The sequence below is a fragment of the Cyprinus carpio genome, chromosome A9 (genome assembly GCF_018340385.1).
Source record: "Cyprinus carpio isolate SPL01 chromosome A9, ASM1834038v1, whole genome shotgun sequence".
Classification (NCBI taxonomy): domain Eukaryota; kingdom Metazoa; phylum Chordata; class Actinopteri; order Cypriniformes; family Cyprinidae; genus Cyprinus; species Cyprinus carpio.
This window is the reverse complement of record NC_056580.1, coordinates 11,475,668-11,600,467: the sequence shown is the minus strand read 5'-3', so window position 1 is coordinate 11,600,467 and position 124,800 is coordinate 11,475,668. Positions and strand designations below refer to the sequence as shown.

The window sequence follows — 124,800 nt, the reverse complement described above, 5'->3', positions numbered from 1 at the left end:
CCCCATTTTAAGAGACTCTGTCATGTCTTGAATATGTGATGTGTTTCAGTATCACTGCCTTGGATGCATTTCTGTATAGCATTTGATAGCATATCAGTGATTTCATTTGCATTCAAATTAGAGGATATATTGTATAACCAAGGCTCAACATTAAGGTTTTTCAGCACTAGATTTGAATTAAAGGTATAGTTCACCTGAAAATAATACTTCTGTCATGTAATGTCTGTCATGTCGTTCCAAATCTATATGGCTTATTTTGAACCTTCTGCACAACAAAGTAAGAAACAAAGTGTGTTCTAAAGGCTGGAATACATTACATGACTGAGGATCACAAATACCGGTCGCTGTGATTTTGCCAAGTAAGACATGTTCCTGGATTAACATCATTTGTTGATCCTGGATCAACATTACTGTCCAAAAATACAGATTTAACCCAATCTCTACCCCTAAACCTTACACATAATTTATTCCTAAAATCAGAGGGAAATGATTGCTGATTAAAAAGGGTGTAGGAGCACCTAATCCTGATTCTAATCCTGACATTTCCTGAAAAGTTTTCTCTCAATTCTGATTGGTTGATTGGAATGATATTCCTGGATCAACAAGGATGTTGATCCAGGAACATGTTGTACAAATCACGCTCACCACACATACCAGACTTTAAAGTCATTCTGATCACAACAATTCTGATTTGTTGGTTTTTATGGTATTTCTGATCACAACAAAAACAATAAAAATCAAAATAACTGTTTGATAGCCCCCGACGGCTGAAGCAACTAGAAGACAAAAACGAGTGTGGAAACTGTCATGCGGTACATGACATACACAAGGTGGAAAGACCTTTGTTTTGACATAAGTGTAGAGGGAAAAATCAACCTGCGTTAGCGATGCCTAAAGGCCTGATAAATTCCGCACTGAGTTATAATGCGGGCCAAAAAATGATTTCTCCGAATCATAACCCAGTGCTTCACTAAAAATGAAGTGAATCCTTATGTTCATTGGCACACTGAACAGGAAAAGTTTTGAGATTGTTCGCCTTTCATCGTGCTTTGCTGAAAATCAGTACCTGTACGGCCAAAGAACGCCTGCCTGCTAGTGTAAAGGTCCGCACTGAGCCAACCAACAATGCACTGAACAGGAAATGATTGTTCGCCTTCTGCTAATTCACGCCTGCATGCTAGGTGGTGCCAACCAACAATGCATTTTTCCTTATATATTTAATCTCGTATGGACTTAACATCATCCGCTGCTCAACATATAGCATTAAGTTGAACATGTTTCTTTAGGATAAGCAAGGTTTTAATGATGCTTACAACAATAGGCTACATCCTAAAATATAATTAGATTAGAAGTTACACTTAAAATTGTAGATTAATGTATTTGCTTACCCACTTTAAACCATTATCGACATAACTTCCAGTTGTGATCTATAGTTGATTTTTAATAAGCAGACACAACTTTGTATGTTTAATGCGTTAAATAACGTTATTTGTTATAAACATCCTTTATTGCTATAAAAATACTATGAGCTGCATACAAAACACATACTGAAAATATATCGTCATAATCATATATCTATTTGCTTTCATATTTCGTGTGCAGTAAAAGAGTGAACACGCTCTGACTCATAACACTCACGCACGTGGAAGAAAATGGAAGGTGCTCTTCAGATCACATAATTCAGTGGACAATTAATAGAAATGATATTCTGTATAAGGAACATGTGAGAATAAATCTGTTCTCAAATACCAATGATAACAAGAACTCAGCATCCACTATCTTATCTTATCCAGTTTGTTTACAGTGGTTTTCAAAACAGCGCCACCACTCTTTCCTTTTGTCTCACTTGATTCTTTTGAACCCTGGTTCTTTTCACTGTTTTGAGGAGACAGCTGATTACAAGCCATTCATTTGCCGCTCTGATTGCACTCACTATACAATGACTCTGCACGATAACTCTTGCTCATGTTCAAAGTAAATCATCACCACTGCCAGTATGAAAACCCCCTAAAACTCACTAGTATCAGTATAATTTTTAGTAATTCAAGCCACATCAATAGTGGCACTTTTCCACTGCATGGTACGGCTTGGCTCAGCTCGGTTTGCGTTTCCATTGTGTTTTGTTCCCCATGTGCTCCCTGTGTCCCAGTGTTTAGCCCTTGTTTTTAGTTAATTTCCTGTCCTGATTATTTTATTGAGTTCATTAGTTTCCACTTGTGATTGATTAGATATCAGGTGCGTTTAATTTACTCCCTTGTTATGTCTGGTATTTAAAGGATAGTCTGTCAAATGTTTCTTTGTCGAGTCTGAACGTCATTACTTGTTTCCCTAGTGTGTTTTCCTGGTTCCATATAAAGATGTGTCATCATAAATTCTCCTCCGTCTCCTCATTCCTCGCTCCTCCCCCGAGTGAGCATGACAACGGCTCGCTTGGACCCTAGGCCAAGGTGGTACTGAAAAAATACCAGGTATCAGGTACTGTCCCCAATTGGGAAACCCCACAAAAGCAAGCTGTGCCATGCCGTACCATGCTTTACCATGCAGTGGAAAACCGCCATAGATGGCAATGCAACATAAAAACACCATTGTGGTATCAGTACTGAAAATACACAAAGAACAACAATGTTAATGCTAGCCAAAGAATCACTAAATGCCACTTTACTACTCAAGTGGTGTGGTCTAAGTGTTCTCAAATGACGATAACTTTGTATTTTAAGTATATCAAAATTGAACACTTTATTCACTCATAAATTAAATCAAAACATGGATCAATGCACACAGACGACATCAAATATGTTGACACAAACTTCAAACAGCAAGATGTCTGGTCACATAACATGACAACCAATGAAGTTTTTAATCCACAATTAATGTGAATGGGAACATAGCTGCCTTTTCATGTTTGTGTGTCACACTGGCAAGTGAACAATCGTTAATGTCGAGCCCTCTGCATCATTTGTGTAACATTAGTAGCGACGTGTTCAAACACACACAAGTGGCATCCTTCCACATTCACACATACACAAAATGCCTCATTTATCCCAATGAACCAGAGGTGAAATCCAGAGGCAAAAGTCAAATGTATCCATTAGATCGCCAAAGAGAAGCTGTCAATTATCCCACAGTATACAAACACGGTAACCTCCAAAGGGGCTTTTAGTTGTAGCTGCACAAATACCATTTCATCAAAGTGAAAGGTCAAACACATCAGTCTCTCTAGTTGTTAAGATAAATAAACAAATGTACCAACCGTGAAAGGTCGAAAATGAGCACAGACTAAAATCTGCAAGGAAAATAAAACATGACCTTAGACAGGTCATGATCGCATGCTGTAAGTTCCTGTGGTAAAGCCCGCACCTCTTGTCTCTCAATAATGAAAATTAAATTCAAAACAGAGCTTTTAGAATATTAAAAAGTGTCAGCCAGGAGCAAAAACATTATTATTTAAAATGAGCTGAATTAGCTGAAAATTAGTGAGCTGCGAATGAAGAGCTGTCATATTGTCACATAACATTTAATGTGGGATCAATCTTATTACATTACGCAGCATGCTGTTTACACTGCTTAAAACATCGATAACTCATTGTCATCACAAAACGGAGCAGCGTTAGTTGGATGGCATAAATATTTCAGATGAGTCATATCTGAACATTTTAGTTTGGAGGTGACACTGCTGACTTTGGGTACAGAGGAGAAATGAACTCTACACAAGTGTTACATAGGTCACTCTAGAGTCTTGGAGATGAAAGCTCAGCCGAGGGATCTTGTCCCTGAACACAAAATGAATTATTCATAGAGGATTTGGAAACATCAGTTAGAGGATCTGTCGATACCAACCCCCATCTCCCCCAAATACACAAAGACCGGCCAGTAACGGTACGCTCTGCCCTTTAATGCAACCTTTAAAATGTAGAGTCTCCTGATAGGTGGGTCATTGTGTCTCGAAATCTCTGAGAGATAGGATGCATCTAAACAAACACTATACTAGATGGCTTTATGCTTTGTGGATATTTCAAGAACAGTTTTATAATATCACTTTTAAGAATCACTTTACTGAAGGCCAGCACAGGGACACAGTTTAATCTAAAGGTCAGAAATTGTACAACACACTGACAGCTGGCTCTTCAAAGCTTGTGTTTTTGACTGATCAACTGAGAAGAACAAGGAAAGTGGTTATATTTTCCATCGGAACATCATGTATTTGAAAGCTGGGTGTATGAAGACTTGCAAGAACTGTATAAATTACTGGGTCAATGACATAAAAGTGTCCACTAATAAAGAACACAAGGCTAGTTCTTAGAAATCTGCTCTCTGTATTCATGTTGATTTTTAGCTACTTTTTATAAAGGTTTCAATTTAATGGCTCTAAAATGTCAAGTGGTGTAGCAGCCATGTACAACCACATTTCCAAAAAAGTTGGAACGTTTTGTAAAATGCATTTTGTAAAAAACTAGAATTTGTGATTTGTTAATTCTCTTTAACCTTCATTTATGTAATAAAACCATAAAGAAAGATTACCAATATTTTCATTGACCAATGTAATTGTATTTTGTAAATATAAACATTTTGATTTTGATGACAAATCATTGATTCTTATAATAATAATAAAAATCCTTAATAAAAAAGTCTTAATCGTTAAAAAATAAAATTCATAGCACTTTGTAAAAAGTATTTACAAATATGTTGTCAAATACATTAATGTTTCTTGAGCAGCAAATCTGCATATTAGAATGATGAAATACATTTGTCATAAATTTATAATTCCTCAGTTCTGTATGTTTTTGCCCTTGCCTTAAGAGTGTATAAACAAAAAGTCGCCCCCAAAGTTAAATGTGTTTTGTTTGAGAGGCCACCCGCTGTGAAAAACACCTCATGATCCTGTCTCATCATTTTGGCATTTATATGACACTAAAGAGGCATTCAGGACCACATCAGACATTTGTGGTAAAACTGTTTTACATTTCACACTGTTTCCGTCAGGAGTCATTTTCTCGATTCCTTCGTGTTTCGCTTGTGACAGTCATAAATTCTCAGACAGGGCCATCCATCATTCTTCTCAGCAGCACGTTTATGTGACCTGTCTTGGATGGGCTGTTTTGCAAACTGTCTATATTTAACCAGCATGAGGTAAATATTTAGTGAGTGGTGTGACGGTATATGCCCCTAGAAAGCGGTGAAGTCACTACAGGCGAAAGACGAGACAGGGAACTGTCAGAACAAATGGCTGGACAGAACTCAAGATGAACTCGAGGTGGAGCACAAAGCCTGAGACACTGGGGCACTTCACGGGGGTTAGGCAATGAAGACAAATACCCCTGCTGGAGGAAATCCTACCTTGTCACCCACCACAGCATGACTCAGGATTATTCTGCCCCAGAGTCATTTGAAAATCACAAAGCAAAGGTCTGAGCTCTGCCACAGCACTGATCTTCAATGGAAGTTCTTCAATGGAAAACTCTTTTGCAGTATGAAACTAAAGATGTTTTTGGTGCAGACCCAAATCTGGATGATGTCAGAGTTTGGTTTTGTTTGGCTAGTGTGAAGCATAGGTATAGAATACAGCACTTTTCAAAACCAATGACTTTAAATGAATAACGACCGTAATGTCACACTAAATTAACTGATTAAATATTACACTATATTTATTTCTGTCGCTGTTAATTTGTTTGTTAGACTGATCATCCATCAACTACAATGTAATATTTTAAATGAAAATATCTACATGTGTGTAAAGCAACTATGAATGAAAATGCACACTGTGTGCAATGTAATATTTTAAATGAAAATATCTACATGTGTGTAAAGCAACTATGAGATTTTTTTGATGACCCACTTACAACATCTTTTAAAAGTAACCCGTATCCGATTTTTGCATTTACACTATACACTGCTGAAATACTAAACGTAGACGTTCTGAATAAAGGAAGTAAAACAGCACGAAATACAAATGCAGATGCAAATAAAATATACAGTGTTTTGCTTTCCATAATGATTTTGAAAAGTCAAAAAAAAAAAAAAAAAATTCAGCAAAACATTGGAAACGGCGAAAAAAAAGAGGACTTAAAAGACATGAAACCTCCGCATTGCTCCACTGTGTGTATACAGTGAATATCCATTTGTCTGCTTACATGGCACATGCAAATGCACGTATCCGATTTATTACCACATATGAATGAGGCCTGAATCCGATCTGAGAAAATCGGAATCCATGCGGTTTTTTTCCTGCTTAGACGTTCAGTGTCATATCCGATCTTGCCACATGAGAGGAAAAAAATCGGAACTGGGTCACTGAACCATGCATGGTGATTTCAATTTCAAATTGAATGGCCACACTGCACCATCTTTTGTGTCTCAGAATACAAACTTATCAATAATTTTTATTGTTTGGTGGCAATGCTGCATCTTTTTTTTTTTATAATAAAATGTAATTATTAATAATAACATTATAATTATTTTATTTAGCCCCGCCCACAGCTGTTCTATCTGGTTACAGAATACAGAAACATACAGACAATTCACTGCACACTGCTATAGTTTACGCCATGTATTTGATTGGGCAAATGTGTGCATCTGTAAGTGCAGATGTTCAAAATTCACTGACTGAGCTCATGATGTGATCTTGTCGTGTGCATCTGTAAGTGCAGATGTTTGATTGGGCAAATGTGTGCATCTTTTATTGATCTCACTCACTGCATCAAAGGCGATGGTCAGAGGTCACAATGAACTCAAATCAGCAAAAATCCCTGAATTCAATTTTTACTGTTATATCAACCACTGTATATGGTCATGTGCTAGCTAAATAATGTTTTACATTTGATTCATGTGTTATACATCAACATTCTGTGTTTTTTTTTTTTTTTTTTTTTTTTTTTATTTTTTTTTTTTATTCTTTTATTTTCACAACATGTTATCAAAGGCACATAACTGTACTAAAACTGTTCACACATTTTCATGTGACATAAGTTTTCACACACCTCTATCTGTCTAGATAATCAGAATAGAACACATGTTGCATGTTATCACAAGGTCGCAAGAGCCCTGTTAATTAGACATTGAACAGTGATTTACTTAACACCTGCCGTGCATTACGATGACTATAAGAATGACTAGATATAAATAGGAACAGCAGGTTTCAGAGATGCACTCTCACCTCTCAGGAGGAGGTAATTCTCTGTGCTATTTTAACATATTGACAAAGTTCAGGTTATTCTTATCTCTCTCTGTATAACATCTCCCATTAAAATTGGAAAGGGTCATCTCTTCAATTCAATTATGTATTGTATTGGCAGTCCTGTTGTTTTGATGATCTTTCTTGGCTGAAAAGATGATTTTTCTTAACACTTTAAATGTAATTTGTAAAACAGAAGTGTGATATGATGTGTGAAAGATGACTGACAAGTCGACAATGAGGGGAAATTTTGTGTCAAAGCGAAGCGCATAAGTGCCTATTTGACAATATTGCTATGTTTAACATAAGCGAGTTTGTAATAGTCCTATTTTATTGTTGTGTTTTTCATTAAGAATAATAATTTATCCCACAATTTAAGTATTCGTTTCATTCAAAGAAAGTGAGATATGTAAATATCTAACATTAAAGTGGCCCTATTATGTTATTTGAAATGTTCATAATTTGGTTTTGGCAGTCCCCAACAATGTTTACATGCATGCAAGGACAAAACACTTTCATTTTCTTATAATATGCATTTAATTTTATGTAATTTCTCAACGACTCTCAAACTAATTTTGTTCGAAGATTCATCTTTCCAAACCCCTCCTTTGCATAATGTTACTCTGTTCTGATTGGTCCAATGACCCAGTCTGATGTGATTGGTCTATTGCGTACAGCTCAAGTCGAAAAAGGAACACCCATAACCAGTAGGCCTACTGGAATACGGCTTATCAATAATTCATCTTATTATTATAATGATAGTGCTCCACTGTGTTCTAAAAAGAAAGAATAAGAGGAAAAAAATAAATGTTTTACACTTGCGTTTGCGAACGGGACCCACTGCTTTGTAGTAAAGACCCAAACAATAATGATACATGTGTTAGCCAAACACAGACAGATAGAGTACTGGGGCCCGTTTCAATAAGAAGGTTCAACAGAGTTGGCTTACTCTGAAATGGGAAACTCTGAGTTTTCTGAGTTAGTTCAATCATCTCAATTGTCATGATCAATGGAGCTCTGAAATTATGATTCACCATGGCAACAGCACCCGACAAAAAGACTTCTGCATACTTCAGAGTCAATATGTAATATTAATTCTTAATCAATGTTATAATGTCAAAAGTAAAAAGTGTCAGAACGGTAAATTATTGAAGTAATATTAATGTTCATGGTGTCTTACAGGCAAAATAAAAAAGCAGCTAAACATGAAGTATAAAAACATAATTCAATCAAAATTAAATTGAAAATGAAAAATAAAAAATGATGATGATCAGATCCTTTTAAACCGGCAAAGTTCAAGGATCCAGTAAGCAAATGCATAATAATATGTTCAAATCAGCGCTAATGCAGAGAAAACACAGACGATTTCATTAGAGATGTCGAAGAGAATGGTGACTCACATCCAGAAGTCAGTGAAAGATTATTTTCAGCATGTATGTGGTTTAAAAGCACACGTGTTTTATAATGAATGCTTGCTGAAGGTGTTTTAGAGTATGCGGTGGTCAGTGTTTTAGTTATTCTGAATGGATCCGCATAGTAGCATGTACAGTCAGGTTAAGGCAGCAGGATTAGTGGTCTTTTGGCGTCTCCCTGTGGTCCTGTTTGGTATCACAGCTTGAGTGTTTTTTTTTTTTTTTTTATTAAAAGTGCTCTAAACAATTCTTTCTTTCTTTCGGCACTATACACATACATTGGGAATTATGAAATTTTATTTATTTATTTTTTAGGCGGAGGGAGTAGCACATCTTTTTTTTTTTTTTTTCACTTCAAGCACTGGCTTCATCCTTTATCATGACTCCAAGTACAACAGACATTCTATATTAATCTACACATTTCTAGACAATAGCAGGCCCACAGCTGATTAGCAGAACTATACTGTGAGTTAGGCGTGTAGCAGTCGATTATGTTCCCTTCTGGAATTCCTGTGTCCCCTCTACGAAGCGTGTTCGCTGACAGCTTTACACAGAGGTACTGAAGCACATACTTTCCTGGACCTTGACAGTGTTACTTACTTGGCAGTCTATGGGACAGTCTCAAGCCTACCGGTTTTCATCCAAAATATCTTAAATTGTGTTCCGAAGACGAACGAAGCTTATACGGGTTTGGAATGACATGGAGGTAAGTGATTAATGACAAAATTTTCATTTTGCGGTGGAGTAACCCTTTAATACTTGTCAATAAACTATACTAAATTGACTTTCCAGCAATTAAAATGGTAAAAATGACCTGTTCTTTAATATCATTTTAAATGGGCCTATTTCTTGCATTTCTTGCATCTTTGCTAGTAAACTATGAGGTCATAGTGGGCATTTTCAATTAGAGTCACCATTGGTTTTTAGTTGTAAGTGTTTGTGATGTAGAACAGTTTCCTTTGAGCTTCCCCTTATCTCTTTAAAATGTTGATTAATTTTTTGTTTTTTTTTTTTTTAACTTTTTCCTTTGAGCTTCCCCTTATCTCTTTAAAATGTTGATTTGTTTGGGAATTTTTGCATATTACCTAGGCTTTATATTCTGCAAAACAGCAACATTGACTTCTCCAATGCACCACAAGACATAGCACAACTCAGAACGGAGATTGCATCAACTCTGATTGACCAATCTGGTATGGGCTTTTTTAACCATGAATGTTACTGACATGCTTTTTGCTGTGCATCACTTTCATTAGTGTTTTGAAGATTTGACCTAAAAAATAAAATCATACCCTGTCCATTGTACTTTATCTCATAGAGGACCTAAGTGACCTGTGTCACTTTTGTGGGGAGGCAGAAACATTTGATGACTCTGTGGATGTTCTATGGGTAACCTTTATTTATTTATTAAATTGGTGTAGAATATTAATGAATAGACTAGCACAATTGCTGACAATGTTGCTAACATTTTTTTCATTATTATTATTTTTACAGATTTCCTGTGATGACTGTGGGCGATGGTTCCATATGGGCTCTGTTAATAATCTATCCACAGAAAAAGAATACAAATGCTTTTCTTGCAATAAATCAAATGTATTTTGAAGCCATTGTCTTTGTGGTCTTAATTTTTTCTTTTTTTTGTAAAAAATTAAATGACATTAATTGTTTCTTTTTTTTTCTTTTACAAAATTTGTCTCTGAAAACAAGTGTTATGTTTATTTCACTCATAAAATTAAGTGACAAGAGAAAAGATGGCACTTTTTAGACCATTTTGCTTCCTGTACATCCAGTTGTGCTTCATGAGCACGTTAGTTCTGATATTAGTAATGGTAACTCGGCAACTACGCAAGACATGTAGTATGATTGCGTAAAGGGGAACAGACATTCTAAGGGAAACAAAATGGGCTGCTACACCAGAGAGAGGAACTGACTTGTGACTGTACACAACAAGAACTACAAAACTACATATTTTGCACGCTCGACAGAACATCAAAGCAACTATTATTAATTATACTTACAGATTGTGATTTGGAGGAGCAACCTGGTCCTAACAAACTGGGCACTGACCCATCTTTCAAAGACAACCAGTTTACGGACTGCAAATCTCGAACAAGCCTTATGACTGCAAATCTTTAATTTGAATTGTTTTAGTTTTGTGTTGGGGGTCGGTGTTTGTGGGTCCTGCAGTGTAGCATCACAGGTGTTGCTCGCGGCAGAAGTTGAATAATATTGGACCACAATTGGTTAGCACCTTGCTCGCGGCAGAAGTTGAATAATATTGGACCACAATTGGTTAGCACCTGTTGCTGCTTGAAAATTTGAGAAGCTTGGCTTGTTCAAGATGCATCAGCGCAGTATGTATTGTGCAGTATTATACTCCTCCTGGCCATAGGGAAACTGGTCAAAAGACAGAACAACCAGTCTTATGCAGAACATTCTAAACTCTGAACTCTGTCTTTACACATTAACTTTTTTTTTTTCATATTTCACAATATTTGTTTTGTGTTTGTCCTGTCAATTATTTTCTCTTCCAATTTTTTGGATCCACAGCTTCCCTTGACACCTTAGAGAAAATGCTCCTGCAGCATATAGCACAGACCAGTGCTGTCTCCATTCATCTCTATCAATGGTTACAGTGATGATGGACTTGCAGAGAACAAGAGAACAAGCTTTATTCCAAGGGCAGTTATTGGAAATCACTCAAACAGACAAACTAGCAAGTGGGTTTGCATTTGTATAACCAGAAGGATTAAATTCATCAACATCCCACTCTGTAAAAATGATACAGGCACACTACAGTGATCCACAGACACATGAAAACTATAGGCTCCTCGGGAATGGAGAATCAGAGCTGTTTAGGATATGATCACTGGCACTAAACTTGGTTGTACATTAGAGACAGACACTTTACAATCTGCAAAAGTTATTTCCCTTTCAAATACTGCTATGTCTAGCAGTACAATAAAAGACGATGCTTCAGCAGTCTTTTAAATGACCCACAGGCGAGGCAAAGTGGAGGCAAAAATGTACTATGGACCTTGACAACAATCCAGTAGGCCTAATGGAGCATACACTGCTTTCCACCAACAAATATATTCTTTGCTAAATGTATTTCTACTTGCCTAGCAATGTTTAAAGAGGAAAAAAAATATAAAAATCTTATTCACTCAGACAAAATGCCAACGTTTAACTTTGTAACCTCATTCATCTTGAGAATTGTTTGAGGTTCAGCGCCACATAAGGAGGGGCTGATTCAACGATTTAACACTTGGAAGGTGGTGACACACCAAAGCTACACTCTCTTCCACTCGCACTCGTGCACATACACACACACTGACTCAATTATTTAAAAATTGGATGAAAAAAGTGCACACACATACACACACACATTTTCTTAGCTAAATGGGGATATTCAATAGACATCTTTTGCGTTTATATAGCCTACAGCTAGTAATAAATACCCACATTCTTATCCTAGCAAACCTTCTGTATTTTCTTTTAAATACTAGTTTTACAAATTAGGATGTCCTCAAAATGATGTTTTATCAGATTCAGGATGTTTTATTTGATTTAGTTAGTTTGAAGTGGTTGTGATAATTGTGGAAGTTTCAGGGGCATCTGGGAGGTATCACATGTGTGACGTGTGGGGTTTGTTTCGTTTAGTTAGTGAAAGCTGTTTAATATAATTTACTATAAGGCAAAAGTTTAAAAGTAGCGTTGATGGGCTTGAAGTTCGTGTTTTCGGAAAAAAATTATTTAATGATGTGATTTAATGGAAAACTAAATTAGTGGCGCTCTGTGGCTCGGCAAGATTTTGAACAGCCTCCTGAGCTGTTGCCAGATGCCGTGGACAGACACAGAGTGGTGCACACTGCACACTCATACAATGAAAACAATGCGTTTGAATTTTAAAGATGTGGCAAGATGTTGTGCTGCAATTCTCATCCGGTGTGCAACCCCATTTACAAATGTGAAGTGATGTAACTGTGTCTCATTCAGGAGAATAACTTCCTGTTCACAAGGACGATAACTATAACTTTAACGTTTTAATGATCATTCTAATTCTATAAGAGTAGAAAGTCCACATCACCTGGTCGTCCTCATCACCTTGACAACCATTGGCACAAGACCACAGCAACCAGACAAGTCCTCTGAACAATTTAATGTATGTTGCAGCCTGGAATTAAACCATGCATGCTGGTTTCGTCTGGTCTGAGGAGAACTGACCCCCCAACTAAGCCTGGTTTCTCTCAAGGTTTTTTCTCCGTTTCTGTCACCAATGGAGTTTTGGTTCCTTGCCACTGTCGCCTTTGGTTTGCTTAGTTGGGGACGCTTGACTGATTGCACAGACACTATTATAAAAGAGCTGAACTGGATGATGGCATCACTGAATCGTCAATGAACTGAATTTAGCTGAAAAAAAAAATTACACTGTTATTTTCCTCTTGCATTATTGGCAAACTATTTTCCTGTTTGACACTGTAAAGCTGCTTTGACACAATCAGTATTGAATAAAGCACTATAAAGGAGACTTGACTTGATACAACAACTATAATGATAACGATGGAATCATCAGAATAACTTTCAGAACTAAATTCAGAAAAAAAGAAGCATCCTCTCAATTTCAACTGCTTTTATCTGCAGCAAATTTATTTGTGTGTATTGTGTAAACATCGGTATGAGCATAAAAAGATGTAACAATTGAGACATAAACTGAACATGTTCCACAGACATTTGACAAACAAAAATAGTCCCTGAACAAAGGTAGGGTCAATATCAAAAGTAGCAGTCAGTATGTGGTGTGACCAGCAGCTGCTTTAAGTACTGCAGTGCATCTCGTCCTCATGGATTGAACCAGATTTGCCAGTTCTTGCTGTGAGATTTAACTCCACTCCACCACCACGGAATTCCTAGACATTACTGGGGGGGCACATTACATGTGGTTTGTCACTGCAAAAAAAAATCAGCTGTTTATCCTTTTTCCCTGTAGCACTGTCTTAGGTGTCTTACATTACAAACATTGCAGATTACTGCTGAGGCCACATCAGCAGTCCTCATGCCTCCCTGCAGCAGGACCATGGCATGTTCACAAAGGTGATCAGGAACCCTGGACATCTTTCTTCTCTCGACTCAGTAGAAAGGTCTCTTTTTTGTCCTATACTACTGTAACTGTGACATTCAGAGCCTACCACCTGTAAACAAGTGTCTTGTGGGGAAGTCGTGGCCTAGTGGTTAGAGAGTTTGATTCCTAACCCTAAGGTTGTGTGTTCGAGTCTCGGGCTGGAAATACCACGACTGAGGTGCCCTTGAGCAAGGCACCGAACCCCCAACTGCTCCCCGGGCACCGCAGCATAAATGGCTGCCCACTGCTCCGGGTGTGTGTTCACAGTGTTTGTGTGTTCACTGCTGTGTGTATGCACTTTGGATGGGTTAAATACAGAGCATGAATTCTAAGTATGGGTCACCATATGTCACGTCACTTTCACTTTCTTTCATTTGAGGACTGTTCTACAGTTACATGTGCAATAATTGTTTGTGATTCATTGAATAAGCATGGAAAACAACCTTCTAATAAAGATTTGTAAAGCTTATTTGGATTTTACCAAATTATCTTTAAAATATAGTATCTTGAAAAAATGGATATTGAGGTTTTTATGTTTGTTTGTTTGTTTGTTTGTTTTTGTTTTTAAAAAAACATGGACAGCCAATCAGAATCCAAAAGACTTTAAAGAGATTGAGCATGTAAAGCAACAGACAACAAAACCACAGCAGGGACTTATAATAAACAGCACGATATCATCCATTGGTGTGGACACTAACATAGTTATCACTCTTAGTGTAAACAGGTAAGAGACATAATTTGTAGAATTGCTAATTCTGTAGAATTTATATCTCTCTTTGCTGTAAATTACAGTAAAACAACTGTCAGCAGCATGATTTTGGAAAAATTAAGATCACAAGGGCTAGGAGTTGGCAATATTGTACAATAAAGCTTTTTTGAAACCAAATAAATCACCTAAAATTAAAAGAATGTCATTAATAAAATTTACAAAAGTCATTACAATTATATCCACCATTGAACCCTAATTCATTCATTGTTAGATGGTATACACGCTTTCATATGTAACACAGGCTATATTTTAAAGCTTAATTTCAGCTGTTTTCCATGAGAAATTGTGCATGTATGAGTGTAAGGTGAAGTACTATTATGCCCAAATTATAAACAATGGAAGCAAGATAACTGCTCGTACTGGAGGACACCTGCTGCTCTGCTTCCCAGAATCCTCAGTGCTGGCTTACTTCTGTAGCACTTCTACATATACAGTTAATGAGTATTCATGTTTATTCTTGTTTATGCTCACACACACACACACACACCACAGGAGCTGGCTCATATACAGCTAAACTGGAAAACATGCATTCAGGAATACATAATCATGTTTGATTTTTATTAATATATTTTTTTTTAACTTGGAGTAGAAGACACAAAATGCAGCCAACTAAAAATTTAGATTTGTTAGCACATATAAATTTATATGTGCAGGATTTCTGAAACCAGTCCTATAGAAAACCATCCACCACCTTCCACAGGAAAAATACAGCAGAACATGAGATAAAATCACCAGCCACAGGAATAGTGCAGCAAACACAAATGTTGCTCCACTGGCATCCTATATTTGATCCCCCAGGGTGGAAACAGTCACAGAAGTAGTAAAAAATGTGGAAAAAGTGAGAAAAAGAATACAACACCCTGGAGCCAGTCAGGAAAAACACCAATAACTAACATCACAAGTTGAATAATGAAAACTGCATCATTTCTTTGGCTGTTTTGATTTCACAAGGAGGATGTTCTTTGGACCCATCTATCACACTCCTGTCTGTGTTTGAGCACTCTAGTGTGCACTTTTATAAAGAGCTTAAGTTTTTCCAGACAGAGTGAGAGGCTGTCAGTATAGCCATAGCCAAAGGATGCACTCTGGAGCGTGACAGGCTGACTAGGTGCTCTGAATTGTTGACAAGGAAAACGTTGTTTGCTTCCGGTATTGGACAGCATCAAATAAATGGAGGTATTCTGCGACAGAGTAGAATTTCGAGGCTGTCCGAGTCAGGTGGGTGAATGTGGTCTGACAGAGGGGCACTGAGCGTACTACCCTTGGGTGGTGCATAATGTTCTCTTGTGACATTTTAACTGATACACACATTGAAACATTAGGACATCCAGAGGACACTTTCTTGTTTCCTCTCAGCTACTTTTAATGGCAAGAAATTTGGCATTACATAGAGTTACAAATGGAGAAGCAAATGGGACTGCAAAAAAAAAAAAAAAAAAAAAAAATCTTGCATTAATTCTTCTGTTAAAACTTTTGTATTTGTGCTCTAAAGCCACTGCCATTATTTAGAGTTTACATTGTCATGACTACAAAGCTGTAAAAGTTTATATAACTACACAAAATGTAAAATGTATATATATATATTTTTTTTTTTCAAGAAAATGAGAGACAAGTTATTTATTTTTTGTGGTGATCAATATTGTGCCACAGATGCTGTTGACTGATCTTAATATTCACTGAACCCAGAATATTAATTTAATCTTGTTTGGATTATTGTACTTCTATAGGTAATTTAAATCAGCACTCATTCAATGAGTTATATGAGTATAATGACAAGACTGTAAAGGTCTAATTGCAAAGGTCTAAATCTAAAACCTTTCATCTACATGCACTGAAATTCAACACACATCCTTTAATGCAAGTTGATATTCTGCCATCTAGTGGCACAAACATTATTTGTTGTTTAAAATGCCTCCAAGAATCTCTCTAGTCATAAATAAATAAATATAACCAGAAGAGGTCTGGCTTTGAATGTATTGATATTTTAATCTGATTAAATCCTTTAAAACCAAATTTATCCCTCAGTATAAAAAGCCCTAACCTCCATTATAATGAGAGGACAGTCAGAAAACATGTTGCTCCCTTAGACCTAAACCGATAGGATGCTGGAGAGTAAATAATGAACATTTGGGTACCAAACTTTACTCTCTCTCCATCCACAGATTTCCAATCACATTGCTAAAAATACCATTCTTAACTCTGTGTAATTTCAGTGTCTTATGGACGGCTGTGTGCTGGTTAGATTCCCAAATCACTCTTCTAGTCCGGAGCAGAGAGATGTTAATTCCAAACCTAATGCATGGTGGCACCCTCTCCTCTCCATCGAGGTGTGATTTACCCCATGTGAAAGCATCCTGACAGCCCCCTCCATCATCACACCTCTGTGACCAAATCTATAGGATGCTCAAATCTCCTGGTCCCTGGCTCATTCATTCTTTCCATCCCTCCATCCGCAGGTGAAGCTGAAGACTGTATCACTCTTGAGAGGCAGAGGCAGTCAAGTCCACTGGGACGTGTGTGTGTGTGTGTGTATAGAATACGGGCTCTTGGGTTGTTAGATGCTGGTGTTCATTAATTAGCATGGACTTCAAACATGTGAAATAGCACCTAAGGCTGCTTTTAATTTAGATGAGATGTGCAAACACATCCAGGGCAAGTGGCACGTAAATGTTGCAGCTACACTGACACATTTATTCTTTTAGTAGATGCATTTATCCACATCAATTTGAAACAAAGCAGAGAGCATGAAAATGCAACAAAAGAGAGCAAACTAAAGACAAAAGTGTGGATGCTACTCATAGATATTAAAGTTCATTTGAGAGTCTATCAATATGCCTTTTTAAGCAATCAGATCAATGCAATTCAGTACTGAAGTGCTCCAGATTGCATGAAATCCACTGTTTCATGCTTGCCACTATATAAATGCTTGGTAAAATACTGCAAGGAGAGCACAGGCTTAAGTATCTGAAAGTTTGCCAATTCAAATTGCCATTTGAAAACTTCTTTTGAAACCTTTGGGAGTTTTAGCTGTGAAGTGGGTGGAGCTGTTGATTTATTTTCAACACTGTGCATTTTTAATTTTTAATTTAGTTTTTATTGCATCAATGAGCACAGAGCTGAAAATTACATGTGGCATGCAGCTGCTGGTGCAGGGTTTTCTTTTATTCTTATTTTTTATTTTTTTAGCTAGTGTCTGCTTGCTTGCTGGAGTGCAACAGAGGACTGGGGCCGCACACGGTAATGGATTCTCAGCTCGTCCTGTGCCATGAAGCCAAGTGTGATTTGTCAGGTTATTGCAGGTTTTTTTTTCTGCTCATTTAATCAGATTCTTCTTGTTTGATTTAGTAGCTTAAAAAATGCTTTGTTTCAGCTAACAAAAACATGTGACTAAAAGTTGACCCCATTATTCATAACAATAAACTACTAAAACTAAACCTAATCTTTGAAAAACAAAATATCCAAAAATCATTACCGCTATTTACTCATTATAAAATCATTACTTTTAACATCAACTATAATATAACAGTTTTGTTGTTTATATGTTTCTTTTAAAAATATTTTGTCAAAAATACACAGATGTTTTGCATGGCTGTCAATAGTCAAATTTTGAAAGACAATATATTTTTGGTGTCTGTGTTATAACGTAGTTACTAGCTGAACTCTAGTGTTGTGTGGCCAGACCTTTAAATAGACTGTGTTATCTGAGATCTATTATACAATGCCAGAATATACATAAGCAGGCATAACTAAAAAAACAATGAAACAGACAGTTTTGCTTGTGGATATTTACTTTTCCAATTACTATGTGGCTCAAACAAGATTTGATGTCACTATCCTGACATATTTGACAAATCCAGAAATTATTTCAATCCTCAAAAACTCTGCTGTATCAACCTGCCACAGTTCCTGGCAAACTAATAAATAATAAAACGTACATCAAAGTCAGTTTATGTGATTAAACCTTATCATCTGTTTGTCCAGCCAATGGAAAACAGGAGAGATTTCAAGAAGCCCATTGGGAAACAGTCTTTTTGGAGAACACTAATAACTGAGCAAAGCATCATGCCCCAGTATAGCTGAAACTTCATACTACATCCATCTCTACAAACTATACTGCAGACAACAAAGAACCAGCAAACAGCAGCAAATCTCTACTACTGATATAAGATGACCCCCCACCCAGTGCAAGAATCCCACCAGGGTAAAACTTCCACAACCTCCACTACTGCCTTCATTAAAAGATTTTGCCAAATTAATACTCAAATTAAGATTACTGTGGCTCTGCTGGGGGGCTTAGATAACTTTATTAACAAAAGTAGAACATCTGATCAAGGTAATTACGCAATGTTAATTATGGATCCTAATCACACCGCTAATTATGGGCACCCTTGCTGGTTCAATCTTAAAATCAAATTGTGCTGCCTTGAAGGTGTGGCAATTTGTTTTGTGAATCTCTATCTAAAGCTGTTTTCCAGCACACTCAGCAGTTCACCTGCTGAGGAAGAAAAGGGTGAAGGGAAATCAAGTACAGAAGGCCTATTTTCATTATCTTGCTACTGTTGGTTCTGCATGTCTAATGTGCATCATTTTACCTTCTGAGGAATCCTGGAGTGTGTTGCCAGGCAACATGAACATGGTATGGGGCGCATGTGGAGGTTCACTAGTTTGCCGTGTATAATAATCTGAATAAACTAAGCAGTCAACAGTGTGACACTCTCAGTAAATGAAGCAAAATCTAAATGAAAAAAAATAAAAAAATTCTGGAGAAATCTTTGGTGCTTATAAACCGCTTCACTGTTAAACATGGATGTGGCTGCTAGAAGGTATTTCAGGGGGTGCTCACATTACTTAATAGTTAAAAAAATCATAATTTATAAAAAATATACAGTACTGTTTAACAGACATTACTGCTTTTTGAAAAAGAAATCAGTAGTTTTATTCAGCAAGGACACACTGAATTGATCAAAAGTGACAGCAAAGACATTTTATTACAAAGATTATGCTGCAAATGCTGTTCCTTTAAACTATTCTTCATCAAAACATCAAGAAAAAAAATATCCACAAAAATATTAAGCAGCATAACCTTTTACAACATTGATAATAAATGTTTCTTGAGCACCAGATCAGCATATTAGAATGATTTATCAAAGATCATGTGACACTGACGACTGGAGTAACAACTGCTGAAAATTCAGCTTTACAATCACAGGAATAAATAATATTTTAAAATATATTGAAATAGAAAATAGCTATTTTAAATTGAAATAACATTTCACAGTATTAATGTTTTTACTGAATTTGTATTATTTTAAATAAATGCAACCTTGGTGAGCAAAAGAGATCAAGAACATTAAAAAAAAAAATAAATAAATATTACCCATCCCCAACTTTTGAACAGAATCAAACAAACTTCTGACTCAGATGATCAAAGATCACTCCACAAGCTGCAAATTTGATAAATGTTGTGTGAAAACAAAATGACAAAATGAAATTTCATGCACAAGACACCCACAGTCTTGAATTATGAATCATATTTGAACTGTGCAAGAATCACAATAAGTTATAGAGAGCACAAATGTTTCACTGTTTCCTCACAAAAATCCAGTAAGAAATTCAACTCAACCCTAAAGCATCACACTCAGTTAAACACTTGAAGCAGCAAAGAAACTGAGAGGCTGGAGGATGAACATAATTTTCAGCATTTAACCATGTTCCACAAGGACTGACTCAAGGAGAGCTCCATTGCCTGCCATTTGCATACATTTCCAAATGAACAGAGTTTTGTAAAAATTTGGCAGAGAGTCAAAGCGATTTACGGGGGTTAACGAACGCTCATCTCTGAGAGCTCCCTGTTCACGCTGAGTGGTGACAATCTGGCCACGTCTCATCCGTCACTCTCCCGGGTAAGAAATGAACCAGCCTGGGACACTAGCAGATTGCTGGAAGCTGCCCAAATTAATTATAAGGCCTCTCAGAATACAGAGAGCTGACTAGCCTGTGTGCGTCTCTCCCTGTGGCAGGGACAATCGCTCTCGAAGTCGGCAGACACATTTATCGAATGATCTCAAGTAACAGAAGTGCAGCATTGCATGATTTATAGAAGATCATATCAGACCTTACCTGCTGAATTTGTAAACATCATCAGTCAGTCCTTTCCAGGCTAACAAATAGCTGCCATTTAAAAAATATGACAGACTATTAGCATAAAGACATGGGCTAATACTGTGGATCATAGCCTGGAGAAAAGTGTGTAATCTGACTGTAATTGATGAAGTGAACTTGTCGAGGGTGTTTAAGTCTGTAACTGACAATGGATCTGCGGACACCGACCTTAATCAGGGTAGACAGCATATTTAATTTGATGCGAATTGCAATGAGGCTGTGAGGGGTAGAGGTTCAGTCTGTTCAAAGAGCTGTACTGTTGTGTACCTTGGTGTAAGCAACCAAACATAAAACATACATTTTCCAGTTGGTAAAAACTGTTTGCGGGGGAACCCCAAAAAATTCAGAGCAGGGGAGAAAACTTATTTTGACATGTCAAGACAATGAATGTTAAATAAAAGCCTGGACTGATGCATGCCAGTCTTTGTATATGCTGCTTTGAGTGTTGTGTTTCTCTGCAAAGCAACACAAGCCACGTGAGCTGCGAGGAACTGCAGCTGAGCATTGCTTCAGCAATTCAGGGCAGACAAATGAAAAGTAATTGACTCAGGAGCTAGAAATCAGACCCAGCGGAGAAGGAGTTATCATTCTGAATACTGATCAGCTTATGTGATTGACATCTAACAACAAAGAAAACAAAGCCCAAAGCACAGAGGGTTTCATCAGCAAGTGTGGAAACATTCAAATTGTTACAGACAGCTAGGGTGTCTGCAGGTGAAAATGAGTTGGTCGTTGTGGTCCTCTCTTGGGACGTAACCCAAAAAAAGAAAACTCCAGCCAGAAGATAAATTCTTATCTGTGTGCATGTAATTTCTCTAGAGTCATCAAAAACATAAATAAAACAACAAAAACAGCAAAACAAACAAACAAAAGTGCCTGATTCTGGAGGTTTTCTCTTCATAAGGGTTTCAAAAAGTTGTGCCTGCAAACTATAGAGTTCTGAAACATGAACCAACCAGCAACATTCATTTAAAGCTAAAAAGGAAAGAAAATCTAGAAAGAGCATGACTGTGTATTTAGCATTTTTATGAATAAATTAAAAAGCGTTTGTGTGATGTTACAGAATTTTGGAAGTTATTAATTTATAAAGTGAAAAAAAAAGACAATCATTTGTCACAATCTTTTATACTCTAAACTATACCAGGATGCTCTCACATTAACCAATTGTAATACAAATCTCTCATACATTCCCTTTTAAGGGACCTCTGCCTAACAGAAATTTCTTGTCTCGCACCTTTTGACATGTGGTATCAACATGAGCATGCATAAAGACACAGATGAAGCTTCTAGAACCGAATAAACATACGATGAAATAATTTTTTCATCACAGTGATTAGTCATTTCGGTAACGCTTTAGTTAAGAGGGCAATTCTAGCTATTAACTAGTTGCTTATTAGCATGGATATTACTAGCATACTGGCTGTTGATTAGTATTTAAAAAGCACATATTTTAGATCCATTAATCCCACCCCATACCTAAACTTAACAACTACCTTACTATTAATAAGCAGCTAATTAGGAGTTCATTGGGGCAAAATTCGTAGTTAATAGTTATTTAATAGTGAGAACTGTCCCCTAAACTAAAGTGTGACTATTATTTCTGCTACTCTAGTACTTTTCAAAACATGGAAAAAGTAGTTTTTATTCATAGTCTGCTATCTGCAATATACAATAACAGCTCACCACACAAATACAGCACAGCACAAGATTAAAGAGTTTGAGTTGTCGGTTTTTATTGTCTGATCCTCACGTTCTAGTGTTTGTGGATTACCTCATTGTTTGTGGAATAAATACCCAATTTGGATTTTCTGCCTTCATTGGATTAAATTGTCAATGGATTAAATTGTCTGAGATTACTCTGTGTTAACGTGTTCATTGGAAAGAGCAGTTTTATATTGATACTCAAAATCATGATCAGCAATGAATCACCAACGTGATGGCATATAGTTAAGATCAAGAAAACAGCAGAGCAAGCAAAACTAACAAACAAACAAAACAGAACTCAATCAATGAATGACATCTCCATGGCAGTGTCTGACTTTGAACATATACATTCAAAGATCGGCAGAAAATAAGTGTTGGGTTTTCTACTATTAGCATGTAAATTCAAGTACAAAATTATTCTACACTATTCAGATAAACTGTACTGACCTCTTGGGGTTCAAAGTGGGTCAAGAGGTAATGATCTCGTGGTCATCACTTGATTGAAAAATTTCCAAATGTTGAAACAGTTGACTCAACATTTCCTCAAACAATGAGGTAAATAAGATGTCAGTTCTGTGACAGAGGTCTCAGATCTGCCCAGCACACATCAGAGGGATTGTGGGAAAACACTGCCTCCATATACCTCTCCACATTCATCTGTCCTAGAGCAAATTGGCTGCCACCAGGGTTGCCAAGGATCATCCTGCTGTAAATGAAGACCGAGCCAACATAGACGGGCCTGTCAATTTGGCACCAGTATCTTGGGACCTTCCAGTCCCCAGACCTGCCCGTTTCAATCCTCACCACTATTAAAAGTATTCGCAATTCAACTAGTGCCAAGGGAAATATTTAACCGGAGTGCTGTCAAAGCAAATACTTTTGTTTGCTAGTATATAAAAATTAAACCCCCGCTCTTCTAGGACCAAAGATGAGAAAGTTGAAGCCGTTTTAGGCCCCGTCCACACGGAGACGCGTTTAGCTGTATACGAATACATTTTGTATTGTATAGGCATTTCGTCCACACGGATCCAGTGTTTTATGGGAGAGTGAAATCGATATTTTTTTGAAACCGTGTTCCAGAGTGGATAAATCTGAAAATGCCACCCTTGCGTTTTCATGTGGACAGCGAATCTGTATATTTTCTGAAACGATGACTTCCATCAGCCCACATCTCACCCCTAGTCAGACACCGCTATGTCACGTAACAGCAACCAAAACATGAACAAACACTGAACGATTGTCTTTTTATTAACTAACATAAACACTGATTAATAAATGTATTGTTCCATGTTCGTTTGTATACAGCGCGCAAGTTTTATGTGCATAGTTCAAGCCGCCTTCTCAGTTTTTAGTGTATCTCTGTGGCAGAATTACAGCGTCACATACTGGTCTGGCATGTATACTATATCATTTTGTGTCGGTTTCGTGGTTTCGTGTGGATGCAGATATTTCTTGAGATAAGGAGGAAAAAAAGATTGGATAGGTAAAGCTCTGGCTTTGTGTGGATGTAGCCTTACTGAAGTGGAAGCAGCAAGGTGCATTACCTGGGAAACAGAGAGGTTTGTTTATTAGAATAATAGTGCAGGTCGACATACCTGTCAGTGGATTTTCCATCTCACTCAGATTAATGTTCCTCTTGTGCACCTGCATCTTCATCATTTTATTCTGCATTTAGGTGCTTTACGGCTGTTTGTAAACAGAAAGAAAGAGCTTCTTGATTTTCACAGCTGAAGAAATGGTTGTCATCTCAAGCACTGATATAAAGAGTGCTGTAATAATTGAAGTGCTTTGTAGGCTTTGACTAAACAAACCACAAAGGGTACTGGCCGTTGAACATGCTGGCAGCAGGGGAGCAATCTTCTATTCACTTTGATTTGTAAATCCATTACCTGACAAACCATCTGGACCAATTCAGATCAATGGTTTAATCCAAATGCTAAGTGTTCCACCCTGTAAATGCACATGTTAATAATTACGGCGGTGAGGTGTCATTATATTCCTGTAAGGCATCTCAAGGGATCCGACTCCAAATGAAAAAGCTTTGTCTCAATTATGGGCAATTAAACGGGGGTGTTCAAGATAAGGTGAATTAAAAATTACCCAAAAAATATAGAGACAAACTGCATAATATCAGGGGTAATGTATCAACAATCCTCTGAAAAGCCTGCCTCCCACAATGTTTAATTTTCATAACTGCGGGTAAAATGGTTTCACAGTCTCTGCGGATAATTTCACATGCTTTTGTTTAAAATCTAATACGGTGGAAAATTACCTCCAGTACATTCATTTTTCCCCAATCCTGCCTGATAAATCGTGCCATTTGAGATGAGAAGAAACAGGTGGGTTTTAAACTGCAGCTTGCCTGAGATGACTAGTGCAAGTCATTTCCATTTTGAGAGGTTTCTTTATTGCTCTCAGTTTTGTTACATCTGTTTCCTGCCATGCTCCTTCACCTTGCCTGATGTTTCTTTGCAACATCAACTTGTTCAATTTGTATTCCTAAATTACCGAGCATACCATCACTGGCTTATGACTTTCTGAGGACTGAGACACACCTGCAGCCAAGCACAACATCTCATGCAGAGCAGCTAATCATTTCATTTGCACTTAGTGGCGTTAAGATGTTACCCTTTTTCATGTTTGTTCACCTCTTTAACACTGAGCTCTAATTGTGCTTCCGAATTAGGAGCACTCGAGAACATTTAGACAACAGTATAAATTACTCTCTGTAAGCCTTAATGTTTGTTTTTCCTGATTTACACAAATGAAGCTCATCCTTCACAATGAAACTAACCAACAAAGAGACAGTACTCACTGACAAGACACTCAGTCTTCCAAATAAGATGGGATTTATGCTCTCCATTAAGTTGATGGAGAATTTATGGAGCCCCAAAAGTGACACTTGAATGGGGTAAAAAAAACAAGACTTATCATATATTTCACTACTAGTTGAAGCTGGTCACCGTGTTGACAAGCTGTTTTATGTTTTAGTTTTGTGTGAGCTGTGCATCATATCGATACACTGTTGACAACAGAGGTACACTTCTTACCCGTGAAATTTCTCTAATGTGAATGACACCTGTAACTTTTTTTCAGTCACTTCAGGGTAGGGGTCACCAAACTCAGTCTTGGAGGGCCGGTGTCCTGCAGAATTTAGCTCCAACTTGCCTCAACACACCTGCGTGGAAGTTTCAAGTATAGCTAGTAAGACCTTGATTAGCTGGTTCAGGTGTGTTTAATTAGGGTTGGAACTAAACTCCCCCAGGACCGAGTTTAGTGACCCCTGCTTCAGGGGCTCCGTAAGAATCAAGACTGAAAATCTCTGAACCTTCTTAAACCTTCAGTGCCAACAGAAAGTACTGGGGAGTACCTGTCTAAGCCTAATGTTAATAACTTTATTACATATTTAGCAGACTGACAGTTATTTTCAAAATAGTGTGAGGAAACGATTCACCTGAATCATATGGCACTGAAATGTTTGAATCATTTTAGTAAGCCAATCCATTTAGACCATTCAAAAACTGATTCACTGAGTCTCCAGAATATCACCCTCTCCACTAGATGGCATAGATACATCAAAGGATAACAATGCTTGTCCTTTTGCCCTCATAGGCTCTTACTGTTGTCAAAGACCTTAAGATGAGTATAGTATGCTGATATTGATTAAATGCAGTTTAGTTTAAAAAGCTACATTGTTATTACACAAGTTTTACTATAAATGCATGGTACATGGCTGCGTATTACGTAATGCACAACAACTGTCTCTGAAGTAAATAAACAGATAAATACATAAAAACATCACATAACAGCATTTCTATGAAAATGCTGGAAGTGCTCTAGAGGAACCAAATAGTGTTCAAATATCAACTGTTCAAAAGTTATGCCATGAAGAATGTGTTAATATGAAAAAAAGGAAACTGAAAAAAAAAGAACAGTGCAAAGTACACATTGTTCTACCTTGCAGCAGGAAGTGGTTTTGATCAACAGACCAAATCATACTTTATCTCATCTCTGTCTGTATGTGAAACTCACTTGTAGTAACTTAAAACCCCCCTAAAACTTCCTAAAAGATCACCATATCAAAGCTCACTTTTGGTTTTGACATGCCCACTAAGAGAGGCGTGTTGTTCCACCACACTCCAGAATAATAACAGAAAACAAAAATGTTTTAAAAATGCATTATTTTGTCATTCATTATTTAGAGGCGGCATCAGCATGATTGATTTGCAGGCTTTTGCTGCCTTTTTTTCTGCCTAATTAGCCTTTGGGCACTCGGGCACAATATTACAAGCCATCTTTTGTTTCCTGTGGCAGCCTTTACTCTGGGATCCATATCCACGCACACATGGGAATACTGCATGTCACTAGAGAGCAGCTCCCCATAATGGCTGCAGGGCAGGAGTGGAGCCGCACGTCAGAACCTCCACCGTCCCTCTTACTGATTTATGACCTGGAGAGCAACAACAAGGAGGCCCAATTATTCTTCAGAGGGAAACTGGAGAAAGTGTGTTAGCCTTGACTGGAGGAGAAGTGGGCGTGGGAGAGAGGGAGATGAGGCTGGCCCTACACAGCAGGTTGATTCTCACCCAAAACCCAGCCATCTCTAGCTAAAGTCTTGGAGGATCAGATTTAGACCAATCAATATCTAGTTTTAAAACCTGAAAAGTTGCTTTCGATCTGCAATTTCAGTTTTGAGACAATAGCAAACACTTATCAGTGGGTCTAAAAGTAAAGCTTTACATTGGTACATTCTTGCAGTGCTTGCAGTATAAGAAAGCTGCATATGAAATTGTATACCCCCTGAACATCTGAACACCCAGAGAAGAGAGAATACAACCGCCTAAAAGAAGGAAAAAGAGAGCAGTCTTCACATGAAACACTGTGATTCATCAAACTTTGATTAAAGCACGGATATATGCCATCTCTAATAGCACTCAACAGTGTGATCACAGATTAAATGTGAAATCTGAAAGTCGCTTGACATATGCTTTGATTTAAGTTCAATCAAAAGAATAAAAGAAAGATTGAGGATCTTGAATTAAGGTGTATGGAGTGCCACCTGGTGACTGTTTACTATATTGGTTTTAATTAAATATAAATCTTGACAGGGTCACTGTCAGATGAGGTTACTACTTAACCCTTGTTCTCTGTTGGGGGTATGTGAGACCCCGAGGTCATTGTAATAACTTAAAAAGTATACTTAACATTTAAATATTCACAAGCTTTCATAATGATTTATTTAGAATAATATACTAGGAATCATTAAAAACATTATTAAAACTTTTTCCACAAAAATGTTATTCTGTATGCAAAATAATATACAAATGCGATGAATTTTCATATGCTATTTTCTCTGTTTGGAGCATTTCTAGGAAATTTACATTTTAAATGATTTAAAATAACTATTATTATATTTACTTAAACTGCACTGGGGTTTCTGAGAACCTAAATATGGTGTTTATAAAGACAGTCTTAACAGAACATGAGAGTTATTTATATATGACTTGAAGTAATTATTCTGGAAAAAAAGTACTGGTTCAACCAGCACCTAATATGCTTCCGTCAATATGAATTTAACCAACATAATAAGGATGAAAATGAACATCATAATCAGCTTTCTTTCACAGATGGCAGTGCACATGTTGTTTTCTATCTGTGCATATGTGTTTGTGTGATGTGTTTATTTTGGGAGATTTCAGTGACCCTTAGCTCTGTCTTTGTTAGCCGATGAGTTGCATTGATACTGACAGGACTAGGCAGATTGGGAGATTTATGACTAAAGTGTCATGACTTCTGAACCCTGTTCTGCCCTGGAGTGCTGTAATGAACATGTGACCCTGCCCTCGAAAAACACAGCTATAACAATTAGCATACAACAGAAGCAAGATGTTACATAATTAACTTCTCAACCATGCCACATTAAAAACTGTTGACATATGAGAACATAGATGTGTAAAACTGTGTCGCTTTATCATTCTCCATGATAATGAGTTTGCCAGAACAGCATATGTGACATTATCTTAGTTCTTGTATTTGCTGTGCTTGGTGAAGATGGTTGATCAGAGAACATTAGTGTCATGAAGACATTTTAAACAGGACAATCTTTTTAACATACATACATCAGATTAAATACACCAGTTTCAGTATCAGAGACTGCAAACACTGAACAAATGTCTGACCTAAAATCTTTCCACCCATAAACACAAGTTTTTTTTTTCCTTTCATTAGAGTAGATTCTAATAGATTTTAATTGTTGAATATGTATATGGTGCAACTTTTCAATTGTATCCAAATCTTAAAACAAGTTCATAAATTTGACAACCAGTCTTGACTGCATCTGTCAAGCTCAACCATTCAACAGAGTTTAACCGTTCAACCCAATTTATTGTAAGAAGAAAATAAAATAAAATAAAATAACCCAATTTATTGTAAGAAGAAAATAAAATAAAATAAAATAAAATAAAATAAAAGAGAAAATAAAAGTTTTGTTTTATCTGTGGAAAATATATATTTATCAATAACAATAAATCAGCAATTCGCCCTAGCTATAGTTAGCCCCCGCAGCTAGTAGGTTAAATTTGCAACCATGCTGCCCATTCTGGAGCATTTTTCTTTAACATGAATACCTACACTGTAAAAAAAAAAAAAAAAAAAAAGAGAGAAGAAAAAAGAAAACTGTACTTGTAAATAAAACAATAAGGTGTAAATAAAACAAATATTATTGGAGTATTTTACTTTTCTGCTTAAAGATTTCATGTTTTGTTCAATGTGTTACCTGTCATATTTATATTTGTTTGTCAAATTTCTACACCATTTTTTTTTCAGTGAACAAACATACATACAGACAGCACACACACACACACACACACACACACACACACACACACACACACACACACACATATATATATATATATATATATATATATGAAGAATTGTTATGATGAAAAATCTTATAGAAGTTTTTTGATTTTTTTTTTTATTATTATTTTTTTTATTCGGCTGCTGTGTTTATGTTCAAATTCACTTTAATGTCATTGAATAGTTTCTTCTCACTGCCATTAAAGTGAAAATAACTTAACATAAACAGGAGCTTGATAAAAAAAGCTGATTTAGAAGAAAAATTCAGATGGCTTTTAGAGGGTTTTTGCATCTGAATCTTCATATATATATATATATATATATATATATATATATATATATATTTTTTTTATATATATATGTTTGTATATTTTTGTAAATTTAAATAAAAATAAAAAAAGTAATATTTTTGTATGTTTATGTAATGTTTATTTTTGTATGTTTATGTAATGTTAGTTACTGGTAACAGGACTGCAAATAGAAAATAAATCAGGCACAAAATGCACAAAAAAATAAAACAGCTCATATAATATTTATTTTACTGAAGGTTAAACGCCTCCTTTCACGGACCAAAAAAACTTTTTAAGAGTTTCAGAGTGGCCATTGACTTTCCACCCATTGAGCAGATAATGGTGGAAAGAAGCCCGGTGGGAAGCCTTGAAACCCTGAGCTGAATGCAGTTCTGCTCCAGATGTGTCACCCTGCCATTTTCCAAAGCAACAAAGCACAATCTCCGTGCTCCGCTTGTGTGCTTTCAGAATGGCCATGTCATGTTACTAATCTCTGGGTGCTTGCCTTTGTGTGTGGCTCCTTCAAGCCTGAGCTGTAGCTATTCACTCTGAGGAGGCCACACTTCACACCTCCTGTCCTCCTACCCCCCATCAATACAAGACAAGAGGCCATCTGCCTCTCTAATTGATGTCAGGAAGACAAGCGTGCCTCTTTAGATTTTTGAGATAAGTGGATTTTGCATGCAATTAAAAAAATATATAAATAAATTATTTGTATATTATATATTATCTTTTAATTGTGGAAAAAGTTTTTATTTTATTTAGGGCTCTAAGTGAACCAGGCACCCACTCGTGCCACCTCAAAATAATGTTGACTGCCATAAGTGTAGGGTTGTTTGAATATGAATATTTATTCATGTCTCTTTAGGAATGAACAGGAGTTTAACACGATCAGTATAGCACCTGATGATTCTCTAAAGCCACTTTAGTTTTCCTAAAATGTTAAAATGTCATAGAGCATGAGGTCATGCTTTAAAATGGCTTTCTTGATTATGAATAAACACCTCTCTTCTTACAGGTGACATTGAAGGAGGGGATGCTGAGCTGCCATATACTTCATATTGATATTAATTATATTATTACATTATTTCTTGTTTGACTATTAATCAAGTTATGGCAAGAGTGAAATGTATAACCTTATGTGCGCTTATGAGATATATAAGATTTCTGCTCTATGCTGTACTTCTACTCTCTAAGATGATGACTTCATAGTGTGTGTGTAACGAACCATACTGATAAAATTCTAGCTAGGGCTAGGCGGCCTTGAAGTTCTGATAAGTGCTCTGTGTGTATGTGTGTGTCTCTGTCAGCTGCCACCATCCTGACCAAAAATAAGTGTCCGGAAGACACTTATCTTGTATAATCCCTGATCGCTGACGTATGCCCAATCAGATGGAGATATGCTTGAAGCGTTTACATCCATATGTGGATTTTTTCTAAGTTTATCTAGGTTTTAGAACCAATCAGAATTTGGCTGACTGATGTAACGACGCAATTAGCATCCTCTGTTAGGGTATAATTACTGGTTTTTCTGTAATGTATGCAGAGCGGCCTATGAACTCCATCGTGATTGTTGAAGCTGACTTCTGCTGATGAAACTGCAAACTATCCTCTTCAGTAAATTTTTCTTTAATTTATCGCATCTCTGACTCCTGGTCTTTGTTCATCATACCTGGTCCTTGGGTTTTAACTGTAAATTCCCCTACAACACAAAGGTGAACGAGCAGAACCCTGTCCGCATGAAAGACCACAGTGCAAGAACACACCATAACAAGATCTTTTTCTGACAGTGGAAAACGACCTGTGAATTCTAGCTTGACCGTGACCTCACTGTGTGTTGAGAGAGGGAAACAAACAAGTCACAACTTCTTGTTTTTAACAGTTGCTCTCACGCAATCAGTGCGCAAAACAGGGAAATGAGCAGATGTGTAGTGTGACAGTGACTCATCAATGTCCTCGGCTATTGATTTAATTTCAGACAGGCAGTTTTATCAAGCACAAACAGGCTGTAGTGTTAGGTTAACTAGGGGAAGTTTTAACATCAGCAGAACACAGGCCAGGTTCACACAGAGTTTAGCCACAAGAACACTGTGTTTGAAGTAACATGTTGAATGGCAGAAGTTTGGTAGGCAGTGAAAGGGAAAGCTAATTACACTGCAGACATCAGCAGACGGCTTCAATTCTTTATTTCGTGTTATTTCAAACTAAATGGCACTGGTAAAAACAGCTCTGCTGGAAGGTGCTCAGGCATTTTATGCTCAAATACTTCTTAATGTAAGTGATTTTAGAACACCTGCTTTCCAGAGTGTTCTTTTCATTATATCATTGAATAAAGAAGTCAGAAACAGTTTTATAGTTTAAAAGTTACTGTGGCAAGAGATGGGATTTATAAATTGACTAAAATGTTATTCATTGCTCTCTACATTTATTATTTATTAGTATTATTTATATTTATTAATATAGATCAACAATTATTATACAACAAGATACAACAAAGTAAATCTGTAATCTTGTAAATGTCTCTATAGTCATCATATTTTTTTTTTTTATCATATTTTTTTTTTTTTCGTGTGCATATTTATTTTACTTTGTTCTCTGTTGATTCTGCCTTCTTATACATCATAATTGATCAATTATTTATTATCACTGCACTATATTGGTCAAATTGCTTCTCAGGCATTACCCTTAGTGCTTTCTGGATTCTGAAATTTATTTTTAATTGGTGCCTATATTAGCAGATTTCAGCTTTCACCTGTGTGTGTGTGTGTGTGTGTGTGTGTGTGTGTGTTACGCAGTGTCACATTCCAGTATGTGTGAATCTGGAGCAAGAAGCTCAATAAAGCATTAGATAAACTGTGTTCAAAATGTTATTTATTTATTATTTATTTTTTTATTTTTTGGTTAGGGTCCCTATGCAGTGTCCACTGCTTCCAAGCTACTCACTGAGCAGCAATCATCAAACACAGACAAAATCTTAATTGCACATATTACATGTGTTTAAGGTATGATAACAATGTATTTCTGTAAGTAAATATAAACTGGATTGTTTATATATTGTGTTTTGCAATAATTGTTATAATTTAATCTTTTTAAAAGGGATACTTCACTCAAAAAATGAAAAATCATTTACTCACCTTTAAGTTGTATCAAACCTGTATGAGTTTCTTGATGGAAGCCATCGACTTCTATAATATTTAATTTTTATTTTTAATTAATTAATTTATTTATTCATTCTAAGTCAATGGCTACTGTCAATGGTTTGGTTACTTATTCTTCAAAATATTTTCAACAGAAGAAATAACTCATATAGGTTTGGAACAAGTGGAGGGTGAGTAAATAATGACGTATTTTATTTATTTATTTTTTTCATTAGGGGTGAACGGTGTCTTTAAATTAATGCCACTATGAGCCCAAGTATATTTTTAAGTATACTTTATGTAGCAAGTATACAAATATCAGTGTTCTAATACTTGTAAGTGTACTGTTTCAATACTCCTTGGGACTAAATTGGCCCACTTTCTAGTATATAAAAGTATACTTTTAAGTATACTTTAAGTATAACAGTAAAAAAAAACTTTGAGTACACAACTAGTTTACCTCTATGTTTGTAGTTTGTACTGCAATTGTACTAAAAATGAACTTATAGGTATACTGATAGTTTACTAATTAAAGTTTTTTTGTACACTTTGAAGTATAGTCTCAGTAAACTACTAGTTTAGTAGTTTTATACTGCAAGTGCAAAAAGCTGTTTGGAAATTATGTACAGAAGATGTGTACTAGCGCCCTCTACCATATAACAATGGATTCTAGGAGCACAAGTATAGCTCAAATATATTTAGACTTTTTGTAAGTATAAGTCAAGTATACTTAATATTTCTGAGGAGTACATAAAGCCCATTTCTGAGAAGTCCATAAAAAAGTAAACTAAAAGCATACTTTCCTATTTTTAGTTTAAAAGAAGTATGCTAATAGCACACTTGAATAAACTTCTTTTTCATAAGGGTAAGCAATAGTAAGTAGCAGCCTAATGGCTGACAAGGTGAACCTAAACTGCACAATGCTGCATTAAAAGTGTGATTTAAATAACAGACCTTTTTTGAATGATTTTATGGTTCAGTATTTTAGGCTTCCCTCATAAATGTGAAATGAGTGATTTGGCCTTAGGAACACTAATCCATCTTCTGCAAAGGCAAAGCAAGGAAATAGGATATGGGTGTCTGAGGGCAAAGACAAAGCACTCAGAAGCTGGTTGAGCAATAATTTCTGGTGTCTGACTCGGAGGACAATAATAGGTGATTCAGTCTGAGTAATGAAACGAAAGCACCTGGAATGATAACATTGATTTAATTAACATCAGCCGTGGATGCCAAAAAAATGTTAGCAGTAGAAATGCTTTTCGTTCTCAATAACAGAACATCTGTTATGAAACAACAGTCAGAATGTGCAATTGGATGTGTAATTTCTGCAGGGTTTTTTTAGGTTTTTTTTTTTATTTTTATTTTCTTTTTCTTGTGTTTTTTTTTTTTTTTTTTTATTTGAAACACATAAGGAATCCTTGTCAAGGAAATAAAGCAAAATAGTGTCTCATTCTGCATCCTCTATAGAGTTTAGTTCCTTCCTGAACTACCAGCTGCATATGTTGATGTATCTTCAAGTCACTTCTTCTTGTCAGTTACATATAAAACCAGATGGAAACCACCCCGGGGACGTGGCCCTGCTAATTCAATTAGACAGGCCTCAGCCGTAGCCCTACATATAAGCAGTCAGTGGACACCCTGAAAAATGGCAGATTGATCCCCACTGCCACCCTGAAGGCTCAGGGCCCATGATTGATCAGACATTGATTAGATTTGAAGTGAGAGTGAAGAGCACTTTCCTGGGCACTAAGTAAGAGGTCTGAACAAGATTTCCCTTTTCAAATCGTCTGGGTCTTGTGAAGTGACTTTGGCTGTGAACAATAGGGGCTTACAGTTGTATGCAATTCAAGCACGATTCAAAACACATTGCTGTGAGTGAGTCAGAACAGAAGAATGTGACATTTTGAGAAATATACAGCACCCAATATCTGTCTAGTTTAAACGAGTTCACTCAGAGCAAGAACTATGTAGGTGATTTTCATCATTGGGTTGCATTTTTGTATCTTTTAAACAAAATGTGGACAATATATATTTGAGATTTCAGCCGAATGTGACAATAGACAAGCTGGCTAACTTGTAATTTAACTTATGTGCTTACTGGAAACAGTTCATATGTATAATTATTGCTGATTAATGTTTTTAAGGCCACCCCCCTCCCCCCACCCCCACCCCACTTTTTGTTATGGCTGTATTCAAGGGGTTTGAGTCTTAATTGACACTGTTAAATGTGAAGTAAACACACAATGCTTATATCAGGATTATATTTTGGCTACTTCACAGCAATCATCTCAGTTTCACTGCCTGGAACCTGTCAACAACAGGGTTTATTAGTGAAGACATCTCAGAATTAACAAGCCATAACAGAAAAAAAGGAAAATTGTGTCGTGGAATGTAATACAAAATAAACTAAGGAGCCGTTACATACAAAGCTGGGAGTTATATTCCCTGTCTGTCCATGGAAAAAGCCAGGAGGCAGAAACTTTAGCCGGGGGGAAAGGGAAAGCCTCATTGTAATCTTTCAGTTTGAGACTGTGATATACCTTTAACATACAAATAACAAGACAGTATTATATGTTTGACATGATAAACGTTTAATGAACTGTGTGTGTGAAATATTGAGTCATATACATATCAGTGTACATTGCCTATAAAAGTCAAGAATAAATAAAAATAAAAAGTGTGTGTGCATCCCATTGAAATGTAAATAAAACTGTGCAATATACTGTAAATATATATGTATCTGTGAGTACTTGGCATCGCACAGCAGTCAGGCATCAGAATTTGAAGTTCAGACAGTTAAAAAGCTTATAATTATGCCAAGACTTTCACTGTGTGGCCCATTATTATAGCTTACAGCCTATGAAATTGAGGAACAAAAACAAGTCATGTTAACAGGTGCTTGTTTTTCATCTTTCTCTCTCTTTCACCTCCAGACATGAGGCTCAGAAAAATAACCATTTGTTTTCAGCTTGCTGCAGGCCATTGCTCTGGTTTCGTCTTTCAGGCTTCAAGAAACCAGATCTTGGAGAAGACAGAGTGTGCCATTATATGACTGTGCTGGTTATGAGTGCTTTGTTTCAGTCTGGTGTTTAAGAAATATCTGCATGTCAGGGTTCTGTTGCAGAACTAATATTCTTGAGGCTACGGTGTTCATGTTAGTGATGTGAGTTTGCGTCTGGCTTGCAATGTGCCCATTCATTCTCTTGCTACATAAAAATGTCCACTGTATCTGCAAAGATGTAAAACACAGAAGTTATTCTGTGTTTTGATATTTTTTTATTCTTCTAAAAATATTTTAAAACAATTTAGATAATTTTTTATTTATTTAGCAGTTTAGGACTATTTTGTCTCAAAATTAATAAAATAATAATATTTAAATTGCATTGAGAATATTTAGTGTTTTATTAAGACTCTTTGCTTCAAAACTAACATTACAACAAAGGTTTTGCATTAAAACTAACATCATAAATATTTGGAATATGAATTATATTTAATATTTAGTATTTTAGGCCTATTTTGGCTCATGACTAACACTATAAAAAATGTATTTAAAAATGCAGTTTCAAATATTCAGTATGTTTAATATTTAGTATTTTGGTAAAAGTTCTAGGAGATTTTGAATTTTAATAGAAGTCCTAGTACCTTAAGTGACCTTAACTAGATGTGTGGCAACTTTACACTTCCTCCTGGCTTCCTATAGAAATTTGAATACACAATATCTGATGTAAAGTTAGAGGATATAAAGGGATTTTTTGTTTGTTTGCTTGTTTGGAAGTATCAGCACTGATGTTGAGTATTTTCTATATCTTGACTGACTTTACCTCAAATCTAATTTGACAGAGACTAATCACAGTCACCTAATAAATAATAAACAACTCTGAATTGCATCGTGGGTGCACTGAACGCTCATTAGCAGCGTGCCTATGACTCTTCTGTTCACCTACTCATGAACTCTTATGAGCTGTCATCTGGTGCACCATTCCTCTTATCTGAGTCAAGTGAAGCAGAATTGAACAGGCCATGTGTTTGATGTGCTATTTCTTCTCTACTTAAGCCACTCTGGCCATATGGACAGATTTAGAGCAGGGGACACTTGAAAGGGGGCAAAAGGAGTGACTGCCCCTCAACCCTTCTTTCAAAGATAATCATAGTGCTTTCCTGCTGGACGCACACAATTGGCTCTATTGGAAGGTCAGACACAGGTAGACTCTGTAACAAAAACAGCTGGCAAGTCGGGGAAAAACGTAGCTTACAATTGATTTTCTTTGTTATGGGGAGCATTGTTATGATAGAATACAGACAGAGTGAAGCTGCACCTATATGAGATCTGTTTACAAAAACATTTCATGAAAAGTTAACCATTTAGTGGATATTAACCCAGCATAACAGCTAAATAGCAGCGATAGCACTACATTTAGCTATCAGGTCCATCCTAGGAAAAAGGCTTTGGCTCTTTTGTAATCTGATGTGACATACTAACTCTAGTCTTCCATTGGTCACTTTACTCAGCTTCAGTATTGCACATTAAACCACAATTTAGTCGTTAGTGAAGGAAGGTAGGAACTTATCATGGAGAAACAGCAAACACCCTTCCCTTCAGACTTCATCTCATCCAATAAAGGCTTGTGAGATGCTGTTGTGGTTTGTTTTGGGCTATGAGCCAATAATGAATATAAATGTCAAGCAACAACCCAGGGGAAGTTTCACCATTTGAAATTTCATTTTACCCAACCTACTTTTTCCCTTCGTTTTCGAAGTGAAGTCGTGTCAGGGCGTGTGGGCAAAGAAAATGTATCAGTGATTTTTTTTTTCTTTTTTTCTTATATGCAAACCGTAGTGCTTCCTGTTGTAAGTCAACACCACAGATCGGGCACCCACACGTAACTCATGGTACAACATGTGACTGCCTGTTTTACGTGTTTTCAGTTTTGCTCACATGTGAACAACATGCAGCAAACCGCCAAAATGAAAGTCAACATTTCTGATTACAAACCACGTTTATCTGATTAGTATAGTGTTTGAAATCGATTTCAAACTTTATGAAGGCACATCTCAGGCCTGTCCAACAAATTCTCCTGTGAATAAATGGCCATCTCCTCTAATTTCAAAGCTCAAAGCCATGACCTCATGCTATAAGAGGAAGAGCTTTCAGAAAGTCAATAAGTCTGCCCCACACCCAAGTAGGAAGCATAAAAAGGTGCTGTTCGTAGATAAGGCAAACCTTTGTCCCTAAAAATGTCCATTGTTCAATCATAAGACTTTCTTTAAACAGTTCTTTAAGACATTTCCTAAATGTTTCTGTGATATGCTATAGGCTTTAAACTGTGGTTATGTATCTAAATCTGCTGAACTGTGATATGCTATAGGCTTTAAACTGTGGTTACAAATGCATAAGAACTTATCTTTTTTGATATGTGAGACAACACACAACTGGGAAATATGCTTTATGATATGTGAGTAACACTATCAAATGGGCAAATCTTATCATGTCATTGCCCTGGTTATGTTTCACTCGCTCTCGTTGAGAGGAGGTGGGTGAAAAATATGCAGAACACAACCACAAAGATGCTGGAATTAACTAGGCAACAGCCACCCAACATGATCTGCATGTACAGTTAATAAATATCCCAAAGCAGAACCATAAGTAAACGATGTTTTTTCCAGCTCACAAAAAGCCCTTCAACTATTTTGATCTAAATTATATGCCAACACAGAGCAGATATATTAACCCTCACTTTCTATTTTTTATTTAGATTCTGATTAGAATTTTTTGGTTATATTTTGTCTTATTAATATTTGGCTAGTATTTTCCCCTTGAAATAACTAAAGAGTATCATTATCTGAGCTTTCTGTCATGCAAATTAATATTTTTTGTACTGTAATAATGTGATATTTACCTGTTAAATCTGTATTTAAGTATTAAGACTAAATTCAACCTGTAAATGTAAATATATATATATGTATAAATATCGACCTATTAAATATATGTATGTATATGTATGTATATATATATATTTATTTATATAATATATTATATATGTATGTATATATATATATATATATGTATATGTATATTATATATATATATATATATATATATAAATCAACCTGCTTGGGTTGTTAATGTCAGATCAAAGCAGAATAAAAAAAAAAAAAAAAAATCTCCACACAAACAGCTGGGTTGTAATAGTTGGAAACCCCCTAGCTCTGAATTTTATGATGAATTATATATCATTGCATATTTTCCAAAAAACACTATCTTATGAACCAGAGCAGAGCAGATCCTTCAGCCCTCATATTATTATGAATGTGATCCTTTGCAAGCTTGCTGAAGGCCTTGAATGAGTTGTGGCTGCAAAACAAGCATTGTTTACTCTCTGGAGGCTTTACACATTTCGTTCTTTATCTCTGCTGCATTCTTTTACCTTATTTCCATGTTTATTCCCTGCTCCTTAGCTCCCTTGCCGCTCTTCACACTTTTTATTTGAATTCTAAACAGCACATGGATCCTTTGTATTCGGGGTACAGGCGGTGTATACAGACAGATTGTGTTTAGTGCTCTCAGGACAGGGTATCTTATATTTCACAGGGGGGATTCTAGCTCTGGTTAGTGAAACACATCCTCCTGACCTGACCATAACTCATATAACTGAAAGAAAATAAAACATGGAGGCATTGCCAGGTTAATAATTCAGTCTAAAAAGACCTGTCAAAACTTGTTTTAACTTTCGACTGTGGAGTTTGAGTCTGAATCCATGTGTGAAAAAATGTGTACAGTTCGCATTTCTCTAAATTAAGATTTTTAATTTTAAAATTATAACATTTAATAATACAGATTTATTAGATTATTGGCCTAGAAATGGTAGAGAAGCTTAAATATTTAATGTCATGAAATTTCCATAATTTTCCAGTTAATAAGCATTATGCAGTGTGCAGTTACAACCATAAGCTTTGCCTTTTTTGATCCATTATGAAATAAAATAAAGAAAGAATATAGAAAAGATAATCTACAGATATTCTGTAGAAAGGGATATTTTTTGCTAAGTGATTTATATTATCAGCAAAAAGAAAGCTCTAGACTTTTAAGTGTCTCAACTGCATGGTATATAGGATCAAGTGTTTATTGTTATTGGACACAGTTACATTATCCTTAAAAAAGTGCATAAAAATTCTGTCATGTCTTCATCTGTCAGTGAACACTTTTACATACTTAGATTTTTCCAAAATCACCTTCATTCCGTATCCATTACTTACCAGAGGCCCATGCTGTTGATGTTCCACAGTAACACAATGGATGGAGGAATTCCATCTGTGCGGTCCACAGGGCTCTAACTAAGAGCACCATTAGGGACTGACCTAATGAGAAGACAGACATCACAACAAACACTATAAGAAACCTACAGTATAAGTTGACTATATGTTAAAGATTAAATGAATAAATCACTTAAATAAGTGTCTCATGTTTCAAAGAAATGTGATTCTGTCATGGATGAAATTTAGTAGAGTCACAGAGAGTTTTCATCTGTCATGAAATGTTAGTCAAGGCATATGATGGAAGTGACTGCTTGACCTTCTTCTGTCATCACTCATGGCTCCTTCAACCATTAGAGTTCTACACGAAACAAATTGCAAAGAGGACCAGAGGAGACCCAACCTGGAAGACCTGTCATCTAGTAAATCACACTACAAAGCTGAAAGCCACCACAAGCAACGGCCTTCACGCTGTTCTTCACCCAAGAAACACAATGAGATCACAAACAAAACTGCTGGGATATCTGGGAGGACATTTAAGTTGGTGGGAAAGTTCACTTCAGTTGATCTAATTAAATTAATATGTAATGGATAATGTACATCCAGCCGGTTGTTCTTGCAGAATAAACCCCGACAGGGTGATCAGAACCCGACGCGATGTACATTATCCCGCTTATTACATGGCTACTTGCCACATAAGTAAATAATTAGACGCAAAATATTGATTTGAGTTGAAATATTTGAACGCAAAGCTTCCGTGAAGACAGTTGCGAGCAAGCGGCAAATTCAAACTAAACGGACATTTAAGAGAAACGGTGCAGTCAAACCACGTATCACACAACATTTCACCACAAAATAATTACGGCAATAAAATAATGAAGACAAAAATGTTTTAAAACCTTACCAGTTTGTTAGTTCTCTCATAATCCATTACAGCTTACAAAACAATCGTAGCAAAATGACAGCAGCTGGGTTTGTATGAAACGAGAGCGAATTCGCGATACCAGGACGACATAATTAAACAATTGTACACTATTTTGAATCGAGTTTTAATATTTTATTAACTAAACAAACGGAAAGCTTCCACCAAGAACAAAAATAGTTCAAGCAAGAGTACAGCACCGACTGCTGTTACCCGGATGAGCCTGTGTTATTAGCTTTTACAGGTGGTTATCCAGGGATAACATACCTCGGAATGTCGCGACTGACCAATCAGAATCAAGTATTCCACAGAGCCGTGTAATAAGTAAGAGATAATGTACAGTCAGATGCTCTTTAAAGGAATTTACCCAAATAATGTAAGATGTAGATGAGCTTGTTTCCTCATCAGAAACAAATTTGGAGAAATATAGCATTACATTGTAGTCCAAAACAGTTCTAAACAAATATGTCGGTGGATTTTGATGTGACAGTACAACATGGGATGGACCTTTTCACTGGAGGAAAAAGTTTGAATTTAAAATGCCTTGATGGATTTGTTTCTTACAGACACGCGGTTTTTCAGTTCACACATCATTAATTGATGGAGTTGTGTGCATTACTTGTGGATTATTGTGATGTTTTTTATCATCTGTTTGGACTCATTCTGACGGCACCCATTCACTGCAGAGGATCCATTGCTAAGCAAGTGCTAAATTTTGCTAAATTATGCTAAATTTGTACAAATATGTTCTGATTAAGAAACAAACTCATCTACATCTTGGATGACTGAGTTTTGTGTGTGTGTGTGTGGGGGGGGGGGGGGGGTCTAGGGTGAACTGTTCCTTTGACACATAATCAGGGCCCCAACACAAAACAGAGTGGCTTGTATTGTCCTTCTGGGAATTAATTTGCAATAACGACCTGTTGACTGCTCATTATCCCCTTTGTTATACAGCTGCTTAGCAAATAAATAAAAATGACATCAAATATTAAATTGAATTTAAATTATAATATAAAATACAATTTCAATAATAAAAATAAACTTCCTTAGTCATTGTAATATTTGTGGTACATTTGTGATAGTCCTCTCTATCTATCTATCTATCTATCTATCTATCTATCTATCTATCTATCTATCTATCTATCTATCTATCTATTTGTTGTTTTTTTTTTTTTTTTTTTTTTTTTTTTTCTGTCTTTTTTTCTGTCTGTCTGTCTGTCTATCTGAATTTGTAATACAAATAGTGTCATTGATAGCAGCAAAAAATCTGTGTACAAACGATTTTTGTAACAGGCACGAGTGAAACATACAAATATAAAGGTTATGTCAATAACTATTGGAGGCAGCGTGCATTCATAATGCTGCCCACGAGAGCGCTGCCCTGTAGAGCTCCGCCTACTTTATGGCCCCGCCCTGTTGAATAAAACGGGGGCGTGCCAGACTCTTGGAGTACTGTTTAAATGCTGCTGCAGGAGATCCGTTGACTGAAGTGTGTAGAGACTTTTTTGCGCGGTGTCTGCGTTCATCTATTTGAACGACATGGAGTTTTACGACGTAAGTTGATTTAGGACAAATGTAAAACGCTCTGTAGTCTAATATTTGATTTATTACATGTTAATAAGCCTTAGTCTGTTATTTATTTTTGTAATGTCTTGTAACCTGCACTTTGGGTGTCACTGTTTACTATTTAGTTTTAAAATCTTTTTAAAATATTTGTAAGTTTTTTTTTCTGTATTAATGTTTTTAAATATATTTTTTAAATGCAATGTTTGATTTAACTTTGCAATTTTTAACATATTGTTTATGTGAAATTAATCAATATGCTGTTATTTTCTGCAGCACATTTTTTTCGACAACAGCTCAGACTCAGGGTCTGGAGACTTTGACTTTGACGAACTCTGTGACCTGAAAGTAGGCAATGACTTCCAAAAGATCTTCCTCCCTGTTGTATATGGGATTATATTTGTCCTGGGAATCATTGGCAATGGACTTGTTGTGCTTGTGATGGGCTTCCAAAAGAAGTCAAAGAACATGACAGACAAGTACAGGTTGCACCTCTCTATCGCCGATCTTCTGTTTGTTCTCACTTTACCCTTTTGGGCTGTGGATGCGGCCAGCGGATGGCATTTTGGGGGATTTCTGTGTGTCACTGTCAATATGATCTACACTCTGAATTTGTACAGCAGCGTGCTGATTCTGGCCTTCATCAGCCTGGATAGGTATCTGGCAGTTGTCCGTGCCACAAACAGCCAGAACTTTAGGAGGGTGCTTGCAGAAAAGGTGATCTACCTTGGAGTTTGGCTCCCGGCGAGCCTACTCACCGTGCCCGATCTGGTGTTCGCTAAAGTCCACGACACGGGCATGAATACGATCTGCGAGCTTACCTACCCGCTCCAAGGGAACACGGTGTGGAAGGCTGTGTTCCGCTTCCAACACATCTTCGTTGGCTTTTTGCTGCCTGGTCTGATCATTCTGACATGTTACTGTATCATCATCTCAAAACTGTCCAAGAACTCCAAAGGTCAGGCCCTGAAGAGGAAGGCTCTGAAGACAACTGTCATCCTCATCCTCTGCTTCTTCATCTGTTGGTTGCCTTATTGTGCCGGCATCCTAGTGGACACTCTGGTGATGTTGAATGTCATTTCTCACAGCTGTTTCCTGGAGCAGGGTCTGGAGAAATGGATCTTCTTTACTGAGGCGTTAGCATACTTCCATTGCTGTCTCAACCCCATCCTTTATGCTTTCCTGGGAGTCAAGTTCAGTAAATCTGCCCGTAACGCTCTGAGCATCAGCAGTAGATCAAGTCACAAGATGTTGACCAAGAAAAGAGGTCCAATATCATCAGTATCTACGGAGTCAGAGTCATCCAGTGTCCTGTCCAGTTAATGGACACTTGTACATAAAACTTTCCTATGTGGATGACTAAGCTTTCATTTTATTTGTACTTTTTTTTTTTTTTAAGGACTTTACTACACTTTTGTGTATTGTAATCTCGTTGTGTTGATAATTGTTATTTTGTAACACTTATTTTTCTGGTGTTTTTATTCAACTTCAACTGCTACAACATTTTTTTTTCTTTTTTTTAGTACTTTTATTGCAGAACCTAAAGGCAAAGCCTTGACAAATTCTGTATTCTTGCAGATGTTCTTCTCAGGGAATTTTAGAAAACTGTTGCATAGTCTTTTATCTGATTCAGAACGTGTAGTGTAAATTATTTGTACATAGTTCAATGTTTGCCATTGTGTGTGTGTGCACTTAGCTATTCCTATTTACCCATAAGCTTTTTGATATTTATTAAAATGGTAGCTCACACTGTAAAAATAAAAAAGTTTTAAAAGGGGTTGTAATTTAATCATGTCACAATTGTTGCTTTTTGACTCCTGTTTCATAATAAATCCTAAAAATCACCAATTTTAATGAGGTCTGACAGTGTCGTCGTTACCCCCCCCCCCCCACACACACACACACACATACATATAACATACACACACACACCCCTCAACCGCAATCTCTCAGCGGGGGTAGGGTAGAGCTGAAGTGGAGTGAAGGTCTGTCAAGTTACCAAAACAAAAGCTCCACCTGATCTCCCGCTGAACAGAATGGCGGAGGAGAAGGTCTGTAATTTTAAGGACATCTGTGTTCTTTAGCATTTTAAGCAACTGCTGATACAAGACAACCATCAACTTACAAAGGGACAGAATTGTCCGTCCTTTGGGATTTCTGTTGTTGTATCAGATAACAAGCAAAAGAAGTTAAAAGGGTAGTTTTAAGATATAAAGTGTGACATTATAAAATCTGCAGAATATATAATATAGTTTATCCTCTACTTCTTGTAGTTGTAATGTCTTCAAGTTTAGTTTTATTAGATACATTTTTTTCACCAATGATTCTCATAAATGCAATACAGTGATTTCTTATAAAAAGTTTCATTAAAATTTAAAACAGCACAGATTAAAATCAATTTAACAATTATTGCAAAGAAGAAGGAATAATTAAAAAAAGTCACAACCCAAAATGCATGTATGTATTACAGGACTACTGTAATACACGCGTGCACATTTGTCCTTTGTTTGCAATGCAGAGATCTAAGTCACTAAGTTATGATCTATCAGATTACAGAAGCAAGTTAGCAGTCCTGAAGAAACTATAAACCACAGTTGGAGAACATTGATATTCACAATGTTCACGTTGTAATGACTTAACTCATGTTTAACACAGTGGGTTAAAATTACCATTCTAAAGAGTCCAATGAGGTGTGAAGTACCCTGCATCAGGTTTTAAGGTTTATGGTTATTTTTCAGAGTCTGCTCTCACAGTAAGAGGCCAGTAAGAATAAAGTATTTAGTGATGCATTTTATTCATTTGGAAATGTTTTGGAATGGTTCTGTCATTAGCATGAGAGCTGTTCTCAAAAGCCATGCCGCACCATTAACACTCCATTGAGCTCAGCTGGACCATCTCTCCAATCTCTAAACTGCCATTTGAAAAGAGACCAACCAAACGGAGCTTCTGGAAATCTGCTGGGAAAAACCTATATGATCAAACCCCACAAACCTTAGCCATCACACCACAGGTCAAAAACAGATAAGTTCATCGAAACACTCAAATCGCAGCCTTTTAATAATTCATGTCCTTTAATAATCAATGTCTTAAAGGATATAATTGTATGAGAACAAAAGAACATGCACAGAAAGTATAATTTAGGATACTTTTTGAAGCAGCTGCCTCTCAAATAGGGTCAGATATATGATTGACCTGTTTATTTAGATGTGTAAATAAATCTGTAAAGGGAGCTTTATCTCAGTGAAGTTTGATCAGACTGTATTTCCTACTCACCATTATTAGGTTTACATTGTTTTGGCTGAAGAATCAGGAAGGCAGTTTCCTGCATCAGGAGGACCTCCTGTGATCATTAACTCCTGAAAGACTTTATTGCCCTATAACACAACTGAATACTGAAACTGTAACTCAAGAATCAAGGGGTTTTGATGTTATTAATTGCCTCTTTAATTATCCAGGTGCCCTGGTAATATTAAGCAATCATACTGAGAAACATATAAACATATAATATATACAGTATCTATGTAATATATACTGTCTATATTATATGTTTACATGTGCCTCTGTATGTTTCTCAGAAATTAATAATCAATAGGTTACAGAAGTTAGCAGCTCTTAAGTAGCTTAACAATTCAGGCAAAACATAGATAATCACAAGGTTTATATTGTAATGATTTAACTCATATTTGTTATGTGATGGCAGTAGGATTTGCACTTCTAATACATAATGTTTTATTTAACTTCTTCATTTTATTTAGACGAACAAGCAGCTAAAAGGCGAACTGCACCTCGAGCGTGTGCGGCTCAAACAGTAACTAGGAACCTTTTTTTACGTGGAGACTTGTTCTACACGGACTAGCGAGGAAGTCGTGAATGAATGTGCAACAGCAAAACACTTCCATCTCTTCTCCACATGTCCACTGTTCCGGGTAGCTGTCATTGCACATCAGCACATCTGAAATCTTGAATATCTAGTGCTTTTGTTTCACTACATCCCTTCAGAGCTGAACTATGACTAAAGAAAATGTACAAGGGTGAGAATACAATCTCAATTGTTTTCTGCGGAAGTGTAATATTTGTGGTCAGGGAACTGATTAGCTTGCCTAGCTGCTAGCTGAGTCTAATAGTTGCAGGTGATTGCATCAGCAGTTTAGAGATCTTTAACTATGACAGCTGAACAGTGTCTTGATATACCAACATTTGGAGTTAAACAAGTGATCTGACATGCTAGATAACCTTTTGCAACAGTTTTAACTTTTAGTTGTGAATGATCTTTTCTTAACTTAGCTGGGGATCAGTTTACTGACATAAGAGAATAACCTTTCTATCGCGGGGCCGTTTAAAATGCAATACAGTTAATACACCGAGTTAGTGTGGAGGAATTTTATGTTGCAAAATGCAGTTTTTAATGATCAAATAGATGTCTTTTAATGGCGTGATGAAATGCACCTGAAAAATGACACGGTTTGGTGATAATGATTTGTTGCTCAAGAAACAGTTATTAACATTATGAATGTTGAAAACATTTGTGATCCTTATTTTTATTTTTGTGTGTAGAAACATGACATATTTTTCAGGATTCTATGATAAATAGAAAGCTCAAAAGAACAGCATATCCAATAATCTCTTATAAACTAATGAAAATTAATTGATCAGAAGGTTTGGATCAGATAAGAGAGACCAGTGTAATAAAATGTATTTTAATAGTATAATTTCTAATTAGTAAACAGCATGACCTACTGTACATTTAAAAAAATAAAGTGAAAGTAAGAAATATTTGTTTTGATCACAGAAATTAAGTCCATAATGTAAACTGCAATTGATCTTTTCATTTTAATTATTAGCAGTTGAATTAATGGATTATTTATATAATAATGCTATGCTGTGCCTAAAGCAGTGTTATGTGAACTAGGCTATACTGTCTATGGTTTAATATACAAACCAAAATTTGATGAGTCACATGATAACAGCTGCTGTCTGAGGTGGCGTGGAGGGCATCTGAAAGCTCCACCCTTATTTCTACATCCCTGCTCTGCTCCGGACCTTGTGTTTTTGTACACACATAACCCCGAAGCTGGCACATGCCTTAAGTTATTGGCAGCCTTCTCATTCTCTTCTATCTGCCCCAGTGCTTCCAGTTTCCCGTGAGCTGAAATTGCAGCGATGATTATGGGGACCGTCATCCGTAAATTCCCTTGAAAACTGCTCCGTGCCGCGCATGCCTTCATTGTGGCCCTTTATGTCCTCCACTGCGGTTACGTGCCAATGCATAATGCAGAGGGGGGAGTGGAGTTGTTTATTGCCCACTTTGGCATGGCTAAGGCCTCAGTGGTGCCCGCGGCTGGACCGTTGTTGTCTTGGCAGCGGTAGTGCTGGGGAAGACTTTCACTGATCCATTGTGTTTAAACTTCTGTAGCACTGCGTACAGGCACTTGATCCTGTGTTGTTGCCTGAGGGCTGCCATATGGTCGCCTGCCCAGATTCTGCTGTTTTTGGGGCTTCTTTGTAGATCAGTGTTGGATAAAGAGCAAAACTCTGCAATGAAGTCATAGTTTCTCTGTTTGTTCTGTTGTTTGGAGTAATTAGTGTAATAATAAATTCTGTTAAATGTCTGGAGGTGGAGCACGGATTTGTTCTGCTCATGTTGACCACCTGTTACTCTTGTGGTTTCAGATTAAATGGTGCCATTCATATTTAAAAGTCCTTAGAGAGAGAGAGAGAGAGCAGAATTTAAATCTAGCAAATGAGCTTTTAGTAAAGGGCGTATTTAAAGCAATGGAGATCATAGAGGCGTGTCATTTCCTTTAACCTCTGCCCACGATCAGTTTACATATTGTTGGGTTTTCTGTGTAATTGTGTTTGTTTTAAATAACCGTTGTACTGCTTGGTAATCCATCTCTGCCATATTAACTAATGATGGATGGATGGTAGTCTTGGCAAATGTCAGACTCACTTGGTTAATGGACTTGGTTAGCCAAGTGTCTGAACTAAACTAATGTACCCATGGACTCAGGAGTCATTTCAGAGGAATTGATCTAATTTTTGTGATCGCCAAGACAAACAGTATGTAAATGAGTGATTTTTTTTTCCTAAGTAAGCTTGGTTCCTGTCATATTATTAAATAGAGGAAATAATCTACTGTCCATTGTTTTTTTTAATTGCCAATTCTTATATAGAGGTGAGTGGCCAGTGTCATGTAATTTAATAATACGGCATCGTTAATGTTATTTACTATTTGCGGATGTGATCATTTGGCCAATTATGGACTGAAGAATTGGCCTGGCCAATGTATTGAATTGAATTCATATCACATTATTAGAAGTGAAATAAAATAACACTTTTCATTATTGATCATTACTGTCACTTTCATGTACTCGTTTTCATTCTTAACTGTTGAATCAGTCTGTTGCTACAGTATGGGACAATCATATTGCCTGGATGATATTTCATATGTGCTACTGTAGACTGACATCACTCTTCCTGTACTGGAATAACTGGACTACCTAGAAGACAGGAGCACAAACAAGCAAACGTTACTGATGAAAGTCTAATTTAGCGTCTGTTGTTTTTTGGGCATGTTGAAACAATAGATGAAAGACACATCAACTTAAAAAGCCAGTGGGATGCTGTGCCTGTGTGTGTAAGCCGAGGCTGGAATGCTTTTCCCCATCTTTTAGAAAAGTTTCCCGGAAGGAAGTTTAAAAAAGGTAGATAGAAGTTTGACAGAACTTTTTGTTGTGTGGTGTGACTGGTGTCTTCCTGTTTTAGAGCCGGTGAGGAGGAGCAGCAGGCCCAGTCGAAGAAAGCCCTGAAGAAACAACAGAAGGAAGCAGAGAAAGCGGCGAAGAAGGCAGAGAAGCAGGCCAAGCTGGTGAGTGTGCGCCAGGAGACACAAACCCTGCAAACCACTGCGATGCTCATGGCCCACCACTGCCATATAGACGAGTTTCCATTGTTTTGCAATTCTTGTGCTTACAAATCTGTTTATGTGCCTGAACAAAGTGGAATTTGTGCATCCAGAAAATATTTGGCTGTTTATATTTTAAACAGCCAAAATGAGCATCTTGCTTATTTGTTTGCTTAATAAAGGGGCTGTGAGGATTTTTTTATTTTTATTTTTTTTGTCTGCTGGACATTTGTGAAACATTTTGTCAAATGAGTGATTCAGATACAGGAAACATGAACAGAGCAAATGTATAAAATCATTCTTACTTAAATTGATGCATTGATTTGAATAATTTGTAAAGAATCCAGTACTGCTTTACCTAGAAAAGTCATATTATTTTTCATGTTAGCACTCTTGCAGACACTCTTGCAGCACTCTTGTGTAAATTTGTATCACTGCAGTTTGGTAGGATTTTAAAGTGAACTTGCAATACTTGCCTTTCTCCAGAATAATCAGCATGTGTTTAATCTTTATATTAGCTCTTACTGAGGGTCTGTTTTCCCTCTACTGTTGAAGTTTTATTGAAATCAGTTTCTCTCTTTGATTCAGGCTGCAGAGCAGCAGGAAACTGATGAGGATGTAAGTATTGTTCATTTTCTGTTCACTGTCCAAATTCACATTTCCTGTCTGTTTTTAGCCATAACAAGTGTTAAAGAAATAGTTAACCAAAAAATTAAAATTATTTCATGTATTTACCTTCTTAGTGTTCCAAATACTTTATGACTATATTTTGGAAAGATTTATTTATTTATTTGGGTGAATTACAGTTAATAGGGACTGGATCTTTTCTGAGTTAGTAAGTAAAAGCCTGTTTCCACCGCAGAAACTTTCCCCAGGAACTAGGGACTTTAGGGTGGTACTCTGTGTGTTTCCACCGCAGAACCCAGGATCTAAATAAAGTTCAGGGTAAAAATTTGCCCCTCAGAAAGTCCCTGCTTGTGAGGTAGTACTTTTTCAAAGGTCCCGAACTTTCGGGGGTGGGACTTCGGCACTGAACATGCTGATTGGTTAACTCCATGCAGCATTGTATTTCAACCACCATTTTTAAAAGTCTGTTGCGGTGTGGTACGGTGCTGGTGCAGTGCCGAGGATGAAATCCAGCGGGAACTGGAAACGGTGACAAAAAAATTATGATACTATCATTGTTCGACATTAGCGGCTTCTCCTGCTTCCCTGATCTTCACAGTACTTTAGTCCATGATGGAAAAAAATTCCTGGGACAAATTGTTCCAGGTAATTTCGGTGGAAAAGCGGCTTAAATTGACCATAAAAGTGATCCATATAGCTCGTTTCTGAAGACATTTAAGTAATCATTCACTGAATACCTTGATATAATCCTGGCTGTGTCTGTCATTGTCACTCATTCTTTTGAGTTTATCAGTGAACTGGTTGATCCAGTTCACAAAACCAGTCTGAAAGATTTGTTTACAAATTGAACTGATTCAGTTCTTACATTGAGCTCATTGAAGATCCATGATCCGATCACAAGGTTCCCAAATTAACATCTTACTAGAATGGATTATTATCAGTGATAAACAACTTTTACAATTTTTAATGGGTGAACAAATTAGGATTTGTTTGACTTGCTATGTATCGCTTAAATGGGCTTCTTTTATGATGCTTTTGTGGTGGTTTTGCATCCTTCTTGAGGCTTGGAGATTTAAGGACCCATTTAGACATTCTCCTTAAGTGTTACACAGAAGAAAGTAATGTTTTAAATGACATTAAGGGGTGAATAAATAATAATACAATTAACTGTTTGTTTGTTTGTTTTGCTGAACTGTTCCATTAAGATTCATTGCCATCCCTTCTTCTTCTCTTCTCCTCCCAGGACTTTGCCAAGGATCGCTATGGGATCTGTCCTATGGTCCAATCCCAGCAGAAACTGGGTCAGTGTTCTTCTCAGTTTTTAAGTGGAGGTTTAGAAGGGGCATCTTGCTCCCACAGGATGAATATAGACAGGTTTCCCATAGCAAAATTTTCTGTACAGTAGAATGAGAATTAGGAATGTCTTTGAGTTTAAGAGATAATCTAATGCTGTTGGGATCTCCCTGGCGTCCCCTTTAGCTCTCCCTGATGTTCCTCCCCTCGCTGTCACACATAATAGTCTTGAATAACTCTACGAGATAAATCTCGGATGAGGAATTAGGGTGACATTACTCCCAACTGTCCGGCTGCAAGTTTTTAAGCTCTGCTGCTACAGAACAAAGTTGTCTCCCACCAGCATTCCTCTCGGGCAGAGATAGACGAAGCTTTCATGTGGGTGGATTCCGGATCAGCCAAACACCCTGAGCACATTTACTGGGGCTGAGCGAGACCGCCCCATCTCTGCTGCCTCACAATAAAGTCATAATGTGAGTCAGAGGAGGCAGGGTGACACTGTGTTTGTCAAAATTCACGTGATGGTCACCTTTCAGAGGGGGCTTGTTATGTTTCATATTTATTAGCCCTCCTCCTAATAATCCGAGTGAATGTCTTTGTGGGGGTCTGTGTACAAGGGGGAGGCCTGTCGTCTTTGATGTCTTTTCTTTGAGACTCTCTTTCTCTCTCCTGGATTGAGGCAGACAGGGCGTTGGTGCGTGTCCAGGACCTGACACCCGAGAAGGCAGAGCAGCAGATCTGGGTGCGCGCCAGAATTCACACCAGCAGAGCTAAAGGTAAACGCCTCCTCACTGTTACACAAGCTCATCTGCTGTTGGAAGTGTTGCTCAATTCATTTCAACACGTGCAAGCTGCTCTTACCAAAGCTCAAGTGTTTCTTATTTGACATGCGGGCTGTATTATTGCATTAATAAACATTAAAATTACAGTTCCTTTAGCTCAAACATAAGAGCATTTTTTCGATTTCCAAGGAATGCAAGAACTGCTTGAAATGTTTATACCTTAAAATACAATACAAGTTGTTTTAGATTAAAAACGTTTCTCAATATTTATATTGAAAGGCTTCAAAATTTTTACATTAAATTTAAACTTTAAACAGGCAAATTTGTACTTTGATCAGGATAAAGCTGCTTAGTTTGGAGGTGACCTCTGAATAAGCTGTTCTTCATGCATTGGTACACTATTGATAATAGACAGTGAAACTTTTTTGTGCATTAATTTTTTCTAAGTTTTGCTAACTAGACCGTACTTTTGCTGCATTTGCCAAAATATGCATGTGAATATGGTTTATAATACCTATAAGATATAATATAAGATTTTTCCTGCTTTTCAGTCCTGTAACTTTCCATACATGTGGTTAATGGCGGTCATGTGCCTTATCTGTGCCAAATTTTTATTTGGATGAATTGCAATGCTGTTGAAAGCTTATGAAGGTAGTGGTAATTTTCACTAGAGAACTGACATCAGTAGAAACTATTTGGTTGAATCCTCAGCTGAATGAAACTTTGTGGCTTCCCCTGTCTGTCCCACACAATCCAAGTCTGAGGGGTTCACACATAGACGAAAATGCAGAAGTGAATATATCATGTATTATGGCTGTATAACTAAAGTTTCCTTCCACAACAACGTCCATGTCAATGATCATTTAACCTCCAGCTTCCTTCATTCTGTCAGCGTTGTTGTGGATGTATGACTAATTTTTTCTTCATTAATAATGTAGATGTCAATGATCATTTTCCGTCATTTCTGTCAGCGTGCTCTCGGCTGAAGGATGTCCTTTAGCACTGCAACATCCTGATTTGCTCTGTGATGAAGGGTCTGTTTTTAACTACCACTCAGCTGTCTGTCTGACTGACTCTGAACACTGAGGGGGACTTCAAAGAGTCTGGGTGGTCTCTGAGCTTGACCTGATCCGTGTCAGGTTTACACAAATCAGAGTTTGTTCACTCTCAAGGTGTCTGATTAGCAATTTGGTGAGTGCACTGCACGCATTGTGTCTTTCAAAGAGACGTCCAGCCTGTTGATAGCTGATTGATGCCAGTAAAGTTGGTGCTTTAATTGAACTGTTCTGACAAGAGTTGGACCAGCGTGCTCTACAATAATCTAAATCCTAGTTTGTTAGAGGTTTAAATAAGTAAATGCCTATAATAATGGTTTGATTTTTATTTTTGATTTACTCATACTTTTAGTTCTGGTTCTGTAATCAGGTTAGTTTCTATAAAGATAAATTAAACGGGATTTACAATGCATATTATAATGTGCTATATTTCAGATTGGTGTCTGTTTGGTTTGTATAAGTGGCACATTATTATTGTGTTTTAGTCGTGATGTTAGTGTTCTCAGACTTTGAACAATCCATAACTAGTAATATTTATTCTACTACTTCATTCTATTCTATTCTATTCTATTCTATTCTATTCTATTCTATTCTATTCTATTACATATTCAAAAGGCCGGTAAGATTTTATTGCATGTTTTTGAATGAAGTCTTATATGCTCACCAAGTCTACATTTATTATAGTATAAAAAGTAATATTGTAAAATATTACAGTTTAAAATAACTCTTTTCTATTTGTATGTTAATATTTTGTGATGGCAAAATTGAATTTTCAGCAGCCGTTACGCCAGTCTTCAGTGTTACATGATCCTTCAGAAATCATTCTAATATACTGGTTCAGTGCTCAAGAAACATTTCTTATTTTCACAATGATTTTGCTGCTTAATGTGTGTTTTTAGGATTCTTTAATGATCAGAAAGATCAAAAGAACAACATTTATTTAATATTGAATTTTGTAACATTAAATAAAATAATATTACATATTAAATTGTAACATTATACATTTTGTTACAATCACTTTTGATCAGATTAATGCATCCTTGCTGAATTGAGTGTTCATTTCTTTAGATAATATTACTGCCCCCAAACTTTTGAACTGTAGTGTATATTAACTTGTATTAGTGGACTCTTTGACTTGGGCAGTAAGTACCTGCTCTGGTTTTAAGGTATGCTGAGATGTGTGTTCTGACAGGTTGTTTTTTTTCTTTAGGCAAACAGTGCTTCTTGGTCCTGCGTCACCAGCAGTTTACCGTGCAGGCCTTGCTCGCTGTGGGAGAACGTGCCAGCAAGCAGATGGTCAAGTTTGCAGCTAAGTGAGTATAGGCCACGTTTCCTGTCAAACAATGGTGGGAAAAGTGAAGTCATGGCAACTCATTCCATTTTAACGCGTTAAGTGGCGATCGATGAAGTTTCACTTGGAACAAAAGCTCTGTTTTTGCAGTCGGATATAGCTTTCCTTCAACACCGTAATGGGTCGTTCCCCTTAAAACAACAAACAGTAGAAACATCAGAGAGACATGTCTACTTAAAGGTATAGCTTGAATGAATGACTTTGTGTTTGGGTCAAATAGAGGGTTGTGGGACAATAGGACAAACATTCACTCACAAATACAATACTGAAACCTTTTGATTCATACCATATTAGGTGCGATTTTGTTTTTTATTCTCGATACAGGCTGGATGTATGGAAATGTTTGAATATTTGCATGATTCATTCTGTTGTTTCTCGCAATAAATGTTTGATCAGATAGTTAACTTTCACAACTGTATAATAGACAAGGCTTGTTCGCTTTGTTTTCAGGTCCACTTCTTTTCTTTTAAGAGGGTCAGAGGGTTTGTAGCTTGACCGTGTTAACATCCTCTGTTGGCTCATTCAGTATTGAATGGAAGCTAAACTCGATTCACATTATCAGTCGTGAATTAGGAAGGGTGGTATGGTCTTGGGAGTTCCTTTCCAGTTCCTTACGCCGTTGATTTGTTTGCCATTGCTTGCGTTTGAATGGAATTGTTCTTGACTCAAAGGGTCCTGGTTGATATCTGTGCACTTGGTTATTTCTTATCTACATGATGGATTTCATCTCAGCAGAAATCTTAAATGATGCTCACGGATCATTGAAACAGGTTTTGCAGACAAACTTGCACTCTTTGTCTTACGTAAATGTTAGTGGAGTAACAAAACGGTTAAATTAAGAGAGTTTCAGTTAGAGGATGTGAAAGAAATAATCTGGTTGCCACATAATATGACATTTTTTTTACTGTATTGTTGCAGCATGTTTAACACACCCAATTTTTTTCTATCAAATACATAATATATGAACCTATCAATATGCATTTTATAGAGTTCCAGAATGATCCAAAATAACGATGTGGCATATTTTAAAATAATATACATCTCTATTAGTTGCATTACTCTAGGATTCACATTCCCCATGTCTACCTGGAAGCACACATTCCCTACAAACATGATTCATTATTCATTTTTTTTTAATTGCTGAAAAATATCATGCAGGTTTGAATACTTAAAAGATTAAAACCTATTATAGAATAACATTCTGACTGTAACATTTTATTGGATGAGCTGTTATTTTTTAATTTACTTACTGATTTGAATATTATGTTATTATATAATTCTTGGCAGAATATATATTTATGTATTTATTATTGTATGCTGGTTTCTTTTATCATGTTGCAATTGCAAAAGCAATTGACCCATGTGTTATAGTAAGTTTTACTATGATTAATACTTTTCATGTCTTACTATGGTAAAATCACTGTAACATTCAGCCTCTTAATTTGAATATCACAGGGTAAAAAGCAGTGCTTCCTGAACATAGCATGCTCCTGACCCTGATTACAGTTTCTTGCCTGGTGTGCATTGCCACCTCAAACATATACAGAGATGTTCCAGACACGCACTGTGTGCTTTGGAGCACAGCTCCCCCTAGCTGATGGTCAGTGGGTCAGTGGATGTGTACTCCTCATCACTGAAGCTTGTTGAAAATCATTGCTGTGTGATAAAGTGTATATGCACACTCAGAGGGCAGGTCAAACACGCTCATTCCCTGTATAATCCTCTCTTTATATCCATCTCTCCCTTCAGGCCAGTGTTCTTTCAATACACAAGCACTAATGCAGAGCCCATCATGGGCAGCTTAGTGTTCAGAAACCAGACTTAATCAGGATTTATGAAGAGCAGCGTGTCTGTATGGAGATTGTTAGAGAGGGCTGTGTGAGCAGAACTGATCCCAGAGCGATGTGGCCGCTCTCTGAGCAGCAGCTGGCAGGGACTGGCGCATCTCATTCTCTCTCTCTCTCTGGTCTCTCATTACTCCTTTGTAATGACTGGAGCTGAAGGTTGCAATCTCAATTTGTGCCGTCTGTTTGTGAAGCAGACAGTTGGCCATTATCTTAACGTCTGACCTTATAGAGGCGACAAGGCTTAGTCTTGCCAATCTTATATTGTTTCACTAAAAGGAGTAGGTCATCCAAAATGATCAAAAAATCAGTTACTCACCCTCATGTCATTTCAAAACCTATTGGCTTCATTTATTTCTTGACAGATCGTGAATGATAGTTCAAACTGACTGTGTCTGTCAAGCTTTAAAAATTTAGATCCAAATATTCATCAAAAGTTTCTAATTTTGTGTTCCACTGGAAATTAATTTGGAATAACTAGAGGTTAAGTTAATGACCAGGTTTTCATTTTAAGGGGACTCTTTCACTCTACTGCTAATATTTTTGCAGCATTTGTGGAGGTGGGAAACCCATGGCCTTTAAAAGTTGTCAAAATACTTAAAATATACGCTAAGTGTTTCACCACAGTGAATGCAATGTGGTTTGTCTTCACAGCAGCAATCTGTTTGTTTGAATTGTAAAAGCAGAACTACGCATACCACGTGATAAAGATAGTATGAAACAAAGTTGAGTTGCAAAGAGGCTGTTGCCTAACAAAATGATCTCATTAGTTTCCATAAATTGGTTCTGCACTTCAGGGCTCCAAACTGCAACTAAAACAGCTACATTTGTGACCAGAAATATTAATTTGCGAGAGAAGTTTTTGCTGAGGTCACCACTGGCGACTAGGCCTACATATTTACATGTAATAACTTAAAAGTTTGCATGAAATGCCTTTTTTCCTGATTGTTTTGCAATCGCATCATTTGCTGTGTACACGTATTAAACTGAGACGATGCACATCAAAGTTTTAGTGTCAAACAGTCCTCATCTCTGCCGCACAGCAGCGCTGATGCACACCTGATAAATGTAGCTCAGTTTTTTTTTATTATTATTGAAAGATAATGAAACAATACAGAATGTAAAGGAAATATTCATTTAAAAGATAACAATAAAAGAGAATATGATCTGCCAAAGGAAAAAAGATAACCAAGTAAAAAATAAATAAATAGATAAATAAAAAGCATTATAAATGCAGCTCAGTTGTGCAGCGCAAGAGAGATCGAAATGATGGAGACATAAGAACTGAAAGTGCAGAAAAGCAGCGTCTATTTCGTGCACAACTTGAACAAACTACAACAGGTAAAGCTGTCAGCTGTGTGGATATTTGCAATATCGTTAACAATTCTCGTTTATAATCATTAATAATATGGCTTCTTAAAAAAAAACACCAAATTTTTATTCTAAAATGAAACAATTTTGTTTCGGATCATTATCACAAGACGTATAAATCCACACATCACATATTTCTGAACTTTTTTTTTTTTCTTCATTTATTTGTTCATTATTGATAATAAGAAATTATTCTTGGGTACCAGATCAGCATATTATAATGATTTCTGAATTACATTGAAGTTCTAATTGCAGCCTTGGTGCAGCCTTCAAAAAAAAAAAAAAAAAAAAAAAAACTACTTTTGAACTGTCGTTTTAGTCTCTAAAACTCCCTTAATACTTTTAGTGTTATGTTTATACAAGAATTTTTAAATGTAACCTATATTTTCAATCATTTTTAGGTTGGAGTGTTTGAATTTGCAGGATGCCATGTCAACTGTCCAAATGCATTTTTTTCCTCATCCTCATGCTGTATTTTTCCATTTACAGCCTCACGAAGGAGAGCATCATTGATGTGGAGGCCGTGGTGAAGAAGGTGGAGCAGAAGATCGAGAGCTGTTCCCAGCAGGATGTGGAGCTTCATGTGGAGAGGGTAGAGATCTGAGATTCATCTCTATTACTTGATTGAGAGAAAACCTCTGAATGTTTTCTGTAAATACTGAAACTTGAAATGATAACATTTCATGAAATATAGGCTATATCGTTTCTCACAAGAAGACCGGTGGAATTTGTTTTGGCCTCACATGTTCTATAACCAATGATTGTTACCAAGAATCTATATGCAGCTACAGCTCACCTGTAGTAACTTGCTGTTAAATTGGTAATTCACTCCAAAATGAATATGTGGCCATCAGCTTCTGACACTCATGTTGTTTCAGACCTGTATGACTTACTTTCTTATGTGGAACACAAAATGAGCTGTTTAGCAGAAGGTCTTTAGTTCATGCAGTGAAATTGGCTTGGACATTCTGCTAGATTACTTATTTTGTTGAGAACTTGTATCCAGTCATAACCTAAACTCTCATTCCCTTTCTGTGTCTGTCTCAGATCTTTGTGATCAGCCAGTCTGAGGCCCGACTTCCCCTTCAGCTGGAAGATGCTGTCAGGCCAGAGGGAGAAGGAGACGAGGTGAGAAACAGATGGCTGAGAAAGTTGAAATATTTTGGGTGATGAGAAATGAACAGAACACAAATGAAAGCTTAACACGTTAAACAGATCCCTCAGTGTTACGATAATCAACAAAGTTCGGTTAGACAAGCTGAGTTAAAAAAAGGTGTTTCCTTTTCATTTCTGTCTGTTTGGAATGGAATGCAAGCGTACTGCACAGTATATGGTGGTGATGGTTGAGGAGATAACCCCCTTCTATGTAAAGCGCTTTGAGTGCCCAGAAAAGCACTATATAAATGTAAGGAATTATTATTATATACTGTACATGGCATAGTATTTTTTTGAAGTACAGTATGCATTAAAGCAGTGGTTCTCAATTCCAGTCTTGGAATACCACAGCTGTGCATATTTTGTATGTCTTGCTTATTTAACGCACCTGATTCAAATCATCAGCTCGTTAGGAGGGAGATCCAAATGGAAAGAACTGAAGGCGTCAGATAAGAGAAACATGCAAAATGTACAGAGCAGTGGTTCCCCAGGATTGAAATCGAGAACCACTGCATTAAAGGGATAGTTTACCCAAAAAATTTAAATTGTCATCATTTACTCACCCTCAAATGGTTCCAAACGTGTGTTTTTTTTGTTCTTCTTTTCTTCTATTGAACACAAAAGAAGATATTTTGAATAATGTATGTAATCAAATCAAATGTGTGTTATCATTTTGAATAATGTGTTCTCCACTAACAAGCTACATTGTTGAGAGCATTATATGATGGTATATAGTATAATATACAGTGTAATCTGGTTTGTATTTCTCATAGAAAATGTAGGAGGTCATCCAGGCATACCATACATACAGAACTTTTCCATACTTTGCACCGTTTACACACAGCACAGAAATGGCTCCTGTCTCTGCCTGTCTTTCTTGACGTCAAACAGCTAATGGTGTTGCAGTGTTTATGTAGTAAGACAAAACCAGCTGCAGTTGCTGTCCAGGTGTTCTCTGCTGGGATTCCACAGTGTCAGTCAGACAGAGCATCTGCCGCCTCATTACGCCTGTGTTTTATCGGGCGGTCTGAGGATGAGCAGCCTGTTGATCAGACTTCAGCTCTGACAGGCTTTATGAAGGAAACATCATTCTTAGTGCTCAGGGGCCTTGGGGCCTCAGCAAGAGAAACACTTTGAATCTAGATTCAGATTTATACAGTGCCTTTCAAAAGTGTTGAATCATTACAATTTTAAAATATATATAAAAACGTCTCTTGTGATCACCAATGCTGCATTTATTTAATAATAATAATAAAAAGTCAAAGCAATAATGTGAAATATTATTACATTAAAAAAAAAAAAAAAAAATATATATATATATATATATATTTGAGAATGCAATTTATTCCTGTGATGGCAAAGCTGCATTTTCACCAGCCATTACTATAGACCTCAGTGTCACATGATCCTTCAGAAATCATTCTAATATGCTGATTTGCTGTTTTTTTGTGGAAACTGTTTATTAAGTGTTCTTTTGATGAGCGGAAAAAGTCAGTAATGTTTTGCATTGTATGCTGTATTTTCCAGCAAAATTGTGTTTATGAATTTGGTTCAAAAGTTTGTGGTCAGTAAGTTATTTTTTATTATTATTATTTTATTTTTATAAAAAAAAAATACTGACTCCAAACATTTGAACAGCAGTGTATACTATACCTGTATAATTTCCAGCTTGTAGCAAGCTTTCATTTTGTAAACGATCTTTTGCTGAAAAAAAAAATCCTTATTCATTAAGCCATGATAGAAGAAAGAAAATTCTATAGGTTTGGAATGGCATGATTTCGGACCAATCAGATCTATTTGTGTGTTGTCAACAGAATGTCAAAGAATTTTTTTTTTTGAGTAATCATGACCTTTTTTGTTTTTCTTTAAGGAGGGAAGAGCCACTGTCAATCAGGACACCAGACTGGACAACAGAGTTATCGATCTGAGGGTAAGCCTGTATCCATCTCTCGTTGATTTCCTTTAAGACGAATTGTCCCAAGGGGTCAGGATCTGGTTGGTTAGCATTGTCCTGTAAATAGTCACGACATTAATGTCTCAGGTGATTGGCCTTGCACCAGTCAAGCAAATGCCAGTAGACCGAAGTCAGGTTAGACGCCATATTGACTTTAACATTGATAAAAATGAGACTGTGAGGAATAGACTTGCAGTATTTACAAGTCCTAGATCAGTGGTTCTCAATTTCACTCCTCACGTACCACCGCTCTGCACATTTTGTATGTATCTGTTTCATTCGACCGTAAGTGCCGTGTAAAGTGGACATCACAGGATATTCCGTCATGATTCCAGTTCGAAGGGAGCGTATATGTATAAGTGCATGAAATGTGTTTTTAAATTGTATTTATTTACAGAGGTATATTATGGGACACCTACACTTCTCTAGTAAGTTTCGTCTGAGTGTGAAGACGCTGCAGTCAGTGGCGTAGCACAAATTCCTGAATGAATGTTCCGAAGTAAAGTAAACTTCAATATATTGCCGTGCTCAGAGAGTAGGGAGCAGTGAACACTGTGTAGGGATCCTGTCAATTGGAACACAGTTCATGCATGGAGTTCTTTTCTAGTGAGCTGGTTATCTTAATCAGAGGTGTTAAATAAGAGAGACATGCAAAATATGCAGAACGGTGGTAGGCAAGGACTACATCAGAGCTTGTGCAGCCTCTATGGAGAAACTGCTCAGAATGAGCCAGCATGGCTGCTCTAAAATCGCTTTTGCAGTATTTTGTTGGCATACGTCACAATGACCTGACTTTGCCACCATCTCAATTCAGAAACAATTTCTAAATGGCATGCACTGCTTCAAGTCACACAGCGCACACCTGCACAGCGCTACATGCTTATGGATAGCTTTCTTCAATATCTACTGTATAGTAGGACTGGGCGATATATCTAACGATATGATCATGCGCATCTAGTCAGTAAATCTGGTTCCTTGATTACCGCTAAATCGCCATCACCTGCCAGGGCTCCAAACTGTGACTAAAACAGTCGCATTTGCGACCATAAATATTAATTTGCGAGTGCCGTTTTTGCTGAGGTCGCCACTGGCGACTACCTGCCGAAAACTCCTCAGGATTTAACCGCTAAAAATGTTTTCTCAGGCGGATGATTTGCTTCATTCTAGCAGCGCCCCGTCTGTGATAAAACGAACTCGTGCCAAAGGTTAATACACACAACTACATCGAGTGTGGACCTGCCGCGTGTACAACAGCTTTCAGCCGAGATCGGCCCATAGGGAAAAAGCCTTCTGTCAGCCAGAAGTGTTTTGTAGAGTCGGCGCGGCTCTGGCCCATTATCTTCTCACCGATGCCGAGACTGAACCGACAGAGACGCATTTCAGCCAGAATCAGAATCAGTGTTATTGCTATCTGGGTATATATTTACATGTTATAACTTAAAAATTTGAATGTAATGCCTTTTTTCCTAATTGTTTTGCGGTCAAATCTTTTGTTATGTTCACGTATTAAACTGAGACGATGCGCATCAAAGTTTTAGTGGAAAAAGAGAGTTTCAGACAGTCCTCATCTCTGCCGCACATCAGAGCTGACGACACACAGTCTGATAAACGCAGCTCCGCTGCCGTGCTTGCAGCGAGAGAGAAATGACGGAGTCGTAAGAAGGGAAAGTGCAGAAAATACAGCATCTATTTCGTGCACAACTTGAACAAACTAGAACAGGTAAAGCTGTCAGCTGTGTGAATATTGGCAATATCGTTAACAATTCTCGTTTATAATACTTACTAATATGGCTTCTTCTAAACAAGATCTTGGTCTGTGTTCTTTTAATGCGTGAACTTCATTATTTGAAGTGCAACCGCCGTCCAGTAATCGCAAAAAGCTCTGTGCTTTATCACTTTTTAATAAAAAGTACCAGCTTTAAAATTTATTCAGAATTCATAACGAAATTCAAACAATACAGTTTTGGCGCTCCTTAATGGGGCAGGCGCGGTAGGCGGTCGCTTTAGCGCCTCAGTTCAAGGGCAAGTGAACCCATTTAATCTTTCTCTTTACTAATATAATACATAATGAACATGAATTAACATCAAAAGGTAGGCTATTTTATAAGAGATCCTACAGTACAACTTACTGAAATGTCTCATGTAGGAGGAGCCAAGCTACACTCAGTGGCCAAGTGATGCTTATGCTCCATGATACTGGTACAGATTCTGTGTAATGAACAATTCTTTGTGACTGTAGATTTCAAGCTGGAAAAGACATTTAGTTCCCACTTTAAGTGAAACCTTAGTTCCCAGGTCATCTACAAGATGGATTAAAATGCTGATAAAGTCAAGAAAAGATGAGACACATAACACACATTACAGTATGATTGAAATGTAGAAATGTAATAAATAAATAATAATAATCGTAAAATAAATAAAACACATTTATTCTGTGGCACCTAAAAAAAATTATTTGGCTCCTAAGTTTTTTTCTTATAGGAGCCAATGGCTCCTTACTCGATTTTTTTGTTTGGAGCCCTGCCTGCTTTCAAATGGAGCGGCATTTAATAGACAGAGCCGTAGATCACTGACAAGTTATGCAATATCGCGTTCATTATCCCAGATGAATCGCCTTCGATAATGAACGCGATATTGCGTAGCTTGTCAATGATCTACGGCTCTATTAAATGCCGCTCCATTTGAAAGCAGGTGATGGCGATTTAGTGGTAATCAAGGAACCAGATTTACTGACTAGATGCACATGATCATATCATTAGATATATCGCCCAGCCCTACTGTATAGACCTCCTTGCTTTGTCCTCTCTAACTTCCTGATAATGTGCAATATGAAAAAACAGATAAGATTCTGAAATAAAGGAGAATCCAAATGAGTGTATTGTTCAGATTTATGAATCCGTGATGTGGTTGTGGGACTCAATCGCTGTGATTGGCCACATACACTTCGTGAGAGCACAATGTTTCTGTGTGAACAGACCTGGCCTGCCTTCACACTTTCATTTTATTGTACAGCAAAACAATAAACACTTTCCAGTGGTTACAGGCTAAGCTTTGCCATAATGAAAGGCCTCTGTCTCACGCACCCACACACACACACACCTTGTTTTTTTTTTTTTTTCACACACCAAATGAGATTGAAATCTAGCAGTGCTATAGTACTGCCACAGTGCACCTTGCTCCGAGAAAGAGGCTCGTTTTTGAGAACTTCCAGAAAGTGAGTGTAGAAATCTGAGAGTGTGAGGCGGGGGAGAAAAACCACAGGACAACAGCTTTTTGCACCTCTTCGGTTCTCGGTTCTCACTGCAGCCTTGCGAACACTAGTGACGCATGCAGCTCCTTTCTACACATCCCCAGTGAGAGATGTGTGAAGATGCCAACTGAAACCTGCATGTTTACACACTCCGCTGATAACAGCTTTGCATATTAACTGTACAACCACTCAGCTTCACAGACTAATCACTTAATGTCCTCGCAGAGCACCCCCGGCACCGGGTTATCATGATCTGCACTAAGAATATAGACAGACTGTCTTAATATGTTGACTTTTCGATATTTATTAGCAGGTTAATAAGAGGAAGTTCTGTTTATATTGTATTTACTACATGACTTTAAAGTCATAAATTATTACACAATAACTGTTTTTTTTGTAAAAAATAAAACATTTAAATCCTGCAGTGTTCCCATAGCTATGACCTGGGAATGAAATGGAATATTAAACTTGTTTTTATTTTTTCATGTTTATATGAAGTCGACAAATTTCTGTAGTTGCTTTCAGCTTTATTTATTCAATAGAAAGTTGCTTTTAGTGAGTGCAGTCTCGGTTTAATGATTTTTAAAACTCCTCAAATTCATTAGTCGAAAGTTGTAGGAAAACATCTCAAATTTGTAAGGCACTAATGATAATATTGACTTTTTGGGGGGGCTGTTTACCTAGACGTGGAAGTTTTCTAAAAGGAAAGGCAGCAAAATGATACTTCCTTCTAAGATATTTTGTTTTGACTAAAATCTAAAGCAGAATAACGTATGTTAATATGTTTTGCAAAGAGGGCAATACCAGAATGCACTGTTACTGGGGAAACAGGTTTAAAAGTTTGGGGTCAGTAAGTTTACCTAGTAAGTGCTTTTATTCAGCAAGGGGGCAATAAATTTATAAAAACAAATAACAGTAATGAAAAAATGCTGTTCTTTTGAACTATGGTATAACGTCCAAAAAGTATCACGGTTTCCACAAATATATTAAGCAGCACAACTGTTTTCAACATTGGTGATCTCAAGAATTGTTTCTTGAGCATCAAATCAGCATATTCGAATGATTTCTGAAGGCTCACATGACACTGACAACTGAAGTAATGATGCTGAAAATTCAGCTTTGCATTACAGAAATAATTTATATTGTAAAATATATATTAAAATTGAAAAAAATTAATTGTAATAATATGTCACAATATTACTATTTTTACTGTACTTTTGATCAAATAAATGCAGCCTTAATGAAAAATCTTACCGACCACAAACTTACTGTGTATTTATTTTCAGTACTGAAAACTGATAATAGTCATAATAGTTCCATTTAATTAATGACCTACACTGCTCAAAAAAATTAAAGGAACACTTTTGAAAACACATCAGATCTCAATGGGGAAAAATATCATGCAGGATATCTATACTGATATGGACTGGGTAATTTGTTAGGAATGAAAAGATGCCACATTGTTTAATGGAATTGAAAATTATCAACCTACAGAGGGCTGAATTCAAAACACTCAAAATTAAAGTGAAAAAAGGATGCAGCAGGCTAGTCCATTAAGCTGAAATTTCATTGCAGCAACTCAAAACGGTACTCAGTAGTTTGTATGGCCCCCACGTGCTTGTATGCATGCCTGACAACGTCAGGGCACGCTCATAATGAGACGAAGGATGGTGTCCTAGGGTATTCCCTCCCAGATCTGGACCAGGGCATCACTGAGCTCCTGGACAGTCTGAGGTGCAACCTGGCGACGTCAGATGGACCGAAACATAATGTCCCAGAGGTGTTCTATTGGATTTAGGTCAGGCGAGCGTGGGGTACATTCAGTGGTATCAATTCCTTCATCCTCCTGGAACTGACTGCATACTCTCGCCACATGAGGCCGGGCATTGCCGTGCACCAGGAGGAACAAGGACCCAATGCACCAGCGTAGGGTCTGACAACAGGTTCAAGGATTCCATCCCGATACCTAATGGCAGTAAGGGTGCCATTGTCTAGCCTGTAGAGGTCTCTGTGTTGCTCCATGGATATGCCTTCCCCGACCATCACTGACCCACCACCAAACCGGTCATGCTGAACAATGTTACAGGCAGCATAACATTCTCCACCGCTTTTCCAGACCCTTTTACATCTGTCACACGTGCTCAGGGTGAACCTGCTCTCATCTGTGAAAAGCACAGAGCGCCAGAGGCGGACCTGCCAATTCTGGTATTCAATGGCAAATACCGATCAAGCTACACGGTGCCAGGCAGTGAGCACAGAGCCCACTAGAGGACGTCAGGCCCTCAGGCCACCCTCATGAAGTCTGTTTCTGATTGTTTTCTCAGAGCATTCACACCAGTGGCCTGCTGGAGGTCATTTTGTAGGGCTCTGGCAGTGCTCATCCTGTTCCTCCTTGCACACAAAGGAGCAGATACAGGTCCTGCTGATGGGTTAAGGACCTTCTACTGCCCTGTCCAGCTCTCCTAGAATAACTGCCTGTCCCCTGGAATCTCCTCCATGCTCTTGAGACTGTGCTGGGAGACACAGCAGACCTTCTGGCAATGGCACGTATTGATGCGCCATCCTGGAGGAGTTGGACTGCCTGTGCAACCTTTGTAGGGTCCAGGTATCACCTCATGCTACCAGTAGTGACACTGACCCTAGCCAAATGCAAAACTAGTGAAAAACAATCAGAAAAGATGAGTAGGGAAAAAATGTCAGTGGCCTCCACCTGTAAAACCATTCCTGTTTTGGTTGTTTTCTAATGGTTGCCCGTCTAGTGCACCTGTTGTTAATTTTATTAACACCAAAGAAGATTAAGTGAATTTGAGACCCCCTCTGCTACGTAACTGACCAGATCAATATCCCAGAAGTTTAATTTACTTGATGCTATACTCTGATTAAAAAGTGTTCCTTTAATTTTTTTGAGCAGTGTATTTTACCCATTATCTCTGTCTGCTAGGTATTTTTTATATTTTAAGTTCAAACCTGTCACTTCTTTGGGTAGCTATCTTGGTTAACACCCTTTTACAGTAAGTACAACTCTTATCTGCTTGAAGACCAGAAACTCTAAACTGTTTGTCAGGACTGCATGTCAATAATAGATTTAAAAGCAGCAATAAAATCTGACAATAACGGCATCATAAATTTATCCTATTTATCTCAAATCATGCAAAAACAGCTGTTTTGATACCAGTCCAGTTTATGCATGCGTGTTATAGAGCTGTCTGCAGAGTTGATGTTTATCAAACTAGTTATATTTCATTAGAATGCTCCCTTGGAAGGTGGCTGCCTATATAGGCACTACACTGCAAGACTGCTCACTTGGTTTTGGAACAGTGTAATTTATATGTCATTTACACATCTAATATCCCCCTTAGGTAGTTTTGGTCGTACATAATGTGGTTATAAAACTACAAACATGGATCCAGAGTAGATCTAATTATCTTAAATCTCCACAGAAATCTTAATGTTATTCTATTACAGTGAGTTCTTGTCTGCAAACGTGAGTTTATCCTAACTGAATCAAATCTAATAAACAAGGTCCTTGAAATATTGAAATAGAAGCTGATTGTTTCTCTAGGATTTATGCAAGTTCTCTGTAAGTCACGAAAAAAGGGGAAACGTGGTCCATATCACAGGTCATCAGGGAGTCATCTGATTCATGGGAAATTCAGGCTGAGAAAGCTTTTTTTGTTTGAGACCAGAGCATTCAGCAGGTCTGATTGTTGCTGAAGATTGATTTTCCAAGTACTCTGTCCCTTTGGTCCTATAAAGAGGGCCTAATTTATTTGTATCTCTGACAGTAATGACCAGAATATATTTTGTTGCCAGAGAGACATTATTAGAACATAATAAAAAGAGCTCTTTTAAGATCTAACATTATGTTTTCTCTGGAACTCTCATAGAGATACAGGTACTTACAAAACCTTCACAGTGCACGGTGTTAAACTGCATGAAAAGAGAAGTGCTGACAAGTGCTGTCCCTAGCACACCCAAACAAACAGGTTACATAACTTGTTTACTAACCCATGGATCTTCCCTCACAGACCACGACCAGCCAGGCCATCTTCAGGCTGCAGTCAGGCGTATGTCAGCTCTTCAGGGACACGCTTATCAACAAGGGTTTTGTGGAGATCCAGACCCCCAAAATCATCTCTGGTACGGCCATCTCCAAGTGCACTTCATTGCTTTCCTTTTGTTCACATATTAATCAATGTCAGAAATATCAGAGGAATAGTTCACTAGTTATTTACTTAAATTTCAGTGAAACAAAAAAGGAGAATTTGGAGGAATCTTTTTTTTGAAAATTACCATATGGTGACCAGATCAAGCAACAAGCACAAATAATAGCACAATATAAGTAGTCCATATGACTTGTGCACTATATTACAAGCAAGTGAGGAACGGATTGAAATGTAGACGTTGTTTTCACAACCGTTCGAGTCAGTGAGTTGAATCTTTCTTTTGAGTCGCTGTGCAATTCATTTACAGATTGGTTCTCACTGAACTCAGTGGTTAATTTATTATCATGATCTGTTTTCATCATGTCTTATCAAAAGTTCATCCACCTCTGAAACTACATTTCCAATGATGAAATGAAGGCCGGGCTGCATATACAGTTTTGTGCAAAAATATGCCACATTATGGCAGTTAAATGTCTTTTGGATTCCACAATTCATCCATGCATGTTTCATATTTTTCTTCATAATCAAAATGCCATGACTTTATCTTCTGTCTGGTGATTTAGGCCAGACTTCTCCAATCAGTTAGTCAGTTAAAACCCCACCCTTTTCTTACAGTTGACTGTAAACTCATATTCAGTCACCTGTAATCCAATAATCCATAATTGATAATCCATTTAATTTGGATTTACATCACTATATTGAAGAAAAGATCTGCTGCTACTTCTGTTACACTGTGACTTCAACCTCACAGAATATTTGAGATGACATGAGGCAAATGATCTTGTCTCTATGTTCACACTGGAGTATCTGTATTCATGACGGCAGGGACTGAGGAGCACAGGTCTTATCTCTCTCCTCACACACCGAGCCTTCTGAATGATTTCCTGCTCACGCTGTCCAACTTAGTTTATTGTTCCTTCTCTGCACCTTCAGTCTCTAAAAATTTCAATTTCAAGGATTGATACTTTTTCATTTTCTGAGCTAAAAAAAAAAGGCAGCGACACTGTCAAAACACTGGCTGAAGAAAAAGTGGTGTTTATTAAGGAGATATGTCTCCAGTCACTGATAGGATGCCATGTTAGCACTCTTGAGATGCTGGGTACACTAAGAGCTATCGGATCTGCTGGGATTCATGAGCACAGCGGTCTTTGCCAAGAGTTCACGGCCTGCTTCTGTTGACTCGACTCAAAACTGTGCAGATTGATTGCTTTGTCAACTCTTTCTATTCAACAAAGAATCCTGATAAAATATCAAAGTTTCCACAAAAATATTAAAGAGCACAACTGTTTTCAACACTGATAATAGGTAATAATTAGAATGATTTCTGAAAGATCATGCAAGACTGAAGTAATGACTGCTTGAAAATTCAGCTTTGCCATTACAGGAATAAATTACATTTCAAAATATATTCAGATAGAAAACAGTTATACTAATTCACAATATAACTGTTTTACTGTATGCTTGATCAAAGAAATATAGCCTTTGTGAACATTAGAGACTTCTTGCTTCAAAAGCTTTGATAGTATAAATCATAATTAATAATTTCAAAACATTAAATTTTTTGCAATTAATTTTTTGAAGACCAGACCGTTTTTGAGAAAGTTAAAAAGAAATGATTTATTAATTTATTAAAAAAAAAAAATTATAAAAATCTCATAAAAAAAACAAATACGCCCCCCCCCCCCCCCCAATGCACACACAAAAACAACTTGTATTCCATTTAATTAATATATTTGCTATCTGTGTTACTACTTCTATTTGCGTAATACTTTCACTATTTTATTGAATGATTCATTGCTTGTTGATCAGGATGCTGTCCTTAGATGCGATGGAAGTCGAGCGCAAAAATAATGTAGCTCAGCTACTTTAACCGCCACTTAAATATCCTGCTATTTTAATCCACCAATGATTTTAAGGACTAGGTATTACATCAGTAAAAGTCTTGGTTGTGTTACAACACTTTCCCTCAGCAAAACCCTCCCCCATTGTGTTTATGTGGTTTCGTTGTTAAGGAAAACAGTTACATTCATTTCCTGTGTAGCCCGAACAGCCAATCAGAAAATGCCTGTGACGCATTTCTATTTGTTATTTAAAATTTTTAGACTTTGGTGTGATCTGCCACCCGTTAATCAACATTGTGTTCTTTCAGTAAAACCGCATGACATCCGGTGCCCACACCCAATTCTATGCTCCCTGTAGAAGAACATCACGTTCTTATGATGACCATACATACCATGAGAATTATTAGCACTTCTCTATCCCCCTCATTTATGGACAAAATAACACCCATGATCACAGTGCATATGTCTATGTGTGTTTTTCACAGCTGCCAGTGAGGGTGGGGCAAATGTCTTCACTGTCTCCTACTTTAAAACCAGTGCGTACCTGGCCCAGTCTCCTCAGCTCTACAAGCAGATGTGCATTTGTGCTGACTTTGACAAAGTCTTCTGTGTCGGACCAGGTAAAGCATGAAAATACACCCTCCTGTCATTTTTGTCCCGTTCTATATGCTGTTCCCGTCCTCAGGTCATCCCTAAGGTGCACATCAAGAAATGTGAGTATATGTTCAACACCCAGAGACAATCATATACTCTAGACTGTGGCCTTAAAAGCTTCTGGCCACTGTATTTATATGTCTAGCTGTAGAGAGGTCACCTTCACCAGTATCTCCTCTCTGCTAGTATGCAGATCAGGACATACTGGAGGATAAATAGACAAATTGCACTCGTGGTGCATTTGGCAGGCACAGAAATCCCCCTTGTGCAGCACACTGAATAAAGCAAGAATATCAAACACTTTCAGCAGAGCCATGGGACGGAAGAGTTCAGAAAAATACAGCTCATCGGGGACCTCCGCTGATGGATAGTCACGTTGTAGCAACAGCTTTTTTTTTGTTTGCTTGTTTCTTTTACTTGGAAATGTTCAAAACAAGTGCACTGGTCTGATTCTGGGAAAGATGTTATTAATGTTCTCACTCACTTGATGACACTGAAATTTGAACATAGCAGGATTTTAGAAATTTAGCTACAACTGATATGGCTAACAAAGCAGTGTTGTTTTAGAATTATTTATAAGCTATTATAGCATTCATATTTTAGCTTAGCTTTTATTTTTATATTTTTCATTTTAAATTTAGTTTCAGTTTAGTAATTTTGGTATGTGCTTTTTTTTAAATATCTATTTAGCTATTTATTTTTAGTTTTACTCATTTTAAGTACTTATTGTCAAAGCAAGTTTTTTATTTTTTTTTATATATATATTTTTTAAGTTAAAGTTTTTCGTCTAATATTTATATTTATTTTATTTCAGCTTTATTTAAATGAACAAAAACATAGTTTTAGATTTGGTTAACTATAATAACATTGTAGCAAAGCAATTTGTATTTCTGTAATTTACATCACGATGTGAAATTTTTGTCGGCTGTGAACAATAGTAATGCATTTAAAATTAATCGCCCAGTGGTTTAATTTAAATATTGAGGCTACTATGAATCACAGTTAACTACGCAGATGTTTCTCGTAGTGTTCAGGGCTGAGGACTCCAACACTCATCGCCATCTGACCGAATTTGTGGGTCTGGATATTGAAATGGCTTTCAATTACCATTACCATGAGGTCATTGACTCCATTACTGACACCATGGTTCAGATCTTTAAGGGACTCCGTGACCGGTAAGAGACATGACTTCTTCAACATCCCTTGAAATTTGCAGAAATTTAAGTGAAGTCCTATTTCCTTTTAATATGAAGCAGATCACATGAGAATAAAGTCACAGGAATTTCACTTGAAATTCATAAAACATTGCCAACGTGCCAGCAATGTGGATTATAATAACAAGTATATACACTGCCATCTAGTGCTCAGGATAATACTGCAAGTCTTATACTTGAAGTCTTTTACTATGTTATTGTGTGGTTTCTTACAGATGGAAATCCAACCCAGCAGTCTCTTTATGTGGAATTCTTAAATTTTTTTATGCATTAACCACAAACAACCTGATCAGCATTGAGAAATAAAACATTTGCCCACTAATGCTGTAGAAAATAGTTTACATTTGAAAGATGAAACTGAGATGTTTTAATGGAAGCCTTGAGAATCACTGTAGAAACTTTATTTGAAGCCTTTAATTGAATTTTGGACCCACATGTGATGCAAATCTCCGTTCTACCTACTTATTCTCTCTCATCGTGTGTCTGTGATGTGGATGCACTCCAGGTTCCAGACAGAGATCCAGACGGTGAATAAGCAGTACCCCAGTGAGCCGTTCAAGTTCCTGGAGCCCACGCTGAGACTGGAGTATAAGGAGGCAGTGGCCATGCTCAAAGCTGCTGGGGTGGAAATGGGGGATGAAGAAGATTTGAGGTCAGTGTGGCTTTCTCTGGTAGAATATCCCACTTTGCACACACAGGGAATCTGTAACGCGTTGTGTAACAGATCTGTAATCTTTTTTTTTTTTTTTCTTCTTCTTCTTCAGTACACCTAATGAAAAGCTGCTTGGTCGACTTGTGAAGGAGAAGGTGAAAAGATATCTTTTAAACATCATAAATAGTATAATATAATATATAGTCAGTAAGATTTTTTTGTTTTATGTTTTGAAAGAAGTCTGTTATGTTCACTAAGGCTGCATTTATTTAATTAAAAATGCAGCAGCTCTTTTAAAATACCACAGTGTCACAAGATCCTTCAGAAATCATTTTAATATGCTGATTTGCTACTCAAGAAACATTTATTATTAGCAATGCTGAAAATAGTCTGATGTTTTTTTAGTGTTTTGTTGTGAATTATTGTTTTTTGTTTTGGAGAGTTAGAAAGTTAAAAAGAACAGGATTTATTTGAAATACATTTTTACCATTATAAATGTTACAAAATGATAAAATGTCATGCATTTTTGTGGAATAAAAGGTTTATTTCTTAAAAAAAAAAAAATCTTACTGACCCCATTTTAAGATTTTTCTTGAAATAAAAGAGCAGACATACTCTAATGCTCTCAAGCACCATCTTCAGTCCACCCAGATCATTTATGGAAAATACAAATAATGGGTCATTTTGAAGACTGTTTGTGACACCTTTGTTTGCTTAAGGTCAGAGAAAGCTGGAAATGACCTTCTAAATCTAAATTATCTACCAGGACAAAATATGTTTATACAAATGAGTGGAATATGGTACATGTAAATTAAACACACCTTTGTGTTTATTTGTGTTTGTTTCTGTATTCTATGTGCTGGACAAATATCCCTTGGCGGTTAGGCCGTTCTACACCATGCCTGACCCTAACAACCCAGTAAGTATTTTAAAGCCTAATAGACATAAATCAATCGCTTTTTATTTAGAGGCTACATGGTTCATAACAAACCCCATGTTATTCCTGCAGAAATACTCAAACTCCTATGACATGTTCATGAGAGGAGAGGAGATCCTGTCTGGAGCTCAGAGAATCCACGATGCCCAACTGCTCACTGAAAGAGCAATGCACCACAGCATCGGTAACTAGAGCAACAGAACACAACAGCTGTGTTAGTTATCAGTTGCTAAGCTAAAAACGTGATGCTATAATAAACAAGAATATACAGAACATCTACATGTGGGGTGACTGTAATGCATTTGAATTTCAACACACTATACTTTATCTTTATTGTAAGTAATGACTATTCTAAAGTCTGTTTTGTAGTAGATGATACATTTTGTTCCCTGTGTTACAGACTTGGAGAAGATCAAGGCCTACATTGACTCGTTCCGCTATGGAGCTCCTCCTCATGCAGGCGGTGGCATAGGTAACATTTTTTTTACCATCTTGTAGTTTAGAAACTGTCTAATTCTACAGACTAATTGCTGTTCAAATTTTGGGGGTCATTTAAGATTTTTTTGAAAGGAATTAATACTTTTATTCAGCAAGGATGTATTAAAGGGACAGCAAAGACGTTTGTAATGTAAGAAAAGATTGCTATGTAAAATAAATATTGTACTTTTGAAAATTTTTATAGTCATTAAAAAATGAAGTGGCAAAATGTTTCTTGAGCAGAAAATCAGCATATTAGACTGATTTCTGAAGAATCATGTGAATCGTGATGTTAAATGTCTGCCATCTCTTAGGTCTGGAGAGAGTGACCATGCTTTATCTCGGCCTACATAATGTACGTCAGACATCCATGTTCCCCCGTGACCCCAAACGCCTGACTCCATAAAGATTAAAGCAGCCAGTCGGCTTCTTGCCTCTCATCCCGCCTGAAGCAGTAGAACCACCAGCCACCCATCAGGGATCTGGACGTGCCATGATGATTAACCGACACAAATGAAGCCACTTTTATAATACTTATTACCAGGATGTTAGATAAAACTAATGTACTTTGAAGGGAATCAATGTTAACTGTTAAATAATACAGGTGATATTGTGACATTATTAAAATCATACTGTACATGTAGGTTTTTTCTACTGATGATGTTCCTTGACACCAAGTTTTTGAGAATCCTAACAAATAATTTAAACAATACATGCACAATAAATTAACTAAATGATACGTTTTGGAGTATTTTTCTTTTGTAAGTTTGGAAATGATTGTTAATGTTATACACACATTCTTGATTGAGCAATTATTTGCGCATCAATGCATATTTCAAATCATAAGCACTTCCTAGGTGATTCCCCAAACGTCGAAGGGCAATATTATTTTACTCTCTGTTGTGTAATTCTAGTGTAGTTCTTTTGGTACAGTTCACCCAAAAAATTTTTCTGTCATCATTTACTCACTCTCATATTCTTGTAAACCTGTATGAGTTTATTCTGTGGAACATAGAATATATTTTTAAGAATTCTGGTGAACATTGACTTCCATTGTATGGACAAAAACCCCCACAGATGTTTCTTAACGTCAGTCTTATTTTAGTATAATTTATATGCTATTACAGTTTTTATAAATACATTAAATTATTCGGTTAATATTTTCAGTTTTCATTCTAATGCTTTTATTTTACTTTTATTCTAATTTAATTTCATTTTATGCTATTGTCATTTTTATTATATGTATATTTTCTTTAAAAAATTATACTATTTTGGTTAATTTGTTTTATTTCAGTATTTCTAGTTAGTTTCCAGTTTATTGCTTACAATTACTTTAGCTCAATTAACAAAAACATTTAATAGTTTTAGTTAAAGGTGCTGTATGTAAGATTTTGACTCTACTAATGCATAAAAATATGTTTGCAGATGTTTAAGAAACATGCTAAGTTAACATACTTGTTTATCTGAAAAACAATGCTACAGTCAGCTTTGGTCTTTGTTTTGGTTTGTAAAACCCGCCCACTGCCAGTTTACCCAATTGTATTTCGACACTCCGGGTTGCCAGTTGTCGGAAAACACAGCTTGTTTAATTTCATTCATTGTCAAGTGCGCTCGTTCCTGTTTGTGTACTCAATCTGGCAACCTGCTTGTGTGTTAAGTCTGAGGAGGAGGGGCCGGGTGAAAAAAACCCCTCTCCAATATTTTGAATTTGGACTGCAATTCCTAGTTCAACCACTCGGTGTCAATCCTACATACAGCACCTTTATTGATAATAACCCTGCTCAAAATACCATTGTTTGTGTTCCACTGAAGAAAGTCAGTCAAAGAGGTTTGGAATGACATGAGTGTTACTAAATGATGAAAGAGTTTTTGGGTGAACTGTCCCCTTAACAATATGGTCCACAGTCTTAATTACAGTTAAGTAACCTTAACCTAGTGCACCACCCTTCAAACACCCATATTTCCTGTATTATGGCCAATAGTCATCATGAATTTGTTAACTGTTTCTCTTTATTTTATTTCCCTTAAGTTATAGGCTAAATATTGATATCAAATCACAGTGTAGCTGTTTAGTACACACTTCAAAATGCAAATAAACAGGTGGAACGTTACAAAAATAAAGTGCTTATTGTAAATAAAGCCACAATCAATGTGGTAAAAGTATGAGCAACCTTTGTAGAACAACATAAAAAAGTAACACAACACAATTTTTATAAGTAGTGTTGAAGGTAATATTTGAGATGCATGTGATTGAAAAAGTCAAGATAAGCTCAAAGAAAGATCGGTGTTTGATAAAGAAATGCTGAAACACATTGGTCTGTTTACTCTGAAGAACTTCCTGTGATGTGCAGGAGGAAGATAAAGATCTGGACGATATCAACATAGAGGGAAAGAGCTCCGAAGACATATTCCTCAGGGCTGATGGTGTTCTCTCGGTTTCCAATGAGCAACTGAGTGTGGTAAGCCAAAAACTATAAAAAGAAAAGCAATCATCAAGTGTTCCCTTGTGAAAAACTGTTCTTTATTGTACTGAGTATTTAAACCTTAGGAGTATGTATATAGCAAGTAGTTATATATACAGTGCCCTCCATAAGTGTTGGAACAGTAAAGACAAAATTGTTCTGTTTGCTGTGGAGTCGAGAAATCTGTAAATATGATTAAAAGATGAATATGAGACGAAACTACAGAATGTAACATTTTATTATTTGGTGATTCAACACAAAGATGTTTTACCAGCTAAGAAAATCAGCTTCATCTCCCTATCTGATGTGAGCATAAGTATTGGAACAGTTGCCTCACAGGTCTTTCTAAGTGTTCAGCTGTGTCCTGTTGCATTAATTCTTCAGATATTAAAAGCAGGGAATGTGTCTTATCAGTTTTATCCATTGCTTCTGCATTCTAAGTCTTGCATTCGATGATGACACACACAAACCAGGATGAAGACGAGGAAGCCAACTCTGAAAGAAAAGCAAGCAATTTGGATGCTAAAAGAAAAGAGGAAGTCAGTTAGAACTATAGGAAAAACAAAGGGTATGGAGAAATCAAGAGTTTGGAAACTACCAATGACATCAGCAACCAATGACCTGATCGGCTGAGAAAAACAACAGTAGTTGATGACAGACAAATCATAAAAGCTGTGAAAATTAACTCTAAAATAGATGTCTGTAAAATCACCAACAACCTCCAGAAAGCTGGGGTGATGCTCTGTCAATCTACAGTCCGCAGGAGACTTTGACACAGAATTACAGAAGCTCCACAGCAAGACGCAAACCTCTGATCAGCACCAAAAACAGAAAGGCAAGATTCTTCAAAAATGTGAGCCAGTAGGGTTTTGGTGTTGATGGACCGATGAGACAAAGATTAACCTTTATCTAAGTGATTGGAAAGCAAAATTGTGGAGAAAAAAGGGAACTTCAAAAGATCCTAAGCACACAACCTCATCTGTAAAGCTTGGTGGAGGTGGTGTCATGGCATGGGCATGCATGGCTGTCTCTAGAACAGGATCTCTTAAATTTTAATGATGACTTAATGTATGATCCGGCAGTAGCAGAATTAATTTGGAAGGGTACAGAATCATCTTGGCTACCAATATGTTCAGAGGGTCCGTTAAAATGCCACAAAAACTCATTAGAAATCAAAAACTTCATATTGGATTCAGGGTCTGACAATGACCCAAAAAACCACTTCCTGCCAGTTCACCAAAATCGAACTGGACGTTTATCGCGTCAACAATAAGAAATCCACAAAGTCTTAAGCTGTTAACCCAAATCAATCTCCAGATTTAAACCAATTGAACATAATTCATTTACTCAACCAGTACACTGAACTGACCGAGCCAGGATAACGACGAAACATTGACTCGTTCTCGCGAGTCAAGAACCGGTTGCAGCAATCGGTTTTCGGATCACCGGTAGTGATGGGAAGTTCTGTTCTTTTCCGCGAACCGGTTCTTTCGGACAGTTTGTTTCAATAAACACGGTTGCCCCAAACGGTTCACCAGTTCTTTTGCGCTCGACGTTGGAATTTGGCTGCTTGATTAAAGGCTGGTTAGCTCATAAAATTAAAGCCTCAGTTCAAATCATAAGACCAAGAGTCTGGTGCAGTATCATCAGCTCCTCGGTTCTCGAACCGTGGGTCCGACAGAAACGGTTCTTGACTCGAGCGAGTCTGATTGCATGCTCAAGGGTTCACAGTTCTGCAACTAAATATTACTCCGGGATTTGGTTTATTTTTTACATGTTAAAAAAGGTTGCCTTATATTTTGGATTAACTTATTGACGCAACCGTTTTTCAAACGATTCAGTTCGATTTTGGTGAACAGATCAAGAAGATCCGGTTCAATCGAGTGATTAGTTCGCGAACCGGATATCACTAAACTGCAGTGTGAACGCGGATGAGAACTCTGAATAAAGTCGTGTTGATATTTTTTGTATTTGGCTTAAAAATTCTAACGGTATGTGGACTACTTTGAGAGTTTTTATTAACCTAATATATACATACAATGGAGGTGAAACACTAAATCTCTTATACTGTGTTTTCACGGGTTTGCGACATGAGGGTGATATGACATCATTTTCATTCTGGGTTTAATCATGAATTTGGAAGGGTTACAAAATCATCTTGGTCAATATTCAAGAAAATGCCACCAAACTCATTAGAAAGCACTTCATATTGGAGCAAGACAATGATCCAAAACACCCTGCCAGTTTAGTTAAGGGATTTTTTAGGGGAAAGGGATTGTAAAGTCTTAGATTGCCCAAATCAGTCTCCAGATTTAAATCCGATTGAACATTAATTTCACCAGCTGAAGAGGAGACTAAATACAGAAACTCCCCAAAACAAGCAACAGTTGGAATATTAAAGGCTGGAGAAAAACATTTCAAAGCATAAGACCAAGAGTCTGGTGATGTCTTTCAGACTCACTGCTCTGATTGCATGCAAGGATCTGCAACTAATATTAGCTTTTAATCTCTTGTAATTCAGCTGTTCCAATACTTAGTTTCTAAAAGTGTTGTACTTTCTTTGGTAAAACATGTATGTGTTGAAAGACCTAATTTGTGACAATTCTTTTGTCGCATATTCATCTTTTAATCATATTTGCAAATGTCTTGACTCCACAGCAGTCTATATATAAACTACTTGTAGATAATATAATATTAATGAAATAAATGGCCACTAAGGTGCACTTTAAAAAAGTACACTTTCATGACTGTGTTCCTTAAACTTACACTTCAAAAGTGCACTTTGTAATAATGTAAAAAGTTTTCAAGTACATTTTAAATGATTGTTTTAATAATCTTTTGTCATGCTTGAAGTACACTCAATTTAAAATGATGACTAACATACTAAAGCACATGTAAATTACTTGATCACAATTTTAACTGTTGTGTAATTTCATATTACTTAATATATTTTAAATTGCAAATCATCATCATAAATTTGTATTTACAATTATGTGTAAATACATGACACAAGTTTCAATAGAAATGCCATTTAAATTAAATATTATTTACTATAAATGCATAATTATGATTAATTATCTAATTATGTAATTTCATTTAAAAATGTACTTCAGTCCTCCTCACCCCTAGTGGGTCAAAAACATTCTAAAGTTCAGCTAATTGTATTGAATATTTATGTAATTTATTGTGAATAACATGTATAAAGCATTACATTCAGTTCACACTTACTTATATTCTTTTAAAGTATGTGTTTTCCCCATAATAAGTATTCTTTTAAAAGTATGCTTCTTTTAAAAGTATACTTCTTTCTTCTTTTTCACATGGGTTGGGATTCATTTTCAACAATTATGGCGAAAAACTTAAACAACATTAAATAGTGTTTTATTAACTCACCAAGGTAAAGACTATTGCTCCACAAGCACCATACAGCATATGCAGCCACGGCACCTGAGACATTGATGATATAGGTACGTTGTCACATAACAGGTCTATTACCAGTTAATCATTCATAAAACAGAATATAGGCCTTAATTTCCAAAGTCAAGGTTGGTATGCAATTCTGCCACATCAATATCATGTTAATATGTGTAATGTTTGAAAATTATGCAGCTATCAGCCTGTCCTCAACAATATTCAACAGCATTCCCCTTAGTCTGATTTTAAACTATTTTAGGTCCTCTTGGGGCCTTGCTGAGGGCCCCCGGTTGAGAACCACTGCCTTTAAAGAACAATTTACGCATATATTATAATTTAATCATCCTCATCTACCCATATTCTGATTTTTAATAACTTAACTTTCCGTCTGTTCCCCACACAATGCTATTGTAAGTTTTCAGAAGACTTGGAAGTCATAGAATGGGGTGTACAGAATAGTTTAAAGATCTGATGCTATTTTATTGTTATTTTGACTGTTGTTGAATGGCAATAGTGTAATGATTCATTTTGGGGGGAACTATCACTTTAAATGCCCACTTGCTTCCATTGTAAATGCGTTACTGCAATGTGTTTTCTTTTGTTTTTAACAAACAAAGGGACAAGTCAAAATGATTTTCTGTTGTAATTCACAGCATACTGAAACTAACAGAGTATTCTTTTAAATCAGAGGTATTTCTTCCAGCATGTTCTGCTTTAAGCATGATAAAGCTGCTTGTTTTCAAACATTTTTATTAGCTGGGAGTGTCAATATATTACATTAATCAATTTAGAAACTGTATTTTCTTTATATTAATATAAGAATATCCTTTATAAGTTTGCTAAGGCCCCTTGAGAACCACTGCTTTAAACTTTCAAATCATTTGCAATGACTGAAATAATGACACAGTGGCTTCACTTACATACTGAAAGGAGAGCACAATGGATGTGATAATGCCAATCACCAGAAGAACCACACAAAGGGCACAGAGCAGACCTGTACAAGAGGTGAAGTCAACCTGTTCAAATGCACAAAACAAAAAACCCTCAGCAGTCACAAACTGTAGAATGTAAAAAAGTAGATTTAACAAGTAAATTGAGGAGAAAATATTACACTTAAGCAAAAATCGATCAATTAAAAAGCAGAGGACACAAAAAACAGTTTTGTCTCAACTAAGCATGAAACATCTATCAGTAAGCTATGAATGTTTCAAAAGAGACAGACGATCTTTGTAATCAAATACAATGGGGTTATTTTACACTGGGAACAAAGTGACATTCACCACCGAGCAGTCGATCAGAGCTGTGGGTGCTTCCACATCAGGTCTTACCTTGGTTTGAAAACAGAAGATTGTGACGATTATACACACTATTGCTGTGATCCCCAGGGCTAGGAACACTGCTTTGGTGTCAAAATAACTGTAAATAATGCCAGACAGGGAAAAAAACAAGAGCTTATCTGATGTTTAAAACCAACCACATGCAGTGTGTGAAACTGATGAAACTCTAGGCTTACCTTGATATTGTTCCTGTCATGTAAGATAACGTAAGGGTCTATGGAGGACAAAAAACATGTTTGGTCAATTATAATGAATAATTCAATGTGAATGTGATTGAAAGCATAGTTAAATGCAATCGTCACTCACAAAAATGAACAGGAGTATTAAATTCCATGGATGACGTCTCCTAAAAACCAAGTCAGGATTTCCATTATTAAATATTCTAGTTCTAAAGAGTGAAAAACTGACTAAACTCACCTCGGCCCCTCACAGCAAACAAGCATAAGGTACGTAACAAGATACACCGGGCTGTGAAAAAAAAAAAAAAAAGCCACTGTTACTTCAATATAATACACATATTCAAAAGTTTGGGGTCAGTGAGTAGTTTATTTATTTATTTATTTTTTAAAGAAATGCTTTTATTCAGCAGGGAACCATTAAATTAATCAAAAGTAATGGTATGACATTTAAAATGTTACAGAAGATTTCTTTTTCAAATAAATGCTATTCTTTTGAACTTTCTGTTGATCAATAAATATACATTTTTTTATTTTTGTTTATGATTTTGGTATTGGTAATAATGTATAAGTTAATTAACTTACCAGCCCCAAACTTTTGAACAGTAGTGTAGCATAAATGATATACATTTTTGACATTCATTTAAACTTGTCAGACATGACGGTAAAATAAAACTCACAATGATGCCCAATAAATGGCAGGATTTTGGACCACAAAAAGACGCACAGGCTCACTGTAAGATGAGGGATTTATGTAAACACACCCATTTCATTAAATTAGCATGTAAAGTGTATTACATTCACACAGCAGTTCATAAAAGTTCAGTTGTTTTGTAGATTTGTCGTACTCACACAAACGTAAACACTGCAATGATTGAAGAAGTGATAAACAGCTGGATGGCTAAAATAAGGTAAACCTGGAACAAAAACAACCACAAGCCAATTTCTTTACATGAAGCTGTTGCTCATTTTATTGCTATACATTTTTATATTTATAAATCTGTATTATTTCCAAATAAATAGTTTCAATACCTTTCTAATGAAGGCATGTCGAACACTCATGCTGTCCCATACGCCAGTTGCTGAAATGCCCCCTGCATCTCCTAACAATGAATACACAAAAAAACATATTTGATCATAAAAGTCACACACAGAAGCCCTCAAAAAGTACTTGGACAACAGGGTCACATTTGTACTGTACTGTACCAGACATATGCCAGATACTCAACCAGCTAACAAGAGTGCATGAATTACCCAAATAACCCAAATAGAAAAGAATGAATTTTTCGAATTAGCATGTATTTAAATCATGAAGTTTTATATTTAATATTTTAGAGCAATGTGTTTTGGGAAATAAATCAATTAAATCTTAGCTCTTCAGCGATGTCTTTAATGCCAAGCAGTGTTTGACGATCGTATCTTAAAAGTGATGAAACATTTTGTAAAATGGCTAACATGAAACACGTTAAAACAACCAAGCGGCTACAACAGGCAGGCCATACACCAGCGCCATCTTGGAGTGCATGTCAAATCAATCCAACTATACTTGTGAGGACCAAATGTCCTCACTTACATAGTGAAAAATCATGACAACCCACTAGTGAGGAAATTTTACTCATCCTCACTAGTTAAAAAGACTTCTAAATCTATTTATTTTATTTAAATCTAGTGTTTTGCACATGTTTCTGTGAGGGGTATAGGTTGGTAACAGATTACAGTTACATTTATTTTGTAATTACATTACGTAACTCCATTACATGTAACTAGTTACTCCCCAACACTGTACACTTCATAAAGCAGACAAATACATCTTAAGAGAGAGAGAGAAAAAAAGAATATGAATGTCAGAACTAAATAGTACAAAGGTAGGCTGCACTGTGCAACAGTTTACTGTACTGAAACTTGATTTTTATAAAACAAATAAATAAAGTAAAGAAGTAATAGATTACACTATAAGATTAACTTGAGAACTTGATTCTTACTTAGGTTGCAGGAAAATATCCCTGGTGTTATAAAGGACGGCATCATAGATGGCATTGCTGAAGGGTAGTATCCAGGGCCCTGCCAAAGCCCTGCCTGGGGGTGTATGCCAGGCTGTCCCGGGCCAGTGTACACCCCTGGCTGGGCTGGATATCCGTAGGGAGGGAATGGATAGTTTCCATGCTGCTGTTCTCTTGACTCTTCATAACTTGGAGGGGGATCTGACTTTGACATTGTGATATCCCTGAAACCAAGTGACATAATTAAAGATCTTGAATAATTAAATTAAGAATTTAATACTTACGTTACTACATTTATTACTTTCTCTCTATTTACACATATACATAATATTACAGCATAACCAAGTATCCAGTACAGTCCAACTCAGTAGCTTTATACTAAATAAGTATAAAGTTATATAAATAAAACAGTAGTAATAAGTTTCTATAACAACAAAAGTGATCTGTTCTCTAATGTTTTGCCAGTATGACATCAACATAATTATAATTATTGTAAATGAATGGAGTAATGTTTCGCTTACCACGTTTGCTGTGACTTCAGCAACGGGACTGCATGAACTTGTTCTGCTCAGCGTAAAGAGCTCAGCATGTGATGCAGTGAAGAGCTGCAACCAGGCAACACAACTGGGAGGAGCTGCGCATCTCTAGTTTCCAGGGTTCTGTTCTCACTGGACTGCGCTCAGTATCTGTTTCCCGAACTGGTCTAGACATCTTACCAAAATCCCGTATTGTGTGACCACTGTTTAGTATTTGAATTGATATGAACTATTCCTTATTTTTTGGTGACCTGAACAAATACACATATGTGTGTTATCTTCACATGCACATGTTCTCTTATTCATAAATCTTTGTATTCAACAAGTGCAGGGTCTGATGAATGTTAGATCTTTGCTGTGGTCATTATTAGTTAATGATCTTGTAGTAAAACCTTTCTACCAACAGACGGCGCTACAGCACAGCTCATCCTCGTGCTACAATATTATATAACACTGTTTATACAGACTTGATACAGAGTTTGTTGTGTAGATAAAGTTTTATTGATGTGCTCTTTATCTTTGGTTTTTATACATTTTAAATCATTATTTTTGATAAAGTTGCAAATAGCACATTACCTTACATTCTCAGACTTTTCTCCATGCAAACATTGCAGATAACAATGACATAATTGTAATATTTGCTTACTGCGACTGGTCATCTTAGGTTTATTTTAACTGAATTGTGAATGGTCCTTTAAGACTTAAATATATTAAAAATATATCATTTATCTTCTTTAGTAAATGCAGTTTCACTTTTTTTGTAATCCTTACATAACTCTAAATAAATGATGCATGCCAATACAAAATTTAATAGATCAGACTGAGATAAATATTAGATTAAGAAATAAAATCTTATACATTAGATTAGATACTGTTGTTTTAATGGAGGAAGGACGAAGGGGAAAAAATGATTGTTCAGCATGCCGTGGGTTGTAGAGATTAGGAAAATGTATGATTTTAACCTTCTCATAATTCTGCATTGGCATGAAGGCAAAGAGTCTGAAATGCCCCAGAGAGGACCTGCTTATCAGAGTCCTGCAGGAGTCAGAAACAGCCTCTGTTCAAACCTCTGAATGCTCTTATGATGTACAAGTGTAGCCTCCCTTTTGTCAGTTCACTGGCATCATTATTGAACATCTACATATTTACATATCATTCAGCATAATGCTTCTGATACCACGTTTCTGATACCTGGTGACAGTGTGACAGTAGTTATTTTCCCCATGTTTTTTTTTTTTTTTTTTTTTTTTTTTTTTAAATTAATAGTTACAGAAACTGCACATTGCAATGCAAGTATTTGAATGAAAAAGAACTGCCTGGAGGTTTTGGCTGGCGAATAATACATGGTTGTCTGTTTATGCAGCAGGCCTTCCCTTCTCCTTTGCTGATTTCAGCCTAGACACAGCTTTAACATACATCATGACACCATGATTTATTCAACCAGCTTTTCGCTTGCAGAAGTATAACTGATTGTATCTTGTATGATATTGTATGGTATACAATCCTCAGAGCAATAATTAGCTAGAAAAATATTCAAGTGCTACTGTAGAAATATAATATTTTCCCAACATATATTTTCAATATGAGATAATAATGAGCAGGAACTCAGAAAGGGGAGAACGTACACAGAACACAACCATTAACAAAGAGCAGAAAAAAATGTTCACTGTACTTGCATACTGTGAACTAATATTATTTATCATGTGCAATAATGTAAAAAAAAAAATCAACAATCAGACCGTAACAATAACAAGCAATAAAACTTTAGTATATAATTAAATGATGATGATAATAATAATAATAATAATAATAATAATAATAATAATAATAATAATAATAATAATAATAATAACAACAATTTAAAAAGCAAACCATATAATTAAGATATCTTGTTTATCTGACAGTTTCTTTGCCCCCAAGTAAACAGGACAGTGCTTTGGATGACTTTTATTTTGAAAAAAAAAAAGAATCCCTCTGGTACTTCCGGAACTGCCGCTGTGAGCTCTTTAGATTTTATGCTGCTGTCATGTTGATTTCTTTGGAATTGGATACATAATTTTTTTCTTTTTTTTTTTTTAAATTTCACGTTGAATGATATAGAATGACATGTATGCATCAGATCGATTCACTGAAGGAGATTGAGTACTTCCTGCTCGACCATCCAGTATTTATAGAGCTTTTTGATTTTTGCACATATATGCATATATAAGAAGAAAGCAATCATGCTGAAGGCTGTTATTCTTATCGGAGGTCCTCAAAAAGGTGAGTGAATATCCCTTAGACTCGTAACAGTGGGGCAGATTGACAAACCATCACAGTTTTGTCTGTTTTGTCTGTACAGTGATTGTTTTAAAATAATTTTAAGAAACATATTTTATGATATTCGCAGCACTGTCACTAAGGACAGGACAAAAAAAAAAAAAGTTAAATATGCCTTAAAAGATCATTTTGTCACTTTTATGCAAATGTTATCATTTTGGTAATATTTTGCATAACATTGGTAATATGCAAAACGCCAACCTGTGTTGATATAAGATGTACAGTACCCTTAAAGGACACGAGAAGCAGACTTTTAAATTATTTAATAAATAAAATGTGTGAGATTATAATAAGATTTCCTTCTGTGATTTACTTATTGTGAAGAAAATTGTTAGGAAAATAAAATAATCGTCAATGGACATGAAATGTACGTTACCCTAAATTATAGAAAGTCTAAGTCTGTGTTCCCACTGTTCATACAGGCACCCGGTTCCGCCCGCTGTCTTTTGAGGTGCCCAAACCTCTGTTTCCAGTGGCTGGAGTGCCAATGCTACAGCATCACATTGAGGCCTGTTCTAAGGTGCATATTTTCAGTTCATATAGAGATAAATAGATATTGTGTTCATTTCCCTATAGGAAAATTTATGCATTTGTTTAATCATTTTTATGATTAATTTTTTTCTTTAGCTTCCGAACATGAAGGAGATCTTAGTTATTGGCTTTTATCAGCCCAATGAAGAACTCAACAGATTTTTGTCATGCGCCCAACAAGATTTCAAAGTCTCAATAAGGTAAGTTACTTTATAATGTTTATATTATATAACATTTGTATTTATTGTTTTTAAAATCGGAAAAGTCCCTTCAATCAAGGCTTTGTTTTGTTTACGTGGATTGTCTGAAATCCCCCTCAGATACCTGCAGGAGTACGCTGCTCTGGGCACCGGAGGAGGAATATACCATTTCAGAGATCAGATCCTGTCTGGTGGTCCAGAGGCATTTTTTGTCATGAATGCTGATGTGTGCTCAGAGTTTCCTCTGCCAGAGATGCTGGACTTCCAGAAGGAGCATGGAGACGCTTACAGTTTTGTCATCCTCGGTACCACGGTTAGGAGTTCTTGTGTTTATGTATCAATCCATAGATGTATTATAATCAAAGACACAAGCCAGGCTACTTATTGTTAAACTAATTGTTTACTAGCCTGTTTTTTAATTTGAGTTTATTATGATGTTGTGGTGCTTGAAAATCAAATCAGATTGTTTCAGGCCAACAGAAAACAGTCCCTGAACTACGGGTGCATTGTTGAGAATGAACAAACCGATGAGGTAATCAGGATTTTTTTTCCTTCTTATTTTAAAAACTTGAAGCAATAACAAGTAAATTCATAATTGTCCTATCATATCCTCCAGGTCTTGCATTATGTCGAGAAGCCCAGCACATTTGTGAGTGACATAATCAACTGTGGAATATACCTGTTCACTCCAGAGATATTCCAGCACATCGGAGCAGTTTTCCAGAAGAACCAACAGGACATGCTGTTGTGAGTGGGACAAATCCTGTAGGGTTCCTAAGTTGAAGTGCATGCATACTTAACCCATTTCTTTTCCTTGGTTCTCTTCATTTGTCTTTTCCCCTCTAACTCTTTCCTGTCTGCCATCATTCTGTTTCCTGTTCCATCATCAGATATTACGACGAGGGGTAAGTCTGAATGTGGACTGAAGGTTTGGTTTGGCTTGGATGTAGAACGAGAAGGAGCAAGTGTGATGTAGATCTTGTAGTGAGCTTGCCTGCTTGTGTGAGCTGAAGTTAATATAAGCCTAACCTCTGCCTGATAATATTGCTATAACTCACAGTTATTCTGTTTCATTAACATCTTACAGTTAAAGACATTAAAGACAACATAAATTCAGAATTAATGTTTGCTTTCCTGATAAGTGTTCCTAATCTTATTATGCATAATTCCCAACCTACATTATTTCCTATATAGTGCAACAGTGCCTGTCCACAAGTTTTTTTGGCAGTCTTGGTTCCAAAATATTTTTTTCCCCATTATTTATTCTTATAGGATTTTTAAAAACTGTTTGTTTAAGAATTATAAGCCATGAACCAAACCAACCAGCAATGAGGTGAATCCCAACATCACACACTTTGATTTGAAGCAAAAATAGTATATGAAAATCTTTCAAAAAGACAAGACTGTGTCCTTAACAGATTTAATGAGGGAAAGAACTACAATCCCTTTGCTTATGTTGATTCTCTGATTGGTGGTGATTTTTGAAGAATCATGGGTAATGTAGGAATTCCCGTTAAACACGATTATCTTCAATATAAGTTGAAATAATGTGCATTGATGGATTGAACAAAGACTTTTTCCCTGTGGGGAATATGAATGGAATTTTTACAGAACCTGACCGTTGCATTTTACTAAGCATTCTGGTTTACTAATAAATAAAATACGTTTTGAAAGCTAAATACATTACAAAAGCCATTTCATGTTGTTTTCAACCCCCTGCATCTTCAGCATTGACCTTTCATTTTCATTCATTTGTTTTTGTTCGTTATCTTTCCTAATTATGAGTTTGCCCATCATAGTGTCATTTTATGTCATCCTCTGACATCACCAGAGGGTGAAATTAAGACTTTATTTGGTACTATGTGGCTGTGTGCTGTAGAGAGGAGCAGTCCAACGGCTGGCATCGGGCAGAGGTGATCCGTCTGGAGCAGGACATCTTCACGGCGCTGGCAGGCCAGGGCAAATTATATGTGTACAAAACAGCTCGCTTCTGGAGCCAGATCAAATCTGCAGGGTTAGTTGTTGATGTATGCTGTTTTATTACAGTTGTTTTTGAGTTGCTGCATTTTCTCTATAAATATATTTATTTGTGTGTGTGTATGATTATAGTTAATGTTATGTTTCAGATCTGCGATCTATGCAAGCCGTTTGTATCTTAACCAGTATCACAAGACACATCCAGAGAGGTTAGCTACTAATAGAGAAGGAGGGCCGAAGACCATAGGTAAATGCTTAGTGTAAGTGTGAATTTAATTTGTCCGAAAGAGCTCTTTATGCAGTCCTTCTAATGCATTTTTTTTTTTTTTTTTTTTTTTTTTTTTAGGAAATGTTTATATACATCCAACTTCCAACATTGATCCAACTGCTGTGGTAAGTGCTTCTCTTCTACAGTTAAATCGATTCTTAGAGTTTCTCGATATAATCTGCAATGCATTAAACTTTTGCAATGTGACACTTCTGCTTGTAACAGTATGTTCAGCAGAAGATTTGCAGAATGTTAGCCATCAGGATTTGATTTGAGCATAAGTATGTTTGGTTATGATATTAACATAGCATTATTACTTGTGCAGTCTTGGTCATGTCAAAGTAAAACAAAAAAGTCACCAGTCTACTAGTTGAATAATTATTACATTTTTATTCTTTAGAACAGAGGTGCCTAAACTTTTTAATTTAGATCAAACAAACAGGGCTGTGGGACAAAACTAAATCGCATCATATGTTGCATTATATCCAACTATAAGTTTTCAATATCAAATTCCTTATATTCTCTACATTTCAACATAAAATCAAACCCAAAATACATGTATAAAAAAGATAATTTAGAAATATTCATCTATAGATGTAACTGGATAAATCAATTACAGAAGTAATTACATGCAGGTTTTTTGTGTTATTACTTACTAGTTAAAGACACTTAAATAATTATATAAAGTGGACCCATTTTTCCTTCTATTGTACTCATCATCTTGTGATATGCCACGATGGACCAAATCAAAGGTCATTACAGGTTTGGTTTGGGCATCTCTGCTTTAGAATAACATGCACTGAGCAACTGAACATAATAGGACTTGGGTCATTCATTATTATTAAAGTTAAAAGGGTCCATTTGGAGAGGCAACAGAGGGAAACATATTTTTACAATTCCAGCTGTTGATGTTAGTGGCATAGATTGTTCCATTCCTTTTTTAAAATCATCGCACCTTACTTACATTACACCTTAGTTTAGTTCATGCTATATTGGTGTTTCTTTTCTTTTTTTTTAGATAGGTCCAAACGTATCCATAGGTACAGGTGTAACGATTGGTGCAGGAGTTCGTGTGAGGGAGTCCATCATCCTCCATGGTGCTACTTTACAGGTGAGTTCATGTCCCTTACCAGGGGCACAAAACACACTTTCTTTCCCTGTTGCATTGTCTGGCATTTACAACCAATGATTTGACACAATATAATACAGTATATATGCTGACTGTGTGTTCTGTAGGATCACAGCTGTGTGTTGAACAGTATTGTGGGCTGGGACAGCACCATCGGCAAATGGGCCAGAGTGGAAGGGACCCCCAGTGACCCGAATCCTAATGACCCATATTCCAAAATTGACAGCGAGACGCTCTTCAGAGATGGAAAACTAACACCCTCTATTACAATTCTAGGTAATTTTATAGGACATAATCATGAATATATTACGTATTTGAGAGTGATTCATCTAATGTGACATCTCTGCTTTTCTCTCTCTCTCATCAGGCTGTAATGTAAATATCCCATCTGAGGTCATCATACTCAACTCCATCGTCCTGCCACACAAAGACCTCAACAGAAGCTTCAAAAACCAGATCATACTGTAGTTGCAGTTTCGTTTGTACTTACAGTATGGCATTTGCATACAAATAAAATAGATATTTGAAATGAAAATGATGGATGAATCTTCTGAAGATATTGTGCATATGGATTTACCATTGTACAGTGTTAACATGTCAAAACTGGATAAAACAAATGCAAAAATAGTTCTACTAAAGAATTTCTTCTCTTTATTAAACTGTTTCTGAAATGACTTAATTAATTTTATTTACAGCTTGTTGGCTCCTTCTTGTCATTGAAATGACAAAGATATTATCCCCCCCCCCCTCGTTTACTTGTGCTGCCGGTTACATTTCATTCCAGCATTTTACATGTCATGTACAAAAAAAAAAAAAAAAAAACGTGTTGGTAATTGTTATGAATAATTGATGTTTGTGTGACTGCTCTCTGTATGAAAGCCGAGCACAGTGCAAGAGTCAGACGTCTGCAATAAATTATATTTTGATTAAGTCACAAAAGGTAATAAAGTAATTTACTGCTGCCCTGGTAGAAAATCACAGTCTCTGTATTTATCGTTAAAGAGCTATAAGACCATCTATTACTTTTCTTAACCTTTAAGACCAAGACAAATTATTCAATCACAGACTTCACATTTGGCAACAAAATGCTTATATATAAATTTATAATACTGCTTGACTTCTGAGGGCAATAGTGCAGATACTTCCCTTATTGTTATTAAAAACCCACAAGACAGAACATGAATTAATCTAGTTTATTTTAAATCTTTATGCCATTTCACCCTGTATTTATACCACGTTTCCTACATACATAAATAGACAAACATTCTACACAAAATACAAAGAGTAGTCTTCTTTTTCTGGACAGACTTACATTCACAGGAAAAGTTATTTTTCCAAGGTAAGATATAAAGTGCTGAAGTGCAACACAAAATGCATGTTTATACACATACCCAAATCATTTGGGGGATGTGAAGAATTTCTTTTTCCCTGGTTCATTTTTTGGGATAAAGGAACAGTATTGTTGGAATCACTTTGACAATCAGAATCCATCCTGCTTTAAGAGCTTGAGCATTTAAAGTGGCAGACAACAGAAATGCGGTGCATGCTTCTAATAAACAGAATGTTATTATGTGTTGGTGTGGATACTGATATAGTTGTTGTTATAGTTATCATTTTTGTTGTGAATGAGCCTTAACACATGGTGGATACCACATACCTCTGCTAGTGCTTGGACAGACACTGGCGACGTTGGAATCCACAGCAGGAGGCATGAGCGTATCCTTCTTGGCTAGAAGACCTTCCCAGAAATCTGAGGGGAAGGACAGATACTGAGCTACTACCTGTTGCAAAGAAATCAGAAGAGGTTTATTTCTTGAAACATAAAGGCTAAATACACAAGGAGTGCATCACAATGAGATTTTCTTGAAGCTTACTTTTGGTTGGGTGTTTGTGTCTCTCATAATGGTCATAGGAGAAGGTTCTAGCATCCCATGACCAATGACAGTGGGCCCAAACACTCTCGATAAGTTATTACGATCCATCTGCCACGTCAGACTCTGCATGAAAACAACATGAATGTGGTTGCAAAATGACGAAGTATGTTTGAAAAAAACAGGTATAGAAAGGCAGAGTTGCAGAAATGTCTAAATTATGTCAAATGTCTTTGGCTTTGGCAACTCTTTGATGTTTTTGTTTTAATGTTTCTATGCTTTTGTCTTCATCAGCCATCTCTGTGAGTGAAAAAAGGACTACTTTTGTCAAAGCCAGCCATAGTATCAGATTCAGTTATGCTTCACTGCCAGAGCAATGTATCAGGCGAATGAACTTTATCAACTTTTCTGACATTGAGGTTATCAGCTTTCACAGAGCAGGTACAAAAACATCTGTGGCAGCAATGCATTATGAAGGACTTTCTCTCATTTACATGCTACAGCCATTCTTGGCCAAGGAAATTAGACAATATGGCTCTCCCCATGACATCCAATCCAATTTATAATTTAAAAGGGAGGTACTTTACCCTGGAGGGCTAGAAAAAAACTAAAAAAAAAACCTCCATAATAATAGCAGAAGCACCCTGACTGCTCCTAAATCTGCCACTTACCCTCCATTCATCAGCGGCGACTGAAATTAAAATGCTGAAAAAGACATGCACTGGTTTGGGAGATGACGTTCGACATTGATTGTTTCCGAGTCATCAGGGACTTGTCAACTATATCACAAGTAATGGGAAATAACCATCCGCCCTAAATGAATGAGGGTAACATACGTCCTCATGCCTCCGGCATACAAAAGTGCCAGACGCTTGTTATAGAATTCACCCTCTGCAAAATTGCCAGCATTTTGGATAATCTAGTCAGTCTCCTCAAAGAATACCAAATTTTGAAAGTCAAACTGGACAAGATGGGTCTTTTGATTGACTTGATGTGATGGGGGGTGTATATTAGAATGATTTCTGAAAGCTCATGTGACACTGAAGACTGGAGTAATGATACTGAAAATTCAGCTTTGCATCACAGGAATAAACTACAATTTAAAATATATTAAAATAGAAAATGGGGTTATTTTATTTTGTAACAATATTTCACATTACTACTGTTTTTGCTGTATTTTTGATCAAATAATGCAGCCATGTTTAGCATTAGAGATTTCTTTAGATTAAGAAAAAGTTGAACAGTAGTGTATTTAAAATTAAAACCAAATCCTTCTCCATAATGGTATTATTAAGAAAACCTACCAGAAGCTTACATAAATGTTCTGTGGAGCTTAAATGTTATAAGAGGCTCCTTGAGTTTCCTCAGGAAGTCTTTGAGGAGTCCACAGACAGCATGAACCTCTTCTACTTTGTGGAGCATCAGTGGGCCTTTCCCGGACACATATTTCTCCCTCAGTTCCTTTACCAGCCGCCCTCATCCAGGCACTCTGTAAATACCCTTCTACATACCCCACTCAGCCATAAAACATAAATGAGATACAGAGAAATTTCATACATCAACTCTATACGCTGTAACTGGATGTTGTAATGTACTGCAATATGACAGAAAAGATTTGTTTCTTAAATCTAAATTAAGCTTAATTATACAGCTCTGGGTTTCAAGCACTGAAATTATACTTTCAGATTGAGAAACTATCCCTGTGTTGGTGTATTATTGAATAAAAACACCTCTTCAAGTCCTCTTCTCTCAATTTCATGTACACACTGAACAATCAGAGAGGGAATCCATGGACGTGTGGAGGCGGCAAAGCTCTCTAAAGTCTCCTATAAGAGGGAAATAAACAGAACTTGAACATGGCATCTTAACATAAGGATGTGTATGTGCACTGTGCACTATGAAGGGTGAATACCTCATTGAGCTGCGCTGAACCATGAGCATTTGGACTGCATCTCTCCAGACATAGTTGTTTACTCTCAGGATGGCTCACCATTCGACAGTCTCTGCATTTTATAGCCAACTTCCCAAAGCGAATCCTCTTCCCACATGGCATGCATGTCTCTGGATGAATCATGTAGAAAATATAAACCGCTGACCCATCAGTCATACAGACCCCATACAGACCCGTCAACTACTGTACTATTCATTATTTATTTATTATTATTTTTTTATATAAATATAAACTTTGTATATGTAAAGTTTGAATATTTTTTCCCCCAGTTTTCCACCCCTTGACCCTTAGAACTAAAGCCTGTATTACATTGACATTTTCATAAAAATGCACAATGAAATGTGATGCATGGTCAGACTGATGTTATCAGGCACCTTTGACAAAACTTTGACCACTTATTAACAATTGTAAAGCGAATAAGAATGTTTGCCAGACTTTCCTTATATTGCACTTTATTACATCATTTTTTCCACTTCATTATACACCAGAATAACAGAATAATAGCATGATGCACACTGAATAGGGTGGGGAGGTTCTGAAACAGTTATGTATTACAGTATACAGTACTTGGAACTATATTTTATAAATTATTATAAATAAATCTTTATATTGCCTTGGTAAAAAATTACAGAAAACTGGTTATCAGTGCTGCATGAGTGCTTCTAATATAATGGCTAAAAGAATTAACACATATTTGAAATATTTCTCTCTTTTAACTAATATAATCAATCAATTTCTCACTCTCTTTTTTCTTTTGTAAAGTCAAAAAATGCTATCTTTTTTTTTTCCTTTTGGAGAAAATGGGTAAACAGAAATTATGTTTATTGTGGTTTTCATCCACCACTATCAAGTCTACACAACTATGATGACTTCAGCTTCTGAGAACCCTGGAAATTTGAAAAATGTCTATTATATTACTCGAACCCACAACCTAACCCTAAGGTCTCGGGCCGGGACTACCACGACTGAGGTGCCCTTGAGCAAGGCACCGAACCCCCAACTGCTCCCCGGGCACATTAAAACATATATAATCAAATAAATGTTTGCTTCATGACTCATAAAACTGATGTTAAAACCCGATGTGAAAGCCTCACAATATGTTGAGAAGTACTACTGAATGGCCTCCTACTCTTTTTTGCTGGAAAACATGCTGTAAAGTCTTATCCACATTGGGCGTGGGGTCCTGAGGGACGACTGGCTCCGGGGCCCTCACCTCCATTTCAACGACTGTTTCAGCCTCTGTGACTTCACTGTGTGCCCACACTGACGTTTGTTCTGCATGGAGGACTCTGGTTAGTTTGAGAACCTTTGAGTCTTATTTACCATCAACAGGCGGAAAACATTCATTTCTGAGAGTCCTGGACTGATATTCTGGAGTCTCCTGGGTGATGTCTATTACCATGTGAATCTGACCTCTAGTCTCTGGGGTAGTGACAGACTCCTTCACAACCGTTGCCTCGATTTCCTAACCACATACACAGTCAAACACACACTAAAAAATCCATTTGAAGCCAATCATTCTTTCTGCCGAAATGGAAGACCCTTAGAGTAGCATAACAATTGGTTAGCTCGTGTCCACGTTCCTGGCAACAAGGAAAAAAGTAGTTTCTCAAAGTGTCAAATTGCTTTGCTCCTCTCTTAGTGATCAGTGCCAGCTGAGTGGGAGTGATATGAGTCCCATAGAGGGAGATAGACAGGACATGGTCCACTGCTGTTCTCATCTGAGCTGTGTGGCGGTGGGTGTGGGCAATATGATGACAAGCAGAAGGATGTGGGACTAATGAACTGACGAGAAACAAAACCAGACTAACTTAAATAGGGAATCTGATCCACTACTAATAGAAAGAAAGAAAAAATGAAGGAGTCTGTACATTTCATAAGCTATACAGTACCTCACGTTTTCTAACGTTTCTGTGATACAATCCTCACTGGTATTTTAGCTAGGAGAAGCTGTTTGATTAAATGGTAAGTGAGAATTTATAATTACTGAAGATTTTAAACACTTAAAACTGATTGTAAAATTAACATGTGCCTATACTCAAAAGTGACATGATGCATGGCAGAATCAAATATTCAAGATTCAGATCATTTCTGCTTAAAATGTTTCACTTTGGGATTTGTTTTTACGGAGTTAAAACAATTGAGAAAATAAAAATTAATAGTAGCGTTAATAAACTTCTACTAAACTTCTCTAATGGTCTAGCCCCAGTAGATCTCCAGAACGCCCGCTTACTCTTCCTCGTTTTTGAATTGGAGGACCAACACTTGGGTCCATCAATGAACGCTAAAAACAAACAGTGATGGAGTGAGACACATTAAGGACAAGCACAAAACTACAATATATACTAGTACTTCACAACAGACATAATGTTGTGTCATTTATAACTTGAGAAATCTGAAAAAGAAATGGGAATATTTAGTGTGCCACACAACTTTATAATATAATAGAATAGAACAATTCATTATATATATATATATATATATATATATATATATATATATATATATATATATATATATATATATATATAATATATTAAAAAATTCACAATATATTTTAAACAATATAAATTTACTTATTTAAACAGTAATTTATCTATAAAGTATTTCATTTCAAAGTTTTCTTTTTGGTACATCAGAATAGATTTAGAATCCCAGCCTTTCTATTTATTCCATATACTAGAATCTAGAAGCTGGTAGCACTTACTCTTCTCTCACGAGCTCTTGACTTGAGAAGCTTAACAAACGCTGTGTTGTCCAAGTCTTAGAATTCATACCAGTGAAATCATTTTCAGAAACAACCGTTTCGATCTTTTCAGCGATTTTTATGCACATGCACTTTGCTTGTGTTTGACAATAATCCTAAATCATGAATAAAAATGATGCTAAATATGATACTCCGGCAAATCATCATCCGTTCTGTCATAACTAATGTCAGAGTGTGATAGGAAGGAGGACTCATCAATCACTGATAACCAGATATAAAGACATAAGATTGAAAATAGCATTGAGAATGGGGGAAAACTCCAGCGAACGGGGAACAAAATGAAGAGCTTGCTGAAGGTTTAGGTACTGTTTTCCTCGGTGCTGTGGGACACTGGCTCCTTTATGACTGAAGCTGGTCAGCACTGACCTCTGCTCATCATTGAGACAAGCACTTGACTTGCTGTCATGTACCAGTACGTCACATATCAACTGCATCTGCCGCTCCTGTCAAAAGAATTAATGTGTGATAAAGATACCATAAGTATCCTTAATAAACTCTCACAACAATGGTCAGTAAATCACAGAGAACTTCTATTTTATGAACTCTCTGTGCACATTAACACATGAGTCATGACCGCCCACATTCACATGGCCCTGTACTCAATGACACCCTCCACCGAGTCTATGTTAGTCACATTGTGTCGCACTGACCAAATGGGCAAATTTTGCTTGTTGGCTTCAACTTCAACATTTACATGTACATACAAGTCTTAAAGGTGCAGTAGCGAAACAGAAAAAAAATAAAAATAAATTTGATTGTTGGCTTCAAATTAAAAATTTAGATGTACATACTAAAATAAATAAATTAAATAAAAGATATATATACACATCACCATGTTAAAAAAAAAAACACTACATAACAAAAACCCGATGAATAATTCATAATAAGTGGTAAAAACACAAATCTAGTTTCTTTACATTATTGCACAAGTGATAAGAGCTATTGTTTCATTTCTTAATTCACCAGGCACTGGTAGTCCGCCTCAGTTTTGTAGCGTTTCTTGATCTCCACGTCCAGCTGGTTTCGAGTATGTCTGAGTTTGACCTCCAGAGCAGCTTGAGCCACATCAGACTTTACCAGGAGCTCCTTCCTTTTTTTCAGCTCCAGCTCTGCATGAATCCATTTCTTCTGGGCAGCTTCAAAGTCCCTCACCACCTTAATGAACTCTTGTAGACAACAGACAACTGGTGAGATTGGTTATCAAATACTTTTAACAAATACTTTTCCCTTTTTTCCTCAGAAGTAAAATGTAAAAAATGTATTCTTTGATTTCAAAAGCTCTGTTGAAACAATGCACTCTAAACAGATACTTGAAATTTAAATGATATGTCTGAATGGGTGGATGTCCAAAATCATTGAAGGTAAAATAAAATAATTTGAATTGACTGTTATTTTCATATGGATGTGGAAAAGAAGGGAAGTCCAGTCAATTTAAGTGCAACATGAGGGATAATTTAGGCATTTGAAAAGTGTATGGGCATACAGTTTTCAGAGGGGTGATTGTTATCCAGAATAGTAATGTTGTATGGGTTTGAGTCAAGGTGGAGAATAATTTAACCTCTGCAAAAGTACATTGTGAAAAAAAAAAAGAAAAAAAAATTTAGTCTGTATGTCAACTATACACTACCATTCTTTAATTTTATTCAGCATTGACACATTAGATTGACGAAAAGTGACAGACATGCATAATGTTACTAAATATTTCAATATTTCAAATAAATGCTGTTTTTTTTTAGCTTAATATTTAATCAAAGAATCCTTGAAACACGTGTCATGGTTTCCACAAACATATTATGCAGCACATATTTTTCAACATTGAAAATAATAAGAAATGTTTCTTATCCACCAAATCAGCATTTTGGAATGATTTCTGAAAGATCATGTGACATTGAAGACTGGAGTAATGATGCTGAAAATTCAGCTTTTGACGAATTTCAGGACTTTTATTATATATGTGGGGTCTTTGGAATATAAAGTTTTTTCAACAGACTTTGAAACATCATTTAACAAAAGATCTCAAAATCATCATTTTTTTCTTTTCTTTTTTTTAAAGCACACAAGATAAAACCTATACATCTTATACACTGCAAAAACAGCCATCTGCACAACACACAGCATGGTGGAGGCCCATAACATGTTAAGAAAAAAAAATTATAATAAGAAGAAAAAATAACAAATATTTTTATTTATTAATTTTTTTATCTCAAGGTTTCAGATATATATTAAATTTACATTTAAAAAATAAAATAAACAGGGCCAATACTATCTTACAGAGGTAAGGCAGAGGTAAGAGCTTTTAATAAACTGAAGGTGTTTTGAAACTGTCATTACAGCTGCCATAAGCATTGGGAATAGCATCTGCTAATATTTATACTGTTATGTGTATTATTATTATTTTTAATACAGTCAGTATCAGGGATAGTTTAAGTACAGGCCAATAGCCTACCCTGAGGCCTGAACTATCCGTTGTAGCCAATAGAGGGCAGTCAAGGCATTTTGAGTTGAGCATCCAGGATTGTTGTAACTTCACCATATGGGGCTGTGTGAGTTTGCCAGTGATTAGGGTGGTGTTTGAGCAAAGCTTTGTTGTGTTTGCTTGACTCAACGCTGTTCACAAGAAAATAAGCTTCTCTGTGATATCATGCTCTGAGTCTCCACTGCAAATGCTCCATTACACAAATAATGGGTTCTGCTGCTACTGGAGTCACTTTAATTTAGCACCCCAAATTCTTATTACAGTCATTTTTAACATGGCTGCTTTGAGCATAGGAGATCAAGAGCGGCGGTGTTTGGAGAGACCGAATTCAATTTTGTAGGAAATAAAAGACTTGCAATGCCAGGTCTTTCTCATCTTTGAAAGCTTAACTGGTTTCCGAGACCTTGGTCACTGTATGTGGAATATTGCATGTGAATTTTAGTGCTATCTATAGTGCTGTAACGGTAGCTGTTTGCAGTGAGTTTAGAATGACGTTTTCCACCCTAAATTAAAGCCCCTTCTTACGGCGACATTGATAGAAATGTAATTGTGATCGCGTGTGCTGTTTGGAATGCAAAAGCTGTTTTTCTCTGAGGGCGCTGGGATATTTGCATTGTTTAGAACCTACAAAATAATCCGTTTCTGATGGCAAATGCACACTTGCTTTAGCAATCGAGTATTGCATTAATCTTGGGAAAACATACATTTATAAAAGAACCTAATTTGTTTCACAAATAGAAATGGCATGTTGTTCTCTGATTAATATATTTATCTGACATCATTATATAAAATACAAGATATCCTGAACATGTAGCTTAATTCATTCACTTATTTTTTGTGAATATTTTATTACAGATTAGTTTTTAATTAACGATTAGTCATGAATTAATCACCCGAGTTTAATTTATAAACCAAAATCTTTTAAATACACATTTTTCTTACACGCTTTTCTTTTTTTTTCTGAAAGATTTAAGTTATGTTTATTCGACAGGGACTCTACAGCATAGAACAAATAGATTTCAGGAGCTCTGTACATAAACATTAAAAAAGCAATTTATTGTCTGTTGCTTAATATTAATGTTTGTTTTACAGTGCATTGGCTCATTAGGAAACCTATTGCCTTTGGCTGAGTATATACACAGCTCAGCAGATGAGATGCTAAACTGAGAACCAGAGATGAATGTGTTTGATGCTAGTCCCTATTTAGTCAACAAGGTTTTACTGAATGAGCCATTTATCTCTTTAAGTATTTACCCAAAACCCAGAGAAGCATTCATTTTGAGATCAAGTCACGATCTGTTCATCCTTTTCATGTGAGATCTGCGTTCTTTGAATCTAAAAGTGAAGATGAAGGATGTGTGGTGCTTTACAGACTGTCACATAGCTTGCTGGGTCAAATCTGATCAGCTTATATCTGCTTATTTATTATTATTATTAGTAGTAGTAGTAGCAGTAGTACTAGCAGCAGCAAAATGTAACAAACCAGAATCATATCTATATCCATTTAATTTATGTAATGCTAGTATATGTATGTGTATATTAATTTACTTTATGGTTTAGTTCACACCTATTGTGTTGAAATTAACAAGTTGTAAATTATGTCAATGAAGTCACCCATTTTCTGCTACTTAAAAGACCAAATATACTTCCATTGTGTTAGTGTGCACTTAGCTGCTGACAAAACCTGAAATTGTGCTCCTAGGGAAAGAAAAATAACAACCTCTGGGGACGCAGATATGTATAAATAAATAAATAAGTAACTGCGCCTCATCCAAAGCTGTTACTGAAAATGTCAAACCAAAAAGCCTCAAACTAATATACATAGCTGAAGTAGCTAGTTGTATTCTCATAATCATCTGTTTGTGAAATTGTTCCCTGAATGCATTCTGATACCCATGTGAGCATTGATTTCTGTGCCAGGTACAGTACATCTGTGAAGTTCTTATGAGCTGAGCATGGAATAAACAAGGACTATGCATGCATGACTTCCCCAACTCCACCGGGACCCATTATCAGCACCGCTGATGCAGGAAATAGATTGAATGCTGAAAATAATACCCTTGAATAATTAATCAGATGGCTTTTAAATGTGCAACAAACACACTAGCTTCTCTCTAGGGGAAAGAGAATGTGTGATTTTACAAGTGCAAGTTTAAAAGCCAAACTCAGTTTACATCTGAAACGGCAGAGAAGCCGATAACTAGGTGGAGGAATTAGATTAAACTCGTGTTTGTGGTGGAAAGCCCTCACCGTCTGTGTATGTTTGCTCTGTGCTTCGATAAAGGAGGAGCAGGCTATGGGATCCAACCCACACTGTAGAAAAGGTCAAAGTGTTGACCATCTTCCTTGATTGGGTTTGTTTTGGTAAGTGCTTTATTCGATAGAGCAAATCATGCTTTATCTCCATATCTTCTGATTGGAAAGTTGGGTGCCGTTTGATGCACTTAAGCAGAACTAAGTAAATATTGGATTTCCAAGTGCACTTGACCATTTGTGATCACTTATCAATTTATGAGATAATATCTTTCTGACTCATTAGTGTTAGCAGGGCTTAGAGAGGATAAAACCAGTGCATTTTGAAAGTGCACGGAGGAGAAATGTCAACATTTAACAGTATATTGGGTTCAGACTGCGTTCCATTTCTTGCACATTTAGATTTGTTTTATTGTGTCGGTTGTTTAAGAAATTACAAATGTCAGTGGATGACCTTTCAAATGACATTCCAGTTTCAGATAATATCATAGCAACTAGTTGCATTCAATGAGGCAGAAGCACTGCTAGCTTTACTTTGAAGAGACACATCGCTGTAAAGTAAAGCTAATTCAAAATATCAATAAACACCATAGTAGTACATAAATAATACTAAAATAACACGGATATGATTTTGTTGAACTCATAGCTGATAAAAAATGAAAAGAGGACATTTATGAGGCTGACTTTGATTTAAATACTGATATATAAATGCTTTTATAAATATCTGTTGTATGTTGACCAAGAAAAGGGACGTCATTGTGAAGCATATTAAAATAAGGCACATTTTATTTTAAAAATTTAATTATTTTTTTTGTTGATTTGTGTGAGTGTGTATGTAATAATTACAAATATATTTATTGTATTAATAATATATTATTCGTTTTTAAATAACTATTAACTTTTGATAATATAATTTAGTTTTAAAGTAGAAACTAAGATATTTTAAAAACAAATATTAAGTAAATCTCTCACTTATCATTAGAAAAAATTCTTTATTTTCCATTTCTTACTTTCATATGGATTATGAAAAGACCAGCATTTGAAGTTAAGCTTGTCTAATTGTATATGCAGCTGTGGGCTTTACTGCGGATGAAAAGAGACAAGAGAGACATGACTGATTTTAAAGCAAAGCTATTCCATTACTAACAATCACTCTAATGTTTCCTAAAGGTAAAGTTTTAATTCTGGATCTGTTTTGTATAATGGCATTCTTGGCAGAGCACTGTATGTTTTGAGTAATTTGACAATGATGCGGTTCCCTATGTTTTGCCACTTGAACACAGCCACCCTTTGCCTCTATTCACTTAGACTGTCAAATGACTTTCAAGCATGAAATTAATCGGGTACATCTCACTGGAGATTTTATTAGACATTCTTTTATTATTATTATTGTTATAGAGTTCCCACGAGTTTTGAAAAAAAGTCCTTTGCTCCACAGTTTTGACTCATCATTCTGCCAAGCATTGAGTGCAGATGTGTCAAAAAAGACAAACATTTTGGTACATTTAATACAGAATACTGTACTATCAGCAGTTCATGCAGTATCTTCATAGGGTTGAAATGATGTCAGAAAAGGCTGGTGTATAATATACAGGTCCTTCTCAAAAAATTAGCATATTGTGAAAAAGTTCATTATTTTACATAATGTAATGATAAAAATTAAACTTTCATATATTTTAGATTCATTGCACACCAACTGAAATATTTTCAGGTCTTTTATTGTTTTAATACTTTGATTTTGGCATACAGCTCATGAAAACCCAAAATTCCTATCTCAAAAAAATTAGCATATTTCATCCGACCAATAAAAGAGAAAAGTGTTTTTAATACAAAAAAAGTCAACCTTCAAATAATTATGTTCAGTTATGCACTCAATACTTGGTCGGGAATCCTTTTGCAGAAATGACTGCTTCAATGCGGCGTGGCATGGAGGGCAATCTCCTGTGGCACTGCTGAGGTGTTATGGAGGCCCCAGGATGATTCGATAGCGGCCTTAAGCTCATCCAGAGTGTTGGGGTCTTGCGTTTCTCAACTTTCTCTTCACAATATCCCACAGATTCTCTATGGGGTTCGGGTCAGGAGAGTTGGCAGGCCAATTGAGCACAGTAATACCATGGTCAGTAAAACATGTTACCAGTGGTTTTGGCACTGTGAGCAGGTGCCAGGTCGTGCTGAAAAACAAAATCTTCATCTCCATAAAGCTTTTCAGCAGATGGAAGCATGAAGTGCTTCAAAATCTCCTGATAGCTAGCTGCATTGACCCTGCCCTTGATAAAACACAGTGGACCAACACCAGCAGCTGACATGGCACCCCAGACCATCACTGACTGTGGGTACTTGACACTGGACTTCAGGCATTTTGGCAGTTTCCTTCTCCCCAGTCTTCCTCCAGACTCTGGAACCTTGATTTCCAAATGACATGCAAAATTTGCTTTCATCCGAAAAAAAAAAGTACTTTGGACCACTGAGCAACAGTCCAGTGCTGCTTCTCTGTAGTCCAGGTCAGGCGCTTCTGCCGCTGTTTCTGGTTCAAAAGCACACGCCTGTGCACGGTGGCTCTGGATGTTTCTACTCCAGACTCAGTACACTGCTTCCGCAGGTCCCCCAAGGTCTGGAATCGGTCCTTCTCCACAATCTTCCTCAGGGTCCGGTCACGTCTTCTGTTGTGCAGCGTTTTTTGCCACACTTTTTCCTTCCCACAGACTTTCCCACTGAGGTGCCTTGATACAGCACTCTGGGAACAGCCTATTCGTTCAGAAATTTCTTTCTGTGTCTTACTACCTCTCTCGCTTGAGGGTGTCAGGTCGGCAGTCTTACCCATGATTGCGGTTTTGAGTAATGAACCAGGCTGGGAGTTTTTAAAAGCCTCAGGAATCTTTTACAGGTGTTTAGAGTAAATAGTGTTGATTCAGATGATTAGGTTAATAGCTCGTTTAGAGAACCTTTTCATGATATGCTAATTTTTTGAGATGCCAAAATCATCAGTTTTAAAACAATAAAAGACCTGGAAATATTTCAGTTGGTGTGCAATGAATCTAAAATATATGAAAGTTTAATTTTTATCATTACATTATGGAAAATAATGAACTTTTTCACAATATGCTAATTTTTTGAGAAGGACTTGTAAATAACATAATATACACAGTGGCATTGATCCAGAAGACTTAAAGTCAGCAACTAGATAAATACTAGAGCAGATGTTTACACTTCTGTTCAAATGGTTGTGGATTTTTTAAAATACTTTTATTGAAGAATATATTGATTTGATCAAAAGTGACAGTAAAGACATTTATAATGTTGCAAAAGATTTGTATTTCAAATAAATGCTGTTCTTTTGAACTTTCTGTTCATCAAAGAATCCTGAAAACAAAAGTATCACAGTTTCCACAAAATTATCGAGCAGCACAATTGTTTCCATTATCAAATTAGCATATTTGAAAGATTTTTGAAGGATCATGTTACACTGAAGACTGGAGAAATGATGCTGAAAATTCAGCAGTATCACTGCTACTGTATTTTTGATCAAATAAATGCAGCATTGGTAAGCGCAGAAGAATTTCCAAAACATTTAAAGTTGTTACAGACCCAAATTTGTTTCATTCATAAGTGGTTTTAAATTCAGATATTACATATATTACATAACAGTTGTATCCATTTTCTTCTGCAATTTTTCATCATTAATATCCACCTGTCATGCTGCATAGAAACACTTGCTGGAAGCATGACTTCAAATCCACTGAAGTTTTATTTCAATTCACAAACAGAAAACAACACAGTTAAACAACTTATACAAGACTATACAGTTTAACTCAAGACTAATACCGGACAAGGAGCAAACTAAAACTGAGGGCTTATACACAGAAGACAAGGAAGCTAATTAACAAGACACACCTGAATAGAATACTCAAATCATTCTGAAGACTAACACACAGGCAGGGAATGAGGATGAATGAACCAATTAATGCTGTATTCACGCCATGTCGTAATTACTGTAATTTCAAGATGACATCATGTGATGTTCTACATGGTGCTGTTCACACCATTGGACTTGGAACTATTGCACTATCAATGCCTTAACATAGCGCCTAATGAATCTGAGGTGGTCAGGTGTTAGTGGTACAAGTTGTAGCTCTCAGAAAACTCCCAGTTCACAAGTTGTAATTACGAGTTCTATGAGGACATGAGCGCTTTTTACAAGTTGGTATCTCGTAATCATGGTAATTCCGATATGGCGTGACAAACTAGAAATCTAACTTAGAAACACACATGACCAGAACAAGTACAGTAATTCTGAAGTTAAAGGGCCATGAAACAAACTACTTTTTATGAGATTTTAGCAGAGGTGTGCATTTATTCGTGTTTTTAATTCAGTGGGGGCGAAATGAAACTGTCTGAAACAAATCGATGCTGTGCGTTTCCCATCTCCCCTCTTCCTCCTCTACTCTGCAGCACACTACGCCTACTTTTGTAGCATTTTTAAAAATGCCGTTGAAAACTAACTGGTGCTGAAACAGCCCCTTTAAGAGATGTTGTGAAATGTCAAACATTCGTTTTGCAGTGAGGATATAATAAGGAGATTGTATTTTTACACACTAATAGATATTTACATAAATCAGTTTTGTTTTCTTCGCACATATTTTAACAAAGTGTTGGACATGAATGAGAGAATTTGTATTGTTAAATTACCATGCATAATAAGCAAAATACAGCATATTAATTCCAACAGTTGTCGTCTTTGTAGAATGATTTGCATTATTGGGATGTTTAGCTGATAGTACCTATACCCTATGCCATGTTCACTACTAAAAATAATAAAGCTAGGCATAGTGCTGACTGACCACATAGTGTATTTTGGTGGGTCATTAATGTAAACACAGTGAGTTATTTATAAACTGAATGTACAGTCATTTTTATTAAATAACTGGTCTTAGAATGTCGCAACTGACCAATCAGATCCGCATTTCAGAGAGCCATGTGTTACGTCTCTGATGTAACTTTTTGTCTAGGGATTAAAGGAGGTAACATTAAGTTGACATCTTAAAGAAATAAAAGGGGGAAAGATTTTTGGTGGAACACATGACACAAACTGCACTACAAGAAATTATTTATTTTCCCAAGGAACAACAAGTTAAACAAACAAGACAAAGGAGAGAAGGGACTTTTAAAGTGGCGCTTAAATCAAAAATAAAACATAAGAAAAAGAAACCTGATAACTAAACTAAATTCCCAAACCCCTAAACTATTAAAGAAAAAGAAAAGAAAAATCTTCAACGCAAAAGTTTTGTCATAAACTACACTAAATGCACTAAAACCAAAACATACAAAAAAAAGCGCACACAACTAAACTAGTGTTTCTAATACATCCCAGATCACTACGTGCAGGTATGTAGGTCACGTGACTTACTAAACTTTCCACTCCTTCCTTGTCCTAAACCAAAGCGAGCTAACAAAGACATCAGATCAGAGAGCAGCAAAGCCCAAAAACACACACAACAATCACAACAGGAAAACGACTCTCTCTTCCTGTGGACGTTTCCTTTTAAACCTCTTGGACGAGAGAGCATGATTGGCAAAGGAAACGTGATGTCATAATGATCAAAATGACAGCAAAGATAGCCAATAAAATCCAAGGAAGGTGGTGCCTAAGAGCATGAAAGTGAGAACTGAGAAGAGACAAAAAAAACCAAACAAACAGGTACAGCACAACAGGTCGCAGACCATAACACATGTAATAAAATACATGTCTTCGAAATTGAGTTATTTCTACAAATTATGCCAGATTGCTTCCGCACCTATTGCAGATCACATTAATGGTACTCCAGTGCAGTTCCTGCCGTTTACTTACCAAACTAACTGGATCCAAAGCTCTAGTGTGAACACAAAAACTGTAGTTTGGCTCTGCCAGCATTGTGGTTATCGGAAGTGCCGCGGTGCTGTACTTAACTGAATGCATTATTTTCCACCGTCCTTTGTGTTCTGGCCTATATTGGGGATTGCAGCAATGTAGTGCTGTCAAAGGTAAAACATCATTTTGTCATTGAATACTGACAAAGGCCTATTAATTAGTGGAGTTTCATTAATCCAGGCAGCTAATTACCCCAGGAGGATGATTTGTGAGCTTATATGGAGAGATAAGGAGTTGAATATGATGATAGTTCTGCTTATCCCTGCTGTGGTCTAATTGTAATTACTACAGTATAGTGTAAAGGTAACATTGGCAAATTGTCTCAGATTAAAAAAATCTTTCTCCAATGAACATGCAGCCTGGTCTCCTGATTTATTATATAAACAATGTAGCTTTTTGGCATAAACCGAGACAGCAGATTATAGCTAGCAATTAAGATTAATTATTTTACGACAGCTTTTATTCGTAACTGGCATAATGTCATGGGCTGTCAGCAGCATGACAAGGGCTTCTTATGAATCTGACACAGGTATAAACGACTCCGTATCCTGCTCTTTACTGGGTAAAAACTCAAATTAAATGTCCTTGAATTCCTGCACTGATTCAAACATACGGCCTACATTATTCTTTCTCCTCTTTTTGTGGACTGTTATTCATGGCTCTTGCTCTGATCTTTCAAATATTAGTACCATGCTGGCCTTATTCCTTTCTTTCCATTATATGTATATGTTTGGATTTGATTTGATTGTATGCGAAGTAGAAAGTGGAAATTAATCTCAATGGATTGGCCACACTGCAGAATCCACTGCAATGAAGCTAGAGTTTGTCTAAGATTGAAAGTGGTTTGGTGGATCAGCAATTAGAATCAGCTCTGATTTTCTTTCAGGCTACATGATGAAAGCTGGCACTTTTACACAATCATATCTCACAACCATTTCTAAGGTCCATGATCTACTACTCATGCCACTGATGCAGTTACTGTGATGCAAACAAATGTGAAGCGGTTTTAGGGTAAACATACGCTTTTATGTTTTGTATCATATTTTTGTTCTTCTTACTTTCATTAGCATTTGGCTTTAGTGCTTAAAGTCCATTTTATAATAGCTGGTCCCTTTTATAATATATATATATATATATTTAATAAACTTAATATATTTATTAAACTTTATATATTTTTGTGTAAATGTTTTATTTTGTGTTTTGTTTGTAATATTTAATTTATTTATACTCCTCAAAATATTGATATTATTATCAATATTAACATATTGATATATCATATTGATATATATTCATACAACAGTTCTTTCTGGTTCTCGAATCTGATTAGCTGAAAGCCTTTTCCAGGCATGCCATATCCTAGTGATAACAATTCCAGCGTTTCACCATTTGTATCACCCCACATTGCATAATTTTTCATAGCGAGTGTCATGGCTGACGCTCAAATCCACTAAGCCTGTATAATCGTATTTATACTGTTTTTGTGTCATGATCACAGAATGTATTTTTAAGAGTTTTTAGGTGAGAATGTAGTTGTTTAGACTGTTTTTTTTTTTTTTAATAACGGTAACTTCTGTTTGAAATTTGCGTTGAAGTTTTCGTAGATGTGAGCTCCAGGGCGTCAGTGGCCATTCAGCGCTCATGAACCCGCCGAGAGCAGCCTCACCTAGGCCAGTTCTTCTGGAATTTGTCGCTGGCTCTGATGTCTCTATAGTGATTAAACATGAGATATAATTTGATTTGTGTAAAACTTTGGTCTAAATCTGTTGTTTGTTCCAGAGCAAATGTCATAATGTTATATTTTAAACAACTTTAATGCAGTGCTGCCTTTGTACTTTTAAATATTGCATGCCACTAATTCATTCAAGTCTCCCAAAAAGACTTGTCGTCCGTGTAAAATGCACAAGAAGACAGGATAATGCAGACTCTCTTAGTGGGGAATCGGTTCAACACTGCATCTGGAATTGCTTGCCAGTTCAGTGCTGTACAGAGTAAGGATCTGTTTCGGCATGTTTAAGAGAAGTCGGACTGAAAGTGAACTCTGCAATGACCAAGCCTCTCATCAGTAGAAAGAAGTTTAATTTATTTAGATCAGAGTGGAAACATTTTGTTTGACACTGAACAGGCGAAAGACTGAAGCCAGAGTGCATAAAGAAGTCAGTGAAAGGTGGAGGAGGAAGTCTCATGGTTTGGGGGATGTGGTACCTTCCCTGCAAGCATCTCCCAATCAGCCTGTAATTTTCATGCAAGACAATGCTCCTGTCACACTGCACAAAGGACAAAGCAGGTTATTGGACTTATAAGATCATGGAAAAAATTGGTTCTTTAACCTTTCAGAAAGGTGAAAGCAGCAATCAGCCTGTAATTTTCATCAGGTTCTTGAAGCTATAAGATCAACACTGAGAAATAATGACAGATAGCCAGTTCCCCAGAATCCTGATCTACAGTGGTTAATGTTCTCAATTTTGAAAATCTCCTGGAAAAATCCTTGGGTACAAAGGTCTTAATAGGGGCTAAAGAACACTGAAATAATGAAATAGCCAGCCCAGAATCCTGATCTAAAAACAATTGAAAATCTCTGGAAAATCCTTGGGTAAAAGATAGGGCTACACTGATGTCCTGCGGCCACAGATGACTTTGGCACGGCTCCTCTACATTCCTGAGGAACAAGTGCACCCCAAACTAAGGATTTTCTGACAGCTGTAACACTCCAAAATTGTGTTTGTAGTTGTAATTTTCTTCCATGCTACAGTGGATTTTAAAAGATGAACCCTAATGTCACATTATGAAGACACACCTAATTTTGATCAATGTGTAGCTTCCACAGCTCAAAGTCTTACAGGTGCTTTTTTTTTTAACACTTTGAAATGCGTTATGTTTGTAAACAATTCTTTTTACGTAAATTATAACGCTAGTGAAAAAAGAACGAGGTACATAAAACAGAGGTATACCCACTAAACGAGCCAATGGACATTGCCATGCGATGATCGCATCCAGCTGCCGCTGATCACAGCATGAGCATAAAAAGTTAGCAGGTGCAACGCATACCAGGTTTTCGCTGAGGAGCTGAGCCGGTAACCCGGCCGCATAGCAGTGGTGAAGCAGTCGTGGTGATGGGACACGCAGTTTCCATTCCCTCCTTCAGAGAATGAGGGTTACATATGCAACCGAAACATTCCCTTTCAGTCGGTCACTACGAGATGTTAATTGGGATCCCTACCAAAGCATCATGGATGCTGCCCCTTCCAGTGTCCTGTGTGAGCCTTTGGAGTTCTACCTGTTTGAGGTGAGAACATAGGAGGGAACCGGCTCCACACGAAGGCTATAGAATCTAGCGAATGTGTTGTGGGTCACCCAGCCCACAGCTCTACAAAATATCTGTCAGCGAGTTGCCCTGAGCCAGTGCCCAGGAGGATACAACACTACTAGTAGAGTGAGATGGCATTCCCCTTCTGCCGGCCTCAATTACAAGCAAAGAGCTGGTCTGAGATCCTAAAGCTTTGTGTCCAGTCTACATACCACCTCAAGGCTCGTACAGGACAAAGCAAAGCTAGGGCTGGGTCTGCCTCCTCCAGGGGCAGTTCTTGCAGGCTCACCACCATATCCCTGAAGGGAGTAGTAGGAACCTTGGGCACATAGCCAGGCCGGCACCTCAGGATTACCTGGGAGTCAGCCGGCCCAAACTCTAGGCACGATTCATCAACTGAAAATGCATGCGGGTCCCCTACCCTCTTGATGGAGGCAAATGCAAGCAGGAATTTTCATTGATAAAACCTTTAGCTCAACTGAGTCCAAAAAGGCTCAAATGGGTCATGCTGTAGTGCTTTGAGCACTAGAGACAGGTCCCAAGGGGGTATAGAGGCGGTCCAGGGTTGACTGAACCTTTTCACCCCCCTAAGGAACCTGAGGACCAGGTCATGCTTCCCTGCCGACTTCCCTTCCACGGGGTCATGGTTAGTAGCAAATGCGGCAACATAGACTTTAAGGGGGAGGGAGACAGCCTTCGCTCCAACCCTTGCTGCAAAAAGGAAAGCATGACCTTGATTGGGCATCTCCAGGGGTCCTCTCGGTGAGAAGAACACCACTCGACAAACAGGTTCCATTTCAAGGCATAAGCTTGTCTTGTAGACAGTGCTCTTACCGAAGTGATCGAAGTTTCCCAATAAGATGGAAAATACACGCCATTTTCGTGTCTTTCCCTTTAAATGCAAATGAGCTGGTGCTCCGGGGAAGAGGGCGGAGCTTCTAGAGTTCAAGCTCTGGCAATACCGGTGCTAGCCTTTGCAAATAAACACTCCACTGTTAGCACATGCCTGTCAACAGAAAATGCACTTGGTGTAAAAGACAGTCATCTGATTGTACTATGCATTAAAAAAAATGCACTTTTTGAATTACACACGGCGCGATAAAAAATAACCCATGGTGCCATCGCATGCTATTACAAACTTCGTAAGCCCCACTTATGATTACCAGCTTGACTAATTCCAACGGTTGACTTCACATTGCTTTCATATACAATTTTAACTCCCACTTTCCTATTTACGATCATTCTGGTAGCACGTGAAGGCAGCATCAGTGAAAATAGACAGACAATGGTAGCTTAGCAACATTAACCTTACAGAGTGCCAAGAAGCACTTTCAGAAAAGCAGTTTGGAAAACTAACACGTAATGCTTACTTCTTCTGGAGGTGTAGCTGGATCATGAACAGTTGGCACTGCTCCATCCTTCTTGAGTAACTTTTGTGCAAAACCTGCTTTATATTGACCCTCATTCACAAAGCAGTCCGATGTAAAATGATTCGCACAGACATAAACGAATTTCGGTAGAGTTGAGGGAGCATTTTCTTCAAAAACAAAATTAATCCACCTTGTCTTCAGTGGCTCATATTTCGGTAAGGAGAGAGCTATGTGGATTCATACATGCAGCTACAGAACACCTAAAGCACTTGGGAGACATTCTCGTCAGTGCAGCAATGGCGGACTGTGTACAACATGGTGTGAGCTCACTCAGGGCAGTTCTTTGTTAAAATGGCAGTGTCTGTCAACTTTTGTGGGTGGGGCATGTGGCTAATGTGACGTCACTTTAGCAGCAATGCTGAAAACAGGTAGTTTATTATTGAAAACACTGCTTATTATTTATGGGGATTAAACAAAAAGAGTGGGTGGATTTTTATCATTATAGGGTGGTTGTGTACACACACTGCCAACACACATTTATGTCCAAACAACATGTGAAAGTGTATTTTGCATAATAGGTCCCCTTTATAAGAATATACTTAATTGTGAACTGAATGTAATGTTTTCAGAAATTTAATCCCATATTAAATACAATCAAATGAATATGTGTTATAGTGCTCCTGTATCTCAAGTGGTAGAGCATTGCGTTAACAAGCGCAAGGTTGGGGGTTCGATTCCCCGGGAACACATGATAGGTAAAAATTGATAGCCTGAATGCACTGTAAGTCGCTTTGAATAAAAGCGTCTGCTAAATGCATAAATTTAATTTAATTTAATTTTATAGTTAAAATTTATATTAAATGCAATTAATTAACTTATATCTCTACACTTACTGTAAGATGTATTTTATTTAATATTGCATTATCTGCAAGTGCAGTTTTTTTTATAAACATTTTAATAAACAATATTTATTCAAATAAATAGCACACTTCCTTTTCATGAAGGTAATGTCTCTGCCCTTGTGGACAGTTCTTCAGCACACGTTATTCTAACATGTTTGTTTTATTGCACATGTTTTTTATAATCATTAAAATGCAATAACGTTTCTTAACCTGAAGTTGTTGTCACAGTTTTTTGCCGCTTGTCTGGCCTTGGTGCTCATGTTATCTTTAGGTAGATGCTTTGGTATTTGACATAAATGCTGTATGCACTTTTTGCCTTTTGAAGAGCATTTAAGTGTAAATCTCTCCACAGTCACATTAGAAATAAACTTTTCTTTCTCAGGCTGACGACTGATGAAAAGCCTGTTTAAAAAGTTGCCTGTTTTATTTGGTGTAGACAGACTCTTATCCATTAAAATAAACTTCAGGTGATGCCTGTATGTACTGTGTAGTGAGGAACAAAATCATAACTACCCCCTCCCCCCTCCAAAAAAGGAAAATTATGGATAGGTCTCATATTTTAGCTGGAAGAAACAGTTAAAGTTAAAAAAAAATTAAAAAAAAAAAAAAAACTTAAAGGGATAGTTCACCCAAAAATGTAAATTCTGTCATCATTTACTTACCCTCATGTCGTTCCAAACCTGTATGAGTTGCTTTCTTATGTTGAACATAAAAGAAGATATTTTGAAGATTGCTGGTAATCAAACAGTTGGAGGTTCCCATTGACTTCCATAGTATTTATTTTCCTACCATGGAAGTCAATCGGAACCACATTGCTTGTTTGATTACAAGCAATCTTCAAAATATCTTCTTTTATGTTCAATATGAGAAAGCAACTCATACAGGTTTGGAACGACATGAGGGTGAGTAAATGATGACAGAATTCACATTTTTGGGTGAACTATCCCTTTAATGAACAATTTGTTTATTACAAATATGCTGCTTTTCACTTCACAAGCGATTAATTGATGGAGTTGTGTGGATTACTCTTGTTTTTATCAGATGTTTGGACTCTCATTTTGCCAGCACCCATTCACTGCAGAGGATCAGTTTGTGAGCAAGTGAAGTTTCTCCAGATCTGTTCCTATGAAGAAACTTACTCATCTTGCGAGTTGTGAGTAAGTTGTGATGCGTACATTTTCAGCTAATTTTCATTTGTACATGAACTTTACATGGACTTTTTGAGTGAACTATTCCTTTAACAATAAACTGAACAAACTTAATAAACAGGATTTTGAAAAATAAACCAAGAAAAAGTTGCATTAAGCTTTTAAAAATTCTATAAACAAGAAGTTATTAATTGAGTTCATTTTCAGTATAGTAAAGTGTTGTGAAAATTGTAATGAATTTTTTATTCAATTCAAAAAGAATGCAAAATAGAGGCATTTTTTCTAGTGGTCTCAGACTTTTGGACCCCACTGTATGTGTGTGTGGAAGTGTCAGGTAGAGAGAGACTTGGAATACTCTGGCTGTCCTTAAATCTGTGCCAGCGGGAGTGACATCATACTCTCCATCTTCCTGTGTGGGAGGTGGCCAGAGGGCACCCAGTTTCAGACTTCAAGAAGAATCATTGTCATCTGAGCTTGATGGTGCCACAGGGTGAAAGCTCTGAAGATGTATAGTGGTGCATGTATAAAAGTATGAATTTAAACTGATTCAAATGCCCGCTCTCATTGAAACCTACGCATTTTACATCTTGGCAACAGTGCTGTTCAACAAATCCTGCATGTAAACAATGTAGTTCTCTCATTAAATGAGCTCAGTGTGTTTCCAAAAAGCCTGTCAATCACACTATCGATCAGTAAGCCTCTGTTCTACAATAGTTATCTATATCTGTGCAAACAAAGAAGCATTAGGCTAGACCAGGGGTTGGCAACTTATGGCATGCGTGCCAACAGTGGCACGCAGAGGGATAATCGCTGGCACGCAAGCAATAGTGAAAACTTCATACTGACGTACATTTTGAGGTAATAACGTCTCATAGTCACACAACCTGTTAGGAGCTATAAATACTATTAAAGTGTGAGAATTAACTTGCACTAATCTACGGATGAGCGCGTGACCGTTGCACATACTAGGCACTTCGGATCAAAGCCTCAGCGGTCTAACAGCGCTCATCAAAGTCAAAATGACTGAGATGGCCAATCAAATTAAAGTAGGCGGGGTTTACTGTTGACAGAAGCAGAGCGTTGTTGGGGGGTTGTTGGCACAGTGTTTAACCAGAAAAATTAAAAATGGCACGTCATGCCAAAAAGTTTGCTGACCCCTGGGCCAGACACTTTGCAGTTTTGAGGAAGCTACTTTGAAACTGTAGATTTATATCAGAGTATATATATATATTTATACACATACAGTGGTGTGAAAAATTGTTGGCCCCCTTCCTGATTTCTTATTTTTTTGCATGTTTGTCACACTTTAATGTTTCAGATCATCAAACAAATTTAAATATTAGTAGAAGATAACACAAGTGAACACAACATGCAGTTTTTTAAATGAAGGTTTTTATTATTAAGGGAAAACAAAATCCAAAACTACATGGCCCTGTGTGAAAAAGTGTTTTGAACACGATGAATTAGAGTTCATTGTAAGTGGCCCATCCATAAAACAATACTTAAACGAAATAACAGAAAATGAAACACAAAATACCCAAATGTCCAAAAAGTGACAAAATTATTTAAATAAAATATAAAAATATGTGATGTCAAACTGAGATATGATGTCAGATGTTTTACTGTTTTCACTATAAATTATACTGTAATTCATATTTTGACAATATTTTGAAAGTATTTTTAAAAAAAAAATACATATAATGTTAAATCATTTGCAGTTTTTTACCATATATTGTGAAGTAACCAACTGAAACCAGATTTTTACTGTAACATTTTTTTTTTACAGTATTTTTCAGGATTTTTGAGTGAATGAAAAATCTCAGGTATGAAAGCTAGAGAACTGAGGAATAATGAGGAAGTTGTAGATGAAATTGCGCTGATATAAATGTATGTAATGTAGATGATGGCCTCACTTAAAAGTTTCCAAACTAGATTATATTTGTAGATTAGGCTATGAAGTCCACCTCTAAGATCTATAAAAGGCTCATGACCACTGCTTCTTAATTTTCTAGTCTTCCAACAGAGATGTTTTTACAATTGTAGCTGTATCATACAGGTGGTGGGATGAAGCTCTCCAACAATCACACTCCACAAAATCTGGCAGAACTCGTACTTCATATCTGAGAGTGCTAGCGGAACAAACATTTCTTCATGGAATCCAAAACCTCCTCCAGCCAAACATGGGCTCCATCAGATAATCTCTCTGGCTGCTGGCCATCTTGGGATCACTGGGCTTCCTCCTACACTATTTCTTCAGCTCTATTACTTTTTTATTTTCAGTACCACCATGTCACACAACTAGATGAGGAGAGAAGCAAGATTCACTTTCCAGCTGTGCAACATGAACCCGGTCCGACTGTCCGCTCTCACAGACAGTGATGTGCAGCACATTGGAAAGATTTGGGTCCTTCCTGTGGACAGAGTCCTCACTAAGTGCACCAGCCAAATGGGCAACGCGTATGTGCCGCAACTCAACATCACAGAGCCGGAGCACAACCTGTGCAAGTTTGACTGGCAGGAGTTGTATGTTCAAGCCACTCACCGCCTCTGGGACATGGTGAAATTTTGTCGTTTTCAGGGGCTCCTCTGCACCCTTGAAGACTTTGAATCTGTGAGTAATCCCTGGCTCTTGCCTTTGAACTTTAATCCATTCAGCTCCCTGTAGCCGCGGGCCGGTGTTGTCTGCAAGAGGTGAACCTCCTTACATGCATATAAACTTCCCTCTACTGAAGAATCAAACTTAGTAAAAAAGGTTATGACGAGAATAGATTAAGGTGAGGGTTTTCTTTTTTTTTTCTTTTTTTTTATAGGTAGTTCATATGACATCTTCTAAGGCCTCTGCACAAGTACTGCGAAATAAGAATATAACCACTACGAGAACATCTTGTCTTTTTTGGTCTCTCCTTTAACCATAAAGAAACTAACTAGACTTCAAAGCTTGAAACATATTCTGTTTGAAGTTCTGTTTTAGGTACAGTAAAGGTTTTGGACCTCCTGTCTTTTAGGCTAATAAAACAGGGAGCTAAAAAAATAAGAGAACAATGGCTGAAATTTGAGATGAGTAAAGCGTCTGTCAATGTTTTTATACTTGCAGTGTATTTGTGGGAGTGATGTGTTTATTAAAATTAGATCTCTTATATCTAATTGACAGCGTACTATGATCTACAGGAGAAAATATATGCCAGTATGTAATTATAGACAGGCATTACATGAAGAGTCTTGTACTACTGTGCAAATAGAGATGTTGAAAAAGTGGATCTAATCCAACAGAAGAACAAAGTAAAACAGATTGAAATCAATCCATGTAAACACGTTTTAAAATAGCCTTGTTATTAAAATGTCACAAACATCAAGACATTCCCATCAGAGAGGTTAAGACAAGGACAGCTGCACAGACTAAATAAATATATTATATGCTAACTTCTCAATCACTGGGATATATGATACTCAAACAAAGAAAACATTAAACACACAAGGGGAACTCGCTAAGACTGATAGTGCCATTACTTTTGCCTGATTTGCTAAAGGAATTATAAGTGTGTCTGGATGTATGGATGATTTGGTTTGATTATTTCATTATCCTTCGAAGAATAATTGCTACTATTGATCAATATAAAAAGTATACAGACATCTCTTGTAATTTTTCTTTTTTAAATGCTGAAATAATACAAAATGTTGTGAAAGTTTAGTGAAATGGCCTCTCTCTATATAGTGCAGTTAAAGTGACATGAGCATTTGTTACAACCTGTAACGACCTCTCGTACATTTATAGTATTATACAGGAACATTTCATTCCATTTTAGAGGACAGACTTCCAAGTGAAGAATATAAAGTAAATTAAAAATCACCTTGACATTTCTCTGAACTGTGTAAGTGCTGCATGAGATTTATTTTTTATCCATTTATGGGGAAAATTTGAAATAAACAAGCAGCTTAGAGAGTAGTCTGATGAAATGTAAGTCAGTGAATAGAGCATATGTTTGAAAACACCGCATTGAATCTCATGGTTATAATCAAATACGTCATGGTGGTGACACAGTGGTTCATGATCTGCACTAGCAAGTCAAAGCCCATCATTTCAGACCTAGATGGTGGTGACTTGTCAGCAGAAAGTTTACAAGATCTTCTATGAAGTCTTTATTTTTTGAACAAGGCACTTAACCTCAGACTGCTGTTGGGGTCTTCACACAGTGTGTACTTTAAGTGGCTCTGAAGTGTCAGTTAAAGCAGAGTAACAAATAATGGACTGCACTTCCAGAGAGCTGAAGGAACTCAGTCGCTTGTATAATCTTGCATGCAAACCTCATATGATGTTCCAGGAATCCTTGGTGCTAAATACAAATCGCTTTGGTGGACGTGTTGACATCTTATGTAGCTGACATGAGGACATACAAATTATTGCACACTATGTTTTAATAATGATGCCAAACATATTTGGAAACTTCATCCACTTGTTTAAAAAAAATATATATATTTTTTTTTTCATTTATTAAATTCTTCTAGCTTTAACATCACGGCTCTGGTTAGTCACTTGTTGACGTGTTTGGACTGTGCATTTTATTGTGGTGAAATCAGAGTGCGCCATTTCCTAGAACTGAAAACTTAGCAGACAGTGCTATCTCAATACGTCAGCAGTGCTATTTATCTTAATATACTAATTAAGCTCCTTTTATACTTTAGATAAATTAATAGATGAAAAGTATTCATATTTGAATAACCAGTTTGTTTTAAAGCCCATATAATTTCAGTGCACTTCATAGCAAGCTGGTAGCGAGCAATAAATGAAACCAGCCTTTGAAAGCAATTTCTTGTTTGTAAACGAACAAATAAAAAGTATTGATAGTCTACACATCCCAAAAGTGTGAAAGTTTTCGGAAAATGTAGTAGTAAATGTTTGTGTGTAAAGAACTCCCACTCGTTGAACATCAGCTGTCCAGACGTCTCACAGAAAAGAATTTAGCATTTGATAGCAACTTCTCAAAGACAAATACAGTACCTATATTTCTATATCAGTGAACAAACCACTTATTTTGTATCCTCTTGGAGTTTTTGTGTTTTCCCTGGGAGGAACAGATGAGGCAAAACATGTTGATTTGGACACGTCTTATGTTCTTTGTCCTGTGGGGATACATTTGCTTTGTCTGACCCATGGCCTCATACACAAGTAATTGGTCTCTAGATTATTTATTGTCATGCTGCACTACATCTGGCAAGTCTTTTTGGCACATGAGGCTTTTGTGTGTGTGTGTGTGTGTGTGTGTGTGTGTGTGTGCAGAGATGTTCAAATAGCATATTAAACAATATTCAAACAACTTTCATTAATACTTTATTTTCTGGACACAGTTGTAAACTCAAGATCTCTGCAAAGGCAAAGGTCATCCCCAGGTCTTTGTAACTAATTCATCTATATATATATATATATATATATATATTTTTATGTTAAAGGTTGTAATTAGGCTTATACATAAATGATCAGTTAAGCTTCTTTGTCTGTCTCTGTTTCTCTCTTTCTTTATTTCTTTCCTTTTTTAAATATATTACTTGCATCTGTTTGGTTTTGTATTTTTGAAACATTTTACTAGTTGCTGGAATAAGACACAACAGTACTACAAAGGTGCAGTCACTTTTACTGTTGCTCGGTGAAATTCCGTGGGTGAAATCCACTCATTTCAGTAGGAATCAGCACGCTTGGGAGATTTGCATGAGAACTAAAAAGGTCCCATGCAGATATTGCTCATGTCTAAGTCAGTCACACAAATTCGCTATGTTATTTGCTTGGCTGCTTGTTATGAAAGTGACTTCCGTGTAAGTGGTGCTTAATGCATCGCTACACTATTGACTTGGCTGCTTGTTATGAAAGTGACTTCCGTGTAAGTGGTGCTTAATGCATCGCTACACTATTGACCTATTTTTCTGCATTTGACTCAAAATATCAATTTCTTAATGAAAGAATGCTAAGGTGGTCAGAATCTTCATAGAAAGTTGATGAATTTAGTTTATATTGTTTATTGTTTTTTGTTGTTTTTTTTGGTTACACTTTTTGTTTGTTTGTTTGTTTGTTTGTGTGTTTAGGCAATGGTTAATTGTTTTTAATTGGTTGATTTTTTTTGTTTTTTTGTTTGTTTGTTTGTTTGTTTGTTTGTGTGACCTGTTATGTTATGTTTGCAAACATATCCATGCAGAAATCAGAAGTGGATCCCTTTTCAACGTGCAGCTCAGTTGCAATATCAATTTCAGTGCAACATCACATCCTATCATTATGCCTTTGTGTCTCCTGGATGTATAGCGGAGAGATATATAGAGGTTACGTGGTCACAGCTATTCAGAATGTTGAAGGGATAACTGATAATGCATTCATCAGCTTAACACAGGCCAGGTCTGCTATCTCGCTTTAAAAGCCTCTATTTTTTGTGTATTTCAGACTGGTAAATAAAAGAAAGATGAATAAATTTGAGATGTTGTCATGCAGGGAAACATTCCTATTACTTGCTCTGCAGGTATCCATGGCAACCCTAATTCTGCAGGTACCGACCATTCGTGGCTGGTAATTGCTTCAAACGGATGCATACTTTTACCAAATTAACCTTTATCAAAACCTTGAGACGTATTAATCTTCTGTTTTGTCTCCATTAGTGTGACTCTGCAAAGTCATTCTGATTTATGGAGGTGTCAGGCGGGTGGCTCCAGAAATCATCTCAGGAAACGGGCCCCTGAATGTCATCATTTCATCCTCCCAGTTCCAGAACAAATGCCCCTCTGTGACAGCTCCTGAGCTATTGATGTGCGATCAGTTAAGAATCCCCTGACGTGGTGCCCATTTTGTTTTATTTTCAGGACATTTGTTCTTCTTTGTGTCAAGCTAAAAATATTTCTCCGTCATTGGAAATTAAACCACTGAGATGCGCTTTATCAAAGAGATTGAGCTGGGCTAGAGTGAGCTGTCTTACAGTAATCCATGTTTGTTTGTGTTACTCGTGTTCTGTTGTTCTGTGCCCCTCCCCCCCCCCCAGTTCAGGATTTAAAGCCAATGTTCACCCCCCAAAAAAAGTCAATAACCTGAAAATTTACTCATCCTCAGGCCATTAATGGTTTAGATGTGTTTGAAAAATACTTAAATATGTACGAAATTTAGCATTGCATCATATGCTCACCAGTGGATCCTCTGCAGTGAATGGGTGCCGCCAGAATGAGTCCAAACAGCTGATAAAAACATCACAATGATCCACTAGTAATCCACATGACTCCAGTCCATCATTTAAGGTCTTGTGAAGTGAAAAGCTGTAAGTTTGTAAGAAACAAATCCATAATTGAAGCATTTTAACTTTTACCTGTCACTTCTGGCCAAAATACTGTGCACAATCACGCTTCCTCCAGTGTAATTTGAAATTTTGAAGTTTTTCTTTTTTTTTGGGTGGACTATTCATTAATAGAATAGTTCGTCCAAAAATGACAATTCTCACATTTTTGATGTTCTTCAGAGAAACACAAAAGAAGATGTTTTGATAATGTGATTGCTTCCATGCAATCACAATATATGGGAATTGGAGCCCTCAAGCTTAAAAAAGATCAACCAATTTTTATGGTACTTGCTTCACAGCCCCAGTCCTAATTCACTTTCAGTATTTTTAAAAAGAGTGGCTTGGATATTCTTTAGAAATTTACTGCTTTTGGTTCATGGAGAAAGGAGTCATACACACACACACACACACACACACACACAGACACACACATATACACACACACACACACACACACACACACAGACACACACATATATATAATTAATATTTTCCTTCTTAGCAGTTTCACTTATGGCAAGCTATTAAATTGTCACTGAGGTTTGACAAACAGAAAGAAAAAAAAAAAAGAAATTAACATCTTTCAGTATATGAATATTAAAATGTTCATCAATAATTAGGTCTTCATAATTGAGGTCGAATTAGAAATGGTGAATAGCCCTGTAATATAGACAGGGTTCAAAATCCTGAGACCACTAGTAAAAACTCCCCTACAAAATTACATTATTAACATAACAGTTTAATTTGGAAAATTACCATAAATTGAAAACCTAATCTTTTTTATTACCAGTTTCCCAAAACACATTTGCAATATCATATTGCTAATCACTCCTTTGTTCCTATTCCTATATCTTGTAATGTTCCTCACTTTCAAGGCCAGACCAGCAGACTTAAGTATCAATCCCAGTTTAATCCACCCATCTGTACTATATGCAAGTAATTCTGAACACCTTATTTAGTTTGTTCAGGTGTATTTAGTTAGATTTCAAGCTAAACTCAGCAAGACAAGCAAGAGCTATGACCTATACAGTTATAAGTGTTCCCTTAAAATATATTGACATTTTTTTTCTATATTAGTGTGAATATGAATCATACATGAATACATTTATATTTTTGTCCTGACAGTTTAATAGAACATCTTGTGCTTGAATGAAAGCAAGAAACAAAGTTATAAAAAGTTTATACAAAGTTCACATGCTTAATGTCACATATGATTAGTTGTAAATAATGCAAAACTTTTCTTATTCTTCAGAATTGCTCATTTAACATAATAATGTTTCTTAGTTTTATTTCTTTTTTTCCAGGACTACATTTTTCAATGTGGACCACACGGTAGATGTATTTTCCCATGTGTTTTCCCAATTAACAGTAATCTTTAAACATATCATTTAGTAATAAATCTATGCAATACACATTCTGCTAAGCAGACTAATTTGGAAAGCTTTTGCAAATGCACATGAGATTGTATTTGTGCTGAGGATTAATTGAAGAAAGTGTCTGTTCCCTGACTGGTGAAACAGCTGGGTCAGCCTTCTGTGCTCCTTCCTGACTTAGATGTCAATGATATTGGCAGTCACTTTAGAAAGCGTTTCCTCTAACTGCCGGTGCTGGAAGTGTGTGCACCACTGAGGCTCTGAATCCTCAGATTATCTGTATGTACAAGCTCAGTATGCAGAGAAAGTTTCAGCTGCCAATTTTGCTGTATCAAAACACCATTTTGTCAGCTTCTGATGTGCAATTACTTCTTTCTGGGCACATGACGTTCTCTCCTTCTCTCCTTCTCTCTCTCTCTCTCTCTCTCTCTCTCTCTTTTCATTTTCTCCCTAATACTCTCAGATATTCGCCGCCCTTTACACCACTCAAAAAAATCCCCTTCTGCGACTGCTGTTTTATATAAATTGCAACATTGATTAGACAATTGAAAAGGAACAATTGTACATTGATCTTAATTCCCAAGACCTTTGTTAATGAAAAAGCCATTAAGGTGTTTGATATGTAAAATAATGTACCATCAGCGGGTCATTATTGCAAAATAACCCCCCTGATTGAGTGATCCGGACTTGTCTCGCTCTGAACGGGTTTATTTTGCAATAATGTAAGGCTGACTGTGCATTTATCTTGCTTATTACATGACCACTCACTGAATAAATGAATAAATTAGTAAATACATGGGCATGAAATATTTATCTGAGTTGAAATATACTACTGTTAAAAAGTTTGGGGTTAGTAAGAGGTTTTTTATTTATTAATTTTTTTTTAATGAAATTAATGCTATTATACAACAACAATGCCTATACATTTACATGTGCACTAATAATGTGATTAAATCAGAGTACGGACTTAATCGCTATGAGATGTTTACATGACACAAGCAAACCTCTTCACTCCTGTTCACTTCGCACATGCAATATTCATTATTCTGATTATTTGCTAAGAATTGTGGTTAGTTTTACTAAACCTCAGTGTTCTGCATACATTCGATGTGTTGTAATAACATTTCACAGTAATACTGCTTTTACTGTTTTTGATCAATTAAATGCAACATCAGTGAGACTTTTAAAAACTTTAAAAATCTCACCAACCCCAAACTTTTGAATGGTGCTATATTTTATATTTCTTAAAGCTTTCAGTAAGAAGAAACATAGTTCATTACAGTGTATAAAACAGTTGGCCTAGCTGCAGTATTTGACAAAACCTGTAGCAATATTTTAGTAATATTAATACAGAGTCCACCCGCACCCCAAGATCAATAACTGATACTTCTGTTGATGAAGATGACTGCAGTTGTGTTTTTGTGAAACGAGAGAGAAAGTATGCAGTGTGATATGTAAGACATGAAAGTAGCGTCAGCTTTAGTTAACTAGATGAATGATCTCATATATAGCATTTCCCTGGAATATTGCTAATATTAGGAAATATTACTGCTCAACTGCGTGACTGACTAATCAGAATCGTACCAGGAAACATGCCTCATCCCCACCTCTCTGTCCCCTGTGTGAAATGTCTACAGCTTGATCTCAATTAATGAGTTGGTCTGATTTGTCTCTGGGATGATCATTGTTTAGGACATATTTTCACAAGCGCTCTAAACTGATTACAAGCACTTTATCACTATTAGGAGCCTCTTTAAGTAATTACAATCATATCTCAACCTCTGATCATTAACAACAACATCACATTATGTCTGTTTGTCCCAGATGTGCTATTATTATGAGAGGCCTGCTTTCATTTGCCTGAGTCCCCCCCCCTTTGGTTTTGACCCCAGAGTTGTTTGTTCAGCAAGAGGAGTCGAGAGGGGATTTAATTTGCTGAAATGACTGG

General features: G+C 36.6%; 4 protein-coding genes and 1 pseudogene across 5 annotated transcripts; 3 read left to right on the top strand and 2 right to left on the bottom strand.

Annotated features, from left to right (window-relative positions):
* Positions 1-42,212: 42,212 nt before the first annotated feature.
* LOC109070166 (C-X-C chemokine receptor type 4-B) lies at positions 42,213-44,212 on the top strand. Its single transcript, XM_042763477.1, has 2 exons — positions 42,213-42,349; positions 42,635-44,212. Exons 1-2 carry the CDS (start codon positions 42,335-42,337, stop codon positions 43,679-43,681), a joined length of 1,062 nt encoding a protein of 353 aa, XP_042619411.1. The 5' UTR covers positions 42,213-42,334; the 3' UTR covers positions 43,682-44,212.
* Positions 44,213-46,215: 2,003 nt separating this feature from the next.
* Positions 46,216-74,624, top strand: LOC109070176 (aspartate--tRNA ligase, cytoplasmic-like). The gene is made up of 18 exons (XM_042763478.1): positions 46,216-46,389; positions 49,124-49,226; positions 49,851-49,880; positions 51,133-51,190; positions 51,866-51,958; positions 54,230-54,332; positions 58,075-58,177; positions 58,633-58,713; positions 60,611-60,670; positions 67,973-68,084; positions 70,437-70,571; positions 71,633-71,780; positions 72,325-72,471; positions 72,584-72,633; positions 73,317-73,390; positions 73,481-73,592; positions 73,809-73,880; positions 74,200-74,624. The coding sequence occupies exons 1-18, from the start codon at positions 46,367-46,369 to the stop codon at positions 74,289-74,291; spliced, it is 1,596 nt and encodes a 531-aa protein (XP_042619412.1). The 5' UTR covers positions 46,216-46,366; the 3' UTR covers positions 74,292-74,624.
* Positions 74,625-75,881: 1,257 nt separating this feature from the next.
* On the bottom strand, positions 75,882-83,934 carry LOC109073640 (protein lifeguard 3). The gene is made up of 12 exons (XM_042763476.1): positions 83,796-83,934; positions 83,257-83,498; positions 82,307-82,377; positions 82,127-82,191; positions 81,955-82,008; positions 81,516-81,566; positions 81,405-81,444; positions 81,275-81,312; positions 81,090-81,177; positions 80,682-80,777; positions 79,741-79,794; positions 75,882-76,356 (listed from the first exon to the last, which is right to left on the bottom strand). Exons 2-12 carry the CDS (start codon positions 83,486-83,488, stop codon positions 76,207-76,209), a joined length of 939 nt encoding a protein of 312 aa, XP_042619410.1. The 5' UTR covers positions 83,489-83,498; positions 83,796-83,934; the 3' UTR covers positions 75,882-76,206.
* Positions 83,935-85,791: 1,857 nt separating this feature from the next.
* LOC109073641 (mannose-1-phosphate guanyltransferase alpha-A-like) lies at positions 85,792-90,909 on the top strand. Of its 2 annotated transcripts, XM_042763473.1 has the most exons (13): positions 85,792-86,072; positions 86,552-86,649; positions 86,757-86,860; positions 86,981-87,173; positions 87,333-87,392; positions 87,477-87,607; positions 87,751-87,765; positions 88,740-88,874; positions 88,987-89,084; positions 89,184-89,230; positions 90,124-90,216; positions 90,342-90,510; positions 90,602-90,909. In XM_042763473.1, exons 1-13 carry the CDS (start codon positions 86,033-86,035, stop codon positions 90,700-90,702), a joined length of 1,284 nt encoding a protein of 427 aa, XP_042619407.1. In that variant the 5' UTR covers positions 85,792-86,032; the 3' UTR covers positions 90,703-90,909. The 2 variants fall into 2 exon arrangements, with proteins under 2 accessions (XP_042619407.1, XP_042619408.1); XM_042763474.1 differs by lacking the exon at positions 87,751-87,765 and having other exon boundaries at positions 85,793-86,072.
* Positions 90,910-91,782: 873 nt separating this feature from the next.
* On the bottom strand, positions 91,783-114,176 carry LOC109073643 (annotated as a pseudogene).
* Positions 114,177-124,800: the final 10,624 nt, after the last annotated feature.

Excerpts from the sequence above, each read along its gene's own strand:
- LOC109073640 (XM_042763476.1), bottom strand. The coding sequence starts at position 83,488 with ATGTCAAAGTCAGATCCCCCTCCAAGTTATGAAGAGTCAAGAGAACAG. Across the intron at positions 82,378-83,256 it reads GATATTTTCCTGCAACCTAA|GAGATGCAGGGGGCATTTCA; the intron begins GTAAGAATCAAG and ends ATTCATTGTTAG. Across the intron at positions 80,778-81,089 it reads TCTTCTGTTTTCAAACCAAG|GTTGACTTCACCTCTTGTAC; the intron begins GTAAGACCTGAT and ends GCATTTGAACAG.
- LOC109073641 (XM_042763473.1), top strand. The coding sequence starts at position 86,033 with ATGCTGAAGGCTGTTATTCTTATCGGAGGTCCTCAAAAAG. Across the intron at positions 86,650-86,756 it reads ACATTGAGGCCTGTTCTAAG|CTTCCGAACATGAAGGAGAT; the intron begins GTGCATATTTTC and ends TTTTTTCTTTAG. Across the intron at positions 90,217-90,341 it reads TCCATGGTGCTACTTTACAG|GATCACAGCTGTGTGTTGAA; the intron begins GTGAGTTCATGT and ends TGTGTTCTGTAG.
- LOC109070176 (XM_042763478.1), top strand. The coding sequence starts at position 46,367 with ATGACTAAAGAAAATGTACAAGG. Across the intron at positions 58,714-60,610 it reads CAGAGGGAGAAGGAGACGAG|GAGGGAAGAGCCACTGTCAA; the intron begins GTGAGAAACAGA and ends TTTTTCTTTAAG. Across the intron at positions 60,671-67,972 it reads ACAGAGTTATCGATCTGAGG|ACCACGACCAGCCAGGCCAT; the intron begins GTAAGCCTGTAT and ends CTTCCCTCACAG.